This window comes from Colius striatus, unplaced genomic scaffold (genome assembly GCF_028858725.1).
Source record: "Colius striatus isolate bColStr4 unplaced genomic scaffold, bColStr4.1.hap1 scaffold_68, whole genome shotgun sequence".
NCBI classification, from domain to species: domain Eukaryota; kingdom Metazoa; phylum Chordata; class Aves; order Coliiformes; family Coliidae; genus Colius; species Colius striatus.
In genome coordinates, this window is record NW_026908537.1 from 445,534 (window position 1) to 568,591 (window position 123,058).

A 123,058-nucleotide genomic window follows, 5' to 3' on the forward strand; every position below is an offset into this window, starting at 1 on the left:
TGAAGTGAATCGCTGCCCCTGGACTGGGGCCAGCTTTAGCAAAATGAGTCTCTACCGTTGCTGTAGGGTCTTTAAAGAAATGCAAACAAATCTCAGCTTCACCAATTCTCTCCATAGAATGCAGGGAGGTCTCTGTTCCAGCACACCTCCTCCTCTCTTTCATCACTGACCTTGGAGTCCGCGCGGTTGTTTCTCTCACTGTTCCTACTCCTTGCACCACTGTGGAGAGTGTTGCTCAAGTATGGCTGAAAGAAAGAGGTCATAGCAATGTTAACCTAATAGAAATGTCTTAAATAGAAAAAAGGTTAGCCCAAGGGCGCATTGTCCTTGAGATAAGGGACTGCTTGCAGCTCCATGTAGACAGGATATAAAAAGAGGATGTATTAACCATAAAAATGTAGAGCAAGATGTTTCTTAAGAGGAGTTGACATTTAGACAAATAGCCAATGATGAGCTTAGCTTTGGCAATATGTATGAGGCTGATTATTGATGCTATAAAAGAGTGGTGTCTTTGCAAATAAAGTGAGATTTGCTGATCATCCTTGTTGGTCGTGTTGCATTTCTCCCGCCGTCTCCGACAAATGGTGACCTCGACGTGATACACGGGCGACGTGATATACCGACGTGATACACGAACGACGTGATACAAGATTGGCAACCACGGCGGAGCGGCGAAGGAGCTCGGGTCCTAGCAGCGAGGACGGCAACTAAGCACCAGAAAACAGAAGGAAGGGGTGGTGCCGTGCCCTGGGTGATCGTACAGACGAGCCCAGCCGATACGTGCTGCCGAGACCTTGTGGGGCTGCAACAGCGCTGACGACTTCTGAAAATGGAAAGGCAAGCAGCATATGATTTATTTACTTGCTTTTTAAAGAAGCGACAGGTTAAGGGAATAGATTTGGAAAAGGATCTCCCTGGGCTTTTAGCTTATGGGTATGCTAAGGGTTGTTTTCAGAACCCACATACTGTTCATGAGTTAAGTGAATGGCGAAAGTTTGGGGATAAACTATGGGAAGCTACCCTGGAGGACGATGAGATAGCTGAAAAGTTAGGGAAGCTTTGGAGGATAGTGCGCAATGAGTTGTTGCAACATCAGGCAGAAAAGAAGGCTGCTGAGCACACATCAGCAGCACAGAGTAAGAACAAAAACTATGAGCATGACTGGTTCCAATCCACCTCGCTGGCTCCTACCATCTCAAAAGTAATGCTCAACCCCCCGCGTGTAGAAAATGGGGTGCGGGAGCCATGTGAGTCATCGGCCCCTCCCGGGGCACGAGAGTGCCGGCCTAAAGAGCCCCCGCCTCTGCCCCCCCCACTTAGTGAGCCTGTCCCTGGGGCAGAGAGTGAACTGGCAGAGGCACCGACAGTAGTGCCGGGAGAGGTGCCGAGAGCAGCGCCGGGAGCAGCACCGAGAGTAGTGTCGGGAGCGGCGCTGAGGCGGATGATACCGAGAGAAAAGAAAAAGGTTCTTCTCTACACAAGAGTATTTACAAAGTCAGAGAAGCGAAGGGGCTTCAGAGCAGAGCCCCAGCCGGAGAGCTGCTTCCCATTCGAGCCCAACCCGCCGAGTTACCCCTGGGACGACTTGCAGGGCAATGCCGAGCGGGCGGAGTCTGGCCGGGGTGCGGCGCAGGATGATCAGAGGAGAGTGGGGGAGCGCGACCCCGTGTTAGACTGGGCACCATCGGGCATGTGAGGGGAGACCAAGAAAACACGGGAGAGAGTAACAGCGGCTGCGCCGCCGGTGCCGGGGACGGCACGGAGTGAGCCAGACCCCCCCCGCCCCTTCCATCCGCAGCCGCCGCCGCGCAGCCGCTTCCCGCGCCCGGTCGGTGTCTCCGGAGCCCCCCCACACACATCGCACCGACACCGCCGGCCCCGGCCCTCACGGACCGCTGGGCTCGTCCTTTCCATCCTCAGTCCCTTGCCTCAACGAGTGTAAAAACTGTTGGTCGTGATGTTATGCATTTTGCTGTAAATGTGATGATGAATACTGGTTTTCTTACAGTGGAAACTCTCTAAGTCGTTTTAGGTGTCAGGAATGGAACTTGGAAGAACAGAACATTTTGGCATTGAGAAGCTAAAAGGTGGTTTATGTTCATGTTTCAAATGATTGTAGTAAATAGTTTTAGGCAATTTCAACAACCCAAACAAAACACGTGGGTTACACTGGCCAAAGCAATCAATCAATCTACAATATGTTTATCAATGGCCACTCCAGATAATCCTTTTTCTACCTGTTTGGTGGGAGTTCCATCAGATGTGGCACAATGGCCTGTACCAAATGCATTAAAACCAAATCCCTTAGTTAAGGGTAATGGCAAAGTTGACAGCTGGGATTTGATCATTTCACGGTTGCCAATAATGACAACAGAGCCACAGGAGTTAGAATTATTGGGATCTATAAAGATGGATTTTTGTGTTATGTTTAATTTTACCGGCAATACCAAAACATTTGGGACAGAATGTGGATCCCATCCTGGGCGTGTATAAGAACACAACCTCTTGGTGCAATTATACTTCACCAAAAAGACCCAGGTCCAGTCTTGTGCCTGTACAGTTACCAAAGGGAATTTTTCTGATCTATGGGGACCAGGCATGGCCTGGAATACCCTCGAGATTACAAAGGGGACCACGCAGTTTGGGACAACTGACGATCTTGATGCCTAATCACACAATGATTTAGAAACATCATTGTCCAAAACAATTTGTGCATGCATTTACTGGCAAATGTGATGACCATGTTACCTTTGGTCTCCCTCAACAATAATAGCAACTAGTATATTTGCTCCAGGTGTAGGAGTATCTGCTTTATTGACTCAGCTATGCAAATTAGGATAGTGGCCTAGCAAACAAAGTAACCAAACCTCAATGACATTAGAAGACTTGATTAGTAATGTAAGTAGTATCAGCCATACAACTTTGCAACATAGACCTGCTAGAGATTTTACCTTTAGCACAAGTATAATAACTTTGTTTGTCAGCTGTGTTTTTTTTTCAGTGTATAAGAAGAAGCTTACCAGGCATGAGTTGCTAAAACTAATGTGCAGATTGTCCTTGAGCTGCTCTCTACTGTGAGAAACGAAGAAGCAAAAATACCTACACAAGGAGCAAGGAGGAAGCTGAGGCAGCGTGTGAAACTGCAAGGCTTCTTGCAGAAAACTACAGCTGGCTTTTAGAGAAAGGACCAATTAGAAGTACTATAAACACGCTGGCTTTGCTGCTGATTGTAAGGGTCTGATGCTTGTTAGTAAAATTTGAGTTATAGGCTGCCCGCAGGGGTCATGGACATACCAGCTATCCCCATGCACTGAGCCACGGTATCCCTCACACTAGTCTTAGGGAGGGGGAGAGCATGGGGTGTAGAAGATATAACGGTCTACTGAGTCTCTCTTGCAGATTGACGTGTTTCTCGGAGTGCTCACCGTGATGCAGATCAAGATGGAGTCACTCAACTATTGGCAAGATTGAATAGTGAAGTGGAACACTACCACCTGATCATATCTTCCTGCAATTGGCTCAGCTAGCATGTGTGCTGGGCAGACACGTTATGTATCAGCCCGTGTCACAGGACACTGGAGTAATCAAGCATAGGGAACGGGAGATGTGGTAGGCATCCGGAAGATCTCGGGTTGTAACGTGAGAGGTGAAACGTACAGAAGAGGTGGGCACGGGGTGGAGTGAGAGGAGGTGCTGGTGGTAGCAGATATAAGCACATGGTGTAAACAAAGGGCCAGACTATGTGTAGTGGGTCTGGGACGGTAGTGATTTTCCACAGCAGGTCCTGCAGTGCTGTGCTTACTGTTGATATCAATATTATGACTACCGCTTGCACAACATCGGGGCTGTCCCTCCAGCATTCCTTCCCCCACCTTCACCAATAGCTGTGAGTGGGCATGATCTTGGGAGGGACTATGGCCAGGACAGCTGACCCAGGCTGACCAAGGAGATATTCCATACCATATGACGTCAGCTCAGGAATATAAACTGGGGGAGAGGAGCAGGAAGGGGAGGCGAGATTCATTTCTGGCCTTCCCAAAGCAACCGCTACGCGTACCGCAGCCCTGCTTCTCGGGAGGCGGCCGGACATCGCTGCTGATGGGAAGTAGAGAGTAACAGCTTATCTGCTTCTGCTTTGCTTCCCGCGCGCGGCTTTGCTGCTTCTTTATTAAACTGCTTTTATCTCAACCCACGAGATTCCCATCTTATTTTCTCCCCTTCCCTGGCTTGCTGAGGAGGTGGGGGATAAAGCGGTGTGGTGGGCACCTGGCATCCAGCCAGGCTCAAACTACCACAGCCCTTTTGGCGCCCAACGTGGGGCGAGATAATAGCAGATTTACATTAACTGCATTGCAATTACAGTAAACCAATGAGAGCAAAGTTCCCGTGCTGGTCACGGAGCCTTGCTGTTATGCAGCTTATCTTACACTTTCTAATGTTTGGGAACATGATGCTCCTAACATTGACTCTCGGCTGTGCTTTAACCTTAATAGCTTTGCTAAGCTGGCTATATAATTTTTTGAAGAGGATGAAAGGGCCTGGGAACATGATGGCCCAAATAATAATAGCAAGTCTCATTCTGTTACTGATGGATTTAGTGTGCTGTGGGAGCTATCTTGTGGAGGCCATGGGGCAAAGCACCTCTTTCTCCTCAGCTCGGACTGATCTAGACAATTCTGTTACACAGACTTCCCAGGTCCTTAGTCACCCTTATACGAGAGTTTTAATATTACTAATTAACATGGTTGGTATATTATATATCTTGTGGAATCTGGAGTCATCTGGGTATCAGAGAGTACAAATTTGCGATGGAAACATGTTAAAATGCCCCCTGAAGCGGCCAGTCCCTGGGTGGCAGGGTATGTGGATGAATTTAGGCAAATTCCTAGGACGGTTATCACCTCCTGTAACCTGGGATTTTACATCTGAACAGATAAAAAACCCTGCTTTACTGACACGCTACCTGATAGAAGGGTGTCTTACCTACCCTAATGAGGCCCATCAGGTTCAGGCACTATACTGGGGCCTAGCCTCTGCCTACCGAGCTGCATTCCAGTCCTCTCAGAGAACTGTGATTGAAATGGAAACTCAAACGGTACCTGAGACCAACATAGTTGAGTCAGTCGCAGTCCAGCCCTCTCAGAGAACTATGGCCGAGGTGGAAATTCAAACTATACCTGAGACCAACATAGTTGAGTCAGTCGCAGTCCAGCCCTCTCAGAGAACTATGGCCGAGGTGGAAATTCAAACTATACCTGAGACTACCATGGTTGAGTCAGGGAACCAAACAACAACCACAGTGGTTGCCCCAGTAGTGAAAAAGAAGCAGTGGATAAGGAGGTCAAGTCCATATCATCGATTAGTAAGGGCAGACGAGGAGGAAGAGGAAAGGCTAGAAGAAGAAACTGGTCCTTCGGTAAGGAGATCAGGAGAAGTGAAAGAAATCGAAAAGGAAATGGAAACTCCTCGGTCCCTCACCTCAACAGAACTTAGAGATATGCGAAAAGATTCCAGTCGCCAGCCAGGTGAGCGGATTGGTGCCTGGCTGCTCCGATGCTGGGATAACGGGGCTGACAGTCAGCAATTGGAAGGCAGAGAAGCCCAACAGCTGGGATCTCTTGCTAGGGACCGGGGAATTGATAAAGGCATTGGAAAGAAAACCTCAGTTTGTAGTCTCTGGAAACGACTCCTCTCAAGTGTACGGGCAAGATACCCATTCAAGGAAGACCTTGTAAATGCTCGAGGAAAGTGGACTAGAGCTGATGAAGGGATCCAATATCTAAGGGAATTAGCTGTGTTGGAAGTCATCTGTGGTGATCTGGATAATGCCGAGGCCTCCACAGATCCAGACGATGTCCAGTGTACACGGGCCATGTTGAGAAAAGTGATTCAGAGTGCCCCAGCTACATATTCTAATATCCTGGCAATGGTGTATCATCCAGACATGGACATACCAACAGTGGAGAGGGTATCTTCTTGGTTACAGAACTATGAAGAGAGCCTCTGCACCTCCTCATCAGTGTGGGATGATGGCCTGATTGTTAGATCTGCCTCAAGAACTCAGTCATCCACTGTCCCGACCAGGGGAAAGGGAAGTCCCAGACGCAGGAGTACACCGCGAAATGAACTCTGGCTCTTTTTGCGTGGCCAAGGAGAGGATATGAGGAAGTGGGATGGTGAACCCACTTTTAAGCTGGAAGCGCGTGTACGTGAACTAAGGGGGAAGACAGCTGTTAGAAAAGGACCTCCCAAGAGGGCTGTCAGCAGAGTGGCTGCCAAAACAAAAGAGGACCATCAACAATCTCCAAGACATAGAAGAACTGCAACTACTTCCTTCGAAGCCAATGAGGAGACTTCAGGTCTGCAATTGCAAGGATCAGATAGCGAATACTCTGATGAAGAACAGAAATAGAGGGTCCCTGCCTCCAGCCAGGAGGAGGAAAGGGATGACCGAATCTACTGGACTGTGTGGGTTCGATGGCCTGGCACATCAAACCCACAAAGGTATAAAGCCTTAGTAGACACAGGGGCACAGTGTACATTGATGCCATCAAGGTATAGAGGCACAGATTCTGTCTGGATCTCTGGAGTGACAGGGGGATGTGAAGAATTATCTGTATTAGAGGCTGAAGTGAGCTTAACAGGGGACAAATGGAAAAAACACCCCATTGTGACTGGTCCAGAGGCCCCTTGTATTCTTGGCATAGATTACCTCAGGAGAGGGTACTTCAAAGACCCCAAGGGGTATCGATGGGCTTTTGGTATAGCCACTGTAGATACAGAGAAAATCAAACAACTCTCTAATTTACCTGGCCTCTCAGAAGACCCTTTTGTTGTGGGATTGCTGCAAGTTCAAGAGCAACAGGTACCAATTGCTACCAGGACAGTGCACTGGAGGCACGAACCGAGATTCCCTGACTCCCATCCATGAGTTGATTCACCAACACCTTAAAGGGTCACAGCTGCATGGAAGAATTCTTCCAGCTCTATTGACTGTTCCCTCACAGCCTGTATGAGTTTGAACTCCTCTGCTTCCAAAGCAGACTGTCTTTCCTGCTGCTGCAGTCTCTGACTGCTCTGCTTCAGCCTCTGCTGCCTCCCCTCGGCTTCCAGAGACTGCTGCAGGCGGCTGCTCTGCTTCAGTGTCTGCTGCCTCTCCTGGGCTTCCAGAGGCTGCTTCAGGTGACTACTCTGCCTCACCCTATGCTGCCTCTCCTGGGCTTCCAGAGGCTGCTTCAGGTGACTACTCTGCCTCACCCTATGCTGCCTCTCCTGGGCTTCCAGAGGATGCTGCACGCAGCTCTTTTGCCTCACCCTGTGCTGCCTCTCCTGGGCTTCCAGAGGATGCTGCAGGCAGCTCTTTTGCCTCACCCTATGCTGCCTCTCCTGGGCTTCCAGAGGATGCTGCAGGCAGCTCTTTTGCCTCAACCTCTGCTGCCTCTCCTGGGCTTCCAGAGGATGCTGCAGGCAGCTCTTTTGCCTCACCCTGTGCTGCCTCTCCTGGGCTTCCAGAGGATGCTGCAGGCAGCTCTTTTGCCTCACCCTGTGCTGTCTCTCCTGGGCTTCCAGAGGCATCACCATCTCCTTGGGCAGCAGACGCTGCAGGTCCCTCAGCTGGCGAATGGCCGTGACCTGCTCCTGCAGCTCCAGAACCAGTCTCTGCTCCAGCTGGGGCCTTCTGTGGCGTGTCCTGGGCCCCAAAGACACCATGGAAACGTGGAACCCTGTGGCCTTCTGTGGCATGTCCTGGGCCCCAAAGGCACCATGGAAACGTGGGGCCCTGTGGCCTTCTGTGGCATGTCCTGGGCCCCAAAGGCACCATGGAAACGTGGGGCCCTGTGGCCTTCTGTGGCATGTCCTGGGCCCCAAAGGCACCATGGAAACGTGGGGCCCTGTGGCCTTCTGTGGCATGTCCTGAGCCCCAAAGGCACCATGGAAACGTGGAACTCTGTGGCCTTCTGTGGCATGTCCTGGGCCCCAAAGGCACCATGGAAACGTGGGGCCCTGTGGCCTTCTGTGGCATGTCCTGGTCCCCAAAGGCACCATGGAAACGTGGAACCCTGTGGCCTTCTGTGGCATGTCCTGGGCCCCAAAGGCACCATGGAAACGTGGGGCCCTGTGGCCTTCTGTGGCGTGTCCTGGGCCCCAAAGGCACCATGGAAATGTGTGGCCCTGTGGCCTTCTGTGGCGTGTCCTGGGCCCCAAAGACACCATGGAAACGTGGAACTCTGTGGCCTTTTGTGGCATGTCCTGGGCCCCAAAGGCACCATGGAAACGTGGAACTCTGTGGCCTTCTGTGGCATGTCCTGGGCCCCAAAGGCACCATGGAAACGTGGGGCCCTGTGGCCTTCTGTGGCACTGCTCAGCAGTGTCTATCAAGTGTTTATCTGGTTTACACTCATTTACACCCACTCATTTAGCCACGCCCCCTCCCATGGCCACGCCCACTCCCATGGCCACGCCCACTCCCATGGCCTGTCCCCTCCTATAGCCCCATCACCATAGTCCCGTCCCTCCCTTAGCCCCGCCCCCATAGCCACGCCCCTGCCATGGCCACGCCCCTTTAAACCCCACAGCCCAGCCCCACACCCCGTCTCTTCTCTAGCCCCGCCCCCTCTCTTAGCCCCTCCTCCTTCAAGCCCCGCCCCCTTTGCGTGGCCCCGCCCCCGCCCCTCCCCCACCACACCAGAGCCGGTTTTTTTGGACACATTTGGTTCTTTTTTTATCTAAAAAGGAGCAGAAACGGCGTCACAAAAAGCAACAAAACCCCAAAAACACGGGAGGGGGGAGGGGAAGGGCCCCGGGGGGGGTCACCAGAGGTCACCGGGGGGGTCGCCAAAGGTCACAGGGAGCCCCAAAGGTCACCAGAGGTCATGGGGGACCCCAAAGGTCGCCAGAGGTCACTGGGGGTCATGGGGGACCCCAGAGGTCACCAGAGGTCATGGGGGACCCCAGAGGTCACCAGGGGACACAAGGGGCCATAGGGGACCCCAAAGGTCATGGGGGACCCTAAAAGTCACCAGAGGTCACTGGGGGTCGCCAAAGGTCACTGGGGGTCACAGGGAGCCCCAAAGGTCACCAGGGGACACGAGGGGCCATAGGGGACCCCAAAAGTCACCAGAGGTCATGGGGGGTCATCAAAGGTCATGTGGGGTCCCCAAAGCTCATGGGGGGCCCCAAAGGTCATCGGGGGCTATGGGGGGGTTGTCAAAGGTCAGCAGGGGTCATGGGGGACCCCAAAAGACACCAGAGGTCACTGGGGGGTCACAGGGAGACCCCAAAGGTCATCAGAGGTCATGGGAGGACACCAAAGGTCATGGGAGGACACCAAAGGTCATGGGGGGGTCCCCAAAGGTCATCAGAGGTCATGAGGAGTCTCCAAAGGTCATGAGGGACCCTAAAGGTCATTGGGGGTCCTCAAAGGTCACCAAAGGTCATGTGGGGTTACAGGGGGGCCCCAAAAGTCCCCAGGGGTCATGGGGGGTCACCAAAGGTCATGGGAGGTCACCAAAGGTCATGGGGTGGCCACTGGGAGGGGGTTGGTGGCTTCTGGTGGCCACAGAGGGGACAAGGAATGGGGCAACTCCCAACCCCACCCAGATGCCACCAGCCGTGGCCACCTCACAGAGGGTCCAGTGGCCACCTCCCATCCCCTACTGGTCCCAGTAGCCACTGGGTGACCTCAGGTGGCCACAGGAGCCCCAAGGTGGCCACAGGAGCCTCGAGTGACCTCATGGTGGCCAAGGAAGGGATGAGGAACATGGTGGCACTTCCAACCCTCCCCAGGTGCCACCAGCTGTGGCCACCTCACAGAGGGTCCAGTAGCCACCTCCCATCCCCTACTGGTCCCAGTGGCCACTGGGTGACCTCAGGTGGCCACAGGAGCCTCGAGTGACCTCACGGTGGCCAAGGAAGGGATGAGGAACATGGTGTCACCACCAACTCTCCCCAGGTGCCACCAGCTGTGGCCACCTCACAAAGGGTCCAGTAGCCACCTCCCATCCCCTACTGGTCCCAGTAGCCCCGTGGTGGCCGCAGGTGGCCCCGGGCAGGGGGTCACAGGAAGTAGTCGGCCACGGGCTTCTTGGAGGGGATCCCACGTGTCTCCTGCGGCGCCGCCTCAAAGATGATGAACTCCTTCTGCAGGTGCTCGTCCAGCTCCAGGATGGCAGCCACGTTCCCACACCTGAGGGGACATTTGCATCTCATTTGCATATCATTTGCATGTCTTTAGCAGCTTGTTAGCCCACTAAGAGGCGTCTGCTGTCAATCCCCAGGATACAAACAGCTCCAGTCACCCCCTATGCCATTGTCTCACCCCAGTTACCACACCCAACCCTCTCTGCAGCTCATTTGCATGTCATTAGCATCTCATTTGCATGTCTCTAGCAGCTCATTTGCATTCCCTTAGCAGCTTGTTAGGTCACTAAGAGGCATCTGTTGTCCTCTCCCAGGTCAGAAACAGCTCCAGTCATCACCAGTGGCATCACCTAAGCCCACAGCTCTTGACTCCCCACCGTCAGCCCTCTCTGCATCTCATTTGCATCTCATTTGCATGTCACTAGCAGCTTGTTAGCTCCAGTCACCCCCTATGCCACTGTCTCACCCCAGTTACCAAACCCAACCCTCTCTGCAGCTCATTTGCATGTCATTAGCATCTCATTTGCATCTCATTTGCATGCCCTTGGCAGCTTGTTAGCTCACCAAGAGGTGTCTGTTGTCCTCTCCCAGGTCAGAAACAGCTCCACCCCAGAACCCTTCATCCCTTCACCCTCAACTTGCCAGTGCCTCATTAGCATCTCATTAGCATCTCGTTAGCATCTCATTAGCATTCTAACCCCCATCTGATGCGCATTCTCATGCTCAGAACCTCCCCCCTCACCACCCAAGACCTTCTCTCACCCCACAACCCCTCACTCCTCCATCTCCCCTCCCTATCCCTTGGCCTTCCCACTTCACCAGCAGCTTATTATCACCTCGTTAGCATCTCATTAGCATCTAATTAGTGTTCCAAGACCCACCTGAGCCCCATCCTCATGCTCAAAACCTCCCCCCTCACCACCCAAGACCTTCTCTCACCCCAGAACCCCTCACTCCTCCATCTCCCCTCCCTATCCCTTGGCCTTCCCACTTCACCAGCAGCTCATTATCACCGCTCATTATCACCTCGTTAGCATCTCATTAGCATCTAATTAGTGTTCCAACACCCACCTGAGCCCCATCCACGTGCTCAGAACCTCCCCCCTCACCACCCAAGACCTTCTCTCACCCCACAACCCTTCACCCCTCCATCTCCCCTCCCCACCCCAACCTGTCAGCGCCTCATTAGTATCTCATTATCATCTCATTAGCATCTAATTAGCATTCCAAGACCTGTCTGATGCCCATCCTCATGCTCAGAACCTCCCCACTCACCACCCAAGACCTTCTCCCACCCCATAACCCTTCACTCCTCCATCTCCCCTCCCTATCCCTTTTCCTTCCCACCTCGTCAGCACCTCATTAGCATCTCATTAGCATTCCAAGACCTGCCTGATGCGCATTCTCATGCTCAGAACCTCCCCACTCACCACCCAAGACCTTCTCCCACCCCAGAACCCTTCACCCCTCCATCTCCCCTCCCCACCCCACCTGGCCGGCGCCTCGTTAGCGCCTCATTAGCATCTCATTAGCACGTCATTAGCATGGCCTCACCGGTAGCAGTAGTTGGGGGCCGACCAGATGGTGAGCACGGTCTCGTTGAAGTGCCACTTGTAGCCCTCCATCACCAGCTGATGGGCCCTGCAGATCATGTCGATGTCGTTGGAGGCGTTGAACTGAGCCACCACGTCGCTGCCGAACAGGTACCCGGCGCCCCGCGGGGACACGCCCCAGCCCGTCGTGTCTGCGGGGACAGCGCCGTCAGCGGGACGCCACCGCCCTCCACCGGCCTCCACCGGCCACCACCGGCCACCAGCAGCCTCCAGTAGCCGCCAGCAGCCTCCAGTAGCCACCAGTAGCCAAGAGCAGCCTCCAGTAGCCACCAGCAGCCTCCAGTAGGCTCCAAAGACACCATGGAAACGTGGAACTCTGTGGCCTTCTGTGGCATGTCCTGGGCCCCAAAGGCACCATGGAAACGTGGAACTCTGTGGCCTTCTGTGGCATGTCCTGGGCCCCAAAGGCACCATGGAAACGTGGAACTCTGTGGCCTTCTGTGGCATGTCCTGGGCCCCAAAGGCACCATGGAAACGTGGGGCCCTGTGGCCTTCTGTGGCATGTCCTGGGCCCCAAAGGCACCATGGAAACGTGGGGCCCTGTGGCCTTCTGTGGCATGTCCTGGGCCCCAAAGGCACCATGGAAACCTGGGGCGCTGTGGCCTTCTGTGGCACTGCTCAGCACTGTCTCTCAAGTGTTTATCTGGTTTACACTCATTTACACCCACTCATTTAGCCACGCCCCCTCCCATAGCCACGCCCACTCCCATGGCCACGCCCCCTTTCATGGCCACGCCCGCTCCCATGGCCTGTCCCCTCCTATAGCCCCATCACCATAGTCCCGTCCCTCCCTTAGCCCCGCCCCCATAGCCACGCCCCTGCCATGGCCACGCCCCTTTAAACCCCACAGCCCAGCCCCACACCCCGTCTCTTCTCTAGCCCCGCCCCCTCTCTTAGCCCCTCCTCCTTCAAGCCCCGCCCCCTTTGCGTGGCCCCGCCCCCGCCCCTCCCCCACCACACCAGAGCCGGTTTTTTTGGACACATTTGGTTCTTTTTTTATCTAAAAAGGAGCAGAAACGGCGTCACAAAAAGCAACAAAACCCCAAAAACACGGGAGGGGGGGAGGGGAGGGGCCCCGGGGGGGGTCACCAGAGGTCACCGGGGGGGTCGCCAAAGGTCACAGGGAGCCCCAAAGGTCACCAGAGGTCATGGGGGACCCCAAAGGTCGCCAGAGGTCACTGGGGGTCATGGGGGACCCCAGAGGTCACCAGAGGTCATGGGGGACCCCAGAGGTCACCAGGGGACACAAGGGGCCATAGGGGACCCCAAAGGTCATGGGGGACCCTAAAAGTCACCAGAGGTCACTGGGGGTCGCCAAAGGTCACTGGGGGTCACAGGGAGCCCCAAAGGTCACCAGGGGACACGAGGGGCCATAGGGGACCCCAAAAGTCACCAGAGGTCATGGGGGACCCCAAAGATCATGAGAGGTCATGGGGGACCCTAAAAGTCACCAGAGGTCACTGGGGGTCACCAAAGGTCACCAGAGGTCATGGGGGTCGTCAAAGGTTACCAGAGGTCACGGGGGGTCATCAAAGGTCATGTGGGGTCCCCAAAGCTCATGGGGGGCCCCAAAGGTCATCGGGGGCTATGGGGGGGTTGTCAAAGGTCAGCAGGGGTCATGGGGGACCCCAAAAGACACCAGAGGTCACTGGGGGGTCACAGGGAGACCCCAAAGGTCATCAGAGGTCATGGGAGGACACCAAAGGTCATGTGGGGTTACAGGGGGGCCCCAAAAGTCCCCAGGGGTCATGAGGGGTCACCAAAGGTCATGGGAGGTCACCAAAGGTCATGGGGTGGCCACTGGGAGGGGGTTGGTGGCTTCTGGTGGCCACAGAGGGGACAAGGAATGGGGCAACTCCCAACCCCACCCAGATGCCACCAGCCGTGGCCACCTCACAGAGGGTCCAGTGGCCACCTCCCATCCCCTACTGGTCCCAGTAGCCACTGGGTGACCTCAGGTGGCCACAGGAGCCCCAAGGTGGCCACAGGAGCCTCGAGTGACCTCATGGTGGCCAAGGAAGGGATGAGGAACATGGTGGCACTTCCAACCCTCCCCAGGTGCCACCAGCTGTGGCCACCTCACAGAGGGTCCAGTAGCCACCCCTCATCCCCTACTGGTCCCAGTGGCCACTGGGTGACCTCAGGTGGCCACAGGAGCCTCGAGTGACCTCATGGTGGCCAAGGAAGGGATGAGGAACATGGTGTCACCACCAACTCTCCCCAGGTGCCACCAGCTGTGGCCACCTCACAAAGGGTCCAGTAGCCACCTCCCATCCCCTACTGGTCCCACTAGCCCCGTGGTGGCCGCAGGTGGCCCCGGGCAGGGGGTCACAGGAAGTAGTCGGCCACGGGCTTCTTGGAGGGGATCCCACGTGTCTCCTGCGGCGCCGCCTCAAAGATGATGAACTCCTTCTGCAGGTGCTCGTCCAGCTCCAGGATGGCAGCCACGTTCCCACACCTGAGGGGACATTTGCATCTCATTTGCATCTCATTTGCATGTCTCTAGCAGCTTGTTAGCCCACTAAGAGGCGTCTGTTGTAAATCCCCAGGTTACAAACAGCTCCAGTCACCCCCTATGCCATTGTCTCACCCCAGTTACCACACCCAACCCTCTCTGCAGCTCATTTGCATGTCATTAGCATCTCATTTGCATGTCTCTAGCAGCTCATTTGCATTCCCTTAGCAGCTTGTTAGGTCACTAAGAGGCATCTGTTGTCCTCTCCCAGGTCAGAAACAGCTCCAGTCATCACCAGTGGCATCACCTAAGCCCACAGCTCTTGACTCCCCACCGTCAGCCCTCTCTGCATCTCATTTGCATCTCATTTGCATGTCACTAGCAGCTTGTTAGCTCCAGTCACCCCCTATGCCACCGTCTCACCCCAGTTACCACACTCAACCCTCCCCGCTTCTCATTTGCATGTCATTAGCATCTCATTTGCATCTCGTTTGCATGCCCTTGGCAGCTTGTTAGCTCACCAAGAGGTGTCTGTTGTCCTCTCCCAGGTCAGAAACAGCTCCACCCCAGAACCCTTCATCCCTTCACCCTCAACTTGCCAGTGGCTCATTAGCATCTCATTAGCATCTCGTTAGCATCTCATTAGCATTCTAACCCCCATCTGATGCGCATTCTCATGCTCAGAACCTCCCCCCTCACCACCCAAGACCTTCTCTCACCCCAGAACCCCTCACTCCTCCATCTCCCCTCCCTATCCCTTGGCCTTCCCACTTCACCAGCAGCTTATTATCACCTCGTTAGCATCTCATTAGCATCTAATTAGTGTTCCAAGACCCACCTGAGCCCCATCCTCATGCTCAAAACCTCCCCCCTCACCACCCAAGACCTTCTCTCACCCCAGAACCCCTCACTCCTCCATCTCCCCTCCCTATCCCTTGGCCTTCCCACTTCACCAGCAGCTCATTATCACCGCTCATTATCACCTCGTTAGCATCTCATTAGCATCTAATTAGTGTTCCAACACCCACCTGAGCCCCATCCACGTGCTCAGAACCTCCCCCCTCACCACCCAAGACCTTCTCTCACCCCACAACCCTTCACCCCTCCATCTCCCCTCCCCACCCCAACCTGTCAGCGCCTCATTAGTATCTCATTATCATCTCATTAGCATCTAATTAGCATTCCAAGACCTGTCTGATGCCCATCCTCATGCTCAGAACCTCCCCACTCACCATCCAAGACCTTCTCTCACCCCATAACCCTTCACTCCTCCATCTCCCCTCCCTATCCCTTTTCCTTCCCACCTCGTCAGCACCTCATTAGCACCTCATTAGCATCTCATTAGCATTCCAAGACCTGCCTGATGCGCATTCTCATGCTCAGAACCTCCCCACTCACCACCCAAGACCTTCTCCCACCCCAGAACCCTTCACCCCTCCATCTCCCCTCCCCACCCCACCTGGCCGGCGCCTCGTTAGCGCCTCATTAGCATCTCATTAGCACGTCATTAGCATGGCCTCACCGGTAGCAGTAGTTGGGGGCCGACCAGACGGTGAGCACGGTCTCGTTGAAGTGCCACTTGTAGCCCTCCATCACCAGCTGATGGGCCCTGCAGATCATGTCGATGTCGTTGGAGGCGTTGAACTGAGCCACCACGTCGCTGCCGAACAGGTACCCGGCGCCCCGCGGGGACACGCCCCAGCCCGTCGTGTCTGCGGGGACAGCGCCGTCAGCGGGACGCCACCGCCCTCCACCGGCCTCCACCGGCCACCACCGGCCACCAGCAGCCTCCAGTAGCCGCCAGCAGCCTCCAGTAGCCACCAGTAGCCACCAGCAGCCTCCAGTAGCCACCAGCAGCCTCCAGCAGCCACCAGTAGCCACCAGCAGCCTCCAGTAGGCTCCAGCAGCCACCAGGAGCCATTAGTAGGCTCCAGTAGCCTCCAGTAGCCACCAGAAGCCACCAGTAGCCTCCAGTAGCCACTAGGAGCCATTAGTAGGCTCCAGTAGCCTCCAGTAGCCACCAGAAGCCACCATTAGCCACCAGGAGCCACCAGTAGCCATTAGTAGCCACCAGTATCGTCCCATAGCCACCAGGAGCCATTAGTAGCCACCATTAGCCACCAGGAGCCACCAGTAGCCATTAGTAGCCACCAGTATCCTCCCATAGCCACCAGGAGCCATTAGTAGCCACCAGTAGCCACCAGGAGCCACCAGTAGCCATTAGTAGCCACCAGTATCCTCCCATAGCCACCAGCAGTCATTAGTAGGTTCCAGTAGCCACCAGCAGCCATTAGTAAGCTCCAGTAGCCACCAGTAGCCACTAGTAGGCTCCAGTAGCCACCAGTAGACACCAGTAGCCATTAGTAAGCTCCAGTAGCCACCAGTAGCCATTAGTAGCCACCAAGAGCCATTAGTAGCCTCCAGTAGCCACCAGTAGAGACCAGTAGCCATTAGTAGGCTCCAGGAGCCACCAGTAGACACCAGTAGCCATTAGTAAGCTCCAGTAGCCACCAGGAGCCATTAGTAGCCTCCAGTAGCCACCAGTAGCCATTAGTAGGCTCCAGTAGCCACCAGTAGACACCAGCAGCCTCCAGTAGCCACCAGTAGCCATTAGTAGCCACCAGGAGCCATTAGTAGGCTCCAGGAGCCTCCAGTAGCCATTAGTAGGCTCCAGTAGCCACCAGTAGAGACCAGTAGCCATTAGCAGGCTCCAGTAGCCACCAGTAGCCATTAGTAGGCTCCAGGAGCCACCAGCAGACTCCAGTAGCCACCAGTAACCCCCAGTAGCCACCAGTAACCCCAAGGTAGTCAAGGAACACTTGTGGAACCCAACACCATCTCCAACCCTCTCCAGATGCCACCAGCTGTGGCCACCTCACAGAGGGACCCAGTGGCCACCCCCTATCCCTACTGGTCCCAGTGGCCCCCAGTTGCTCCCAGCAGCCACCAGTAGCTCCCAGCATCCTCCAGTAGCCACCAGTAACCCCATGGTGGTCAACAAACAGTTGAGGAACCCAACACCATCTCCAACCATCCCCAGGTGCCACCAGCTGTTGCCACCTCACAGAGGGACCCAGTGGCCACCCCCCATCTCTACTGGTCCCAGTGGCCCCCAGTTGCTCCCAGCAGCCACCAGCAGCCCCCCAGTATCCCCCAGTAGCCACCAGTAACCCCATGATAGACAAGGAACCATTGAGGAACCCAACGGCATCTCCAACCCTCCCCAGATGCCACCAGCTGTGGCCACCTCACAGAGGGACCCAGTGGCCACCTCCCATCCCTACTGGTCCCAGTAGCCACCAGTAGCCCCCTAGTAGCCCCCCAGTGGCCACCAGTAGCCCCCCAGTAGCCACCAGTAACCCCATGGTGGTCAACAAACAGTTGAGGAACCAACGGCATCTCCAACCCTCCCCAGATGCCACGAGCTGTGGCCACCTCACAGAGGGACCCAGTGGCCACCTCCCATCCCTACTGGTCCCAGTAGCCACCAGTAGCTCCCAGCAGCCTCCAGTAGCCCCCAGTAACTCGATGGTGGACAAGGAACAGTTGAGGAACCCAACACCATCTCCAACCCTCCCCAGATGCCACCAGCTGTGGCCACCTCACAGAGGGACCCAGTGGCCACCCCCCATCCCTACTGGTCCCAGTGGCCACCAGTAGCTCCCAGTAGCCACCAGTGGCCTCCAGTAGCCACCAGTAACCCCATGGTGATCAACAAACAGTTGAGGAACCCAACGGCATCTCCAGCCCTCCCCAGATGCCACCAGCTGTGGCCACCTCACAGAGGAACCTAGTGGCCACCTCCCATCCCTACTGGTCCCAGTAGCCCCCAGTTGCTCCCAGCAGCCCCCAGTAGCCCCCCAGTATCCCCCAGTGGCCCGGGCCCGGCTCACCCTCGGGGTCGGACCAGAGCAGGTCGCACATGGGCCCGTCGTGGGGCACCTCCTGCTTGCGGTCGATGGTGCGGATCTGGTCCAGTGTCTGGATGGAGGGCGACAGGCCCCCGTGCACACAGAAGATCTGGAGGGGAAGGAGCTCATTTGCATCTCATTTGCATCTCATTTGCATGCCCAACCAGTGGCCTGATTGGCCAAGAGGTCTTCTAGTCCCTTCATGTCATTTGCATCTCATTAAATAGCAGCAGGTGACTGTGGAGTGTCCCAAACACCAGTTGCTATGTGTCACTAACAGCTCATTAGCATATCATTATCATCTCATTAGCATGGCATAAGTTCCCCGAGCCCTCACGTGCTTCCACCTTTACCAGCATCTCATTAACATCTCATAACCATCTTATAAGAATGTCCAACAGTGCTCCATGAATTCCACAGCCAGCTGGGGAGTGTCACTAACACCTCATTAGCATCTCATTAGCATCTCATTATCACTCTAACGAGCCTTTAGGGTGTTCTAAGCTGCCCCACAATGGCAAAGACACCTTGGAGAGAACCAAGCTGGTGTCATATCCTTCCCCAAAACACCTTCCTATGCCTTAGCAGCTCATTTCCTGCCCCTTGCATCTCATTATCATCTCATTTGCATCTCATTATCACCCCCTAACGACTCTATAGGGTGTTCTAAGCTGCCCCACGATGGCAACAGACCCTGAGACACCTTGGAGTGACCCAGGTTGGTGTCATAACATTCCCCAAAACACTTTCCTACGCCTTAGTAGCTCCTTTCCTGCTCCTTGCATGACATTAGCATCTCATTAGCATCTCATTACAACCTCCTAATGAGCCTTTAGTGTGTTCTAAGCTGCCCCACGATGGCAAACAGAGCCTGAGAGACCCAAGTTGATGCCATAACCTCACCCAAAACACCTTCCTATGCCTTAGCAGCTCCTTCCCGCTCCTTGCATGCCATTAGCATCTCATTAGCATCTCATTACAACCCTCTAATGAGCCTTCACTGTGTTCTAAGCTGCCCCATGACGGCAAACAGCCCCTGAGACACCTTGGAGAGACCCAGGTTGGTGTCATAACATCCCCCAAAACAACTTCCTAAGCCTTAGCAGCTCCTTTCCTGCTCCTTGCATGCCATTAGCATCTCATTAGCATCCCATTATCACCCCTTAACGAGCCTTTAGTGTGTTCTAAGCTGCCCCACAATGGCAAAGACACCCCGAAGGACCCTGCAGAGACCCAAGTTGATGCCAGAACCTCCCCCAAAACACCTTCCTATGCCTTAGCAGCTCCTTTCCTGCTCCTTGCATGCCATTAGCATCTCATTAACATCTCATTATCGCCCCCTTAGTGTGTTCTAAGCTGCCCCACGATGGGCAAACAGCCCCTGAGACACCTGCAGACATCGAAGCCTCCACCACAACCTCCCCCTAGAGATCCCCATCCCTCCTGGGGCTCATTAGCATGTGATTAGCATGTGATTAGCATGCGGTTAGCAGGACCTTGCCGTCGATGATGGCCGAGAGGCTGAGGTAGTCGAAGATCTCGGTGCAGTAGCGCCACACGGTGACGGAGCCGTACTTGCGCAGACACTCGTCGTAGAAGCCGTAAACCTGCGTGATCTGGCGGCTCTCGTGGTTGCCCCGGATCAGGGTGATGCGGTCGGGGTAGCGCACCTGGGAGGCATTTGCATCTCATTTGCATCTCATTACATATGCTGTGCACAGCCTGAGTTGCTCACTGACAGCCCCAACCCCCCGTACGACATCTGCATCTCATTAGCAGTCACTAGTAGGAGCCAATGTGCTCACAACACATATTCACATGGTCCTGGCTCATTAGCATCTCATTAGCATCTCATTACATAAGCTATTCACAGCCCCAGTTGCTCACTGACAGCCCCAAGCTCCTGCATGACATCTGCATCTCATTAGCAATCAGTAAGAGAACCCAACATGTTCACAACACACACGTGTGCTTCTGCTTCTGGCTCATTAGCATCTCATTAACATCTCATTACATAAGCTATGCACAGTCTCAGTTGCTTTCAGGGAGCTCCAACCTCCTGAGTGTCATCTGCATCTCATTAGAAGCTCCTGACAGAACCCACAGTGTTCACAACACACATACTCTTCTGCTTTTGGCTCATTAGCATCTCATTTGCATCTCATTACATATCCTTTGCACAGTCTCAGTTGCTCCCAGAGTGCTCCAACCTCCCCCATGTCATCTGCATCTCATTAGCAGTCACTAGTAGGACTCACTGTGCTCACAACACACATACTCTTGTGGTCCTGGCTCATTAGCATCTCACTAGCATCTCATCAGCATCTCATCACATATCCTTTGCACAGCCTGAGTTGCTCTCAGAGTGCTCCAACCTCCCCCATGTCATCTGCATCTCATTAGCAGTCACTTAGAGAAGCCAAAGTGTTCACAACTCACATGATTCCTGTCCTGACTCATCTGCATCTCATTAGCATCTCATTACATATGCTTTGCACGGCCTCAGTTGCTCACTGACAGCTTCAATCCCTGCATGTTATCTGCATCTCATTAGCAACACACGTGTGCTTCTGCTTCTGGCTCATTTGCATGTCATTAGCATCTCATTACATTAGTAGTCACTAAGTGAATCCCTCCTGGGCTGCACTGCACACTCCCCACACCCTTCCATGTCATTAGCATCTAATTAACATCTCATTAGCATCTCATTAGCAGTGACCTTTTCGCTCCCAGCTGCAGAAGCCTCACCCCAGGGTTCTGTGACACTGTGCTACCCCCTCCTTAGCATCTCATTAGCATCCCATGGGCTGCCCTGTGGGTTCCCCCTGCCCTTGCATGCCATTAGCATCTCATTAGCATCTCATTAGGAGTGACACCTTCACTCCCAGCTGCAGAACCCTGACCCCAGGGTTCTGTGACAGTGCTACCCCCTCCTTACCCCCCATTAGCATCTCATTAGCACCCCATGGGCTGCCCTGTGCACTCCCCCCACCCTTGCATGTCATTAGCATGCATCTCATTAGCATCTCATTAGCATGCCATTAGCAGGGCGCCACCTTGAGGGCCAGCAGCAGCAGGAAGGTCTCCACGCTGTAGAAGCCACGATCCACGAAGTCGCCCATGAACAGGTAATTGGTCTCGGGGACATCGCCCCCCACCTGAGGCCGGGGCAGAAACGGGGGTCAGGGGGCACTTGGGGGGCAGTTATGGGCTGGGGGGGCACTTGGGGGTCAGGGGGGCACTTGGGGGTCAGTTGGGGGTCTGGGGGCACTTGGGGGGCTGAGGGGGAAGTTGGGGGGCACTGGGGCAGGTTGGGGTCAGGGGGGGCACTTGGGGGTCAGTTATGGGTTGGGGGGGCAGTTGGGGGTCTGGGGGCACTTGGGGGTAACTTGGGGGGCTGAGGGGGGTACCTGGGGGTCGGGGGGAGAGTTGGGGGTTTGGAAGGTGGTTGGGGGTCAGTTGTGGGCTGGGGGGGCACTTGGGGGTCTGGGGGGGCATTTGGGGGGCACTTGGGGGGCTGAGGGGGGGCAGTATGGGGTCTTGGGGGCAGTTGGGGACAAGGGGGTGCACTTGGGGGTCTGGGGGGGGCACTTGGGGGTCTGGGGGGGCACTTGGGGGTCTGGGGGGGCACTTGGTCTGGGGGGCAGTTATGGGCTGGAGGGCACTTGGGGGGCACTGGGACAGGTTGGGGTCTGGGGAGGGCAGTTGTGGACAAGGGGGGCAGTTGGGGGTCAGGGGGCACTTGGGGGGCACTTGGGGGTCTGGGGGGCAGTTGGGGGTCAGTTATGAGCTGGGGGGTGGCTGGAGGTCAGGGGGGCAGTTGGGGGACTGAGGGGGAAGTTGGGCACTGGGGCAGGTTGGGGGTTGGGGGGGCAGTTGAGGGTCTGGGGGGGCACTTGGGGGGCTGAGGGGGAAGTTGGGGGGCACTGGGGCAGGTTGGGGTCTGGGGGGCAGTTGGGGACAAGGGGGTGCACTTGGGGGTCTGGGGGGGCACTTGGGGGTCTGGGGGGCAGTTATGGGCTGCAGGGGGCACTTGGGGGGCACTGGGACAGGTTGGAGTCTGGGGAGGGCAGTTGGGGGTCAGGGGGCACTTGGGGGTCAGGGGGCACTTGGGGGGCACTTGGGGGGAAGTTGGGGGTCAGTTACGGGCTGGGAGGGCACTTGGGGGTCAGGGGGCACTTGGGGGTCTGGGGGCACTTGGGGGGAAGTTGGGGGGCACTGGGACAGGTTGGAGTCTGGGGAGGGCAGTTGGGGGGCACTTGGGGGCACTTGGGGGGTGGTTGGGGGTCAGTTATGGGCTGGGGGGCAGTTGGGGGTCTGGGGGGCAGTTGGGGGTCAGTTATGGGCTGGGGGGCACTTGGGGGTCAGTTATGGGCTGGGGGGGCACTTGGGGGTCAGGGGGCACTTGGAAGGAAGTTGGGGGGCACTGGGGCAGATTGGAGTCTGGGGAGGGCAGTTGGGGACAAGGGGGGCAGTTGGGGGTCAGGGGGCACTTGGGGGGCACTTGGGGGTCTGGGGGGAGTTGGGGGTCAGTTATGAGCTGGGGGGTGGTTGGAGGTCAGGGGGGGCAGTTGGGGGGCACTGGGGCAGGTTGGGGGTTGGGGGGCAGTTGGGGGTCAGTTGTGAGTCAGTTATGGGTCAGTTGTGGGTCAGTTATGGGTCAGCTGTGGGTCACTGTGGGTCAGTTATGGGTCAGTTATGGGTCACTTGTGGGTCAGTTATGGGTCAGCTGTGGGTCAGTTATGGGTCAGTTATGGGTCACTTGTGGGTCAGTTGTGGGTCAGCTGTGGGTCAGTTATGGGTCAGCTGTGGGTCACTTGTGGGTCAGTTATGGGTCAGTTATGGGTCAGCTGTGGGTCAGCTGTGGGTCACTTGTGGGTCAGCTGTGGGTCACTGTGGGTCAGTTATGGGTCAGTTATGGGTCAGTTATGGGTCAGTTATGGGTCAGTTATGGGTCAGCTGTGGGTCACTTGTGGGTCAGTTGTGGGTCAGCTGTGCGTCAGTTATGGGTCAGTTGTGGGTCAGTTATGGGTCAGCTGTGGGTCAGTTATGGGTCAGTTATGGGTCAGTTATGGGTCAGCTGTGGGTCAGTTGTGGGTCAGCTGTGGGTCAGTTATGGGTCAGCTGTGGGTCACTTGTGGGTCAGTTATGGGTCAGTTATGGGTCAGCTGTGGGTCAGCTGTGGGTCACTTGTGGGTCAGCTGTGGGTCAGCTGTGGGTCAGTTATGGGTCAGCTGTGGGTCACTTGTGGGTCAGTTGTGGGTCAGCTGTGCGTCAGTTATGGGTCAGTTGTGGGTCAGTTATGGGTCAGCTGTGGGTCAGTTATGGGTCAGTTGTGGGTCAGTTATGGGTCAGCTGTGGGTCAGTTGTGGGTCACTTGTGGGTCACTTGTGGGTCACTTGTGGGTCTCACCCTGAACAGCTCCTTGAGGTCGTAGAACTGCCCGTGAATGTCACCACACACCTGCCCCACGGACACAGCGCTCACAGCTGCCCCACAGCTGCCCCACACATCCCAGCCCCACACCCTGCCCCACATATCCCACCCTGCCCCACAGCTGCCCCACACATCCCAGCCCCACACCCTGCCCCACACATCCCAGCCCCACACATCCCACCCTGCCCCACACCCTGCCCCACACATCCCCCCTGCCCCACAGCTGCCCCACACATCCCAGCCCCACACCCTGCCCCACACCCTGCCCCACACATTCCACCCTGCCCCACAGCTGCCCCACACATCCCAGCCCCACACCCTGCCCCACATATCCCCCCTGCCCCACACATCCCACCCTGCCCCACAGCTGCCCCACACATCCCAGCCCCACACCCTGCCCCACACATCCCCCCTGCCCCACACATCCCACCCTGCCCCACAGCTGCCCCACACATCCCAGCCCCACACCCTGCCCCACACCCTGCCCCACACATCCCACCCTGCCCCACAGCTGCCCCACACATCCCAGCCCCACACCCTGCCCCACACATCCCCCCTGCCCCACACATCCCACCCTGCCCCACAGCTGCCCCACACATCCCAGCCCCACACCCTGCCCCACACATCCCCCCTGCCCCACACATTCCACCCTGCCCCACAGCTGCCCCACACATCCCAGCCCCACACCCTGCCCCACACATCCCCCCTGCCCCACACATTCCACCCTGCCCCACAGCTGCCCCACACATCCCAGCCCCACACCCTGCCCCACACATCCCCCCTGCCCCACACATTCCACCCTGCCCCACAGCTGCCCCACACATCCCAGCCCCACACATCCCACCCTGCCCCACACATCCCAGCCCCACACCCTGCCCCACACATCCCCCCTGCCCCACACATCCCACCCTGCCCCACAGCTGCCCCACACATCCCAGCCCCACACCCTGCCCCACACATCCCACCCTGCCCCACACATCCCACAGCTGCCCCACAGCTGCCCCATAGACTGCCCCACACCTGCCCCACGGACATGGCTCTAACCTCTGCCCCACATGCGGCCCCACACATCTCACCCTGCCCCACATCTCACCCTGCCCCACATCCCACCCCAGCCCCACATCCCACCCTGCCCCACACATCCCACCCCTGCCCCACATCCCAGTCTCACATCCCACCCCGCTCCCTGCCCCACACATCCCCCCCAGCCCCACATTCCTGCCCCACACATCCCAGCCCCACACATCCCAGCCCCACACATCCCAGCCCCACACATGCCTGCCCCACATCCCAGCCCCACTCCCTGCCCCACACATCCCAGCCCCACACCCCAGCCCCACACATCCAGCCCCACTCCCTGCCCCACACATCCCAGCCCCACACATGCCTGCCCCACATCCCAGCCCCATACATCCCAGCCCCACACCCTGCCCCATACATCCCAGCCCCACACCCTGCCCCACATCCCAGCCCCATACATCCCAGCCCCACACCCTGCCCCATACATCCCAGCCCCACACCCTGCCCCACACATCCAGCCCCACATCCCAGCCCCACATCCAGCCCCACCCCCGGCCCCACATCCCTGCCCCACACTTCTCCCCCAGTCCCACCCACAGCCCCAAATCCCAGCCCCACATCCAGCCCCACACCACAGGCCAGCCCCACATCCCCCCCTGCCCCACATCCCTGCCCCACACATCCCAGCCCCACACATTCCCCCCAGCCCCACACCCCAGCCCCACACCCCAGCCCCACACATCCCAGCCCCACATCCCCCCTGCCCCACACATCCCAGCCCCACACACCCCACTCCCAGCCCCACACCCAGCCCCACATCCCTGCCCCACACATCCCAGCCCCACACATCCAGCCCCACATATCCCAGCCCCACATCCCTGCCCCACCCATCCCTGCCCCACACATCCAGCCCCACACATCCAGCCCCACATCCCTGCCCCACCCATCCCTGCCCCACACATCCAGCCCCACACATCCAGCCCCACATCCCTGCCCCACCCATCCCTGCCCCACACATCCCAGCCCCACACATCCCCCCCTGCCCCACACATCCCCCCCGCCCCACACATCCCCCCCTGCCCCACATCCACCTTATTCCCCCCTGCCCCACATCCCACCCCACTCCCTGCCCCACACATCCCAGCCCCACATATCCCAGCCCCACATCCCACCCCACACCCCAGCCCCAGACATCCCACTCCCTGCCCCACACATCCCCCCCTGCCCCACACATCCAGCCCCACACATCCCAGCCCCACACATCCCCCCCAGCCCCACACATCCCAGCCCCACACATCCCACTCCCTGCCCATCTCACCCCACATCCCTGCCCCACACATCCCAGCCCCACATCCCCCCCTGCCCCACACATCCAGCCCCACATATCCCAGTCCCACACCCCAGCCCCACATCCCTGCCCCACACATCCCTGCCCCACACATCCAGCCCCACATTCCCCCCTGCCCCACACATCCAGCCCCACACCCAGCCCCACTCACGGTGACGGGCGAATCCACCCTCTGCACGTTGCTCTCCTCCACCAGGATCTCCCTGAGCGACCCACAGCAGCCCCATCAGTGCCCCAGCCCCACTAATTACCCCCAGGGGCTCTTAATTACCCCCAGGAGACCTTAATTACCCCCTGAGGATGTTAATTACCCCCTGAGGATGTTAATTAGCCCCTAGAGCTGCTAATTAGCCCCTGAGTTGTTAATTGATCCCCTGGTCTGAGCACTCAGAGCCTTCACCTCAGTCCAAGTGCTGAGCTCCCAGGGACCAAACCCCACTCAACCCCCCCCAGCCTCACTAATTACCTCCAGGACAGTGTTAATTACCCCCTGAGGATGTTAATTACCCTCTAAAGGTGCTAATTAGCCCCTGGGTTGTTAATGAATCACCTCCCTGGGCTCTCAGGGCTTTGCTTCCCCTCCCTCTGCTCAGCTCCCAGGGACCAAACCCCACCCAACCCCACCCCCACTAATTACCCCCAGGAGAGTGTTAATTACCCCCTGAGGATATTAATTACCCCCTGAGGATGCTAACTAGCCTCTAAAGATGCTAATTAGCCCCTGGGTTGTTAATGAATCCCCTGGTCTGAGCACTCAGAGCCTTCACCTCAGTCCAAGTGCTGAGCTCCCAGGGACCAAACCCCACTCAACCCCCCCCAGCCCCACTAATTACCTCCATGACAGTGTTAATTACCCCCTGAGGATGTTAATTACCCCCTAAGGATGTTAATTAGCCCCTAGGGATGCTAATTAGCCCCTGGGTTGTTAATGAATCACCTCCCTGGGCTCTCAGGGCTTTGCTTCCCCTCCCTCTGCTCAGCTCCCAGGGACCAAACCCCCCCCAACCCCCCCCCCCATCCCCACTAATTACCCCCAGGAGAGTGTTAATTACCCCCTGAGGATGTTAATTAGCCCCTAGGGATGCTAATTAGCCCCTGAGTTGTTAATTGATCTCCTGGTCTGAGCACTCAGAGCCTTCACCTCAGTCCAAGTGCTGAGCTCCCAGGGACCAAACCCCACTCAACCCCCCCCAGCCTCACTAATTACCTCCAGGACAGTGTTAATTACCCCCTGAGGATGTTAATTACCCTCTAAAGGTGCTAATTAGCCCCTGGGTTGTTAATGAATCACCTCCCTGGGCTCTCAGGGCTTTGCTTCCCCTCCCTCTGCTCAGCTCCCAGGGACCAAACCCCCCCCAACCCCCCCCCCATCCCCACTAATTACCCCCAGGAGAGTGTTAATTACCCCCTGAGGATATTAATTACCCCCTGAGGATGCTAACTAGCCTCTAAAGATGCTAATTAGCCCCTGGGTTGTTAATGAATCCCCTGGTCTGTCTGAGCACTCAGAGCCTTCACCTCAGTCCAAGTGCTGAGCTCCCAGGGACCAAACCCCACTCAATCCCCCCCCCACTCCCCCCAATTACCCCCAGGACAGTGTTAATTACCCCCTGAGGATGTTAATTACCCCCTGAGGATGTTAATTAGCCTCTAAAGGTGCCAATTAGCCCCTGGGTTGTTAATTGATCACCTCCCTGGGCTCTCAGGGCTTTGCTTCCCCTCCCTCTGCTCAGCTCCCAGGCCCCAAACCCCCCCCACCCCCCCCCCACCCCCCCAATTACCCCCAGGGGCCGTTAATTAGCCGCGGGGGCGCTAATGAGGCGTGAGGGCCGTTAATGACCCACCTGGCCTTGGCACACAGGGCCTTGACCTCGCTCTCCTTGATGAGCTCGCAGCGCCGCAGCTGCTCGATCTGCCGGTCCAGCTCGCTCAGCTCCCCCATGGCCCCCGGCCACGCCCCCGGCCACGCCCCCTGCGGCAGCATGAGCGCTGATTGGCTGGGGGACACGGCCTCATGGCCATTGGCCACGCCCCCATTGCTATGGCCACGCCCCCTGCGCCTGGCCACGCCCCCTGCGGCAGCACGCGCGCTGATTGGCTGGGGACACGGCCTCATTGCCATTGGCCACGCCCCCATTGCTATGGCCACGCCCCCTGCGCCTGGCCACGCCCCCTGCGGCAGCATGAGCGCTGATTGGCTGGGGGACACGGCCTCATTGCCATTGGCCACGCCCCCTGCGCCTGGCCACGCCCCCTGCGGCAGCACGCGCGCTGATTGGCCGAGGGACACGGCCCCATGGCCATTGGCCACTCCCCCATGGTCATTGGCCACGCCCCCTGTCCATTGACCACGCCCCCATGTCCATTGGCCACGTCCCCATTGTCATTGGCCACGCCCCTATGGTCATTGGCCACTCCCCCATGGCCATTGGCCACGTCCCCATTGTCATTGGCCACGCCCCTATGGTCATTGGCCACTCCCCCACGGTCATTGGCCACGTCCCCATTGTCATTGGCCACGCCCCTATGGTCATTGGCCACTCCCCCACGGTCATTGGCCACGTCCCCATTGTCATTGGCCACGCCCCCATGTCCATTGGCCACGTCCTCAATGTCATTGGTCATGCCCCCATGTCCATTGGCCACGCCCCCATTGTCGTTGGCCACGCCCCCATGTCCATTGGCCACGCCCCCATGGTCATTGGCCACGCCCCGTGGTCATTGGCCACGCCCCCATGGTCATTGGCCACGCCCCCAGGCCGGGAGCCACCGGGAATGGTCGGGGGGGGGGGGGGGAGGGTGGTTTAAGGGGTTGGTGGTTGGTGGCCACTTCAGAGGGGTCAGTGGCCACCTCTAGAGGGTCAGTGGCCACTTCAAAGGGGTCAGTGGCCACCTCTGAGGGGTCAGTAGCCACCTCTAGGGGCTCAGTAGCCACAATAGAAGGGTCAGTAGCCACCTCTAAGGGCTCAGTAGCCACCTCTAGAGGTCAGTCACCACCTCAGTGGCCACCCCCAGGGGCTCAGTGGCCACCTCTAAGGGCTCAGTAGCCACCTCAGGGGGGTCAGTGGCCACATTGGGAGGCTCAGCAGCCACCTCTAATGGGTAAGTGGCCACTTCAAGGGGGGGTTAGACCCTTCCAGAGATCAGTGGCCACCTCAGGGGGGTCGGTAGCCACTTCTAACAGGTCAGTGGCCACCTCTAGAGACTCAGTAGCCACCTCTAGAGGTCAGTAGCCACCTCTAACAGGTCAGTGGCCACCTCAGGGTGGTAAGTGGCCACCTCTAAGGGCTCAGTAGCCACCTTAGAAGGGTCAGTAGCCACTTTAAAGAGGTCAGTGGCCACCTCTAGAGGGCAGTAGCCACCTTAGAAGGTTCAGTAGCCACCCCCAGGGGCTCAGTGGCCACCTCTAAGGGCTCAGTAGCCACCTCAGGGGGGTCAGTGGCCACCTCTAACAGGTCAGTAGCCACCTCTAAGGGCTCAGTAGCCAGCTTAAGAGGGTCAGTGGCCACCTCAGGGGTGGGGTTGGACCCTCCTAGAGGTCAGTGGCCACCTCAGAGGAGTCAGTAGCCACCTCTAGGGACTCAGTAGCCACCTCTAGAGGTCAATAGCCCACTTAGAAGGGTCAGTGGCCACCTCTAACAGGTCAGTGGCCACCTCAGAGGAGTCAGTAGCCACACTGGGAGGCTCAGTAGCCACCTCTAATGGGTAAGTGGCCACTTCAAGGGGGGGTTAGACCCTCCCAGAGATCAGTGGCCACCTCAGGGGGGTCGGTAGCCACTTCTAACAGGTCAGTGGCCACCTCTAGAGACTCAGTAGCCACCTCTAAGGGCTCAGTAGCCACCTCTAATAGGTCAGTAGCCACATCTAAGGGCTCAGTAACCACCTCAGGGGGGTCAGCAGCCACCACTAAGGCCTCAGTGGCCACCTCTAAGGGTCAGTAGCCACCTCTAACAGGTCACTGGCCACCTCTAGAGGTCAGTAGCCACCTCTAGGGATTCAGTAGCCACCTCTAACAGGTCAGTAGCCACCTCAGGGGGGGGTTGAGCCCAGCTGGGGCTCAGTGGCCACCTCAGGGGGGTCAGTAGCCACCTTAGAAGGGTCAGTGGCCACCTCTAGAGGGTCAGTGGCCACCTCAGTGCAGTCAACAGGCACCTCTAAGGGCTCAGTGGCCACCTCAGGGGGGTCAGTGGCCACCTCTAAGGGCTCAGTAGCCACCTCTAGGGGCTCAGTAGCCACCTTGGAGGAGTCAGTGGCCACCTCAGGGGAGGTTTGAGCCCAGCTGGGACTCAGTGGCCACCTCTAAGGGCTCAGTAGCCACCTCTAACAGGTCAGTGGCCACCCCCAGGGGCTCAGTGGTCACCTCTAAGGGCTCAGCAGCCACTTCAGGGTGCTCAGTAGCCACCTCTAACGGGTCAGTAGCCACAATAGAAGGGTCAGTAGCCACCTCTAGGGATTCAGTAGCCACCTCTAACAGGTCAGTAGCCACCTCAGGGGGGGGTTGAGCCCAGCTGGGGCTCAGTGGCCACCTCAGGGGGTCAGTAGCCACCTTAGAAGGGTCAGTGGCCACCTCTAGCGGTCAGTGGCCACCTCTAGGGACTCAGTAGCCACCTCTAACAGGTCAGTGGCCACCTCTAGAGGTCAGTAGCCACCTCAGGGGTGTCAGTAGCCACCTCTAACAGGTCAGTAGCCACCTCTAGCGGTCAGTAGCCACAATAGAAGGGTCAGTGGCCACCTCTAGAGACTCAGTAGCCACCTCTAGCAGTCAGTAGCCACCTTAGAACGGTCAGTAGCCACTCAGGGGTGTCAGTGGCCACCTCTAAGGGCTCAGTGGCCACCTCTAGCGGTCAGTGGCCACCTCAGGGGGGTCAGTAGCCACCCCTAGAGACTCAGTAGCCACCTCTAGGGCCTCAGTAGCCACCTCTAGCGGTCAGTAGCCACTCAGGGCTGTCAGTAGCCACCTCTAACAGGTCAGTGGCCACCTCAGGGGGGTCAGTAGCCACCTCTAACAGGTCAGTGGCCACCTCAGGGGGGTCAGTGGCCACCTCTAGCAGTCAGTGGCCACCTCAGGAGGGTCAGTAGCCACCTGTAGAGACTCAGTAGCCACCTCAGGGGGGTCAGTGGCCACCTCAGAGGAGTCTGTAGCCACCTGTAGAGACTCAATAGCCACCTCTAACAGGTCAGTGGCCACCTCAGGGGGGGTTTGAGCCCAGCTGGGGCTCAGTAGCGACCTCTAAGGCCTCAGTAGCCACCTCTAGACGTCAGTAGCCACCTCTAAGGGTCAGTAGCCACTCGGGGCGGTCAGTAGCCACCTTAGAAGGGTCGGTAGCCACCTCTAGGGCCTCAGTAGCCACTCAGGGGTTTCAGTGGCCACCCCTAGAGACTCAGTAGCCACCTCTAGCGGTCAGTAGCCACCCCTAGGGCCTCAGTAGCCACTCCGGGCTGTCAGTAGCCCCTTTACAGGGGTCGGTGGCCCCGTTCGGGCCCGGCCGGGCCTCGCTCGCCACGCGCCAGGCCTCAGTGGCCCGTCTAGGCCGCAGCCGCCCCGTTCCGGCCACTTCCGCTTCCCGCCGGCCCGGACCCGCCCCAATTAACGCCACCGCGCCCCCGCCGCCGCCAATTAACGCCAATTAGCGCCGACCAACGCCAATTAGCGCTAATTAACGCTAACGAGCCGCGCGCCGCTTTCCCGCGCTCTCACCGCGGAGCCGCCGCCGCTTCCCCTCGCCAGCGACTTCCGCTTCCGGCCTCTCCTCGCCGGAAGTGACGTCACGCCGCCGCCCCGCGCAGGGTCCTAGTGCCCGACCCCTGGGGGGGGGGGGGGGGGTTGGGCCCCTCCCGCCGCTTTTGGGGCCCCCCCCCTGGCACCCCCAAACCCGCCGGGACCCGCCGCGGCCTCGCAGCGGCCCCGAAACCCGTCTGGGGGCACAAACGCGCGTCTGGGGGGGTTCGGGCACCCCCAAAACCCCCCTTAAAGCCCCCCAGACACCCCCAAACCCCCCTTAAAGCCCCCCAGACACCCCCAAACCCGCCTTAAAGCCCCCCAGACACCCCCAAAACCCCCCTTAAAGCCCCCAGACACCCCTAAAACCCCCCAGACACCCCCAAACCGCCTTAAAGCCCCCCAGACACCCCCAAAACCCCCCTTAAAGCCCCCAGACACCCCTAAAACCCCCCAGACACCCCCAAACCCCCCCAGACACCCCCAAAACCTCCCTTAAACCCCCCCAGACACCCCCAAACCCCCCCAGACACCCCCAAACCCCACTTTTGGGGTCCCACCCCCTTTTTGGGGGTCTCAGACCCCCCCTAAATACCCCTTAAGCCCCCCCAGACACCCCCAAACCCCACTTTTGGGGCACCTCCCCCCTATTTGGGGATTCAGACCCCCCCAAACCCCCCTTAAATACCCCTTAAACCCCCCCCAGACACCCCCAAACCCCCCTTAAACCCCCCCAGACACCCCCAAACCCCCATTTTGGGGTCCTTCCCCATCTTTTGGGGGGCTCAGACCCCCCTAAACCCCCCCAGACCCCCCCTAAATACCCCTTAAACCCCCCCCAGACACCCCTAAACGCCCCTTCTGGGGTCCCTCCCCCCTCATCTGGGGGTGTCAGACCCCCCAGACCCCCCCCAAACCCCCCTTTTGGGGTCCCTCCCCCCCATTTAGGGGTCTCAGACACCCCCCAGACCCCCCAAAACCCCCCTTCTGGGCTCTCACCCCCCTTTTGGGGGACTCAGACATCCCCAAACCCCCCCAGACCCCCCCCAAACCCCACTTTTGGGGTCCCTCCCCCCTATTTGGGGGTTAAGACACCCCCAATTTGACGCCCCCCCATCATTTTGGGGTCCAATCCCCCCATTTGGGGGTCTCAGACACCCCCAAAACCCCCCTAAATACCCCTTAAACCCCCCCCAGACACCCCCAAACCCCCCTTTTGGGGTCCCAACCCCTCGTTTGGGGGGCTCAGACACCCCCAAACCCCCCCAGACCCCCCCTAAACCCCCTTAACCCCCCCCCAGACACCCTCAAACGCCACTTTTGGGGTCTCTCCCCCCATTTAGGGGTCTCAGACACCCCCAAAACCCCATTTTGGGGTCCCTTCCACTCTTTTGGGGGGCTCAGCCACCCCCAGCCACCCCCAGACCCCCCTAAATACCCCTTAAACCCCCCCCAGATACCCCCAGACCCCTCTTCTGGGGTCCCACCACCCCCTTTAGGGGTCTCCTCCCTCGTTTGGGGGGCTCAGACACCCCCAGACCCCCCCAGACCCCCCTAAATACCCCTTAAAACCCCCCAGACCCCCCTTTTGGGGTCCCTCTCCCTCATTTGGGGGTCTCAGACACTCCCAAACCCCCCTTTTGGGGTCCCAGCCCCTCGTTTGGGGGCCCCAGACACCCCCAGACCCCCCCAAATTCCCCTTTTGGGGTCTCAGCCCCCTCATTTAGGGGTCTCAGACGCCCCCAGACCCCCCCAAACCCCCACTAAATACCCCTTAAACCCCCCCAGACACCCCCAAAAGTCCCTTCTGGGGTCCCAACCCCTCGTTTGGGGGGCTCAGACACCCCCAGACACCTCCCAGACCCCCCAAACTCCGCTTTTGGGGTCCCACCCCCCCCCTTTAGGGGTCTCCCCCCCTCATTTGGGGCTCAGACCCCCCCAAACCTCCCCAGACCACCCTTAATACCCCTTAAACCCTTCCAGACACCCCTAAATCCCACTTCTGGGGTCCCACTCCTCCCATTTAGGGGTCTCAGACCACCCCAAACCCCCTTTCTGGGGTCCCTCCCCCTCATTTTGGGGTCCCACCCCCCCCTTTAGGGTTCCTCTCCCCAAATTAGGGGTCCCAGACCCCCCAAAACCCCCTTTTGGTGTCTCATCCCCCCCTTTTGAGGTGCCTCCCCCCCATTTCGGGGTCCCATCCCTAATTTAGGGTGTCTCAGACCCCCCCACACCCCTCATTTTGGGGTCCCATCCCTCCATTTAGGGGTCTCTCTCCCCATTTTGGGGCTCTCAATCCCCCCCAGACCCTCCTTTTGGGGTTCTCCCCTCACTTTAGGGTCCCTCTCCCCCGGTTTGTGGCTCTCAGACCCCCCCAAACCCCCTTTTGGGGTCCCACTCGTCATTTTGGGGTCCCATCCCCCTTTTGGGGGGCTCAGACACCCCCAGACCCACCCAGACCTCCCCCAAACCCCACTTTTGCGGTCCAACCCCCCCCTTCTGGGGTCACCCCCCGTCTTTTGGGGGGCTCGAACCCCCCCAGACCCCCCCAAACCCCCCAGAAATACCCCTTAAACCCCCCCCAGACACCCCCAAACCCCCCTTTTGGGGTCCCAATCCCTCGTTTGGGCGGCTCAGACACCCTCAGACCCCCCCAGACCCCCCCTTAACCCCCCCCAGACACCCCTTTTGGGGTCCCACCCTCCCAATTTAGGGGTCTCAGACCCCCCCAGACCACCCTTCTGGGGTCCAACCCCACCTTTTGGGGTCCCACCCCTCGTTTGGGAGGTCTCAGATCCCCCCAGACCCCCACTAAATACCCCTTAAACCCCCTCAGATCCACCCAAACCCCACTTTTGGGGTCCCAACCCCCTCATTTAGGGGGCTCAGACCCCCCCAGACCCCCTTTTAGGGGTCCCCCCCCCTCGTTTAGGGGGCTCAGACACCCCCAAACCCTCCCAAATACCTCTTAACCCCCCCCCCAGACACCCCCAAACCCTACTTTTGGGGTCCCAGCCCCCCCATTTAGGGGTCTCAGACCCCCCTTAAGTGGTCCCACCCCCTTGTTTGGGGGGCTCAGACACCCCCAGACATCCCCAAATCCCCCTAAATACCCCTTAAAACCCCCCAGACCCCCCTTTTGGGGTCCCTCCCCCTCATTTGGGGGTCTCAGACCCTCCCAAACCCCCCCTAAATACCCCTTAAATCCCCCCAGACACCCCCAAATCCCAGTTTTGGGGTCCCACCCACCCAATTTAGGGGACTCAGACACCCCCAGATCCCCCCAAACCCCCCTTCTGGGGTCCAACTCTCCCTTTAGGGGTCCTCCTAAATCGTTTGGGGGGGCTCAGACATCCCCAAACCCCCCTAAATACCCCTTAAACCCCCCCAGACTCCCCCAAATTCCCCTTTTGGGGTCCCAACCCCTCGTTTGGGGGGCTCAGACCCCCCCAAAACCTCCCCAAACGCCACTTTTGGGGTCCCACTCCCCCCATTTAGGGGTCTCAGACCCCCCCCAAAGCCCCTTTTTGGGGTCCCTCCCCCTCATTTTGGGGTCTCTCCCCCTCATTTGGTGCTCTCAGACCCCCCCAACCCCCAATTTTGGGGTCCAGCCTCTTATTTAGGGGTCCCGACCCCCTCTTTTGGGGTCTCAGACCCCCCCAAAAAGCCCCTTTTGGGGTCCCATCCCCTCATTTTGGGGTCCTATGCCCCTCTTTTAGGGGTTCCCCCCCAATTAGGGGTCTCAGTCCCTCCCTCAGACCCCCCTTTGGGGTCCCTCCCCCTCCTTTTGGGGTCCCACCCCCCGGTTTGGGGCTCTCAGACCCCCCCCAGACCCCTTCGAACCCCCTTTTTAGGATCCCCCCCCCATTTTGGGGGTCTCAGATCCCCCCAAACCCCGCCCCGGGGACCCCCCTCAATTTGGGTCTCAGACCTCCCCTCCCCAGAGCGCCCTCCCCCCATTTTGGGGTCCCCCAGGGGGGGTTTGGGGGGGTCTGAGAGCCCCAAATTGAGGAGGGAGACCCCAAGCAGGGGGTTTGGGGATGGGGTGAGACCCCACCCCCGAGGGTGGGACCCCAAAAGTGGGGGGAGGGGGGGTCTGAGCCCCAAAAAAGGGGGTTTGGGGTAGGGGAGAGACCCTCGAATGGGTTCAGGGGAAGGGGGGGAGGGGTCTGGTGGGGGTCTGACCCCCCAAAATGAGGATCCCCCACTGTGAGACTGCCCAGAGCCTCTCACTCACTTTTGGGGTTCCTCCCCCCTCGTTTGGGGGCCCCCACCCCCCCCCCCAGCCCCCCCATTGGCTGCTGCTCCCCCCTTTGTGTTGTGGCCTCACTCTGGAGCCCCCTCCCCCCATTTCAGGCTCCTCCCCCTCCCCCCCCCTCCCCCTTTTGGGGTGTTTCATCCCCCCCCCGGCTCGTTGCTGGGCTCTCAGCGCCCCTCCCCCAGCATTTCCGGCCCCTCTCTGCCCATTTCCGGCTCCTCCCACACCATTTCCGGCTTCTTCCTACCCATTTCCGGCTCCTCCCACACCATCTCCAGCCCCTCCCTGCTCATTTCCGGGCCCTCCCTGCCCATTTCCGGCTCCTCCCATACCATTTCCGGCTTCTTCCTGCCCATTTTCGGCCCCTCCTCCACCATTTCCGCCCCCTCCCTGCCCATTTCCGACCCCTCCCCCGCCATTTCCGGTTCCTCCCTGCCCATTTCCGGCCCCTCCCCCACCACTTCCGGCCCCTCCCCGCCCATTTCTGGCCCCATCTGGGGGTCTCCCTCCCTCATTTGGGGCTCTCAGACGCCCCTGAACCCCCTTTTTGGGGTCCCCTCGTCATTTTGGGGTCTCCCCCCTTCATTTTGGGGTCCTCCTCCCCCATTTCGGGGCTCTCAGACCCCCTCAGACCCCCCTTTTGGGGTCCCTCCCCCACTTAAAGGTCTCAGACCTCCCCAGACTCCCCTTTTAGGGTCTCTCTCCCCCATTTTGGGGTCTCCCCCCTCACTTGGAGGTCTCAGACCCCCCCAGTTTGACGCCCCTTCCTCATTTTGGGGTCCCTTTTCCCTCATTTCCACCTTTTCCTCCTCCATTTCCGACCCCTCCCCCATTTCCCGCTCTTTTCCCCTCCATTTCTGCCATTTCCCGCCCATTTCCGGTCTCTTTCCTCCCATTTCCACCTCCCCCGCCCCCATTTTTGCCTCTTTCCCCCCCATTTCCCGCCCCTCTCCCCTTATTTCCGCTTCTTCCACCCCAATTTCCACCCCCTCCCCCCACTTCCGGTCTCTTCACCCCATTTCCGCCCCCTTTCCACACCTTTTCCCCCCATTTCCGGTCTCTTTGCCCTATTTGTGTCCCCTTCCCACTCTCTCTCCCCCATTTCCGGCCTCTTTGCCGCCACTTCCGGTCTCTTTCCCTTATTTCCGGCCTCTTTGCCCCATTTCCACCACCTTCCCATCCATTTCCGCTCTCTCTCCCCCCATATCCGGCCTCTTCCTCCCCACTTCCGGTCTTTTGGCCCCATTTTCGCCCCCTTCCAACCCACTTCCGGACCACTTTCCCCACTTCCACCCTCTTCCCTTAAACTTCCGGTCTCTTGGCCCAAATTCCGCCCCCTTAATGCCCATTTCCGCCCTCTCTACCCTATTCCCGCCCCCTTCCCACCCACTTCCTGCTTCTTTCCTCTCACTTCCGGTCCTTTTCCCCCCATTTCCACCCTCTTCCCTTCCACTTCCAGTCTTCTTGTCCCGTTTTTGCCCCCTTCCGGTTTCTTTCCCCTCACTTCCGGTTCACTTTCCCCATTTCCACCCTCCTCCCTTCCACTTCCGGTCTCTTTCCCCCATTTCCGCTTTCTCTCCCTCCATTTCCGGCCTTTCCACCTCATTCCCTCCCCCTTCCCCCCCACTTCCGGCTCCTCCCCTCCATTTCCAGCCTCCCCTACCCCATTTCCGGCCTTTTTGCCTCATTCCCTCCCCCTTACCCCCCACTACTGGCCTCCCCTCCCTCACTTCTGGCCTCCCCTCCCCCATTTCCGGCCTTTTCCCCTCACTTCCGGCCTCCCCTCCCCTATTTCCGGCCTCCCCTTCCCCACTTCCGGCCTCCCCTTCCCTACTTCCAGTCTCCCCTCCCCCACTTCCGGCCTCCTCCCCTCATTTCCGGCATTTTTGCCTCATTCCCTTCCCCTTTCCCCCATTTCCGGCCTCCTCTCCCTCACTTCCAGCCTCCCTTCCCCCATTTCCATCCTCCCCTCCCCCATTTCCGGCCTTTCCCCCTCACTTCCGGCCTCCCCTCCCTCACTTCCGGCCTCCCCTCCCCCATTTCCGGCCTTTCCCCCTCACTTCCAGCCTCCCCTCCCCCATTTCCGGCCTTTCTCCCTCACTTCTGGCCTCCCCTCCCCCACTTCCTGCCGCCCCTTCCTCACTTCCGGCTCCTTCCCCCACTTCCGGCCTCCCCTCCCCCACTTCCGGCCCCCTCTCCCCCATTTCTGGCCTTTTTGCCTCATTCCCTCCCCCTTACCCTCATTTCCGGCCTCCCCTTCCCCACTTCCGGCCTTTCCCCCTCACTTCCGGCCTCCCCTTCCCCACTTCCGGCCTCCCCTTCCCCACTTCCACTCTCCCCTCCCCCACTTCCGGCCTCCTCCCCTCATTTCTGGCATTTTTGCCTCATTCCCTTCCCCTTTCCCCCATTTCCGGCCTTTCCCCCTCACTTCGGCCTCTCCTCCCTCATTTCCGGCCTCCCTTCCCCCACTTCCGGCCTTTCCCCCTCATTTCCGGCCTCCCCTCCCCCACTTCCGGCCTCCTCTCCCGCATTTCCAGCCTCCCCTCCCCCATTTCCGGCCTCCCCTCCCCCACTTCCGCCCCCCCAAGGACACTCCGCGGTTCAGTGGCCGCCATCTTTATTCCCCCTCTCCCTCTCTCCGGGGGCGGGCCGTGGCGCGTGCCGATGACGTCATCAGTAGGCGTGGTTGGACACGAAGAGCGACTCGCTGGCCGCCGCCCCGGCCGCGCCGCTGGGGCTGTACTTGCCCTGACACGCCAGCGAGTTGGCCTGCCGACAGGAAGTGACGTCACGCGCCGGGACACGCCCCCCCCGGACGTCCAATCACAGCGCGCGGTCACGGGGAACCAACACAACCCTCCTGACCCCTCCAAGCTCCTCACGTGGTGATGGGGACCCACCACAACCCCCTGAGATGCCTCCAAGGAGCTTCTCCATGGTCCCACCAGCCCCAAACCATCTCACATCATGATGGGGACCCACCACAACCCCCTGAGATACCTCCAAGGGCCACCCTGACCTCCAGGACCCCTCCAACCTCCTCACATGGAGATGGGGACCCACCAGAACCCCACTGAGATGCCTCCAAGGAGCTTCTCCATGGTCCCACCAGCCCCAAACCATCTCACCATCACTATGGGAACCCACCTGAGATGCCTCCAAGGCCCACCCTGACCTCCAAGAGCCCTCCAACCTCCTCACATGGTGATGGGGACCCACCACAACCCCCCTTAGATGTTCCCCAGGGGCCCTTTGGACCTTCTCCATGGTCCCAGCAGCCCCAAACCAGCTCCCAACCTGCTCACATCATGATGGGGACCCACCAGAACCCCCCTGAGATGCCTCCAATGGCCCTTCCTGACCTCATGACCCCTCCAACCTCCTCACATGGTGATGGGGACCCACCACAACCCCCCTGAGATGCCTCCAAGGGCCACCCTGACCTCCAAGACCCCTCCAACCTTCTCACATGGTGATGGGGACCCACCACAACCCCCTTGAGATACCTCCAAGGGCCACCCTGACCTCCAGGACCCCTCCAACCTCCTCACATCATGATGGGGACCCACCACAACGCCCCTGAGATGTTCCCCAGGGGCTCTTTGGACCTTCTCCATGGTCCCAGCAGCTCCCAACCACCTCACATCATGATGGGGACCCACCAGAACCCCCCTGAGATGTTCCCCAGGGCCCTTCCTGACCTCCAGGACCCCTCCAACCTCCTCACATGGTGATGGGGACCCACCAGAACCCCCCTGAGATGTTCCCCAGGGCCTGCTGCCTGCTCCTTACCAGGGCCCTCTTGACATACTCCTCCTGGGCAGCCTTGGTGTTGTCCTTCTTGCCAGCCCAGGCCTTGAGGGCCGAGGCCTGCAGAGCGCGCCCGTAGGAGAAGGTCAAGGCCCAGGGCTTGGCCAGGGGACAGCGGTTGATGGCGTTGAGGTTGATGGAGGCCTCCTCCTCGCTCTGGCCACCAGACAGGAAGGTGATGCCTGGGGACAGAAGGTCAGGAGATGGTGGAGATGGGCTTGGGGACACCATGGGGACATCTCCATGGGGTTGGGGACACCATGGGGACACCAGGAGATGGTGGAGATGGGCATGGAGACACCATGGGGACATCAGGAGATGGTGGAGATGGGCTTGGAGACACCATGGGGACATCAGGAGAAGGTGGAGATGGGCTTGGGGACACCATGGGGACATCTCCATGGGGCTGGGGACACCATGGGACCATCAGGAGATGGTGGAGATGGGCTTGAGGACACCATGGGGACATCTCCATGGGGTCGGGGTGACCAGAAGAAGATGGAGATGGGCTTGAGGACACCATGGGGACATCTACATGGGCATGAGGACACCATGGGGACATCTCCATGGGCTTGGGGACACCATGGGGACACCAGGAGAAGGTGGAGATGGGCTTGGGGACATCATGGGGACATCTCCATGGGGTTGGGGACACCATGGGGACACCAGGAGATGGTGGAGATGGGCATGGAGATGTAGTTATGGGCATGGGGACACCATGGGGACACCAGGAGATGGTGGAGATGGGCATGGACACACCATGGGGACATCTCCATGGGCATGGGGACACCATGGGGACACCAGGAGAAGGTGGAGATGGGCTTGGGGACACCATGGGGACATCTCCATGGGCATGGGGACACCATGGGGACATCTCCATGGGGCTGGGACACCATGGGGACACCAGGAGATGGTGGAGATGGGCTTGGGGACACCATGGGGACATCTACATGGGCATGGGGACATCATGGGGACATCTCCATGGGCTTGGGGACACCATGGGGACACCAGGAGAAGGTGGAGATGCACATGGAGATGTAGTTATGGGCATGGAGACACCATGGGGACATCTTCATGGGCTTGGGGACACCATGGGACCATCAGGAGATGGTGGAGATGGGCATGGGGACACCATGGGGATATCTACATGGGCATGGGCACACCATGGGGACAACAGGAGAAGGTGGAGATGGACATGGAGACACCATGGGGACATCTACATGGGCATGAGGACACCATGGGGACATCTCCATGGGCATGGGGTGAGCAGGAGATGGTGGAGATGGGCATGGACACACCATGGGGACATCTACATGGGCTTGGGGACACCATGGGGACACCAGGAGAAGGTGGAGATGGACATGGGGACACCATGGGGACATCTACATGGGGCTGGGGACACCAGGAGAAGGTGGAGATGGGCTTGAGGACACCATGGGGACATCTCCATGGGCTTGGGGTGACCAGGACAAGGTGAAGATAGGCATGGAGACACCATGAAGACATCTCCATGGGGCTGGGGACACCATGGGACCATCAGGAGATGGTGGAGATGGGCTTGGGGACACCATGGGGACAGCTACATGGGGCTGGGACACCATGGGACCATCAGGAGATGGTGGAGATGGGCTTGGGGACACCATGGGGACATCTCCATGGGCATGGGGTGAGCAGGAGATGGTGGAGATGGGCATGGACACACCATGGGGACATCTACATGGGCTTGGGGACACCATGGGGACACCAGGACAAGGTGGAGATGGGAATGGGGACACCATGGGGACACCAGGAGAAGGTGGAGATGGACATGGGGACACCATGGGGACATCTCCATGGGGCTGGGGACACCATGGGGACATCAGGAGATGATGGAGATGGGCATGGGGACACCATGGGGACATCTACATGGGGTTGGGGACACCATGGGGACATCTCAATGGGCTTGGGGACACCATGGGACCATCAGGAGAAGGTGGAGATGGGCTTGGGGACATCATGGGGACATCTCCATGGGCTTGGGGACACCATGGGACCATCAGGAGAAGGTGGAGATGGACATGGGGACACCATGGGGACATCAGGAGAAGGTGGAGATAGGCATGGGGACACCATGGGGACATCTCCATGGGGCTGGGGACACCATGGGACCATCAGGAGATGATGGAGATGGGCTTGGGGACACCATGGGGACATCTACATGGGGTTGGGGACACCATGGGGACATCTCAATGGGCTTGGGGACACCATGGGACCATCAGGAGAAGGTGGAGATGGGCTTGGGGACATCATGGGGACATCTCCATGGGCTTGGGGACACCATGGGACCATCAGGAGAAGGTGGAGATGGACATGGGGACACCATGGGGACATCAGGAGAAGGTGGAGATAGGCATGGGGACACCATGGGGACATCTCCATGGGGCTGGGGACACCATGGGACCATCAGGAGAAGGTGGAGATGGGCTTGAGGACACCATGGGGACATCTCCATGGGCTTGGGGTGACCAGAAGAAGATGGAGATGGGCTTGAGGACACCATGGGGACATCTACATGGGCATGAGGACACCATGGGGACATCTCCATGGGCTTGGGGACACCATGGGGACACCAGGAGAAGGTGGAGATGGGCTTGGGGACATCATGGGGACATCTCCATGGGGTTGGGGACACCATGGGGACACCAGGAGATGGTGGAGATGGGCATGGAGATGTAGTTATGGGCATGGGGACACCATGGGGACACCAGGAGATGGTGGAGATGGGCATGGACACACCATGGGGACATCTCCATGGGCATGGGGACACCATGGGGACACCAGGAGAAGGTGGAGATGGGCTTGGGGACACCATGGGGACATCTCCATGGGCATGGGGACACCATGGGGACATCTCCATGGGGCTGGGACACCATGGGGACACCAGGAGATGGTGGAGATGGGCTTGGGGACACCATGGGGACATCTACATGGGCATGGGGACATCATGGGGACATCTCCATGGGCTTGGGGACACCATGGGGACACCAGGAGATGGTGGAGATGGGCATGGGGACATCTTCATGGGGTTGGGGACACCATGGGGACATCAGGAGAAGGTGGAGATGCACATGGAGATGTAGTTATGGGCATGGAGACACCATGGGGACATCTTCATGGGCTTGGGGACACCATGGGACCATCAGGAGATGGTGGAGATGGGCATGGGGACACCATGGGGATATCTACATGGGCATGGGCACACCATGGGGACAACAGGAGAAGGTGGAGATGGACATGGAGACACCATGGGGACATCTACATGGGCATGAGGACACCATGGGGACATCTCCATGGGCATGGGGTGAGCAGGAGATGGTGGAGATGGGCATGGACACACCATGGGGACATCTACATGGGCTTGGGGACACCATGGGGACACCAGGACAAGGTGGAGATGGGAATGGGGACACCATGGGGACACCAGGAGAAGGTGGAGATGGACATGGGGACACCATGGGGACATCTACATGGGGCTGGGGACATCAGGAGAAGGTGGAGATGGGCATGGAGATGTAGTTATGGGCATGGGGACACCATGGGGACATCTCCATGGGCTTGGGGACACCATGGCACCATCAGGAGATGGTGGAGATGGGCATGGGGACATCAGGAGGACATCTCCATGGGGTTTGGAGTCACCAGAAGGCAAAGATGGGCATGGAGACACCATGGGGACATCTCCATGGGCTTGGGGACACCAGGAGAACGTGGCCACCAGCCTGGGACCCCTTCAGGACATCACTATGGACATGGGACAACCTCAGGGACTTACTTATGGACCTGGAGACCCCATAAGACCTTCATAGGACCATGGATATGGGAAGGGGCCACCCCAAGGATGATCTTGGGAGCACCAGGAGAAGGTGGCCACCAAGATAAGACCGCTTAGGATGGAGCTATGACCATGGGACCACCTCAGGGCCAGAGCTATGGACCTGGAGACCCCATAAGACCTTCATAGAACCATGGGTACGGGAAGGGGCCACCCCAAGGATGACCTTGGGACCACCAGGAGAAGGTGGCCACCAAGATAAGACCCCTTAGGATGGAGCTATGACCACGGGACCACCTCAGGGACATAGTTATGGACCTGGAGACCCCATAAGACCTTCATAGGACCATGGGTATGGGAAGGGGTCACCTCAGGGATGACCTTGGGACCACCAGGAGAAGGTGGCCACCAGCCTGGGACCACCTTAGGATGGAGCTATGACCACGGGACCACCTCAGGGCTGGAGCTATGACCACAGAGACCCCATAAGACCTTCATAGAACCATGGATATGGGAAGGGGCCACCTCAGGGATGACCTTGGGACCTCCAGGAGAAGGTGGCCACCAAGATAAGACCCCTTAGGATGGAGCCATGACCATGGGACCACCTCAGGGACATAGTTATGGACCTGGAGACCCCATAAGACCTTCATAGGACCATGGGTATGGGAAGGGGCCACCCCAAGGATGACCTTGGGACCACCAGGAGAAGGTGGCCACCAAGATAAGACCCCTGAGGATGGAGCTATGGCCACAGGACCACCTCAGGGCTGGAGCTATGACCACAGAGACCCCATAAGAGCAGCTGGTTGGTGAGGGTGGGGGTCAGGGGGCTCGTGGCACCCACCTGGCACGGCCGGGGGGACGGTGCGGCGCAGCGCGGTGACGGTGGCCATGGCGATCTCCTCGGGGCTGTACTTCTTGGGACAGGAGTGGCCTTGGGTCACCATGTTGGGCTTCAGCAAAGTCCCCTCCAGGTACACGTGGTGGTCACTCAGGGCCTTGTACACGGCTGCCAGGACCTGGCCGAGGGGACAGGGGGACACTGGGGGTGACTGGGGGACACTGGGGGGACTGAGGGGGCCTGGGGGGACTGGGGGTCACTGGGGGGGACTGGGGGTGGTTTGGGGGGAGTTTGGGGACATTTGAGGGGGGTTTGGGGACATTTGAGGTCGGTTTGGGGCCATTTGGGGGCATCTGAGGGGGGTTTTGGGGACCTTTGGGGCCATTTGGGGACGTTTTGGGTCATTTGGGGCGTTTGAGGGGGGTTTTGGGGACATTTGGGGGCATTTGAGGGGGGTTTTGGGGACCTTTGGGGCCATTTGGGGACGTTTTGGGTCATTTGGGGCGTTTGAGGGGGGTTTTGGGGACATTTGGGGGCATTTGAGGGGGGTTTTGGGGACCTTTGGGGCCATTTGGGGACGTTTTGGGTCATTTGGGGTGTTTGGGGGGGTTTTGGCAACATTTGGGGGCGTTTGAGGGGGGTTTGGGGACCTTTGGGGGGGTTTTGGGGACCTTTGGGAGGGGTTTGGGGACATTTGGGGATGTTTTGGGTCATTTGGGGTGTTTGAGGGGGGTTTTGGCAACATTTGGGGGCATTTGAGGGGGGTTTTGGGGGCATTTGGGGGGTTTTGGGGCCATTTGGGGTCATTTGGGGCGTTTGAGGGGGGTTTTGGGGACCTTTGGGGCCATTTGGGGACGTTTTGGGTCATTTGGGGCGTTTGAGGGGGGTTTTGGGGCCATTTGGGGGCATTTGAGGGGGGTTTGGGGGACCTTTGGGGGGGTTTGGGGCCATTTGGGGACGTTTTGGGTCATTTGGGGCGTTTGAGGGGGGTTTTGGGGACATTTGGGGGGGTTTTGGGGCCATTTGGGGTCATTTGGGGCGTTTGAGGGGGGTTTTGGGGACATTTGGGGGCATTTGAGGGGGGTTTTGGGGACCTTTGGGGGGGTTTTGGGGACCTTTGGGGTCATTTGGGATGTTTGAGGGGGGTTTTGGCAACATTTGGGGGCATTTGAGGGGGGTTTGGGGACATTTGGAGGGCTTTTGGGGACATTCTGGGGACATTTGGGGGTGTTTTGGGGACATTTCAGGTTGGTTTGGGGGCATTTGAGGGGGGTCTGGGGACATTTGGGAAGGTTTTGGGGACATTTGGGGGTGCTTTGGGGACATTTCAGGTTGGTTTGGGGACATTTGAGGGGGGTTTGGGGATGTTTGGGGGCATTTGAGGGGGGTTTTGTGGACATTTGGGGTCATTTGAGGGGGGTTTGGGGACATTTGGGAAGGTTCTGGGGACATTTGGGGGTGCTTTGGGGACATTTCAGGTTGGTTTGGGGACATTTGAGGGGGGTTTGGGGATGTTTGGGGTCATTTGAGGGGGTTTTGGGGACCTTTGGGGGGTTTTGTGGCCATTTGGGGTCATTTGAGGGGGGTTTTGGGGCCATTTGGGGGGGGGTTTGGGGACATTTGGGGACGTTTCAGGTCATTTGGGGCGTTTGAGGGGGGTTTTGGGGACATTTCAGGTTGGTTTGGGGACATTTGGGGATGTTTGGGGTCATTTGGGGCATTTCAGGGGTGTTTTGGGGTCATTTGCGGAGGTTTGGGGACTTTGGGGGTGTTTTGGGGACATTTCAGGCTGGTTTGGGGACATTTGAGGGGGGTTTGTGGATGTTTGGGGTCATTTGAGGGGGGTTTTGGGGTCATTTGGGGTCATTTGGGGCGTTTGAGGGGGGTTTTGGGGACATTTGGGGGCATTTGAGGGGGGTTTTGGGGACCTTTGGGGCCATTTGGGGACGTTTTGGGTCATTTGGGGCGTTTGAGGGGGGTTTTGGCAACATTTGGGGGCATTTGAGGGGGGTTTTGGGGACCTTTGGGGGGGTTTTGGGGCCATTTGGGGTCATTTGGGGTGTTTGAGGGGGGTTTTGGCAACATTTGGGGGCATTTGAGGGGGGTTTGGGGACATTTGGGAGGCTTTTAGGGACATTCTGGGGACATTTAGGGGTGTTTTGGGGACATTTCAGGTTGGTTTGGGGGCATTTGAGGGGGGTTTGGGGTCATTTGGGGCATTTCAGGGGTGTTTTGAGGACATTTGGGGACATTTGAGGGGGGTTTGGGGACACTTGGGAAGGTTTTGGGGACATTTGGGGGTGCTTTGGGGACATTTCAGGTCGGTTTGGGGACATTTGAGGGGGGTTTGGGGATATTTGGGGGGGTTTTGGGGACCTTTGGTGACATTTAGGGGTGTTTTGGGGTCATTTGCGGGGGGTTTGTGGATGTTTGGAGTCATTTGAGGGGGGTTTTGGGGACCTTTGGGGGGGTTTTGGGGCCATTTGGGGACATTTTGGGTCATTTGGGGCATTTGAGGGGGGTTTTGGGGACATTTGGGGGCATTTGAGGGGGGTTTTGGGGACCTTTGGGGCCATTTGGGGACGTTTTGGGTCATTTGGGGCGTTTGAGGGGGGTTTTGGGGACATTTGGGGTCATTTGAGGGGGGTTTTTGGGACCTTTGGGGGAGTTTGGGGCCATTTGGGGATGTTTTGGGTCATTTGGGGTGTTTGAGGGGGGTTTTGGGGACCTTTGGGGCCATTTGGGGACGTTTTGGGTCATTTGGGGCATTTGAGGGGGGTTTTGGGGCCATTTGGGGGCATTTGAGGGGGGTTTTGGGGACCTTTGGGGGGGTTTTGGGCCATTTGGGGTCATTTGGGGTGTTTGAGGGGGGTTTTGGCAACATTTGGGGACATTTGGGAAGGTTTTGGGGACATTTGGGGGTGCTTTGGGGACATTTCAGGTCGGTTTGGGGACATTTGAGGGGGGTTTGGGGATATTTGGGGGGGTTTTGGGGACCTTTGGTGACATTTAGGGGTGTTTTGGGGTCATTTGCGGGGGGTTTGTGGATGTTTGGAGTCATTTGAGGGGGGTTTTGGGGACCTTTGGGGGGGTTTTGGGGCCATTTGGGGACATTTTGGGTCATTTGGGGCATTTGAGGGGGGTTTTGGGGACATTTGGGGGCATTTGAGGGGGGTTTTGGGGACCTTTGGGGCCATTTGGGGACGTTTTGGGTCATTTGGGGCGTTTGAGGGGGGTTTTGGGGACATTTGGGGTCATTTGAGGGGGGTTTTTGGGACCTTTGGGGGAGTTTGGGGCCATTTGGGGACGTTTTGGGTCATTTGGGGTGTTTGAGGGGGGTTTTGGGGACCTTTGGGGCCATTTGGGGACGTTTTGGGTCATTTGGGGCATTTGAGGGGGGTTTTGGGGCCATTTGGGGGCATTTGAGGGGGGTTTGGGGGACCTTTGGGGGGGTTTTGGGCCATTTGGGGTCATTTGGGGTGTTTGAGGGGGGTTTTGGCAACATTTGGGGACATTTGGGAAGGTTTTGGGGACATTTGGGGGTGCTTTGGGGACATTTCAGGTCGGTTTGGGGACATTTGAGGGGGGTTTGGGGTTATTTGGGGGGGTTTTGGGGACCTTTGGTGACATTTAGGGGTGTTTTGGGGTCATTTGCAGGGGGTTTGTGGATGTTTGGAGTCATTTGAGGGGGGTTTTGGGGACCTTTGGGGGGGTTTTGGGGCCATTTGGGGACATTTTGGGTCATTTGGGGCGTTTGAGGGGGGTTTTGGGGACATTTGGGGGCATTTGAGGGGGGTTTTGGGGACATTTGGGGGGGTTTTGGGGCCATTTGGGGCGTTTGAGGGGGGTTTTGGAGACCTTTGGGGCCATTTGGGGACGTTTTGGGTCATTTGGGGCGTTTGAGGGGGGTTTTGGCAACATTTGGGGGCATTTGAGGGGGGTTTTGGGGACCTTTGGGGGGGTTTTGGGGCCATTTGGGGTCATTTGGGATGTTTGAGGGGGGTTTTGGCAACATTTGGGGGCATTTGAGGGGGGTTTGGGGACATTTGGGAGGCTTTTGGGGACATTCTGGGGACATTTAGGGGTGTTTTGGGGACATTTCAGGTTGGTTTGGGGACATTTGAGGGGGTTTGGGGATATTTGGGGGGATTTGGGGACATTTGAGGGGGGTTTGGGGATATTTGGGGGATTTGGGGACATTTGAGGGGGGTTTGGGGATATTTGGGGGATTTGGGGACATTTGAGGGGTTTTGGGGACATTCTGGGGACACTTGGGGGGGTTTTGGGGATATCTGGGGGGATTTGGGGACATTTGAGGGGGGTTTGGGGGACACTTGAGGGTTTTGGGGACATTTGAGTGGGGTTGGGGCCATTTGGGGGTGTTTTGAGGACATTTGGGGGGGGGTCTGGGGTCATTTCCGGGGCTTTGGGGACATTCTGGAGACATTTGAGGGGGTTTGGGGGACGTTTGGGGACATTTGGGAGGGTTTGGAGGACGTTTGGGGGTGTTTTGGGGACGTTTGGGGGTGTTTTGGGGACATTCTGAGGGGTTTGGGGATATTTGGGGACATTTGAGGAGGATTTTGGGGGACATTTGAGGGTTTTGGGGACATTTGAGTGGGGTTGGGGAGGTTTGGGGGGGTTTGGGGGACGTTTGAGGGGTGTTTTGGGGGACATTTGGGGGGTTTTGGGGACGTTTGGGGGAGTTTTGGGGGAGTTTTGGGGACATTTGGGGACATTTGAAGGGGTTTTGGGGGATGTTTGAGGGGGTTGTGGGGACATTTGGAGGTGCTTTGGGGCCATTTGGGGGGGTTTTGGGGAGGTCTGGAGGAGTTTTGGGGACATTTGGGGGTGTTTTGGGGACAATTGGGGACATTTGGGGACATTCTGGAGACATTTGAGGGGGGTTTTGGGGACATTTCAGGTTGGTTTGGGGACATTTCAGGGGGGTTTGGGGATGTTTGGGGTCATTTGAGGAGAGTTTTGGGGACCTTTGGGGGCGTTTGAGGGGGGTTTTGGCTGCATTTGGGAGGCTTTTTGGGACATTTAGGGGTGTTTTGGGGTCATTTGCGGGGGTTTGGGGACTTTGGGGGTGTTTTGGGGTCATTTCAAGTTGGTTTGGGGACATTTGAGGGGGGTTTTGGGGCCATTTGGGGTGTTTGGGGGGGTTTTGGCAACATTTGGGGACATTTGAGGGGGGTTTGGGGACATTTGGGAAGGTTTTGGGGACATTTGGGGGTGCTTTGGGGACATCTCAGGTTGGTTTGGGGTCATTTGAGGGGGTTTTGGGGACCTTTGGTGACATTTAGGGGTGTTTTGGGGACATTTGAGGGGGGTTTGTGGATGTTTGGGGTCATTTGAGGGGGTTTTGGGGCCATTTGGGGTCATTTGAGGGGGGTTTTGGGGACCTTTGGGGGGGTTTTGGGGACTTTGGTGACATTTAGGGGTGTTTTGGGGTCATTTGCGGGGGTTTGGGGACATTGGGGGTGTTTTGGGGACATTTCAGGTTGGTTTGGGGACATTTGAGGGGGGTTTGGGGATGTTTGGGGTCATTTGAGGGGGGTTTTGGGGACCTTTGGGGGTTTTGTGGCCATTTGGGGTCATTTGAGGGGGGTTTTGGGGCCATTTGAGGGGGTTTTGGGGACCTTTGGGGGGTTTGGGGGACTTTGGGGGGGTTTGGGGCCGTTTGGGGGTGTTTTGGGGAGGTCTGGAAGAGTTTTGGGGCCATTTGGGGGGCTTTTGGGCCCATTTCGAGGTGTTTTGGGGCCATTTGGGGGTGTTTTGGGGCCATTTAGGGCTGTTTTGGGGACTTTGGGGGTGTTTTGGGGCCATTTAGGGCTGTTTTGGGGCCATTTAGGGGTGTTTTGGTGCCATTTGGGGGGCTTTTGGGCCCATTTGGAGGTGTTTTGGACCCATTTCGAGGTGTTTTGGGGCCATTTGAGGGTGTTTTGGGGCAGTTTGGAGGTGTTTTGGGGCCATTGGGGGTGTTTTGGGGCCGTTTGGGGGCGTTTTGGGGCCATTTGAGGGTGTTTTGGGGCCATTTGGGAGGGTTTTGGGGCCATTTGAGGGTGTTTTGGGGCAGTTTGGAGGTGTTTTGGGGCCATTGGGGGTGTTTTGGGGCCATTTGGGGGCGTTTTGGGGCCATTTGAGGGCGTTTTGGGCCCATTTGGGGGGGTTTTGGGCCCATTTGGGGGGGTTTTGGGGAGGTCTGGAGGAATTTTGGGGACGTTTGGAAGGGTTTTGGGGCCATTTAGGGCTGTTTTGGGGCCATTTGGGGGCGTTTTGGGGCCATGTGGGGGTGTTTTGGGGACCTTTGGGGTGTTTTGGGGACCTTTGGGGGCGTTTTGGGGCCATTTGGGGGTGTTTTGGGGACCTTTGGGGTGTTTTGGGGACCTTTGGGGGTGTTTTGGACCCATTTGGGGGTGTTTTGGGGCAGTTTGGGGGGGTTTTGGGGCCATTTGGAGGTGCTTTGGGGCCATTTGGGGGGGTTTTGGGGAGGTCTGGAGGAATTTTGGGGACGTTTGGAGGGGTTTTGGGGCCATTTAGGGCTGTTTTGGACCCATTTGGGGGTGTTTTGGGGGGTTTGGGGGTCTTTTGGGGCCATTTGGGGGGGTTTTGGGGGTGTTTTGGGGGGTTCAGAGGAGTTTTGGGGAGGTTTGGGGGTGTTTTGGGGGCAGGACAAACCTTCTCAGTGACGTACTGACAGGTCTTGAGGTCGTGGTCGCCGTCGGGCAGGATCTCGGGCTCCACGATGGGCACGATGCCGTTCTGGGGGAGGCGACAGCACGGGCTGGACGGGCACCAAAGCCACCCACGTGCCACCAAAGCCCATCCAGGTGCCACCAAAGCCCATCCAGGTGCCCCCAGACCCCATCCAGATGCCATCCCACCACATTGGTTACCACCCAACCCCATCCAGATGCTCCCAGATGCCCCCAAAACCCATCCAGATGCCCCCAGATCCCCTGAAGATGCCCCCAGAGCCCCTCAGCAGCCCCCAGAGCCCCTCAGCAGCCCCCAGAGCCCCTCCTGGTGCCCCCAAACCCCATCCAGATGCCCCCAAACCCCCTCCTGATGTCCCCAAATCCCCTCCAGATGCCCCCAAACCCTCTGCTGATGCCCCCAAACCCCATTCAGATGCCATCCCACCATGTTGGTTGCTACCCAAACCCTTCCAAATACCCCCAGATGCCCCCAAATCCCATCCAAATGCCCCCAGTCCCCATCCAGATGCCCCCAGACCCCCTGCAGATGCCCCCAGACCCCCTGCAGATGCCCCCAGAGCCCCTCCTGATGCCCCCAGAGCCCCTCCTGGTGCCCCCAGACCCCCTGAAGATGCCCCCAGAGCCCCTGAGCAGCCCCCAGAGCCCCAGACCTGCTGGCAGATGCTGGCATAGCCCCTCAGCAGCCCCCAGAGCCCCTCCAGCTGCCCCCCAACCCCATCCAGATGCCCCCAAACCCCCTCCAGTTATCCCCCAAACACCATCCAGATGCCCCCAGTCCCCATCCAGATGCCATCCCACCACGTTGGTTGCTACCCAACCCCCTCCAGATGCCCCCAGATGCCCCCAAACCCCATCCAAATGTCCCCCAGAGCCCCTGCAGATGCCCCCAGAGCCCCTGCAGATGCCCCAGACAACCCTCCAGCTGCCCCCAGAGCCCCTGCAGATGCCCCCCAAGCCCCAGACCTGCTGGCAGATGCTGGCATAGCCCTTCAGCAGCCACCAGAGCCCCTCCTGGTGCCCCCAAACCCCCTGCAGCTGCCCCCAAACCCTCTCCTGATGCCCCCAGAGCCCCTCCAACTGCCCCCAAACCCCATCCAGATGCCCCCAAACCCGCTCCTGATGCCCCCAAATCCCCTCCAGATGCCCCCAAACCCTCTGCTGATGCCCCCAAACCCCATCCAGATGCCATCCCACCACGTTGGTTGCTACCCAACCCCTTCCAGATGCCCCCAGATGCCCCCAAACCCCATCCAAATGTCCCCCAGAGCCCCTGCAGATGCCCCCAGAGCCCCTCAGCAGCCCCCAGAGCCCCTCCTGGTGCCCCCAAATCCCCTCCAGCTGCCCCCAGAGCCCCTGCAGATGCCCCCAGAGCCCCTGAAGATGCCCCCAGAGCCCCAGACCTGCTGGCAGATGCTGGCATAGCCCCTCAGCAGCCCCCAGAGCCCCTCCTGGTGCCCCCAAACCCCCTGAAGATGCCCCCAGAGCCCCTCCAGCTGCCCCCAGAGCCCCTGCAGATGCCCCCAGAGCCCCAGACCTGCTGGCAGATGCTGGCATAGCCCCTCAGCAGCCCCCAGAGCCCCTCCAGCAGCCCCCAGAGCCCCTCCTGGTGCCCCCAGACCCCCTGCAGATGCCCCCAAACCCCCTCCAGCTGCCCCCAGAGCCCCAGACCTGCTGGCAGATGCTGGCATAGCCCCTGAGCAGCCCCCAGAGCCCCAGACCTGCTGGCAGATGCTGGCATAGCCCCTCAGCAGCCCCCAGAGCCCCTCCAGCTGCCCCCAGAGCCCCAGACCTGCTGGCAGATGCTGGCATAGCGTGCCAGCACGTTGGCATTCTCCATCACCGCCAGGCGGGTGGGCGTGTGGGGCCCGATCCTGAGCACACAGCGCCACTTGGCAAAGTCAGCCCCGTCCTTCTTGTACTGGGCACAGCGCTCCTGGAGCCCATCCAGCCCTGGCACAGCACAGGGGCAGCAGGGCATCAGCACAGGGGCACAGCAGGGGCAGCACAGGGGCAGCACAGGGCACAGCACAGGGGCACAGCAGGGGCAGCACAGGGGCACAGCACAGGGGCACAGCACAGGGCATCAGCACAGGGGGTGACAAAGGGTGACACAGGGGGTGACAGGGGGGGACACAGGGGGGGACACAGGGGGGGACACAGGGGGGGACACAGGGGGGGACACAGGGGGACACAGGGGGACACAGGGGGGGACACAGGGGGACACACAGGGGGGGACACAGGGGGACACAGGGGGGGACACAGGGGGGGACACAGGGGGGGACACAGGGGGACACAGGGGGGGACACAGGGGGACACAGGGGGGGGACACAGGGGGGGACACAGGGGGGGACACAGGGGGACACAGGGGGGGACACAGGGGGGGACACAGGGGGACAGAGGGGGGGACACAGGGGGGGACACAGGGGGGGACACAGGGGGACACAGGGGGGGACACAGGGGGGGGACACAGGGGGGGACACAGGGGGACACAGGGGGGGACACAGGGGGGGACACAGGGGGGGACACAGGGGGGGACACAGGGGGACACAGGGGGGGACACAGGGGGGTGACACAGGGGGTGACACAGGGGGTGACACAGGGGGTGACACAGGGGGACACAGGGGGGGACACAGGGGGGGACACAGGGGGGGACACAGGGGGACACAGGGGGACACAGGGGGGGACACAGGGGGGGACACAGGGGGGGACACAGGGGGACACAGGGGGACACAGGGGGACACAGGGGGGGACACAGGGGGGGACACAGGGGGACACAGGGGGGGACACAGGGGGGGACACAGGGGACAGAGGGGGGGACACAGGGGGGGACACAGGGGGGGACACAGGGGGACACAGGGGGGGACACAGGGGGGGACACAGGGGGGGACACAGGGGGGGACACAGGGGGGGACACAGGGGGACACAGGGGGGGACACAGGGGGACACAGGGGGGACACAGGGGGACACAGGGGGGGACACAGGGGGGGACACAGGGGGGGACACAGGGGGACACAGGGGGGGACACAGGGGGGACACAGGGGGGGACACAGGGGGGGACACAGGGGGACACAGGGGGGGACACAGGGTGACACAGGGGGGGACACAGGGGGACACAGGGGGGGACACAGGGGGGACACAGGGGGTGACACAGGGGGACACAGGGGGGACACAGGGGGACACAGGGGGGGACACAGGGGGGGACACAGGGGGGGACACAGGGGGACACAGGGGGACACAGGGGGACACAGGGGGGGACACAGGGGGGACACAGGGGGGGACACAGGGGGGGACACAGGGGGGACACAGGGGGACACAGGGGGGGACACAGGGGGGGACACAGGGGGGGACACAGGGGGGGACACAGGGGGGGACACAGGGGGGGACACAGGGGGACACAGGGGGGACACAGGGGGGGACACAGGGGGGACACAGGGGGGGACACAGGGGGGGACACAGGGGGACACAGGGGGACACAGGGGGACACAGGGGGACACAGGGGGGGACACAGGGGGACACAGGGGGGGACACAGGGGGACACAGGGGGACACAGGGGGGGACACAGGGGGGGACACAGGGGGACACAGGGGGGGACACAGGGGGACACAGGGGGACACAGGGGGACACAGGGGGGGACACAGGGGGGGACACAGGGGGGGACACAGGGGGGGACACAGGGGGGGACACAGGGGGACACAGGGGGGGACACAGGGGGACAGAGGGGGACACAGGGGGGGACACAGGGGGGGACACAGGGGGACACAGGGGGACACAGGGGGACACAGGGGGGGACACAGGGGGACACAGGGGGGGACACAGGGGGACACAGGGGGACACAGGGGGACACAGGGGGGGACACAGGGGGACACGGGGGGACACAGGGGGGGACACAGGGGGGGACACAGGGGGGGACACAGGGGGACACAGGGGGGGACACAGGGGGGGACACAGGGGGGGACACAGGGGGGGACACAGGGGGGGACACGGGGGGGACACGGGGGGGACACAGGGGGACACAGGGGGGGACACAGGGGGGGACACAGGGGGGGACACAGGGGGACACAGGGGGGGGACACAGGGGGGGACAGGAGGGGGGACACAGGAGGGGACACAGGGGGGGACACAGGGGGGGACACAGGGGGGGACACAGGGGGGGACACAGGGGGGGACACAGGGGGGGACACAGGGGGGGACACAGGGGGGGACACAGGGGGACACAGGGGGGGACACAGGGGGGGACACAGGGGGACACAGGGGGACACAGGGGGACACAGGGGGGACACAGGGGGGACACAGGGGGGACACAGGGGGGACACAGGGGGGACACAGGGGGGGACACAGGGGGACACAGGGGGACACAGGAGGGACACAGGGGGGGACACAGGGGGGGACACAGGGGGACACAGGGGGGGACACAGGGGGGGACACAGGGGGGGACACAGGGGGACACAGGGGGACACAGGGGGACACAGGGGGGACACAGGGGGACACAGGGGGACACAGGGGGGACACAGGGGGGGACACAGGGGGACACAGGGGGACACAGGAGGGGACACAGGGGGGGACACAGGGGGGGACACAGGGGGGGACACAGGGGGGGACACAGGGGGACACAGGGGGGGACACAGGGGGGGACACAGGGGGGGACACAGGGAGGGACACAGGGAGGGACACAGGGGGACACAGGGGGGGACACAGGGGGACACAGGGGGGGACACAGGGGGGGACAGGAGGGGGGACACAGGAGGGGACACAGGGGGGGACACAGGGGGGGACACAGGGGGGGACACAGGGAGGGACACAGGGGGACACAGGGGGACACAGGGGGGACACAGGGGGGGACACAGGGGGGGACACAGGGGGTGACAGGGGGACACAGGGGGGACACAGGGGGACACAGGGTGGGGGACACAGGGGGTGACACAGGGGGGACACAGGGGGACACAGGGGGGACACAGGGGGGGACACAGGGGGGGACACGGGGGGGACACGGGGGGGACACGGGGGGGACACGGGGGGGACACAGGGGGGGACACAGGGGGGGGACACAGGGGGGGACACAGGGGGACACAGGGGGACACAGGGGGGGACACAGGGGGGGACACAGGGGGGGACACAGGGGGGGACACAGGGGGACACAGGGGGGGACACAGGGGGGGACACAGGGGGGGACACAGGGGGGGACACGGGGGGGACACGGGGGGGACACAGGGGGGGACACAGGGGGGGACACAGGGGGGGGACACAGGGGGACACAGGGGGACACAGGGGGGGACACAGGGGGGGACACAGGGGGGGACACAGGGGGGGACACAGGGGGACACAGGGGGGGACACAGGGGGGGACACAGGGGGGGACACAGGGGGGGACACAGGGGGGGACACAGGGGGACACAGGGGGACACAGGGGGGGACACAGGGGGGGGACACAGGGGGTGACACAGGGGGACACAGGGGACACAGGGGGGGACACAGGGGGGGACACAGGGGGGGACACAGGGGGACACAGGGGGGGGACACAGGGGGACACAGGGGGACACAGGGGGGACACAGGGGGACACAGGGGGGACACAGGGGGGGACACAGGGGGGGGACACAGGGGGGGACACAGGGGGGGACAGGGGGGGACTCACCTTGGGTGGTGGTCTCACCGTTGGTGCCAGCCAGGGGCACGACGCCCTTGTCCACCTGGGGACAAGGACAAGGTCATGGGGTCACCAGAGGTCACACAGGGGTCACCAGGGGTCACACAGGGGTCAGAGGGGACATCAGAGGTCATAAGGGTCACCAGGGGTCATGGGGTCACCAGAGGTCATAGGGTGACACAGGGGTCACCTGGGGTCACCAGGGGGTCACGGGTTCATCAGGAGCCACATGGGGTCACCAGGGGTCACCAGGGGTCATGGGGGTTATCAGAGGTCATGGGGTGCCACAGGGGTCATCTGGGGTCACCACAGGGGTCATAAGGGTCAGCAGAGGTCATGGTGTCACCAGGGGGGTCAGCAGGGGTCACACAGGGGTCACTGCAGGGTCAGAGGGGTCACCAGGGGTCACAGGGGTCTGCAATGGGACATTTGGGGGCTCCAGGGGGAGACTTTGGGGTGCAAAGGGGCAGGTTTGGGGCTCTGAAGGGAGATTTTGGGGTGAAAAGGGGCATTTTGGGGGTAAAAAGAGGCCAATTTGGGGCTCTGGAGGGAGATTTTGGGCTCTGGATGATGATTTTTGGGGTGAGAGGGGCAAGTTTGGGGTGAAAATGGGCTCATTTGGGCCTCTGGAGGGAGATTTTGGGGTGAAAAGGGGCAGATTTGGGTAAAATGGGGTGAAAAGGGGCAGATTTGGGGTGCAAAGGGGCAGATTTGGGGTGCAAAGGGCAGATTTGGAGCTCTGGAAGGAGATTTTGGGGTGCAAAGGGTCGATTTTGGGTTGCAAAAGGTCAGATTTGGGGTGCAAAGGGGCAGATTTGGGTTGAAAGGGGCAGGTTTGGAGCTCAGGAAGGAGATTTTGGGGTGCAAAGGGGCAGATTTGTGCTTCTTGACTGAGATTTCGGGCTGAAAAGGGGCAAATTTGAGGTGAAAGTGGCAGATTTGGGGTGCAAAGGGGCAGATTTGGGGTGCAAAGGGGGCAGATTTGGAGCTCTGGAAGGAGATTTTGGGGTGCAAAGGGTCAATTTTGGGGTGCAAAAGGGCAGATTTGGGGTGAAAGGGGCAGATTTGCATTGCAAAGTGGCAGATTTGGGGTGCAAAGGGGCAGATTTGGGGTGCAAAGGGGCAGATTTGGGTGCAAAGGGGCAGATTTGGGGGCAAAGGGGCAGATTTGGGTTACAAAGGGGCAGATTTGGGGGCAAAGGGGCAGATTTGGGGGCAAAGGGGCAGATTTGGGGTGCAAAGGGGCAGATTTGGGTTACAAAGTGGCAGATTTGGGGTGCAAAAGGTCAGATTTGGGGGGCAAAGGGGCAGATTTGGGGTGCAAAGGGGCACATTTAGAGCTTAGGAAGGAGATTTTGGTGTGAAAAGGGGTTGATTTGGGTGCAAAAGGTCAGATTTGGGGGCAAAGGGGCAGATTTAGAGCTCAGGAAGGAGATTTTGGGATGCAAAGTGGCAGATTTGGGGTGCAAAAGGTCAGATTTGGGGGCAAAGGGGCAGATTGGGGGTGCAAAGGGGCAGATTTGGGGGCAAAGGGGCAGATTTAGAGCTCAGGAAGGAGATTTTGGGGTGCAAAGGGGCAAGATTTGGGGTGAAAAGGGGCAGATTTGGGTTACAAAGTGCCAGATTCAGGGTACAAAGGGGCAGATTTGGGGTGAAAGGGGCAGATTTGGAGCTCAGGAAGGAGATTTTGAGGTGCAAAGGGGCAGATTTGGGTTGCAAAGTGCCAGCTTTGGGGTTCAAAGTGCCCGATTTGGGGTTCAAAGTGCCCGATTTGGGGTGAAAGTGGCAGATTTGGGTGCAAAGGGGCAGATTTGGAGCTCAGGAACGAGATTTTGGGATGCAAAGGGCAGATTTGGGGGCAAAGGGGCAGATTTGGGTAAAAAGGGGCAGATTTGGGGTGCAAAGGGGCAGATTTGGGGTGCAAAGGGGCAGATTTAGAGCTTAGGAAGGAGATTTTGGGGTGCAAAGGGTCAATTTTGGGGTGCAAAAGGGCAGATTTGGGGTGGAAGGGGCAGATTTGGGTTACAAAGGGGCAGATTTGGGGTGCAAAGGGGCAGATTTGGGGTGAAAGGGCAGATTTGGGTTGAAAGGGGCAGATTTGGGTTACAAAGGGGCAATTTGGGGTGCAAAGGGGCAGATTTGGGGTGCAAAGGGGCAGGTTTGGAGCTCAGGAAGGAGATTTTGGGGTGCAAAGGGGCAGATTTGGGGGCAAAGGGGCAGATTTGGGTTGCAAAGGGGCAGATTTGGGGTGCAAAGGGGCAGATTTGGGGTGCAAAGGGGCAGATTTGGGGTGCAAAGGGGCAGATTTGGGGTGAAAGGGGCAGATTTGGGTTGCAAAGGGGCAGATTTGGGGGCAAAGGGGCAGATTCGGGGTGCAAAGGGGCAGATTTGGGGGCAAAGGAGCAGATTTGGGGGCAAAGGAGCAGATTTGGGGTTCAAAGTGCCCGATTTGGGTTCAAAGTGCCCGATTTGGGGTGCAAAGTGCCCGATTTGGGGGCAAAGGGGCAGATTTGGGGCAAAGGGGCAGATTTGGGGGCAAAGGGGCAGATTCGGGGTGCAAAGGGGCAGATTTGGAGCTCAGGAAGGAGATTTTGGGGTGCAAAGGGGCAGATTTGGGTGCAAAGTGCCAGATTTGGGGTGAAAGGGGCAGATTTGCATTGCGAAGTGCCAGATTTGGGGTGCAAAGGGGCAGATTTTGGGTGCAAAGGGGCAGATTTGGGGTGAAAGTGGCAGATTTTGGGTGCAAAGGGGCAGATTTGGGTTACAAAGGGGCAGATTTGGGGTGCAAAGGGGCAGATTTGGGGTGCAAAGGGGCAGATTTGGGTGCAAAGGGGCAGATTTAGAGCTCAGGAAGGAGATTTTGGGGTGCAAAGGGTCAATTTGGGGTTACAAAGGGGCAGATTTGGGGTGCAAAAGGGCAGATTTGGGGTGAAAGGGGCAGATTTGCATTGCAAAGTGGCAGATTTGGGGTGCAAAGGGGCAGATTTGGGGTGCAAAGGGGCAGATTTGGGGGCAAAGGGGCAGATTTGGGTTACAAAGGGGCAGATTTAGAGCTCAGGAAGGAGATTTTGAGGTGCAAAGGGGCAGATTTGGGGTGAAAGTGGCAGATTTGGGGTGCAAAGGGGCAGATTTGGGGTGCAAGGGGGCAGATTTAGAGCTCAGGAAGGAGATTTTGGGGTGCAAAGGGGCAGATTTGGGGTGAAAGTGCCAGCTTTGGGGTGCAAAGTGCCAGATTCGGGTTGCAAAGTGCCAGCTTTGGGTTCAAAGTGCCAGCTTTGGGGTGCAAAGGGGCAGCTTTGGGGTGCAAAGGGGCAGATTTAGAGGTCAGGAAGGAGATTTTGGGGGGCAAACGGGCAGGTTTGGAGCTCAGGAAGGAGATTTTGGTGTGAAAAGGGGCAGATTTGGGGTACAAAGTGCCAGATTTGGGGGCAAAGTGCCAGCTTTGGGGTTCAAAGTGCCCGATTTGGGGTGCAAAGTGCCCAATTTGGGGTGCAAAGTGCCCAATTTGGGGTTCAAAGTGCCCGATTTGGGTGCAAAGTGCCCGATTTGGGGTGCAAAGTGCCAGATTTAGGGTGCAAAGGGGCAGATTCGAGGTGCAAAGGGGCAGATTTGGGGGGCAAAGGGGCAGATTTGGGGGCAAAGGGGCACATTTGAAGCTCAGCAAGGAGATTTTGAGGTGCAAAGGGGCAGGTTTGGAGCTCAGGAAGGAGATTTTGAGGTGCAAAGGGTCAATTTTGGTGTGCAAAAGGTCAGATTTGGGGTGCAAAGGGGCAGATTTGGGGTGCAAAGGGGCAGATTTGGGGTGCAAAGGGGCAGATTTGGAGCTCAGGAAGGAGATTTTGGGGTGCAAAGGGGCAGATTTGTGCTTCTTGACTGAGATTTGGGGCTGAAAAGGGGCAAATTTGGGGTGAAAGTGGCAGATTTGGGGTGCAAAGGGGCAGATTTGGGGTGCAAAGGGGCAGATTTGGGTGCAAAGGGGCAGATTTAGAGCTCAGGAAGGAGATTTTGGGGTGCAAAGGGTCAATTTGGGGTTACAAAGGGGCAGATTTGGGGTGAAAGGGGCAGATTTGGGGTGAAAGGGGCAGATTTGCATTGCAAAGTGGCAGATTTGGGGTGCAAAGGGGCAGATTTGGGTTACAAAGGGGCAGATTTGGGGACAAAGTGGCAGATTTGGGGTGCAAAGGGGCAGATTTGGGGTGCAAAGGGGCAGATTTGGAGCTCAGGAAGGAGATTTTGAGGTGCAAAAGGGCAGATTTGGGGTGAAAGTGGCAGATTTGGGGTGCAAAGGGGCAGATTTGGGGTGCAAAGGGGCAGATTTGGAGCTCAGGAAGGAGATTTTGAGGTGCAAAAGGGCAGATTTGGGGTGAAAGTGGCAGATTTGGGGTGCAAAGGGGCAGATTTGGGGTGCAAAGGGGCAGATTTAGAGCTCAGGAAGGAGATTTTGGGGTGCAAAGGGGCAGATTTGGGGTGCAAAGGGGCAGATTTAGAGCTCAGGAAGGAGATTTTGGGGTGCAAAGGGGCAGATTTGGGGTTCAAAGTGCCAGCTTTGGGTGCAAAGTGCCCGATTTGGGGTGCAAAGTGCCCAATTTGGGGCTCAAAGTGCCCAATTTGGGTTCAAAGTGCCCAATTTGGGGCTCAAAGTGCCCAATTTGGGGCTCAAAGTGCCCAATTTGGGTGCAAAGGGGCAGATTTGGGTGCAAAGGGGCAGATTTGGGTTACAAAGTGCCCGATTTGGGGTTCAAAGTGCCAGCTTTGGGTTCAAAGTGCCTGATTTGGGTTCAAAGTGCCAGCTTTGGGTTCAAAGTGCCTGATTTGGGTTCAAAGTGCCTGATTTGGGTTCAAAGTGCCTGATTTGGGTTCAAAGTGCCAGCTTTGGGTTCAAAGTGCCAGCTTTGGGTGCAAAGTGCCTGATTTGGGGTTCAAAGTGCCAGCTTTGGGTTCAAAGTGCCTGATTTGGGTTCAAAGTGCCTGATTTGGGTTCAAAGTGCCTGATTTGGGTTCAAAGTGCCCGATTTGGGGTTGCAAAGTGCCAGCTTTGGGTTCAAAGTGCCAGCTTTGGGTGCAAAGTGCCAGCTTTGGGTGCAAAGTGCCAGCTTTGGGTTCAAAGTGCCAGCTTTGGGTGCAAAGTGCCAGCTTTGGGTTCAAAGTGCCAGCTTTGGGTTCAAAGTGCCTGATTTGGGTTCAAAGTGCCAGCTTTGGGTTCAAAGTGCCTGATTTGGGTTCAAAGTGCCTGATTTGGGTTCAAAGTGCCCGATTTGGGGTTGCAAAGTGCCAGCTTTGGGTTCAAAGTGCCAGCTTTGGGTGCAAAGTGCCAGCTTTGGGTGCAAAGTGCCAGCTTTGGGTGCAAAGTGCCAGCTTTGGGTTCAAAGTGCCTGATTTGGGTTCAAAGTGCCTGATTTGGGTTCAAAGTGCCCGATTTGGGGTTGCAAAGTGCCAGCTTTGGGTTCAAAGTGCCAGCTTTGGGTTCAAAGTGCCAGCTTTGGGGTTCAAAGTGCCCGATTTGGGGTTCAAAGTGCCAGCTTTGGGGTTCAAAGTGCCAGCTTTGGGGTTCAAAGTGCCCGATTTGGGTTCAAAGTGCCCGATTTGGGTTCAAAGTGCCCGATTTGGGGTTGCAAAGTGCCAGCTTTGGGTTCAAAGTGCCCGATTTGGGGTTGCAAAGTGCCAGCTTTGGGTTCAAAGTGCCAGCTTTGGGTTCAAAGTGCCAGCTTTGGGGTTCAAAGTGCCCGATTTGGGGTTGCAAAGTGCCAGCTTTGGGTGCAAAGTGCCCAATTTGGGGTTGCAAAGTGCCAGCTTTGGGTTCAAAGTGCCAGCTTTGGGTTCAAAGTGCCAGCTTTGGGGTTCAAAGTGCCCGATTTGGGGTTCAAAGTGCCCGATTTGGGGTGAAAGTGGCAGATTTGGGTGCAAAGGGGCAGATTTGGAGCTCAGGAACGAGATTTTGGGATGCAAAGGGGCAGATTTGGGGGCAAAGGGGCAGATTTGGGGGCAAAGGGGCAGATTTGGGTTGAAAGTGCCCGATTTGGGGTTCAAAGTGCCCGATTTGGGGTTCAAAGTGCCCGATTTGGGGTGCAAAGAGGCAGATTTGGGTTGAAAGGGGCAGATTTGAGGTGCAAAGGGGCAGATTTAGAGCTCAGGAAGGAGATTTTGGGGTGCAAAGGGTCAATTTTGGGGTGCAAAGGGGCAGATTTGGGGTGAAAGGGGCAGATTTGGGTTACAAAGGGGCAGATTTGGGTTACAAAGGGGCAGATTTGGGGTGCAAAGGGGCAGGTTTGGAGCTCAGGAAGGAGATTTTGGGGTGCAAAGGGGCAGATTTGGGTTGAAAGGGGCAGATTTGAGGTGCAAAGGGGCAGATTTAGAGCTCAGGAAGGAGATTTTGGGGTGCAAAGGGTCAATTTTGGGGTGCAAAGGGGCAGATTTGGGGTGAAAGGGGCAGATTTGGGTTACAAAGGGGCAGATTTGGGTTACAAAGGGGCAGATTTGGGGTGCAAAGGGGCAGGTTTGGAGCTCAGGAAGGAGATTTTGGGGTGCAAAGGGGCAGATTTGGGTTGAAAGGGGCAGATTTGAGGTGCAAAGGGGCAGATTTAGAGCTCAGGAAGGAGATTTTGGGGTGCAAAGGGTCAATTTTGGGGTGCAAAGGGGCAGATTTGGGGTGAAAGGGGCAGATTTGGGGTGCAAAGGGGCAGATTTGGGGTGCAAAGGGGCAGATTTGGGGTGCAAAGGGGCAGGTTTGGAGCTCAGGAAGGAGATTTTGGGGTGCAAAGGGGCAGATTTGGGGGCAAAGGGGCAGATTTGGGTTGAAAGGGGCAGATTTGGGGTGCAAAGGGGCAGATTTGCGGTGAAAGGGGCAGATTTGCATTGCAAAGTGGCAGATTTGGGGGCAAAGGGGCAGATTTGGAGCTCAGGAAGGAGATTTTGGGGCGCAAAGGGGCAGATTTGGGGTGAAAGTGCCAGCTTTGGGGTGCAAAGTGCCAGATTCGGGGTGCAAAGTGCCAGCTTTGGGTTCAAAGTGCCCGATTTGGGGTGCAAAGTGCCCAATTTGGGGCTCAAAGTGCCCGATTTGGGGTTCAAAGTGCCCGATTTGGGGTTGCAAAGTGCCCAATTTGGGTTACAAAGTGCCAGCTTTGGGTTCAAAGTGCCCGATTTGGGGTTCAAAGTGCCAGCTTTGGGGTTCAAAGTGCCCGATTTGGGGTTGCAAAGTGCCAGCTTTGGGGTTCAAAGTGCCCGATTTGGGGTTCAAAGTGCCAGCTTTGGGTTCAAAGTGCCCGATTTGGGGTTCAAAGTGCCAGCTTTGGGTTCAAAGTGCCAGCTTTGGGTTCAAAGTGCCCGATTTGGGGTTCAAAGTGCCAGCTTTGGGTTCAAAGTGCCTGATTTGGGTTCAAAGTGCCCGATTTGGGGTTCAAAGTGCCAGCTTTGGGTTCAAAGTGCCAGCTTTGGGTTCAAAGTGCCTGATTTGGGGTTCAAAGTGCCAGCTTTGGGTTCAAAGTGCCTGATTTGGGTTCAAAGTGCCTGATTTGGGTTCAAAGTGCCAGCTTTGGGTTCAAAGTGCCAGCTTTGGGTTCAAAGTGCCAGCTTTGGGTTCAAAGTGCCCGATTTGGGGTTGCAAAGTGCCAGCTTTGGGTTCAAAGTGCCAGCTTTGGGTGCAAAGTGCCAGCTTTGGGTTCAAAGTGCCTGATTTGGGTTCAAAGTGCCCGATTTGGGGTTGCAAAGTGCCAGCTTTGGGTTCAAAGTGCCAGCTTTGGGTTCAAAGTGCCTGATTTGGGTTCAAAGTGCCAGCTTTGGGGTTGCAAAGTGCCAGCTTTGGGGTTGCAAAGTGCCAGCTTTGGGTTCAAAGTGCCCGATTTGGGGTTGCAAAGTGCCAGCTTTGGGTTCAAAGTGCCAGCTTTGGGTTCAAAGTGCCAGCTTTGGGTTCAAAGTGCCTGATTTGGGTTCAAAGTGCCCGATTTGGGGTTGCAAAGTGCCAGCTTTGGGTTCAAAGTGCCAGCTTTGGGTTCAAAGTGCCTGATTTGGGTTCAAAGTGCCCGATTTGGGGTTGCAAAGTGCCAGCTTTGGGTTCAAAGTGCCCGATTTGGGGTTCAAAGTGCCAGCTTTGGGTTCAAAGTGCCAGCTTTGGGTTCAAAGTGCCAGCTTTGGGTTCAAAGTGCCTGATTTGGGTTCAAAGTGCCAGCTTTGGGTGCAAAGTGCCAGCTTTGGGTTCAAAGTGCCAGCTTTGGGTGCAAAGTGCCCGATTTGGGGTTGCAAAGTGCCAGCTTTGGGTTCAAAGTGCCCGATTTGGGGTTGCAAAGTACCAGCTTTGGGTTCAAAGTGCCCGATTTGGGGTTGCAAAGTGCCAGCTTTGGGTTCAAAGTGCCAGCTTTGGGTTCAAAGTGCCAGCTTTGGGTTCAAAGTGCCAGCTTTGGGTGCAAAGTGCCAGCTTTGGGTGCAAAGTGCCCGATTTGGGGTTGCAAAGTGCCAGCTTTGGGTTCAAAGTGCCCGATTTGGGGTTGCAAAGTGCCAGCTTTGGGTTCAAAGTGCCAGCTTTGGGTTCAAAGTGCCCGATTTGGGGTTCAAAGTGCCCGATTTGGGTGCAAAGTGCCAGCTTTGGGTTCAAAGTGCCAGCTTTGGGTTCAAAGTGCCTGATTTGGGTTCAAAGTGCCCGATTTGGGGTTGCAAAGTGCCAGCTTTGGGTTCAAAGTGCCAGCTTTGGGGTTGCAAAGTGCCAGCTTTGGGTTCAAAGTGCCAGCTTTGGGTGCAAAGTGCCCGATTTGGGGTTCAAAGTGCCAGCTTTGGGTGCAAAGTGCCCGATTTGGGGTTCAAAGTGCCAGCTTTGGGTGCAAAGTGCCTGATTTGGGTTCAAAGTGCCCGATTTGGGGTTCAAAGTGCCTGATTCTGGTTACAAAGCGCCAGCCTTGCTGCCAGGGCTCACCCCAGCGTGTGCCCACCCCCCTTGGGGTGCCCCTCACCTTGATGCCCACCACGGCGCCCTTGCCCTTGATGACCTGGGGGAAGGGGCGCCCGTCGTCCGCCTTCTGGTACAGCGTCTCGTGGAACAGGATGACGCCGCCGATGCAGGGCTCCACGCGCCCGTCCGCCGTGAACAGCAGCTGCCGGTACCAGCGCCGGTTCTCCTCCGTGTTCTCCGCCCCCACCGAGCTCAGGCGCTTGGCGATGCTGCCTGTGCCCAGTATGAACCAGTTCAGACCAGTATGAACCAGTTCGGCCCAGTATAAACCAGTTCGGCCCAGTTCACACCACTGATCATCCCCCCGTGCTGCACTGGCTGCATCCAGGTGTCACCCTGAAGGTCTCAGATGCTCCCACACACTCTCTAGTGGCATCCCAGTATAAACCAGTTCGTCCCAGTATAAACCAGTTCAGCCCAGTATACACCAGTTCAGCCCAGTATAAACCAGTTCGTCCCAGTATAAACCAGTTCAGCCCAGTACACACCAGTTCAGCCCAGTATGCAACCCTGCTAATCTCCCCATGCTGCACTGGCTGCATCCAGGTGTCACCCTGGAGGTCTCAGATGCTCCCACACACTCTCTGGTGCCATCCCAGTATAAACCAGTTCGTCCCAGTATAAACCAGTTCAGCCCAGTATACACCAGTTCAGCCCAGTACACACTAGTTCAGCCCAACGACCCCAACTGGTCTCTAAATGCAGCCCCATAGCTCCCAGGTGTCACCCTGGAGGTCTCAGATGCTCCCACACACTCTCTGGTGCCATCCCAGTATAAACCAGTTCAGCCCAGTATGCACCAGTTCAGCCCAGTATGCACCAGTTCAGCCCAGTATAAACCAGTTCAACCCAGTATAAACCAGTTCAACCCAGTATAAACCGGTAACCCCGACTGGTCTCTAAATGTTGCACCGACTGCTCCCAGGTGTCACCCTGGAGGTCTCAGATGCTTCCCCACATTCTCTAGTGGCATCCCAGTATAAACCAGTTCCTCCCAGTATAAACCAGTTCAGCCCAGTATAAACCAGTTCAGTCCAGTATAAACCAGTAACCCCTACTGGTCTCTAACTGCAGCCCCATAGCTCCCAGGTGTCACCCTGGAGGTCTCAGATGCTTCCCCACACTCTCTAGTGGCATCCCAGTATAAACCAGTTCAGCCCAGTATAAACCAGTTCAGACCAGTATGAACCAGTACAGCCTGGTGTGCACCAGGAACCTCTGCTGGTGTCTAACTGCAGCCCCATAGCTCCCAGGTGTCACCCTGAAGGTCTCAGATGCTCCCACACACTCACAGGTGCCATCCCAGTATAAACCAGTTCAGCCCAGTATGCACCAGTTCAACCCAGTATAAACCAATTCAGCCCAGTATGAACCAGTTCAGCCCAGTATGCACCAGTACAGCCCAGTATGCACCAGTACAGCCCAGTATGCAACCCTGCTAATCTCCCCATACTGCACCAGCTGCTTCCAGGTGTCACTCTGGAGGTCTCAGATGCTCCCACACACTCGCAGGTGCCATCCCAGTATAAACCAGTTCAGCCCAGTATACACCAGTTCAGCCCAGTATACACCAGTTCAGCCCAGTACACACCAGTTCAGCCCAAGGACCCCGACTGGTCTCTAAATGCAGCCCCAGTAGCTCCCAGGTGTCACCCTGAAGGTCTCAGATGCTCCCACACACTCACAGGTGCCATCCCAGTATAAACCAGTTCAGACCAGTATAAACCAGTTCATCCCAGTATAAACCAGTTCAGCCCAGTACACACCAGTTCAGCCCAGTATGCAACCCTGCTAATCTCCCCATGCTGCACTGGCTGCATCCAGGTGTCACCCTGGAGGTCTCAGATGCTCCCACACACTCTCTGGTGGCATCCCAGTATAAACCAGTTCAGCCCAGTATACACCAGTTCAGCCCAGTATAAACCAGTTCGGCCCAGTATAAACCAGTTCAGCCCAGTATAAACCAGTTCGGCCCAGTATAAACCAGTTCAGCCCAGTTCGCACCACTCATCATCTCCCCGTGCTGCACCAGTAGCTCCCAGGTGTGACCCTGGAGGTCTCAGATGCTCCCACACACTCTCTAGTGCCATCCCAGTATACACCAGTTCAGACCAGTATGAACCAGTTCAACCCAGTATAAACCAGTTCGGCCCAGTTCACACCACTCATCATCTCCCTGTGCTGCACCGACTGCTTCCCTGGAGGTCTCAGATGCTCCCACACACTCTCTGGTGGCATCCCAGTATAAACCAGTTCAGCCCAGTATAAACCAGTTCGGCCCAGTATAAACCAGTTCGGCCCAGTATACACCAGTTCGGCCCAGTATACACCAGTTCAGCCCAAGGACTCCTACTGGTGTCTAACTGCAGCCCCACAGCTCCCAGGTGTCACCCTGGAGGACTCAGATGCTCCCACACACTCGCAGGTGCCATCCCAGTATAAACCAGTTCAGCCCAGTATAAACCAGTTCAGCCCAGTATGCACCAGTAACCCCTACTGGTCTCTAAATGCAGCCCCAGTAGCTCCCAGGTGTCACCCTGGAGGTCTCAGATGCTCCCACACACTCACAGGTGCCATCCCAGTATACACCAGTTCAGACCAGTATGAACCAGTTCAGCCCAGTATAAACCAGTTCAGCCCAGTACACACCAATTCAGCCCAGTATGCAACCCTGCTAATCTCCCCATGCTGCACTGGCTGCATCCAGGTGTCACCCTGGAGGTCTCAGATGCTCCCACACACTCTCTGGTGGCATCCCAGTATAAACCAGTTCAGCCCAGTATAAACCAGTTCAGCCCAGTATAAACCAGTTCGGCCCAGTATGCACCACTGATCATCTCCCCGTGCTGCACCGACTGCTTCCAGGTGTCACCCTGGAGGTCTCAGATGCTTCCCCACACTCTCTGATGGCATCCCAGTATAAACCAGTTCAGCCCAGTATAAACCAGTTCAGCCCAGTATGAACCAGTTCAGCCTGGTGTGCACCAGGAACCCCGACTGGTCTCTAAATGCAGTCCCATAGCTCCCAGGTGTCACCCTGGAGGTCTCAGATGCTCCCACAGACTCACAGGTGCCATCCCAGTATAAACCAGTTCATCCCAGTATAAACCAGTTCAGCCCAGTATAAACCAGTTCGGCCCAGTATAAACCAGTTCAGCCCAGTATAAACCAGTTCAGCCCAAGGACCCCAACTGGTCTCTAAATGCAGCCCCACAGCTCCCAGGTGTCACCCTGAAGGTCTCAGATGCTTCCCCACACTCACAGGTGCCATCCCAGTATAAACCAGTTCAGCCCAGTATAAACCAGTTCGGCCCAGTATAAACCAGTTCAGCCCAGTATAAACCAGTTCAGCCCAGTACACACCAGTTCAGCCCAGTACACACCAGTTCAGCCCAGTATAAACCAGTCCAGCCCAGTACACACCAGTTCAGCCCAGTATAAACCAGTCCAGCCCAGTATAAACCAGTCCAGCCCAGTACACACCAGTTCAGCCCAGTATAAACCAGTCCAGCCCAGTACACACCAGTTCAGCCCAGTATAAACCACTTCAGCCCAGTATAAAGCAGTTCAGCCCAGTACACACCAGTCCCTCCCAGTCCTCTCTAAACCACTCCCAGTCCCCTCCCAGTTCCCCCCAGTCCCTTCCCAGTTACTCCCAGTCCATCCCAGTCCACCCCAGTGCCCCCCAGTCCCTTCCCAGTTACTCCCAGTGCATCCCAGTGCCCCCCAACCCCTTCCCAGTTACTCCCAGTCCATCCCAGTTCCCCCCAGTCCCTTCCCAGTTACTCCCAGTCCATCCCAATACTCACTGGCTGCCATGTTGCTTTTACTGGGTGCCCCCCCATTCCCTCCCAGTCCCCCCTAAACCCATCCCAGTACATCCCAGTCCATCCCAGTCCCCTCCCAGTACATCCCAGTCCCCTCCCAGTCCCCCCCATTCCCTTCCCAGTCCATCCCAGTTGCTCCCAGTCCCCCCATTCCCTTCCCAGTCCATCCCAGTGCCCCCCATCCCCTTCCCAGTCCATCCCAGTCCCCTCCCAGTTGCTCCCAGTCCCCCCCATTCCCTTCCCAGTCCATCCCAGTCCCCTCCCAGTCCATCCCAGTGCCCCCCAATCCCTTCCCAGTGCCCCCCAGTCCATCCCAGTCCCCATAGGCCACCATGTTGCCTTCACCGGGCGCCCCCCCACCCCGCTCCCAGCGCCTCCCAGTCCCCTCCCAGTGCCTCCCAGTGCCCCCTAAACCCTTCCAGTCCCCCCCATTCCCTTCCCAGTCCATCCCAGTCCCCTCCCAGTTGCTCCCAGTACCCCCCATTCCCTTCCCAGTCCATCCCAGTCCCCTCCCAGTCCATCCCAGTGCCCCCCAATCCCTTCCCAGTGCCCCCCAGTCCATCCCAGTCCCCATAGACCGCCATGTTGCCTTCACCGGGCGCCCCCCCACCCCGCTCCCAGCGCCTCCCAGTCCCCTTCCAGTGCCTCCCAGTGCCCCCTAAACCCTTCCAGTCCCCCCCATTCCCTTCCCAGTCCATCCCAGTGCCCCCCAATCCCCTCCCAGTCCATCCCAGTCTCCATAGGCCGCCATGTTGCCTTCACCGGGCCCCCCCCCACCCCGCTCCCAGTGCCCCCCAGTGTCCCCCAGTCCCCTCCCAGTGCCTCCCAGTCCTCTCTAAACCCCCCCAGTCCCCCCCATTCCCTTCCCAGTCCATCCCAGTCTCCATAGGCCGCCATGTTGCCTTCACCGGGCGCCCCCTCACCCCGCTCCCAGTCCCTCCCAGTCCCCCCCAGTGTCCCTTAGTTCCCTCCCAGTGCCTCCCAGTGCCCCCTAATCCCTTCCAGTCCCCCTCTAATCCCTTCCCAGTGCCTCCCAGTCCATCCCAGTGCCTCCCAGTCCCCCCTAAACCCTTCCAGTCCCCCCCCATTCCCTTCCCAGTCCATCCCAGTCTCCATTGGCCGCCATGTTGCCTTTACCGGGCGCCCCCCAGTCCCTCCCAGTGCCTCCCAGTGACTCCCAGTGCCCCCTAAACCCTTCCAGTCCCCCCCCAATCCCCTCCCAGTCCATCCCAGTGCCCTCAATCCCCTCCCAATCCCTTCCCAGTCCATCCCAGTGCCCATTGGCCGCCATGTTGCCTTCACCGGGCGCCCCCCCACCCCGCTCCCAGTCCCTCCCAGTGACTCCCAGTGCCCCCTAATCCCTTCCAGTCCCCCTCTAATCCCTTCCCAGTGCCTCCCAGTGCCCCCCAGTGCCTCTCAGTCCCCTCTAGACCCTTCCAGTCCCCCCCAATCCCCTCCCAGTCCATCCCAGTCCATCCCAGCGCCCATAGGCCGCCATGTTGCCTTCACCGGGCGCCCCCCCACCCCGCTCCCAGCGCCTCCCAGTGCCTCCCAGTGCCCCCTAATCCCTTCCAGTCCCCCTCTAATCCCTTCCCAGTCCCTCCCAGTGCCTCCCAGTCCCCTCTAAACCCTTCCAGTCCCCCCCAGTCCCTTCCCAGTCGATCCCAGTCCCCATAAGCCGCCATGTTGCCTTCACCGGGCGCCCCCCCACCCCGCTCCCAGTCCCTCCCAGTCCCCTCCTAGTGCCTCCCAGTGCCCCCTAAACCCTTCCAGTCCCCCTCTAATCCCTTCCCAGTCCCCCCAGTCCCCCCCATTCCCTTCCCAGTCCATCCCAGTGCCCATAGGCCGCCATGTTGCCTTCACCGGGCGCCCCCCCACCCCGCTCCCAGCGCCCCCCAGTCCCCTCCCAGTCCCTCCCAGTGACTCCCAGTGCCCCCTAAACCCTTCCAGTCCCCCCCCAATCCCCTCCCAGTGCCCTCAATCCCCTCCCAATCCCTTCCCAGTCCATCCCAGTGCCCATTGGCCGCCATGTTGCCTTCACCGGGCGCCCCCCCACCCCGCTCCCAGCGCCCCCCAGTCCCTCCCAGTCCCTCCCAGCACGCACCGGTGGACTCGTCGGCCGCCAGGATGCCCTTCCCGGGCGCCACGATGCGCTGGGCGATGGCCGCCAGCTCCTGCTTCTGCTCGGGCGTCAGCGCGGGCACGGGCGGCGCCATGGCTGCGGGGTGACGTCACGGGCCGCGCTCAGTGACGTCACCGCGCTCAGTGACGTCACCGCGCAGCGCGACGTGACGGCGCCGCCCGCGCCAATGGCGGCTCCTCCCGCCCCCCCCCCCCCCCCCCCCCCCAAAGGCAGCCGCTGGGGACGGAGCGCGGCGCTTCTCACCCCGAACAGAACGAAAGCTGCGCGGTTTGGGCCCAAAATCGGCCCCTTTCACCCCAAAATCGGCCCCTTTCAGCCCAAAATCACCCCAAGACACAAGAATCTGCCCCTTTCACCCCAAAATCTGCCCCTTTCACCCCAAAAATCTGTCCCTTTCACCCCAAAATCACCCCAAGACACAAGAATCTGCCCCTTTCACCCCAAAATCAGGCCCAAGGCACAAAAATCTGCCCCTTTCACCCCAAAAATCTGTCCCTTTCACCCCAAAATCACCCCAAGACAGAAGAATCTGCCCCTTTCACCCCAAGATCAGGCCCAAGACACAAAAATCTGCCCTTTCACCCCAAAATCTGCCCCTTTCACCCCAAAATCTGCCCCTTTCACCCCAAAATCAGCCCAAGGCACAAAAATCTGCTCCTTTCACCCCAAAAATCTGCCTCCATGACAGAAAAATCTGCCCCTTTCAGCCCAAAATCACCCCAAGACACAAAAATCTGCCCCTTTCACCCCAAAATCAGGCCCAAGGCACAAAAATCTGCCTCTTTCACCCCAAAAATCTGCGCCAAGACACAAAAATCTGCCCCTTTCACCCCAAAAATCTGCGCCAAGACACAAAAATCTGCCCTTTTTCAGCACAAAATCAACCCCAAAACACAAAAAACTGCCTCTTTGAACCCAAAAATCTGCCCCTTTCACCCCAAAATCACCCCAAATATGCAAGAATCTGCCCCTTTCACCCCAAAAATCTGCCCCTTTCACCCCAAAATCACCCCAAGACACAAGAATCTGCCCATTTCACCGCCAAAATCAGGCCCAAGGCACAAAAATCTGCCCCTTTTCGGCCCAAAATCACCCCAAGACACAAGAATCTGCCCCTTTCACCCCAAAATCTGCCCCTTTCACCCCAAAATCAGCCCCAAAAAATAAAGATCTGCCCCTTTTCAGCCCAAAATCACCCCAAGGCACAAAAATCTGCCCCTTTCACCCCAAAAATCTGTCCCTTTCACCCCAAAATCAGCCCAAGACACAAGAATCTGCCCTTTTCGCCCCCAAAATCAGGCCCAAGGCACAAAAATGTGCCCCTTTTCGTCCCAAAATCACCCCAAGACACAAGAATCTGCCCCTTTCACCCCCAAAATCTGCCTCCATGACAGAAAAATCTGCCCGTTTCAGCCCAAAGTCACCCCAAGACACAAGAATCTGCCTCTTTCACCCCAAAATCTGCCTCATGACACAAAAATCTGCCCCTTTCACCCCAAAAATCAGGCCCAAGACAAAAAAATCTGCCCCTTTCACCCCAAAAATCAGGCCCAAAACACAAAAATCTGCCCCTTTCACCCCAAAATCACCCCAAGGCACAAAAATCTGCCTCTTTCACCCCAAAAATCTGCCTCATGACAGAAAAATCTGCCCCTTTCACCCCAAGACACAAGAATCTGCCCCTTTCACCCCAAAATCAGCCCAAGGCACAAAAATCTGCCCTTTCACCCCAAAAATCTGTCTCCATGACAGAAAAATCTGCCCCTTTCAGCCCAAAATCACCCCAAGACACAAAAATCTGCCTCTTTCACCCCAAAAATCTGCGCCAAGACACAAAAATCTGCCCTTTTTCAGCACAAAATCAACCCCAAGACACAAAAATCTGCCCCTTTCACCCCAAAATCTGCCTCCATGACCGAAAAATCTGCCCCTTTCACCCCAAAATCTGCCTCCATGACCGAAAAATCTGCCCCTTTCACCCTAAAATCACCCCAAGGCACAAGAATCTGCCCCTTTCACCCCAAAATCTGCCCCTTTCACCCCAAAATCACCCCAAGACACAAGAATCTGCCCCTTTCACTGCCAAAATCAGGCCCAAGGCACAAAAATCTGCCCCTTTTCGGCCCAAAATCACCCCAAGACACAAGAATCTGCCCCTTTCACCCCAAAAATCTGCCCCTTTCACCCCAAAATCAGGCCCAAGGCACAAAAATCTGCCCCTTTCACCCCGAAATCTGCCTTTTTCACCCCAAAATCACCCCAAGACAGAAGAATCTGCCTCTTTAACCCCAAAAATCAGGCCCAAAACACAAGAATCTGCCTCTTTCACCCCAAAAATCTGCCTCATGACATAAAAATCTGCCTCTTTCACCCCAAAATCACCCCAAGGCACAAGAATCTGCCCCTTTCACCCCAAAAATCTGCCCCTTTCACCCCAAAATCTGTCCCTTGCACCCCAAAAATTTGCCCCAAGACACAAAAATCTGCCCCTTTCACCCCAAAAATCTGCCTCATGACACAAAAATCTGCCCCTTTCAGCCCAAAATCACCCTCTGGAGACCTACATCTGTGTTTCTCACCCTAAAATCACCCCCCAGACCTCCAAATCTGCCCCTTTTCACCCCAAAATCACCCTTTAGTCCCTCAAATCTGCCCCATAATCCCCCAACTTGCCCCTTTCACCCCAAAAATTTGCCTCTTTCACCCCAAATGTGCCCCATTGTCCCCCAAATTTGCCCCTTTTACCCCAAATCTGCCCTTTTCGACCCCAATTTGCCCCTTTTCACCACAAATCTGCCCCTTTCACCCCAAACTTGCCCCTTTTCACCCCAAATTTGCCCATTTCACCCCAAATTTGCCCCCTCCACCCCAAATCTTCCCCTTTCACCCCAAATCTGGCACTTTGCACCCCAAATCTGCCCCTTTTCACCCCAAATTTGCCCATTTCACCCCAAATTTGCCCCCTCCACCCCAAATCTTCCCCTTTCACCCCAAATCTGGCACTTTGCACCCCAAATCTGCCCCTTTTCTCCCCAAATTTGCCCATTTCACCCCAAATTTGCCCCCTCCACCCCAAATCTTCCCCTTTCACCCCTAAATTTGCCCCTTCCACCCCAAACTTGCCCCTTTCAACCCAAATCTGCCCCTTTTAACCCCAAATCTGCCCCTTTCACCCCAAAATTTACCCCTTTCAACCCCAAATCTTCCCCTTTCACCCCAATTCACCCCAACTCACCCCTTACTTGTCCCTTTTTACCCCAAATATGCCCCTTTCACCCCAAACTTGCCCCTTTTCACCCCCAAACTTGTCCCTTTTCACCCCAAACTTGCCCCTTTTCACCCCAAACTTGCCCCTTTTACCCCAAATCTCCCCTTTTCACCCCAAACCTGCCCCTTTCACCCCTAAATTCGTCCCTTTTCACCCCAAATCTGCCCCCTCCACCCTAAATCTGCCCCTTTCACCCCAAATTTGCCCCTTTCAACCCCAAATCTGCCCCTTTCACCCCAATTCACCCCTTTTCACCCCAAACTTGTCCCTTTTCACTCCAAATCTGCCCCTTCCACCCCTAAATTTGCCCCTTTTCACCCCAAACTTGCCCCTGTCACCCCAAATTTGCCCCTTTCAACCCAAATCTGCCCCTTTCACCCCTAAATTTTCCCCTTTCACCCCAAACTTCTCCCTTTTCACCCCAAATCTGCCCATTTCACCCCTAAATTCGCCCCCTTTCACCCCAAATCTACCCCTTTTCACCCCAAACTTGCCCCTTACACCCCAATTTGCCCCTTTTCACCCCAAATCTGCCCCTTTACACCCCAAATCTGCCCCTTTTCACCCCAAACCTGCCCCTTTACACCCCGAATCTGCCCCTTTTCACCCCAAATTACCCCTTTCACCCCTAAATTTGCCCCTTTCCCCCCAATTTGCCCCTTTTCACCCCAAGCTTGCCCCTTTTCACCCCAAATCTGCCCCTTTCACCCCAAGCTTGCCCCTTTTCACCCCAAATCTGCCCCTTTTCACCCCAAACTTGTCCCTTTCACCCCAAACCTGCCCCTTTACACCCCAAATCTGCCCCTTTTCACCCCAAATTACCCCTTCCACCCCTAAATTTGCCCCTTTCCCCCCAATTTGCCCCTTTTCACCCCAAACTTGCCCCTTTTCAACCCAAATCTGCCCCTTTTCACCCCAAATTTGCCCCTTTCACCCCAAACTTGTCTCTTTTCACCCCAAATCTGCCCCTTTTCACCCCAAATCTGCCCCTTTCACCCCAAACTTGTCCCTTTCACCCCAAATCTGCCCTTTTGCACCCCAAATCTGCCCCTTTTCACCCCAAATTACCCCTTTCACCCCTAAATTTGCCCCTTTTCACCCCAAATTACCCCTTTCACCCCTAAATTTGCCCCTTTTCCCCCCAATTTGCCCCTTTTCACCCCAAACTTGCCCCTTTTCACCCTAAATCTGCCCCTTTCACTCCAAATCTGCCACTTTCACCCCTAAATTCGCCCCTTTTCACCCCAAATCTGCCCTTTTCACCCCAATTTGCCCCTTTTACCCCAAATCTCCCCTTTTCACCCCAAACCTGCCCCTTTCACCCCTAAATTCGCCCCTTTTCACCCCAAATCTGCCCCTTTCACCCCAAACTTGTCCCTTTCACCCCAAATCTGCCCCTTTCACCCCAAACTTGTCCCTTTTCACCCCAAATCTGCCCCTTTCAACCCAAATCTGCCCTTTTCAACCCAAACTTGCCCCTTTTCACCCCAAACTTGCGCCTTTTCACCCCAAATTTGCCCCCTCCACCCCAAATCTTCCCCTTTCACCCCTAAATTTGCCCCTTTTCACCCCAAACTTGTCCCTTTCACCCCAAATCTGCCCCTTTTCACCCCAAATCTGCCCCTTCCACCCCAATTTACCACTTTTCACCCCAATTTGCCCCTTTTCACCCCAAATCTGCCCCTTTGACCCCAAATCTGCCCCTTTTACCACAAATCTGCCCCTTTTCACCCCAAAATCCGCCCTTTCCCCTCCCAAACCCCCCTTTTCTCACCCCAAAACCCTCCCTCTCCCCCCGCGACCCCCCCAACCCTCCTCCCCTCACCCCAAATCTCTTCCCCCACCCCTCGATCTCCCCCTTTCCCCCCCAAATTTCCCGGCGCCCTCCAAAATCCTCCTTTTTCACCCCAAAACCGGCTCCGACCTGCGCGCGGCGGAGCGCGGGAACTTGGGGGGGGGGCAGGGGGCGTGGTCAGCCCCCGGTGACGTCACGGGCGGCTCTTAAAGGGGCGATGGCGCGGGGACGGGTCTTAAAGGGGCAACGGCGATGGCGCCGCGGTGGGGCCCACACGGGTTTTGGGGTGTCCCGAGTGGGTTTGGGGGGGTCTGGGGAGGATTTTAGGGTGCCAAAGGGGTTGGCGATGAGTTTGGGGGGGTGGGGTGCTTGGAAAGGGGTGTCCCGAGGGGTTTGGGGGTGCAGGGAGGGGTTGTGGGGGTGTGGGGGTGTCCCCAGGGGTTTGGGGGTGCAGGGAGGGGTTGTGGGGGGTGTGTTGGGGTGTGGGGGTGTCCCCAGGGGTTTGGGGGGTGCAGGGAGGGGTTGTGGGGGTGTGTTGGGGTGTGGGGGGTGTCCCCCAGGGGTTTGGGGGTGCAGGGAGGGGTTGTGGGGATGTGTTGGGGTGTGGGGGTGTCCCCAGGGGTTTGGGGGTGCAGGGAGGGGTTGTGGGGATGTGTTGGGGTGTGGGGGTGTCCCCAGGGGTTTGGGGGTGCAGGGAGGGGTTGTGGGGGGTGTGTTGGGGTGTGGGGGTGTCCTGCAGGGCTTCGGGGGGGTGTCCAGGGGGGTTTTGGGGTGCTGGGGACGGAGGGGGGGGGTTGATTGGGGGAGGGGTGTGAGGGTTGATCTTGGGGTGCGGGGGGGTGTGGGGGGGTTGGGGGGGGTGGTGAGTGAAAGGGGGTCCCCAAAATCTCACCTCACGAGTGTCCAAGGGCGGCGCTGGGGGTGCCGAGGGCTCCCCCTTTTATAGGGTGTCCCGGGGGGGTGGGGGCTGGGGGCCCCCCCCCTTTCCTGACCTTCTCAAGTGACCTCTGCCCTTTCAGCAGCCAAAAATAACCCCCCCCACCCCCCCTCGCCCCTCCCCCACCGCCCAGCCGGGACACGCGACCCCCCCCCACACCCCGCTGCCATTTGGGGGGGGCCCCACCCTTTGCTGGGGAGACCCCCTCCCCCCTATTCCTTACCCATTGCCCCCCCCCCTTGGGGTGTCCCCTTCACCTTGGGGGGGGGTTACCCCCCTCTTTTGGCCCCTCCTCCTTCATTTTGGGGTTCCCGCGGCTGTTTTGGGGTCCACACTCATGTGCCCCCCCCCAAATATAGGGGGACCCCCCCCCAAATTTGGAGAGACCCCCCCTAAGGGGGTCAGGGAAGGGGGGAAAGGGGGGGAGGCATCGAGGCCGTTCCTGCACCCCCATTGAGCTCATTAATATTCATGAGCCCCTCATGAATATTCAACGCAAGCCCCGCCCCTGTAAGGCGAGCTCATTAATATGCAAATGAGCACCGCCCACCGCAGCCCTGGCCACGCCCCCTCCGCCCCTATTCGCCCCGGCGACCCCGCCGCAGCCAATCAGCGCCGAGCAGCCCCGAACGCTCCGCCCACCGACTCCCAGGCCACGCCCCCTTCTCCCCCCGCCACCGCCGCAGCCAATCAGCGACGAGCAACCCCGAGCGCCGCCCCCTCAGCCAATCAGAGCCGGCCCCCGCCCGGCCCCGCCCCTTTGGGCCCCTCTCGACCAATCAGGAGCCCGGCAATGCAGGCTAATGCACGCTAATGCACGCTAATGTATGCAAATGTATGCAAATGTATGCAAATGTATGCAAATGAGCTCCAGGGGAGCACCGAGACCCCCCCAAAACGCCCCTTTAACCCCTCCCGGCCCGGCCCCTCCCCCCACAGCTCCTGCCCCTTGAACCCCCACCCAGGACCCCCCCAGAGCCCCTCCCCCACACTTAAAGCCCCTCCCCCACCCCAGAGCCCCTCCCCACCCTCGAATCCCCTCCCCCACCCTCAAAGCCCCTCCCTCATCCCAGAGCCCCTCCCCCACCTTCGAAGCCCCTCCCCCACACTTAAAGCCCCTCCCCCACCCCAGAGCCCCTCCCCCACACTTGAAGCCCCTCCCCCACCCCAGAGCCCCTCCCCCACACTTGAAGCCCCTCCCCCACCTCAGAGTCCCTCCCCACCCCAGTGCCCCTCCCCCACCTCCCGAGCCCCTCTCCCACCCTCGAAGCCCCTCCCCCACACTTGAAGCCCCTCCCCGACCTTCGAAGCCCCTCCCCCACCTCAGAGCCCCTCCCCACCCCAGAGCCCCTCCCCCACCTTCGAAGCCCCTCCCACCTCCCGAGCCCCTCCCCCACACTTGAAGCCCCTCCCCACCCAGAGCCCCTCCCTCACCTTCGAAGCCCCTCCCCCACCCCTGTGCCCCCCCACCTCCCGAGCCCCTCCCCTACCCAAGGGCCCCTCCCCCACCCTCGAAGTCCCTCCCCCAGCCCCTCGCCCTCCCCTCTCCCCTCCCCTTTCCCCTCCCCCTCCCCCTTTCTCCTCCCCTTTCCCTCTCTCCTTCCCCTCCCCCCTCCCCAAAGCCCTCCCCCTCCCTCTTTCCCCTCCCCCTCCATCCCCCCTTTCCCCTCCCCATTCCCTCCCCCTCCCCAAACCCCTCCCCCTCCCTCCTCTTCCCCCTTTCCCCTCCCCAAACCCCTCCCCCTCCTCCATTCCCCTCCCCCTCCATCCCTCATCCCCTCCCCATCCCTTCTTTCCCCTCCCCCTCCCCACCCCTCCCCAAGCCCCTCCCCCAATCCAGACCCTCCTCCTTCCCCTCCCCCAACCCAGACCCTCCTCCTTCCCCTCCCCCAACCCAGACCCTCCTCCTTCCCCTCCCCCAACCCAGACCCTCCTCCTTCCCCTCCCCCAATCCAGACCCTCCTCCTTCCCCTCCCCCAACCCAGACCCTCCTCCTCCCTCTTTCCCCTCCCCCTCCATCCCTCCATTCCCTCCCCCTCCCCTCTTTCCCCTCCCCACCCCTCCCCAAGCCCCTCCCCACCCCAAACCCCTCCCCCTTTACCCTCCCCCAACCCAGACCCTCCCCCTCCCTCTTTCCCCTCCCCCTCCATCCCCTTCCCCTCCCCCTCCCCACTCCTCCCCAAGCCCCTCCCCCACCCCAAACCCCTCCCCCTCTGTCTTTCCCCTCCCCCTCCCCCTCCCCAAGCGCCTCCCCTCCCCATTCTCCTCCCCCTCCATCCCCCTCCCTCTTTCCCCTCCCCAAAGCCCTCCCCCTCCTCCTTTCCCCTCCCCCTCCATCCCCCCTTTTCCCCCCCAGACTCTCCCCCTCCCCCTTCCCCTCCCCAAGCCCCTCCCCCAACCCAGACCCTCCCCCTCCTCCTTTCCCCTCCCCCTCCATCCCTCTATTCCCTCCCCCTCCCCATCCCCCTTTCCCCTCCCCTCCCCCCTCCCCCTTTCCCCTCCCCCTCCCCAGCCCCTCCCCCACCCCAGACCCTCCCCCTCCATCCCCTCTTCCCCTCCCCCTCCCTCTTTCCCCTCCCCATCCCCAACCTTCCCCAAGCCCCTCCCCCACCCCAGACCCTCCCCCTCCCTCTTTTCCCTCCCCCTCCATCCCCCCTTTCTCCTCCCCATTCCCTCCCCCTCCCCAAGCCCCTACCCCAACCCAGACCCTCCCCCTCCCTCTTTCCCTCCCCCTCCCCAAAGCCCTCCCCCTCCTCCTTTCCCCTCCCCCTCCATCTCCCATCCCCTCCCCATTCCCTCTTTCCCCTCCCCTCCCCACCCGTCCCCCACCCCAAACCCCTCCCCCTCTGTCTTTCCCCTCCCCCTCCCCCTCCCAAGCCCCTCCCCCACCCCAGACCCTCCCCCCCCATCCTCCTTCCCCTCCCCCTCTGTCTTTCCCCTCCCCTCCCCAAACCCCTCCACACTCCCCAAACCCCTCCCCCTCCCCTTTTCCCCTCCCCTTCCCCTCCCCCTCCATCCCCATCCCCTCCCCTTCCCCACCCCTCCTTAAGCCCCTCCCCCTCCCCAAGCCCCTCCCCCTCCCCAAGCCCCTCCCCCACCCCAAACCCCTCCCCCTTCCCCTCCCCTCCTCCATTCCCCATCCCCTCCACCCCCCTTCCCCTCCCCATTCCCTCCCCCTCCCCAAACCCCTCCCCCCACCCAAGCCCCTCCCCCTCCCCAGCCCCTCCCCCTCCCCTTTCCCCTCCCCCCGCCCTCCCCCTCCCTCTCGGTGTCCCCATGGCCCCCCCCCGGGGCGGCTCTGGCCGCCGGGTTCCTTTTCTTCCCGGGTTTATTCGCCGTCTCCAAAGCGACCTTGAGGCGTTTCGGGTGGCCCGAGCCGCACTCGGCCATCCTGGCCGCTCGGTGAGTGGGGACACACGGACACGGGGGGGGGACACACGGACACGGGGGGGGACACACGGACACGGGGGGGACACACGGATGGGGACACACGGACACGGGGGGGGGACACACGGACGGGGGCAGGGACAGACGGACACGGGGGCAGGGACACGGGGGGGGACACACGGACACGGGGGCAGGGACACACGGACGGGGGCAGGGACACACGGACACGGGGGGGGACACACGGACACGGGCAGGGGACAGACAGACACGGGGGGGACACACGGACGGGGCAGGGACACACGGACACGGGGGGGACACACGGACACGGGGGCAGGGACACACGGACGGGGGCAGGGACACACGGACACGGGGGGGGACACACGGACACGGGCAGGGACAGACAGACACGGGGGGGACACACGGACGGGGCAGGGACACACGGACACGGGGGGGACACAGGGACACGGGGGGGGACACACGGACACACGGGGAGAGAGACACACAGATATGGGGGGGAGGGGACACACGGACACGGGAGGGACAGAGGGGACATGGGGGGACACAGGGACACGGGGGGGACACAGGGACATGGGGGGGACACATGGACATGGGGGGGGGACACAGGGACATGGGGGGACACATGGACACGGAGGGACACAGGGACATGGGGGGGACACACGGACCCTGTGCCCCCATGTCCCTCCCCATGTGCCCCCCATGTCCCCTCAATGTCTCCTCCATGTCCCCTGTGACCCCCCATGTCCCCTCATGTCCCCTCATGTCCCCTGTGCCCTCCATGTCCCCTCATGTCCCCCCATATCCTCTGTGACACCTCATGTCCCCCCCATGTACCCCCCATGTCCTCCCCATGTCCTCTCAATGTCCCCCCATGTCCCCCTGTGACCCCCCATGTCCCCTCCATGTCCCCTCCATGTCCCCCTCATGTTCCATGTCCCCTGTGACCCCTCATGTCCCCCCCCATATCCTCTGTGACCCCCCATGTCCCCCATGTCCCCCCATGTCCCTGTGACCCCTCATGTCCCCCCATGTCCCCCCCCATGTTCCCCTCCATGTCCCCATCCATGTGCCCCCCCGTCCCCCCCGTGCCCCTCCATGTCCCCTCCATGTCCCTCCGTGTCCCATGTCCCACCCCCCCATGTCCCCCCCCATGTCCCCTGTGCCCCCCATGTCCCCCCATGTCCCTCCGTGTCCCATGTCCCCCCCATGTCCCCCCCCATGTCCTCTGTGACCCCCCATGTCCCACTCCATGTCCCCCATGTCCCCCATGTCCCCCCCCATGTCCCCTGTGACCCCCCCATGTCCCCCTCCATGTCCCTCCGTGTCCCATGTCCCCCCCCATGTCCCCCATGTCCCCTGTGCCCCCCCATGTCCCCCCATGTCCGTGTGTCCCCCCATGTCTGTGTGTCCCCCCCCATGTCCCTCCCCATGTCCCTGTGTCCCTCCCCATGTCCCATGTCCCCCCCATGTCCCCTGTGACCCTCCATGTCCCCTCCATGTCCCCTCCATGTCCCACTCGTGTTCCATGTCCCCTCCATGTTCCCCCCATGTCCCCCCCATGTCCCCTGTGACCCCCATGTCCCCCCCCATGTCCCCTGTGCCCCCCATGTCCCCTCCATGTCCCATGTCCCCCCCATGTCCCCCTGTGACCCCCCATGTCCCCTCCATGTCCCATGTCCCCCCCATGTCCTCTGTGCCCCCCATGTCCCCTCCATGTCCCCCCCATGTGCCCCCGTCCCCCCGTGCCCCCCCAGGCTGGTGTCCTCGGTGCAGGCAGCGATGGCCTCCACGGCCGGCTACATCATCTCCTCCTCGTGTCACCACGTCATCGACGACCAGTGAGTGTCCCACCTCCCCTCCCCTCGGCCCCCCAAACCCCCCCCAGCCCCGCGATCCACCCCTCCCAAAAGCGACCTCGCCCCCCAAACCCCCCCAAAACCCCCCCAAAACCCCCCCGGAGTCGCCCTCGCGCGGTTCAGCACTGGACAGCTCCCGCCCCCCCCAACCGGTTCAGCACTGGACAGCTCCCGGAGTCCCCAAAACAGCCCCTGAGACCCCCAAAACAGCCCCAAAACATCCCCTGAGACCCCCCAAAACAGCCCCAAACAGCCCTTGAGACCCCCCTGAGAACCCCCAAACCAGCCCTGGACCCCTGAGACCCCCCAAACCAGTCCCAGACCCCTGAGACCCCCCAAACGAGCCCCAGACCCCTGAGTCTCCCCTGCCCCCCACGCGGTTCAGCACTGGACAGCTCCCGGAGCCCCCAAAACGGCCCCTGAAACCCCAAAAAACAGCCTCAAAACAGCCCCTGAGACCCCCCCTGAGACCCCCCCAAACCAGCCCTGGACCCCTGAGACCCCCCAAACCAGTCCCAGACCCCTGAGACCCCCCAAATGAGCCCCAGACCCCTGAGCCCCCCCCCACGCGGTTCAGCACTGGACAGCTCCCGGAGCCCCCAAAACAGCCCCTGAGACCCCAAAAACAGCCCCAAAACAGCCCCTGAGACCCCTCTAGACCCCCCAAATCAGCCTCAGAGCCCCTGAGACCCCGCAAACCAGTCCCAGACCCCTGAGCCCCCCCAAACGAACTCCAAACAGCCCCTGAGACCCCTAAAACAGCCCCAAACAGCCCCTGAGACCCCCCAAAACAGCCCCAAAACAGCCCCTGAGACCCCCTGAGACCCCTCAAATCAGCCTCAGAGCCCCTGAGACCCCGCAAACCAGCCCCAGACCCCTGAGCCCCCCCAACGAACTCCAAACAGCCCCTGAGACCCCCTGAGACCCCGCAAATCAGCCTCAGAGCCCCTGAGACCCCCCAAACGAGCCCCAGACCCCTGAGCTCCCCCTGCCCCCCCCACGCGGTTCAGCACTGGACAGCTCCCGGAGCCCCCAAAACAGCCCCAAAACAGTCCCTGAGACCCCCCGAGACCCCCCAAATCAACTTCAGAGCCCCCGAGACCCCCCAAACCAGCCTCGGACCCCTGAGCCCCCCCCCGCCCCTCCCGCAGTTCAGCACTGGACAGCTCCCGGTGCCCCCCAAAACAGCCCCTGAGGACCCCAAAAACAGCCTCAAAACAGCCCCTGAGACCCCCCAAAACAGCCCCAGAGCCCATGAGACCCCCCCAAACAAGCCCCGAACCCCTGAGACCCCCAAACCAGCTCCAGAACCCCCGAGACCCCCCAAACCAGCCTCGGGACCCCTGAGCCCCCCCCCGCCCCCCACGTGGTTCAGCACTGGACAGCTCCCGGCGCCCCCAAAACAGCCCCTGAGACCCCCAAAACAGCCCCAAAACAGCCCCTGAGACCCCTCTAGACCCCCCAAATCAGCCTCAGAGCCCCTGAGACCCCGCAAACCAGTCCCAGACCCCTGAGCCCCCCCAAACGAACTCCAAACAGCCCCTGAGACCCCCCAAAACAGCCCCAAAACAGCCTCTGAGACCCCCTGAGACCCCTCAAATCAGCCTCAGAGCCCCTGAGACCCCGCAAACCAGCCCCAGACCCCTGAGCCCCCCCAAACGAACTCCAAACAGCCCCTGAGACCCCCTGAGACCCCGCAAATCAGCCTCAGAGCCCCTGAGACCCCCCAAACGAGCCCCAGGACCCCTGAGCTCCCCCTGCCCCCCCCACGCGGTTCAGCACTGGACAGCTCCCGGAGCCCCCAAAACAGCCCCAAAACAGTCCATGAGACCCCCCGAGACCCCCAAATCAACTTCAGAGCCCCCGAGACCCCCCAAACCAGCCTCGGACCCCTGAGCCCCCCCCCGCCCCCCCGCAGTTCAGCACTGGACAGCTCCCGGTGCCCCCAAAACAGCCCCTGAGACCCCAAAAACAGCCTCAAAACAGCCCCTGAGACCCCCCAAAACAGCCCCAGAGCCCATGAGACCCCCCCAAACAAGCACCGAACCCCTGAGACCCCCCAAACCAGCTCCAGAACCCCCGAGACCCCCCAAACCAGCCTCGGACCCCTGAGCCCCCCCCCGCCCCCCACGTGGTTCAGCACTGGACAGCTCCCGGCGCCCCCAAAACAGCCCCTGAGACCCCAAAACAAGCCCCGAACCCCTGAGACCCCCCAAACCAGCTCCAGAACCCCCGAGACCCCCCAAACCAGCCTCGGACCCCTGAGCCCCCCCCGCCCCCCACGTGGTTCAGCACTGGACAGCTCCCGGCGCCCCCAAAACAGCCCCAAAACAGCCCCTGAGACCCCCCAAAACAGCCCCTGAGACACCCCTGAGACCCACCCAAACCAGTCCCAGATCCCTGAGACCCCCCAAACGAGCCCCAGACCCCTGAGCTCCCCCTGCCCCCCCACGTGGTTCAGCACTGGACAGCTCCCCGGCGCCCCAAAACAGCCCCTGAGACCCCCCAAAACAGCCCCAAACAGCCCCTGAGACCCCCCAAAACAGCCCCAAAACAGCCCCTGAGACCCCCCTGAGACCCCTCAAAACCAGCCCTGGACCCCTGAGACCCCCCAAACCAGTCCCAGACCCCTGAGACCCCCCAAATGAGCCCCAGACCCCTGAGCCCCCCCCCACGCAGTTCAGCACTGGACAGCTCCTGGCGCCCCCAAAACGGCCCCTGAGACCCCCAAAACAGCCTCAAAACAGCCCCTGAGACCCCCCTGAGACCCCCCAAACCAGTCCTGGACCCCTGAGCCCCCCCCGCCCCCCACGTGGTTCAGCACTGGACAGCTCCGGAGCCCCCAAAAACGGCCCCTGAGACCCCCAAAACAGCCCCAAAACAGCCCCTGAGACCCCCCCAAAACAGCCCAAACAGCCCCTGAGACCCCCCAAAACAGCCCCAAAACAGCCCCTGAGACCCCCCTGAGACCCCTCAAAACCAGCCCTGGACCCCTGAGACCCCCCCAAACCAGTCCCAGACCCCTGAGACCCCCCAAATGAGCCCCAGACCCCTGAGCCCCCCCCCACGCAGTTCAGCACTGGACAGCTCCTGGCGCCCCCAAAACGGCCCCTGAGACCCCCAAAACAGCCTCAAAACAGCCCCTGAGACCCCCCTGAGACCCCCAAACCAGTCCTGGACCCCTGAGCCCCCCCCGCCCCCCACGTGGTTCAGCACTGGACAGCTCCCGGAGCCCCCAAAACGGCCCCTGAGATCCCCCCAAACCAATCCCAGAGCCCCTGAGACCCCCCAAACCAGCCCAAAACAGCCCCTGAGGCACCCTGAGACACCCCAAACCAGCCCCAAACCAGCCTCGGACCCCCTGAGCCCCCCCAAAGCAGCCCTGAGCCCCCTCTGACCCCCCAAATCAGCCTCTGACCCCCCCAATTCAGCCTCTGACCCCCCCCAAACCAGACCTGAGCCCCCTCTGACCCCCCTAGATCAGCCTCTGACCCCCCCAATTCAGCCTCTGACACCCCCCAAACCAGACCTGAGCCCCCTCTGACCCCCCTAGATCAGCCTTAACACCCCCCAAATCAGCCCTGAGCCCCCTCTGACCCCCCCAAACCAGCCCTGAGCCCCCCCCTGGGGTGGGATTAAGGGGCAGCAGCTGCTCAGGGGCTCAGCCAGGATTAACCTGGGGGGGAGGGGAGGGGGGGGAGGGGGGATGGGGGGGGAGGGGGCAGGTGGCACCCACAGATCCCTCAGACCCCAAATTGGGGCTCCTGAGGGGTCCCCAAAGGTCCTGGGGTCCTCTGCCTGGGGTATTTGGGGGGTCTCTTGGTCCATGGGGACCCCAAACTGAGGGTCCTGAGGGGTCCCCAAAGTCCTGGGGTCTTCAGCTTGGGGTCTTTGGGGGGTCTCTAGGTCTATGGGGACCCCAAATTGGGGGTCTTGAGGGGGTCCCCAAGCTCCTGGGTCCCCCCTACTTGGGGTCCTGAGGGGTCCCCAAAGTCCTGGGGTCTTCAGCTTGGGGTCTTTTGGGGGTCTCTGGGTCTCTGGAGACCCCAAATTGGGGTCCTGAGGGGTCCCCAAAGTCCTGGGTGTCCCCAGTTGGGGGTCTTGGGAGTCCTGGGAGCCCCAAATTGGGGGTCTGGGGTCTTCAGCTTGGGGTCTTTGGGGGTCTCTGAGTCCATGTTGACCCCAAATTAGGGGTCTTGAGGGGTCCCCAAGCTCCTGGGTCCCCCTACTTGGGGTCCTGAGGGGTCCCCAAAGTCCTGGGGTCTTCAGCTTGGGGTCTTTGGGGGTCTCAGAGTCCATGTGGACCCCCAAATTGGGGGTCTCAAGGGTCCCCAGGGTCATAGGCCCCCACATTTGGGGTCCTGAGGTGTCCCCAAAGTCCTGGGGGTCCATGGATCAGGGTCTTTTAGGGGTCTCTGGGTCCATGGGGACCCCAAATTGAGGCTCATGAGTCCCCCCAGTTGGGGTCTTGGACCTCCTGGATCCCCAGTTTGGGGTCCCCCCAAGTCCTTGGGCTCTTGACTGTCCCCAGTTGGGGTCTTGGACCTCTTGATGCCCCAAGTTGGGTTCTCCAGAGCTTCTCCAACTCCTGGATCCCCCAAATTTGGGGCCCCCCAAAGTCCCCTGAGCTCCTGAGTCCCCCCAGTTGGAGTCTTGGACCTCCTGGATCCCCAGTTTGGGGGTTCCCCCAAGACCTTGAGCTCTTGACTGTCCCCAGTTGGGTTCTTGGGGCTCCTGGATGCCCCAAGTTGGGGTTCTCCAGAGCTTCTCCCACTCCTGGGATCCCCCCAAACTGGTGTGTCCCCCCAAGATCCCCAAACTCCTGGAACCCCCAAATTGAACCCCCCCGAAGTCCTTGAGCTCTTGAGTCCCCCCAGTTGGGTTCTTGGACCTCCTGGATTCCCTAGTTTGGGGTCCCCCCAAGTCCTTGAGCTGTTGAGTCCCCCCAGTTGGGGTCTTGGGGCTCCTGGATCCTCCAAGTTGGGTTCTCCAGAGCTTCTCCAACTCCTGGATCCCCCAAATTGGGGCCCCCCAAGATCCCAAAACACCTTGAACCCCCAAATTGAACCCCCCCAAAGTCCTTGAGCTCTTGAGTGTCCCCAGTTGGGTTCTTGGACCTCCCTGAATCTTCCAAGTTGGGTTGTCCAGAGCAACTCCTGGATCCCCCAAATTGGGGTCCCCCAAGATCCCCAAACTCCTGGATCCCCCAGTTGTGGTCTCCCCAAGTCCTTGGACTCTTGACTGTCACCAGTTGGGGGTCTTGGACCTCTTGGATGCCCCAAGTTGGGTTCTCCAGAGCTTCTCCAACTCCTGGATCCCCCCAAACTGGTGTCCCCCAAGATCCCAAAACACCTTGAACCCCCAAATTGAACCCCCCCAAAGTCCTTGAGCTCTTGAGTGTCCCCAGTTGGATTCTTGGACCTCTTGGATGCCCCAAGTTGGGTTCTCCAGAGCTTCTCCAACTCCTGGATCCCCCAAACTGGTGTCCCCCAAGATCCCAAAAGACCTTGAACCCCCAAATTGAACCCCCCCGAAGTCCTTGAGCTCCTGAGTCCCCCCAGTTGGGGTCTTGGACCTCCTGGATCCTCCAAGTTGGATTCTCCAGAGCTTCTCCCACTCCTGGATCCCCCCAAACTGGTGTCCCCCAAGATCCCCAAACTCCTGGAACCCCCAAATTGAAGCCTCCCCAAGTCCTTGAGCTCTTGACTGTCCCAAGTTGGGGTCTTGGACCTCCTGAATCTTCCAAGTTGGGTTCTCCAGAGCTTCTCCAACTCCTGGATCCCCCAAATTGGGGTCCCCCAAAGTCCCTTGAGCTCCTGAGTCCCCCCAGTTGGGGTCTTGGACCTCTTGGATGCCCCAAGTTGGGTTCTCCAGAGCTTCTCCAACTCCTGGATCCCCCCAAACTGGTGTCCCCCAAGATCCCAAAACACCTTGAACCCCCAAATTGAACCCCCCCAAAGTCCTTGAGCTCTTTAGTCCCCCCAGTTGGGGTCTTGGACCTCCTGGATCCCCAGTTTGGGGTCCCCCTAAGACCTTGAGCTGTTGAGTGTCCCTAGTTGGGTTCTTGGATGCCCCAAGTTGGGTTCTCCAGAGCTTCTCCAGCTCTTGGCACCCCCAGTTTGGGGTCCCCAGCACCTTTCACGCCCTTGCCCTGCCTCCCCCTCCCCTCCCCAGGCACTGGCTGGCCGGGGTGTACCCCGAGTTTGCCATCCCCTACTTCATGCTGGGTACCCCAAGTTGGGGGTCCCCAAAGTCCTTGAGCTCCTGAGTCCCCCCAGTTGGGGTCTTGGACCTCCTGGATCCCCCAGTTTGGGGTCCCCCCCAAGTCCTTGAGCTCTTGAGTGTCCCCAGTTGGGTTCTTGGACCTCTTGGATCTTGCAAGTTGGGTTCTCCAGAGCTTCTCCAACTCCTGGATCCCCCAAATTGGGGCCCCCCAAAGTCCCTTGAGCTCTTGAGTGTCCCCAGTTGGGTTCTTGGACCTCCTGGGTCCCCAGTTTGGGGTCTCCCCAAGACCTTGGTCTCTTGAGTGTCCCCAGTTGGGTCTTGGGGCTCCTGAATGGCCCAAGTTGGGTTCTCCAGAGCTTCTCCCACTCCTGGATCCCCCCAAACTGGTGTCCCCCAAGATCCCCAAACTCCTGGAACCCCCAAATTGAAGCCTCCCCAAGTCCTTGAGCTCTTGACTGTCCCAAGCTGGGGTCTTGGACCTCCTGAATCTTCCAAGTTGGGTTCTCCAGAGCTTCTCCAACTCCTGGATCCCCCAAATTGGGGTCCCCCAAAGTCCCTTGAGCTCCTGAGTCCCCCCAGTTGGGGTCTTGGACCTCCTGGATCCCCATGTTTGGGGTCTCCAGAGCTTCTCCAGCTCTTGGCACCCCCAGTTTGGGGTCCCCAGCACCTTTCACGCCCTTGCCCTGCCTCCCCCTCCCCTCCCCAGGCACTGGCTGGCCGGGGTGTACCCCGAGTTCGCCGTCCCCTACTTCATCTACGACGTCTACGCCATGTTCCTGTGCCACCGGCACCGGGGGCGGCTCAAGGGCCACGAGGCGGCTCCGGCCCCGGCTCTGGCGGCCTCTGCTGGCGCCTTCCTGCGGCGGGACCTGCTCATGGTGCTGCACCACGCCGCCATGGTGCTGGTCTGCTTCCCCGTGGCCACCGTGAGAGGGGGGACTGGGCAGAATGGGAGGGGGGGGAGGGGGTTTAGGGACACTTTGGGGACACCTGGATGGGGTTTGGGGACACCTGGATGGGGTTTGGGGGACACTTTGAGGACACCTGGATGGGTTTGGGGACACTTTGGGGACACCAGGATGGGTTTGGGGACACTTTGGGGACACCTGGATGGGTTTGGGGACACCTTGGGGACACCTTGGAGACACCTGGGTGGGTTTGGAGACACCTTGGGGCCACCAGGCTGGGTTTGGGGACACCTTGGAGACACCTGGATGGGTTTGGGGACATCTGGATGGGTTTGGGGACACCTTGGGGACACCTGGATGGGGTTTGGGGACACCTTGGGGACACTTGGATATGTTTGGGGACCCTTTGGGACCACCAGGATGGGTTTGGGGACACCTTGGGGACATCTGGATGAGTTTGGGGACACCAGGATGGGTTTGGGGACACCAGGATGGGTTTGGGGGACACCTTGGGGACACCTGGATGGGTTTGGGGACACCTTGGAGACACCTGGATGGGTTTGGGGACACTTTGGGGACACCAGGATGGGTTTGGGGACACCTGGATTGGTTTGGGGACACCTTGGAGACACCTGGATGGGTTTGGGGACACTTTGGGGACACCAGGATGGGTTTGGGGACACTTTGGGGACACCAGGATGGGGTTTGGGGACACCAGGATGGGTTTGGGGACACTTTGGGGACACCTGGATGGGGTTTGGGGACACCTGGATTGGTTTGGGGACACCTTGGAGACACCTGGATTGGTTTGGGGACACCTTGGAGACACCTGGATGGGGTTTGGGGACACCAGGATGGGTTTGGGGACACTTTGGGGACACCAGGATGGGTTTGGGGACACCTGGATTGGTTTGGGGACACTTTGGGGACACCAGGATGGGGTTTGGGGACACCAGGATGGGTTTGGGGACACTTTGGGGACACCTGGATGGGGTTTGGGGACACCTGGATTGGTTTGGGGACACTTTGGGGACACCTGGATGGGGTTTGGGGACACCAGGATGGGTTTGGGGACACTTTGGGGACACCAGGATGGGTTTGGGGACACCTGGATTGGTTTGGGGACACTTTGGGGACACCTGGATGGGGTTTGGGGACACCAGGATGGGTTTGGGGACACTTTGGGGACACCAGGATGGGGTTTGGGGACACCAGGATGGGTTTGGGGACACTTTGGGGACACCTGGATGGGGTTTGGGGACACCAGGATGGGTTTGGGGACACCAGGATGGGTTTGGGGACACTTTGGGGACACCTGGATGGGGTTTGGGGACACCAGGATGGGTTTGGGGACACTTTGGGGACACCTGGATGGGGTTTGGGGACACCAGGATGGGTTTGGGGACACTTTGGGGACACCTGGATGGGGTTTGGGGACACCTGGATTGGTTTGGGGACACTTTAGGGACACCTGGATGGGGTTTGGGGACACCAGGATGGGTTTGGGGACACTTTGGGGACACCAGGATGGGGTTTGGGGACACCAGGATGGGTTTGGGGACACTTTGGGGACACCTGGATGGGGTTTGGGGACACCAGGATGGGTTTGGGGACACCAGGATGGGTTTGGGGACACTTTGGGGACACCAGGATGGGGTTTGGGGACACCAGGATGGGTTTGGGGACACTTTGGGGACACCAGGATGGGGTTTGGGGACACCAGGATGGGTTTGGGGACACTTTGGGGACACCTGGATGGGGTTTGGGGACACCAGGATGGGTTTGGGGACACTTTGGGGACACCAGGATGGGGTTTGGGGACACCAGGATGGGTTTGGGGACACTTTGGGGACACCAGGATGGGTTTGGGGACACCAGGATGGGTTTGGGGACACTTTGGGGACACCTGGATGGGGTTTGGGGACACCAGGATGGGTTTGGGGACACTTTGGGGACACCTGGATGGGGTTTGGGGACACCAGGATGGGTTTGGGGACACCAGGATGGGTTTGGGGACACTTTGGGGACACCTGGATGGGGTTTGGGGACACCAGGATGGGTTTGGGGACACTTTGGGGACACCTGGATGGGGTTTGGGGACACCAGGATGGGTTTGGGGACACTTTGGGGACACCAGGATGGGGTTTGGGGACACCAGGATGGGTTTGGGGACACTTTGGGGACACCTGGATGGGGTTTGGGGACACCAGGATGGGTTTGGGGACACTTTGGGGACACCTGGATGGGGTTTGGGGACACCAGGATGGGTTTGGGGACACTTTGGGGACACCTGGATGGGGTTTGGGGACACCAGGATGGGTTTGGGGACACTTTGGGGACACCTGGATGGGTTTGGGGACACCTGGATGGGTTTGGGGACACTTTGGGGACACCTGGATGGGGTTTGGGGACACCAGGATGGGTTTGGGGACACTTTGGGGACACCTGGATGGGGTTTGGGGACACCAGGATGGGTTTGGGGACACTTTGGGGACACCAGGATGGGGTTTGGGGACACCAGGATGACTTTTGGGACACCTGGATGAGTTTGGGGACACTTGGATGGGTTTGGGGACATTTTGGGGACACCTGGATGGGTTTGGGGGCACCTGGATGGGTTTGGGGGCACCTGGATGGGTTTGGGGACCCTTTGGGGACACCAGGATGGGCTTGGGGACACTCTGAGGACAGCTGGATGGGTTTGGAGACACCTTGGGGACATCTGGATGAGTTTGGGGACACCTGGATGGGGCTGGGGACACTTTGGGGACATCTGGGTGGGTTTGGGGACACTTTGGGGACACCAGGTTGGGTTTGAGGACACTTTGGGGACATGAGGCCACCTTGGGGACACCTTGGGGACACCTGGATGGGTTTGGGGACACTCTGGGGACATGGGGAGGCAGTGGGGACACCTTGGGGACAGCTGGATGGGGTTTGGGGACAGCTGGATGGGTTTGGGGACACTCTGGGGACATGGGGAGGCAGTGGGGACACCTTGGGGACAGCTGGATGGGGTTTGGGGACACCTGGATGGGTTTGGGGACACCTTGGGGACATTTAGATGGGTTTGGGGACACCTTGGGGACACCAGGTTGGGTTTGGGGACACCTTGGGGACATCTGGATGGGGATGGGGACATATTGGGGACATGGGGAGGGGGTTGAGGACATCTTGGGGACACCAGGATGGGTTTGAGGACACTTTGGGGACACCAGGATGAGTTTGGGGACACGTTGGAGACATCTTGGGGACACTTTGGGGGCATGAGGATGGGGCTGGGGATACCTTGGGGACATCTGGATGAGTTTGGGGACAATTTGAGGACAGCTGGATGGGTTTGGGGACACCTTGGGGACACCACGTTGGGTTTGGGGACATTTTGGGGACACTTTGGGGATATCTGGATGGGTTTGGGGACACCTTGGGGATATTGGATGGATTTGGGGACATGAGGCCACCTTGGGGACACCTTGGAGACATCTGGATGTGTTTGAGGACCCTTTGGGGACACCTGGATGGGTTTGGGGACATCTGGATGGATTTGAGGACCCTTTGGGGACACCTGGATGGGTTTGGGGACACCTTGGGGGTGTGGGGAGGGGACTGGGGACACTTTGGGGACACCTTGGGGACAGCAGGATGGGTTTGGGGACCCTTTGGGGCCACCAGGATGGGTTTGGGGACACCTTGGAGACACCTTGGGGACACTTGGATGGGTTTGGGGACCCTTTGGGGACACCTGGATGGGTTTGGGGACACTTTGGGGACACCTTGGAGACACTTTGTGGACATGAGGATGGGACTGGGGACACCTTGGGGACACCTGGATGGGTTTGGGGACACTTTGGGGACATCTGGATGGGTTTGGGGACCCTTTGGGGACACTTGGATGGGTTTGGGGACCCTTTGGGACCACCAGGATGGGTTTGGGGACACCTTGGGGACATCTGGATGAGTTTGGGGACACCAGGATGGGTTTGGGGACACCAGGATGGGTTTGGGGACACCTTGGGGACACCTGGATGGGGTTTGGGGACACCTTGGGGACATCTGGATGGGTTTGGGGACACCTTGGGGACACCTGGATGGGTTTGGGGACACTTTGGGGACACTTGGATGGTTTTGGGGACCCTTTGGCGATACTTGGATGGTTTTGGGGACCCTTTGGGGACACCTGGATGGGTTTGGGAACACTTTGGGGCCACCAGGATGGGTTTGGGGACATCTGGATGGGTTTGGGGACACCTGGATGGGTTTGGGGACACCTTGGGGACACTTGGATGTGTTTGGGGACCCTTTGGGACCACCAGGATGGGTTTGGGGACACCTTGGGGACACTTGGATGGGTGTGGGGCCACCAGGATGGGTTTGGGGACACCTGGATGGGTTTGGGGACACCTTGGGGACATTTGGATGGGTGTGGGGCCACCAGGATGGGTTTGGGGACACCTTGGGGACACCTGGATGGCTTTGGGGACCCTTTGGGGACCCTCTGAGCTCCCCAGGCTGAGTCTGGCGGGCCCCAGCGTCTCGCTGCCACCCCCAGGCTGGGGACGTGCCCATGGGGTCCCACCACAGCTCCAGGAGCTCCAGGAGCTTCTCCAGGCCTCTTGGTGACCTCAGTGTCCCCCCCGTGTCCCCCCCGTGTCCCCCCCGTGTCCCCCCCCGTGTCCCCTCAGCTGTGGCGCCAGGGCAAGGGCGATTTCTTCTTGGGGTGTCTCCTGATGGCCGAGCTCAGCACCCCCTTCGTCTGCCTGGGCAAGGTTCTCATCCTGGTGAGCCCCAGCCTGGGGGGGCCTGGGAGGGTCCAGGGGGGGCCCCAACCCTTGGGCCAACAACCCCTGGGAGATGTGGCTCCTGCACACCCCTTGGGAGATGTTGGGGGACCCTCAACCCCTTGGTCCCTCAACCCCTGGTAGATGTGGCTCCTCCAAACCCCTGGGAGATGTTGGGGGTCCCTCAAGCCTTTGGTCCCTCAACCCCTGGTAGATGTGGCTCCTCCAAAGCCTTGGGAGATGTTGGGGGTCCCTCAAGCCTTTGGTCCCTCAACCCCTGGTAGATGTGGCTCCTCCAAAGCCTTGGGAGATGTTGGGGGTCCCTCAAGCCTTTGGTCCCTCAATCACTGGGAGATGTTGGGTGTCCATAGGTCCCTCAACCCTTTGGTTCCTCAACCTCTTGGGTAGATGTGGGGTGTCCATAGGTCCCTCATCCCCCTTGGTCTCTCACCCCATGGCAGATGTGGCTCCTCCAAACCCCTGGCAGATGTTGGGTGTCCCTCAACCCCTTGTCCCTCAACCCCAGTGTAGATGTGGCTCCTCCATAGGTCCCTCAACCCATTGGTCCCTCAACCTTTGAGTAGATGTGGCTCCTCTGAACCCCTGGCAGATGTTGGGTGTCCCTCAGCCCTTGGTCCCTCAACCCCTGGGAGATGTGGGGTGTCCATAGGTCCCTCAACCCCTTGTCCCTCAACCCCTGGTAGATGTGGCTCCTCCATAGGTCCCTCATCCCCCTTGGTCTCTCACCCCATGTCAGATGTGGCTCCTCCCCACCCCTGGCAGATGTTGGGTGTCCCTCAACCCCTTGTCCCTCAACCCCTGGTAGATGTGGCTCCTCCATAGGTCCCTCAACCCATTGGTCCCTCAACCTTTGAGTAGATGTGGCTCCTCTGAACCCCTGGCAGATGTTGGGTGTCCCTCAGCCCTTGGTCCCTCAACCCCTGGGAGATGTTGGGTGTCCATAGGTCCCTCAACCCCTTGATTCCTCACCCCCTGGTAGATGTGGCTCCTCCATAGGTCCCTCAACCCCTTGGTTCCTCAACCCCTGGGTAGATGTGGCTCCTCCCAACCCCTGGGAGATGTTGGGTGTCCCTCAACCCCTTGTCCCTCAACCCCTGGGAGATGTGGGGTGTCCATGGGTCCCTGAACCCCTGGCAGATGTTGGGTGTCCCTCAGCCCTTTGTCCCTCAATCCCTGGGAGATGTTGGGTGTCCATAGGTCCCTCAACCCCTTGATTCCTCAACCCCTGGGTAGATGTGGCTCCTCCATAGGTCCCTCAACCCCCTTGTCCCTCTCCCCATGGCAGATGTGGCTCCTCCCAACCCCTGGCAGATGTTGGGTGTCCCTCAACCCCTTGTCCCTCAACCCCTGGTAGATGTGGCTCCTCCATAGGTCCCTCAACCCATTGGTCCCTCAACCTTTGAGTAGATGTGGCTCCTCTGAACCCCTGGCAGATGTTGGGTGTCCCTCAGCCCTTGGTCCCTCAACCCCTGGGAGATGTTGGGTGTCCATAGGTCCCTCAACCCCTTGATTCCTCACCCCCTGGTAGATGTGGCTCCTCCATAGGTCCCTCAACCCCTTGGTTCCTCAACCCCTGGGTAGATGTGGCTCCTCCCAACCCCTGGGAGATGTTGGGTGTCCCTCAACCCTTTGGTCCCTCAATCCCTGGGAGATGTGGGGTGTCCATAGGTCCCTCAACCCCTTGATTCCTCAACCCCTGGGTAGATGTGGCTCCTCCATAGGTCCCTCAACCCCCTTGTCCCTCTCCCCATGGCAGATGTGGCTCCTCCCAACCCCTGGCAGATGTTGGGTGTCCCTCAACCCCTTTGTCCCTCAACCCCTGGGAGATGTTGGGTGTCCATAGGTCCCTCATCCCCTTGTTCCTTCAATCCCATGTCAGATGTGGCTCCTCCCCACCCTTGGGAGATGTTGGGTGTCCCTCAACCCCTTGATTCCTCAACCTCTTGGGTAGATGTGGGGTGTCCATAGGTCCCTCAACCCCTTGGTTCCTCAACCCCTGGGTAGATGTGGCTCCTCCATAGGTCCCTCAACCCCCTTGTCCCTCTCCCCATGGCAGATGTGGCTCCTCCAAACCCCTGGCAGATGTTGGGTGTCCCTCAACCCCTTGGTTCCTCAACCCCTGAGAGAGGTGGCTCCTCCAAAGCCTTGGGAGATGTTGGGTTGTCCCTCAACCCCTTGTCCCTCAACCCCTGGGAGATGTGGGGTGTCCATGGGTCCCTGAACCCCTGGCAGATGTTGGGTGTCCCTCAGCCCTTTGTCCCTCAATCCCTGGGAGATGTGGGGTGTCCATAGGTCCCTCAACCCCTTGATTCCTCAACCCCTGGGTAGATGTGGCTCCTCCATAGGTCCCTCATCCCCCTTGTCCCTCTCCCCATGGCAGATGTGGCTCCTCCCAACCCCTGGCAGATGTTGGGTGTCCCTCAACCCCTTTGTCCCTCAACCCCTGGGAGATGTTGGGTGTCCATAGGTCCCTCATCCCCTTGTTCCTTCAATCCCATGTCAGATGTGGCTCCTCCCCACCCTTGGGAGATGTTGGGTGTCCCTCAACCCCTTGATTCCTCAACCTCTTGGGTAGATGTGGGGTGTCCATAGGTCCCTCAACCCCTTGTCCCTCAACCCCTGGTAGATGTGGCTCCTCCATAGGTCCCTCATCCCCCTTGGTCTCTCACCCCATGTCAGATGTGGCTCCTCCCCACCCCTGGCAGATGTTGGGTGTCCCTCAACCCCTTTGTCCCTCAACCCCTGGGAGATGTTGGGTGTCCATAGGTCCCTCATCCCCTTGTTCCTTCAATCCCATGTCAGATGTGGCTCCTCCCCACCCTTGGGAGATGTTGGGTGTCCCTCAACCCCTTGATTCCTCAACCTCTTGGGTAGATGTGGGGTGTCCATAGGTCCCTCAACCCCTTGGTTCCTCAACCCCTGGGTAGATGTGGCTCCTCCATAGGTCCCTCAACCCCCTTGTCCCTCTCCCCATGGCAGATGTGGCTCCTCCAAACCCCTGGCAGATGTTGGGTGTCCCTCAACCCCTTGGTTCCTCAACCCCTGAGAGAGGTGGCTCCTCCAAAGCCTTGGGAGATGTTGGGTGTCCCTCAACCCCTTGGACCCTCAACCCCTGGGAGATGTGGGGTGTCCATGGGTCCCCGAACCCCTGGCAGATGTTGGGTGTCCCTCAACCCCTTGTCCCTCAACCCCTGGGAGATGTGGGGTGTCCATGGGTCCCCGAACCCCTGGCAGATGTTGGGTGTCCCTCAACCCCTTGGACCCTCAACCCCTGGGAGATGTGGGGTGCCCCCCATCCCCTCATCCCCTCTCCCACCTCACCCGTGCCTCCCCCCACCGTGTCCCCGGGCCCCTCCCGCAGCTGCAGCTGCAGCACACGGCTCTGCACAAGCTCAACGGGGCCGCGCTGCTGGTGACGTTCCTGCTGTGCCGGGTGCTGCTCTTCCCGTACCTGTACTGGGCGTACGGGCGGGCGCGGGGGCTGCCGCTGCTGCGGGTGCCCTGGGCGCTGCCCCCGAGCTACAACGCGGCCGCCGCCGCGCTCCTGGCGCCGCAGCTCTACTGGTTCCTCCTCATCTGCCGCGGCGCCTGGAGGCTGTGCCGGGGGCGGCCCCGGGACCACCCCCCCTGAGCATCCCCTGGCCCCGGGACCACCCCCCTGAGCATCCCCGGGCCCCGGGACCACCCCCCCTGAGCATCCCCGGGCCCCGGGACCACCCCCCTGAGCATCCCCGGGACCACCCCCCTGAGCATCCCCGGGCCCCGGGACCACCCCCCCTGAGCATCCCCTGGCCCCGGGACCACCCCCCCTGAGCATCCCCGGGACCCGGGACCACCCCCCTGAGCATCCCCGGGACCCGGGACCACCCCCCTGAGCATCCCCGGGCCCCGGGACCACCCCCCCTGAGCATCCCCTGGCCCCGGGACCACCCCCCCTGAGCATCCCCGGGCCCCGGGACCACCCCCCTGAGCATCCCCTGGCCCCGGGACCACCCCCCTGAGCATCCCCGGGCCCCGGGACCACCCCCCTGAGCATCCCCTGGCCCCGGGACCACCCCCCCTGAGCATCCCCTGGCCCCGGGACCACCCCCCTGAGCATCCCCGGGACCACCCCCCCTGAGCAGCCCCGGGACCACCCCCCCTGAGCATCCCCCGGCCCCGGGACCACCCCCCTGAGCATCCCCTGGCCCCGGGACCACCCCCCTGAGCATCCCCTGGCCCCGGGACCACCCCCCCTGAGCATCCCCGGGACCCCCCCCGAGCATCCCCCGGGACCAACCCCCTGAGCATCCCCGGGACCACCCCCCTGAGCATCCCCTGACCCCGGGACCACCCCCCTGAGCATCCCCTCCCCCACCCCCCCTGAGCAGCCCCTGACCCCGGGACCACCCCCCTGAGCATCCCCCGGCCCCGGGACCACCCCCCTGAGCATCCCCCGGCGCCGGGACCACCCCCCTGAGCAGCCCCGGGACCCGGGACCACCCCCCTGAGCATCCCCTGGCCCCGGGACCACCCCCCCTGAGCAGCCCCGGGACCCGGGACCACCCCCCTGAGCATCCCCCGGCCCCGGGACCACCCCCCCTGAGCAGCCCCGGGACCACCCCCCCTGAGCATCCCCTGGCCCCGGGACCACCCCCCTGAGCATCCCCTGGCCCCGGGACCACCCCCCTGAGCATCCCCGGGCCCCGGGACCACCCCCCTGAGCATCCCCTGGCCCCGGGACCACCCCCCCTGAGCATCCCCCGGCCCCGGGACCACCCCCCTGAGCATCCCCGGGACCACCCCCCGAGCATCCCCCGGCCCCGGGACCACCCCCCTGAGCATCCCCTGGCCCTGGGACCACCCCCCTGAGCATCCCCGGGACCCGGGACCACCCCCCTGAGCATCCCCTGGCCCCGGGACCACCCCCCTGAGCAGCCCCGGGACCACCCCCCTGAGCATCCCCTGGCCCCGGGACCACCCCCCTGAGCATCCCCGGGCCCCGGGACCATCCCCCTGAGCATCCCCTGGCCCCGGGACCACCCCCCCTGAGCATCCCCGGGCCCCGGGACCACCCCCCTGAGCATCCCCTGGCCCCGGGACCACCCCCCCTGAGCAGCCCCGGGACCCGGGACCACCCCCCTGAGCATCCCCCGGCCCCGGGACCACCCCCCCTGAGCATCCCCGGGACCCGGGACCACCCCCCTGAGCATCCCCGGGACCCGGGACCACCCCCCTGAGCATCCCCGGGACCCGGGACCACCCCCCTGAGCATCCCCTGGCCCTGGGACCACCCCCCTGAGCATCCCCTGGCCCCGGGACCACCCCCCTGAGCAGCCCCGGGACCACCCCCCTGAGCATCCCCCGGCCCCAGAGCCCTCCCCACACGGGCTGGGTGATGGGGGAGGGGGATGGGGGGATGGGGGAGGGGATGGGAGGTGGGAGGTGGGGGGAGTGTTGGGGTGACCTGAGGTCGTTATAGGGGGTCTTGGGGTCTCTGTGGGGTATCGTGGGGGGTACTGAGGGCTCTGTGGGGCACCCTTGGGGGTCTTGAGGTCTCTGTGGGGCATCCTGAGGGGTCCTGAGGGCTCTATGGGGCAACTGGAGTCTCTGTGGGGCACCCTGGGGTCTCTATGGGGCATCCTGGGGGGTCCTGAGGGCTCTGTGGGGCACCCTGAGGGGTCCTGAGGGCTCTGTGGGGCACCCTGGGGTCTCTGTGGGGCATCCTGGGGGGTCCTGAGGGCTCTGTGGGGCAACTGGAGGTCTCTGTGGGGCACCCTGGGGTCTCTGTGGGGCACCCTGGGGTCTCTATGGGGCATCCTAGGGGGTCCTGAGGGCCCTGTGGGGCACCCTTGGGGGTCTTGAGGTCTCTATGGGGCACCCTGAGGGGTCCTGGGGTCTCTGAGGCACCTTGAGGTCTCTGTGGGGCACCCTGAGGGGTCCTGAGGGCTCTGTGGGGCACCCTCTAGTCTCCATGGGGCACCGTGGAGTCCCTATGGGGCACTTATGGGGGTCCTGAGGGCTCTATGGGGCACTCTGAGGTCTCTGTGGGGCACCCTGGGGTCTCTGTGGGGCATCTTGGGGTCTCTATGGGGCATCCTGAGGGGTCCTGAGGTCTCTATGGGGCATCCTAGGGGGTCCTGAGGGCTCTGTGGGGCATCCTGGGGGGTCCTGAGGGCTCTGTGGGGCACCCTGAGGTCTCTATGGGGCACCCTGAGGGGTCCTGAGGGCTCTGTGGGGCACCCTGGGGTCTCTGTGGGGCACCCTGGGGGGTCCTGAGGGCTCTGTGGGGCACCCTGGGGGGTCCTGAGGGCTCTGTGGGGCACCCTGGGGTCTCTGTGGGGCACCCTGAGGGGTCCTGAGGGCTCTGTGGGGCACCCTGGGGTCTCTGTGGGGCATCCTGGGGGGTCCTGAGGGCTCTATGGGGCACCCTTGGGGTTCTTGAGGTCTCTATGGGGCATCCTGGGGGGTCCTGAGGGCTCTATGGGGCAACTGGAGGTCTTTGAGGGGCACCCTGGGGTCTCTGTGGGGCATCCTGAGGGGTCTTGAGGTCTCTATGGGGCAACTGGATGTCTCTGTGAGGCACCCTGAGGGGTCCTGAGATCTCTATGGGGCACCCTTGTGGGGTCTTGAGGTCTCTATGGGGCATCCTGGGGGGTTCTGAGGGCTCTGTGGGGCAACTGGAGGTCTCTGTGGGGCACCCTGAGGGGTCCTGAGGTCTCTATGGGGCACCCTGAGGGGTCCTGAGGGCTCTATGGGGCACCCTGAGGTCTGTATGGGGCACCCTCAGTGGTCTTGATGTCTCTGTGGGGCACCCTGGGGGGTCCTGAGGGCTCTGTGGGGCACCCTGAGGGGTCCTGAGGGCTCTGTGGGGCACCCTGGGGTCTCTGTGGGGCACCCTGAGGGGTCCTGAGGGCTCTGTGGGGCACTCTGAGGTCTCTGTGGGGCACCCTGAGGGGTCCTGAGGGCTCTGTGGGGCAACTGGAGGTCTCTGTGGGGCACCCTGGGGGGTCCTGAGGGCTCTGTGGGGCACCCTGAGGGGTCCTGAGGGCTCTATGGGGCAACTGGAGGTCTCTGTGGGGCACCCTGGGGGGTCCTGAGGGCTCTGTGGGGCACCCTGAGGGGTCCTGAGGGCTCTATGGGGCAACTGGAGGTCTCTGTGGGGCACCCTGGGGGGTCCTGAGGGCTCTGTGGGGCACCCTGAGGTGCTCTTTGGGTCTCTCTGGGGCACCCTGGGGGGTCCTGGGGGTCTCTTTGGTGCTCTTGGGGGTCTCCATGGGGTCTGGGGGTGTCCATGGGGGTCTTTGGGTCTCCAGGAAGGTGTTGGGGGTCTCCATGATGCTCTTGGGGGTCTCTATGGGGATGTCCATGGGGGTCTCGGGGGTCTCTGTGAGGCACTTGGGGGTCCCCTTGGGGGTCTCTATGGGAATCTTGGGCCTCTTGGGGGTCTTGTGGGTCTCCACGAGGCACTTGGGGGTCTCCATGGGGGCTCTTTGGGGCTCTTGGGCCTCTTGGGGGTCTCCACGAGGCACTTGGGGGTCTCCATGGGGGTCTCTGTGGAGTACTTGGGGGTCTCCATGGGGTCTCTTTGGGGCTCTTGGGGGTCTTTATGAGGGTCTTGGGGGACTTCATGGGGGTCTCCATGGGGGTCTCTATGGGGCTCTTGGGGGTCTCCATGGGGGTCTCCATGGGGGTCTCTATGGAGTACTTGGAGGTCCCCTTGGGGGTCTCTATGGGGCTCTTGGGCTTCTTGGGGGTCTTGGGGGTCTCCACGAGGCACTTGGGGGTCTCCATGGGGGTGTCCATGGGAGGGGTCTCCATGGGGGTCTCAGGAGTCTCTGTGAGGCACTTGGGGGTCTCCATGGGGCTCTTGGGGGTCTCCCTGGGGATATCCATGGGGGTCTCTGTGGGGCTCTTGGGGGTCTTTATGAGGGTCTTGGGGGTCTCCATGGGGGTCTCCATTGGGGTGTCTGTGGAGTACTTGGAGGTCCCCTTGGGGGTCTCTATGGGGCTCTTGGGGGTCTCCATGGGGGTCTCTGTGTGGTACTTGGGGGTCTCCATGGGGCACTTGGGGGTCTCTATGGGGCACTTGGGGGTCTCCATGGGGGTCTCTGTGTGGTACTTGGGGGTCTCCATGGGGCACTTGGGGGTCTCTATGGGGCACTTGGGGGTCTCCATGGGGGTCTCTATGATGCTCTTTGGGGTCCTCTTGGGGGTCTCTATGGGGCTCTTGGGCCTCTTGGGGGTCTCCACGAGGCACTTTGGGGTCTCCATGGGGGTCTCTGGGGGGCTCTTGGGGGTCTCCACGAGGCACTTTGGGGTCTCTGTGGGGCTCTTGATCCTCTTGGGGGTCTCTTGGGGGTCTCCACGAGGCACTTGGGGGTCTCCATGGGGGTCTCTATGAGGCACTTGGGGGTCTCCACGAGGAACTTGGGGGTGTCCATGGGGGTCTCTATGATGCTCTTGGGGGTCTCTATGGGCCTCTTGGGGGTCTCCACGAGCCACTTGGGGGTCTCTATGGGGCTCTTGGTCCTCTTGGGGGTCTCTTGGGGGTCTCCACGAGGTACTTGGGGGTCTGTATGGGGGTCTCTATGATGCTCTTGAGGGTCTCCATGGGGGTCTCTGTGGAGTACTTGGGGGTCTCCATGGGGGTCTCCACGAGGCACTTCGGGGTCCCCTTGGGGGTCTCCATGGGGTTCTCTATGATGCTCTTGGGGGTCTCTTGGGGGTCTCCACGAGGCACTTGGGGGTCTCTGTGGGGCACTTGGGGGTCTCCACGAGGCACTTGGGGGTCTCCGTGGGGGTCTCTATGATGCTCTTGGGGGTCTCCACGAGGCACTTTGGGGTCCCCTTGGGGATCTCCATGGGGCTCTTGGGGGGTCTCCATGGGGGTCTCCACGAGGCACTTGGGGGTCTCCATGGGGGTCCCTATGGATCACTTGGGGGTCTCCACGAGGCACTTGGGGGTCTCTATGGGGCACTTGGGGGTCTCCACGAGGCACTTGGGGGTCTCTATGGGGGTCTCTATGATGCTCTTGGGGGTCTCTATGGGGCACTTGGGGGTCTCTTGGGGGTCTCCACGAGGCACTTGGGGGTCTCTGTGGGGCACTTGGGGGTCTCCACGAGGCACTTGGGGGTCTCCGTGGGGGTCTCTATGAGGCACTTGGGGGTCTCTATGGATCACTTGGGGGTCTCCGTGGGGCACTTGGGGGTCTCTATGGGGCACTTGGGGGTCTCCATGGGGGTGTCCATGGGGGGGGTCTCCATGGGGGTCTCAGGAGTCTCTGTGAGGCTCTTGGGGGTCTCCATGGGGCTCTTGGGGGTCTCCCTGGGGATATCCATGGGGGTCTCTGTGGGGGTCTCTGTGGGGCTCTTGGGGGTCTTTATGAGGGTCTTGGGGGTCTCCATGGGGGTCTCCATTGGGGTGTCTGTGGAGTACTTGGAGGTCCCCTTGGGGGTCTCTATGGGGCTCTTGGGGGTCTCCATGGGGGTCTCTGTGTGGTACTTGGGGGTCTCCATGGGGCACTTGGGGGTCTCTATGGGGCACTTGGGGGTCTCCATGGGGGTCTCTATGATGCTCTTTGGGGTCCTCTTGGGGGTCTCTATGGGGCTCTTGGGCCTCTTGGGGGTCTCCACGAGGCACTTGGGGGTCTCCATGGGGGTCTCTGGGGGGCTCTTGGGGGTCTCCACGAGGCACTTTGGGGTCTCTGTGGGGCTCTTGATCCTCTTGGGGGTCTCTTGGGGGTCTCCACGAGGCACTTGGGGGTCTCCATGGGGGTCTCTATGAGGCACTTGGGGGTCTCCACGAGGAACTTGGGGGTGTCCATGGGGGTCTCTATGATGCTCTTGGGGGTCTCTATGGGCCTCTTGGGGGTCTCCACGAGCCACTTGGGGGTCTCTATGGGGCTCTTGGTCCTCTTGGGGGTCTCTTGGGGGTCTCCACGAGGTACTTGGGGGTCTGTATGGGGGTCCCTATGATGCTCTTGAGGGTCTCCATGGGGGTCTCTGTGGAGTACTTGGGGGTCTCCATGGGGGTCTCCACGAGGCACTTTGGGGTCCCCTTGGGGGTCTCCATGGGGTTCTCTATGATGCTCTTGGGGGTCTCTTGGGGGTCTCCACAAGGCACTTGGGGGTCTCTGTGGGGCACTTGGGGGTCTCCACGAGGCACTTGGGGGTCTCCATTGGGGTCTCTATGATGCTCTTGGGGGTCTCCACGAGGAACTTGGGGGTCTCTATGGGGCACTTGGGGGTCTCCACGAGGCACTTGGGGGTCTCTATGGGGCACTTGGGGGTCTCCACGAGGCACTTGGGGGTCTCCACGAGGCACTTGGGGGTCTCTATGGGGCACTTGGGGGTCTCCACGAGGCACTTGGGGGTCTCTGTGGGGCACTTGGGGGTCTCTGTGGATCACATGGGGGTCTCTATGGGGCACTTGGGGGTCTCCGTGGGGCTCTTGGGGGTCTCCCGGGGGTCTCTATGATGCTCTTGGGGGTCTCCACGAGGCACTTGGGGGTCTCCGTGGGGCACTTGGGGGTCTCCACGAGGCACTTGGGGGGCTCCATGGGGGTCTCTGGGGGGCTCTTGGGGGTCTCTATGGGGCACTTGAGGGTCTCCATGGGGGTCTCTATGATGCTCTTTGGGGTCCTCTTGGGGGTCTCTATGGGGCTCTTGGGCCTCTTGGGGGTCTCTTGGGGGTCTCCACGAGGTACTTGAGGGTCTCCATGGGGGTCTCAATGGGGCTCTTGGGGGTCTCTATGGGGCTCTTGGGGGTCTCCATGGGGGTCTCCACGAGGCACTTTGGGGTCCCCTTGGGGGTCTCCATGGGGTTCTCTATGATGCTCTTGGGGGTCTCTTGGGGGTCTCCACAAGGCACTTGGGGGTCTCTGTGGGGCACTTGGGGGTCTCCACGAGGCACTTGGGGGTCTCCGTGGGGGTCTCTATGATGCTCTTGGGGGTCTCCACGAGGCACTTGAGGGTCTCTTTGGGGCACTTGGGGGTCTCCACGAGGCACTTGGGGGTCTCCATGGGGGGTCCCCTTGGGGGTCTCTATGGGGCTTTTGCAGGTCTCCATGGGGGTCTCCATGGGGGTCTCTATGATGCTCTTGGGGGTCTCTATGGGCCTCTTGGGGGTCTCCACGAGCCACTTGGGGGTCTCTATGGGGCTCTTGGTCCTCTTGGGGGTCTCTTGGGGGTCTCCACGAGGTACTTGGGGGTCTCTTGGGGGTCTCTATGATGCTCTTGGGGGTCTCTATGGGGCACTTGGGGGTCTCCATGGGGCTCTTGGTCCTCTTGGGGGTCTCTTGGGGGTCTCCGTGGGGCACTTGGGGGTCTCCACGAGGCACTTGGGGGTCTCTATGGGGCACTTGGGGGTCTCCGTGGGGCACTTGGGGGTCTCCATGGGGCTCTTGGGGGTCTCCACGAGGCACTTGGGGGTCTCTATGGGGCACTTGGGGGTCTCCACGAGGCACTTGGGGGTCTCTATGGGGCACTTGGGGGTCTCCACGAGGCACTTGGGGGTCTCTATGGGGGTCTCTATGATGCTCTTGGGGGTCTCTATGGGGCACTTGGGGGTCTCCATTGGGGTCTCCACGAGGCACTTGGGGGTCTCCGTGGGGCTCTTGGGGGTCTCTATGGGGGTCTCTATGGATCACTTGGGGGTCTCCATGGGGGTCTCTATGGATCACTTGGGGGTCTCCACGAGGCACTTGGGGGTCTCTATGGATCACTTGGGGGTCTCCACGAGGCACTTGGGGGTCTCTATGGGGCACTTGGGGGTCTCCACGAGGCACTTGGGGGTCTCCATGGGGGTCTCTATGATGCTCTTGGGGGTCTCTATGGGGCTCTTGGGGGTCTCCGTGGGGCTCTTGGGGGTCTCCGTGGGGCACTTGGGGGTCTCTATGGGGCTCTTGGGGGTCTCCGTGGGGCACTTGGGGGTCTCCGTGGGGCTCTTGGGGGTCTCCGTGGGGCACTTGGGGGTCTCTATGGGGCTCTTGGGGGTCTCCGTGGGGCACTTGGGGGTCTCTATGGGGCTCTTGGGGGTCTCCGTGGGGCACTTGGGGGTCTCTATGGGGCTCTTGGGGGTCTCCGTGGGGCACTTGGGGGTCTCTATGGGGCTCTTGGGGGTCTCCGTGGGGCACTTGGGGGTCTCCGTGGGGCTCTTGGGGGTCTCCGTGGGGCACTTGGGGGTCTCTATGATGCTCTTGCGGGTCTCTATGGGGCACTTGGGGGTCTCCGTGGGGCTCTTGGGGGTCTCTCGGGGGTCTCAGGGTGTCCCCGGGGGGCGTTTTGGGGTGTCCCCTCCCCCCTCCCGACCCACATTAAAGGACCTTTCGGGACGTTTTGGGTTTGTTTCTCCTTCTTTTGGTGCTTCCGCCCCACCACGCCCCTCTGGTGACGTCATCGTGACGTCACCACAGCGGCCCCGCCCCCAGAGGCCACGTGACACCGAGTTCTGGGTCAAATCCTGCCGGTTTGGGTCTAAACCCCCAGTTTTAGGGTCTAAATCCCCTATTTTGGGTCTAAACCCCCAGTTTTGGGTCTAAACCCTCGGTTTTTGGGTGTAAAGCCTCATTTTTGGGGTCTAAAGCCCCAGTTTTAAGGTCTAAATCCTCGTTTTTGAGTCTAAACCCACAGTTTTAGGGTCTAAATCCTCAATTTTTGGGTCTAAAGTCTAGTTTTAGGGTCTAAATCCTCGTTTTAGGTCTGTATCACCTGGTTTTGGGTCTAAATCCTTGGTTTTGGGGTCTGAATCCCCATTTTTAGGGTCTAAATCCCCTATTTTGGGTCTAAACACCTAGTTTTAGGGTCTAAATCCTCATTTTAGGTCTGTATCACCTGGTTTTGGGTCCAAATCCTTGTTTTTGGGGTCTAAACCCCCAGTTTTAGGGACTAAATACTCAGTTTTGGGTCTAAATCCCTAGTATTAGGGTCTAAATCCTCAATCTTTGGGTCTAAAGTCTAGTTTTAGGGTCTAAATCCTCGTTTTAGGTCTGTATCACCTGGTTTTGGGTCTAAATCCTTGGTTTTGGGGTCTGAATCCCCATTTTTAGGGTCTAAATCCCCTATTTTGGGTCTAAACACCTAGTTTTAGGGTCTAAATCCTCGTTTTAGGTCTGTATCACCTGGTTTTGGGTCCAAATCCTTGTTTTTGGGGTCTAAACCCCCAGTTTTAGGGACTAAATACTCAGTTTTGGGCTCTAAACCATGGTTTTAAGGTCTAAATTCCCTATTTTGGGTCTAAACGCCCAGTTTTAGGGTCTAAATCCTCAATTTTTGGGTCTAAATCCTTGGTTTAGGTCTGTACCACCTGGTTTTGGGTCTAAATCCTCGTTTTTGGGGTCTAAACCCCCTGTTTTAGGGTCTAAATCCCCAGTTTTGGGGCTATAGTTTTTAGGGTCTAAATCCTTGTTTTAGGTCTATACCACCTGGTTTTGGGTCTAAATCCTCATTTTCGGGCTCAAAACTCCCTGTTTTAGGGTCTAAATCCTCAGTTTTGGTGTCTAAACCATGGTTTTAGGGTCTAAATCCTCATTTTTGGGGATAGAGTCTAGATTTTAGGGTCTAAATCCTTGTTTTGAGGTCTATACCACCTGGTTTTGGGTCTAAACCCTCATTTTTGGGGTCTAAACTCCCTGTTTTAGGGTCTAAATTCCCAGTTTTGGGTCTAAATCCTTTGTTTTAGGGTCTAAATTCTTGTTTTTGGTGTCTAAACCATGGTTTTAAGCTCTAAATCCCCATTTTTGGGGGCCTAAAGTCTAGTGTTTAGGGTCTAAATCCTCAGTTTAGGTCTGTCCCACCTGGTTTTGGGCCTAAATCCTCGTTTTTGGGGTCTAAACCCACAGTTTTAGGCTCTAAATCCTCAATTTTTGGGTCTAAACTCTAGTTTTTAGGGTCTAAATCCTTGTTTTGAGGTCTATACCACCTGGTTATGAGTCTAAACCCTCGTTTTCGGGGTCTAAACTCCCAGTTTTAGGGTCTAAATCCTCGTTTCTGGGGGCTAAAGTCTAGATTTTAGGGTCTAAAGCCTCATTTTTGGGGTCTAAACATCCAGTTTTAGGGTCTAAGTCCCCTGTTTTGGGGTCTAAACCATGGTTTTAGGGTCTAAATCCTCATTTTTAGGACTACACCCCCTGTTTTAGGCTCTAAATCCTCATTTTTTTGGCCTATAGTCTATTTTTTAGGGTCTAAATCCCTGTTTTTGGGGTCTAAAGTCTAGATTTTAGGGTCTAAAGCCTCATTTTTGGGGTCTAAACCCCCAGTTTTAGGGACTAAATCCCCCGTTTTGGGGTCTAAACCTCCAGTTTTAGGGACTAAATCCCCAGTTTTGGGACTAAACCCCCAGTTTTAGGGTCTGAATTCTCAGTTTTGGGGTCTAAACCATGGTTTTAAGGTCTAAATTCTCATTTTTAGGTCTAAACCCCCAGTTTTAGGCTCTAAATCCTCAATTTTTGGGTCTAAAGTCTAGATTTTAGGGTCTATATCCTTGTTTTGAGGTCTGTACCACCTGGTTTTGGGTCTAAATGCTTGGTTTTGGGGTCTAAACCCCCTGTTTTAGGGACTAAATCCCCAGTTTTGGGTCTAAACCCCCAGTTTTAGGGTCTGAATCCTCAGTTTTGGGGCATAAGTTCTAGTTTTTAGGGTCTAAATCCTCGGTTTAGGTCTGTACCACCTGGTTTTGGGTCTAAATACTCGGTTTTGGGGTCTAAACCTCCAGTTTTAGGGACTAAATCCCCAGTTTTGGGTCTAAACCCCCAGTTTTAGGGTCTGAATCCTCAGTTTTGGGGTCTAAACCATGGGTTTAAGATCTAAATCCTCACTTTTGGGTCTAAATCCCCCGTTTTAGGCTGTAAATCCTCATCTTTGGGGCGTAAGGTCTAGTTTTTAGGGTCTAAATCTTCGGTTTAGGTCTGTACCACCTGATTATGGGTCTTAATCCTTGGTTTTGGGGTCTAAACCCCCAGTTTTAGGCTCTAAATCCTCATTTTTGGGGTCTAAATCCCCTCTTTTAGGGTCTAAAACCCCTGTTTTAGGTCTAAATCCCTAGTTTTAGGCTCTAAATCCTCATTTTTTTGGCCTAAAGTCTATTTTTCAGGGTCTAAATCCTCATTTTAGGTCTATACCACCTGGTGTTGGGTCTAAATCCTCGTTTTTGGGGTCTAAACCCCCAGTTTTAGGGACTAAATCCCCAGTTTTGGGTCTAAACCATGGTTTTAAGGTCTAAATCCTCATTTTTAGGTCTAAACTCCCAGTTTTAGGCTCTAAATCCTCAATTTTTGGGTCTAAAGTCTAGTTTTTAGGGTCTAAATCCTTGTTTTAAGTCTACACCACCTGGTTTTGGGTCTAAATCATAATTTTTGGGGTCTAAACCCCAGTTTTAGGCTCTAAACCCTCATGTTTGGGATACAAACCCCCAATTTTAGGGTCTAAATCTCCTATTTTGGGTCTAAACCCTAGTTTTAGGGTCTAAATCCTTAGTTTTGGGATCTAAACCATGGTTTTAGGGTCTAAATCCTCATTTTCAGGACTAAATCCCCTGTGGGGGGTCTGTGGGGGTCTCATGGGGGTCTGTGGGGGGCACATGGGGGGTCTGTGGGGGGAACATGGGGGGCTGTGGGGGGTCTGTGGGGGGCACATGGGGGTCTGTGGGGGCTGTGGGGGGTCTGTGGGGGGTACATGGGGGTCTGTGGGGGCTGTGGGCTCTCTGGGGGGCACATGGGGGTCTGTGGGGGGTCTGTGGGGGCACATGGGGGTCTGTGGGGGCTGTGGGGGGTCTGTGGGGGGCACATGGGGGTCTGTGGGGGCTGTGGGGGGTCTGTGGGGGGCACATGGGGGTCTGTGGGGGGCACATGGGGTCTGTGGGGGGGCTGTGGGGGGTCTGTGGGGGCACATGGGGGTCTGTGGGGGGTCTGTGGGGGCACATGGGGGTCTGTGGGGGGCACATGGGGGTCTGTGGGGGGTCTGTGGGGGGCACATGGGGGTCTGTGGGGGCACATGGGGGTCTGTGGGGGCTGTGGGGGGTCTGTGGGGGGCACATGGGGGTCTGTGGGGGGCACATGGGGGTCTGTGGGGGGCACATGGGGTCTGTGGGGGGGCTGTGGGGGGTCTGTGGGGGGCACATGGGGGTCTGTGGGGGCACATGGAGGTGTGTGGGGGGTCTGTGGGGGGCACATGGGGGTCGGTGGGTGCACATGGGGGTCTGTGGGGGGTCTGTGGGGCTGTGGGGGGTCTGTGGGGGGCACATGGGGGTCTGTGGGGGCTGTGGGGGGCACATGGGGGTCTGTGGGGGGTCTGTGGGGGGTCTGTGGGGCTGTGGGGGGTCTGTGGGGGGCACAGGGGGGTCTGTGGGGGGCACATGGGGGTCTGTGGGGGGTCTGTGGGGGGCACATGGGGGTCTGTGGGGGGCACATGGGGGTCTGTGGGGCTGTGGGGGGTCTGTGGGGGGCACATGGGGGTCTGTGGGGGGTCTGTGGGGCTGTGGGGGGTCTGTGGGGGGCACAGGGGGGTCTGTGGGGGGCACATGGGGGTCTGTGGGGGGTCTGTGGGGGGCACATGGGGGTCTGTGGGGGGCACATGGGGGTCTGTGGGGCTGTGGGGGGTCTGTGGGGGGCACAGGGGGGTCTGTGGGGGGCACATGGGGGTCTGTGGGGGGTCTGTGGGGGGCACATGGGGGGCTGTGGGGGTCTGTGGGGGGCACATGGGGGGTCTGTGGGGGCACATGGGGGTCTGTGGGGGGTCTGTGGGGGGCACATGGGGGGTCTGTGGGGGGTCTGTGGGGGGCACATGGGGGTCTGTGGGGGCACATGGGGGTCTGTGGGGGGTCTGTGGGGGCACATGGGGGGTCTGTGGGGGCACATGGGGGTCTGTGGGGGGTCTGTGGGGGGCACATGGGGGGTCTGTGGGGGGTCTGTGGGGGGCACATGGGGGTCTGTGGGTCTGTGGGGGGTCTGTGGGGGCACATGGGGGTCTGTGGGGGGCACATGGGGGTCTGTGGGGGGTCTGTGGGGGCACATGGGGGGTCTGTGGGGGCACATGGGGGTCTGTGGGGGGTCTGTGGGGGGCACATGGGGGGTCTGTGGGGGGTCTGTGGGGGGCACATGGGGGTCTGTGGGGGCACATGGGGGTCTGTGGGGGGTCTGTGGGGGCACATGGGGGGTCTGTGGGGGCACATGGGGGTCTGTGGGGGGTCTGTGGGGGGCACATGGGGGGTCTGTGGGGGGTCTGTGGGGGCACATGGGGGTCTGTGGGGGGTCTGTGGGGGCACATGGGGGTCTGTGGGGGCTGTGGGGGGTCTGTGGGGGGCACATGGGGGTCTGTGGGGGGCACATGGGGGTCTGTGGGGGCACATGGGGGGCTGTGGGGGGTCTGTGGGGGTCTGTGGGTCTGTGGGGGCACATGGGGGTCTGTGGGGGGCACATGGGGGTCTGTGGGGGGTCTGTGGGGGCACATGGGGGTCTGTGGGTCTGTGGGGGGTCTGTGGGGGCACATGGGGGTCTGTGGGGGTCTGTGGGGGGCACACGGGGGTCTGTGGGGGGTCTGTGGGGGGCACATGGGGGTCTGTGGGGGCTGTGGGGGGCACATGGGGGGCTGTGGGGGCACATGGGGGTCTGTGGGGGGCACATTGGGGTCTGTGGGGGGTCTGTGGGGGCACATGGGGGTCTGTGGGGGGTCTGTGGGGGGCACATGGGGGTCTGTGGGGGGTCTGTGGGGGGCACATGGGGGGTCTGTGGGGGGTCTGTGGGGGGCACATGGGGGTCTGTGGGGGGTCTGTGGGGGGCACATGGGGGTCTGTGGGGGTACATGGGGGTCTGTGGGGGGTCTGTGGGGGCACATGGGGGGCTGTGGGGGGCACATGAGGGTCTGTGGGGGGTGTGTGGGGGCACATGGGGGTCTGTGGGGGCACATGGGGGTCTGTGGGGGGCACATGGGGGGCTGTGGGGGCACATGGGGGTCTGTGGGGGCACATGGGGGTCTGTGGGGGGCACATGGGGGTCTGTGGGGTCTGTGGGGGGTGTGTGGGGGGCACATGGGGGTCTGTGGGGGCACATGGGGGTCTGTGGGGGCTGTGGGGGGTCTGTGGGGGCACATGGGGGTCTGTGGGGGGGCTGTGGGGGGCACATGGGGGGTCTGTGGGGGGCACATGGGGGTCTGTGGGGGGCACATGGGGGTCTGTGGGGGCTGTGGGGGGTCTGTGGGGGGCACATGGGGGTCTGTGGGGGCACATGGGGGTCTGTGGGGGCTGTGGGGGGTCTGTGGGGGGCACATGGGGGTCTGTGGGGGGCACATGGGGGGCTGTGGTGGGCACATGGGGGGTCTGTGGGGGGCACATGGGGGTCTGTGGGGGGGGCTGTGGGGGGCACATGGGGGGTCTGTGGGGGGCACATGGGGGTCTGTGGGGGCTGTGGGGGGTCTGTGGGGGGCACATGGGGGTCTGTGGGGGCACATGGGGGTCTGTGGGGGCTGTGGGGGGTCTGTGGGGGGCACATGGGGGTCTGTGGGGGGCACATGGGGGGCTGTGGTGGGCACATGGGGGGTCTGTGGGGGGCACATGGGGGTCTGTGGGGGGGGCTGTGGGGGGCACATGGGGGGTCTGTGGGGGGCACATGGGGGTCTGTGGGGGCTGTGGGGGGTCTGTGGGGGGCACATGGGGGTCTGTGGGGGGCACATGGGGGTCTGTGGGGGTCTGTGGGGGGCACACGGGGGTCTGTGGGGGGTCTGTGGGGGGCACATGGGGGGTCTGTGGGGTCTGTGGGGGGTCTGTGGGGGCACATGGGGGGTCTGTGGGGTCTGTGGGGGGTCTGTGGGGGGCACACGGGGGTCTGTGGGGGGCACATGGGGGTCTGTGGGGGCTGTGGGGGCACATGGGGGTCTGTGGGGGGCACATGGGGGTCTGTGGGGGCTGTGGGGGCACATGGGGGTCTGTGGGGGTCTGTGGGGGGTCTGTGGGGGGCACATGGGGGTCTGTGGGGGTCTGTGGGGGGTCTGTGGGGGCACATGGGGGGTCTGTGGGGTCTGTGGGGGGTCTGTGGGGGCACATGGGGGGTCTGTGGGGTCTGTGGGGGGTCTGTGGGGGGCACATGGGGGTCTGTGGGGGCACATGGGGGTCTGTGGGGGGCACATGGGGGTCTGTGGGGGCACATGGGGGTCTGTGGGGGCTGTGGGGGGTCTGTGGGGGGCACATGGGGGTCTGTGGGGGCACATGGGGGTCTGTGGGGGCTGTGGGGGGTCTGTGGGGGGCACATGGGGGTCTGTGGGGGGCACATGGGGGGCTGTGGTGGGCACATGGGGGGTCTGTGGGGGGCACATGGGGGTCTGTGGGGGGGGCTGTGGGGGGCACATGGGGGGTCTGTGGGGGGTCTGTGGGGGGCACATGGGGGTCTGTGGGGGCTGTGGGGGGTCTGTGGGGGCACATGGGGGGTCTGTGGGGTCTGTGGGGGGTCTGTGGGGGCACATGGGGTCTGTGGGGGGCACATGGGGGTCTGTGGGGGCTGTGGGGGCACATGGGGGTCTGTGGGGGTCTGTGGGGGGTCTGTGGGGGGCACATGGGGGTCTGTGGGGGTCTGTGGGGGGTCTGTGGGGGCACATGGGGGGTCTGTGGGGTCTGTGGGGGGTCTGTGGGGGCACATGGGGTCTGTGGGGGGCACATGGGGGTCTGTGGGGGCACATGGGGTCTGTGGGGGGCACATGGGGGTCTGTGGGGGCACATGGGGTCTGTGGGGGGCACATGGGGGTCTGTGGGGGGCACATGGGGGTCTGTGGGGGCTGTGGGGGGTCTGTGGGGGCACATGGGGTCTGTGGGGGCACATGGGGGGCTGTGGGGGGTGTGTGGGGGGCACATGGGGGGTCTGTGGGGGGTCTGTGGGGGGCACATGGGGGTCTGTGGGTCTGTGGGGGGTCTGTGGGGGGCACATGGGGGTCTGTGGGGGGTCTGGGGGGGCACATGGGGGGTCTGTGGGGGGTCTGTGGGGGCACATGGGGGTCTGTGGGGGGTGTGTGGGGGGCACATGGGGGTCTGTGGGGGGTCTGTGGGGGGCACATGGGGGTCTGTGGGGGTCTGTGGGGGGCACATGGGGGTCTGTGGGGGTCTGTGGGGGCACATGGGGGTCTGTGGGGGGCACATGGGGGTCTGTGGGGGCTGTGGGGGGTCTGTGGGGGCACATGGGGTCTGTGGGGGGCACATGGGGGTCTGTGGGGGCACATGGGGTCTGTGGGGGGCACATGGGGGTCTGTGGGGGGCACATGGGGTCTGTGTGGGGCACATGGGGGTCTGTGGGGGCTGTGGGGGGCACATGGGGGGCTGTGGGGGCACATGGGGTCTGTGGGGGGGCTGTGGGGGGCACATGGGGGTCTGTGGGGGGCACATGGGGTCTGTGGGGGCACATGGGGTCTGTGGGGGGGCTGTGGGGGGCACATGGGGGTCTGTGGGGGGCACATGGGGTCTGTGGGGGCACATGGGGTCTGTGGGGGGGCTGTGGGGGGCACATGGGGGGCTGTGGGGGGTGTGTGGGGGGCACATGGGGGGTCTGTGGGGGGTCTGTGGGGGGCACATGGGGGTCTGTGGGTCTGTGGGGGGTCTGTGGGGGGCACATGGGGGTCTGTGGGGGGTCTGGGGGGGCACATGGGGGGTCTGTGGGGGGTCTGTGGGGGCACATGGGGGTCTGTGGGGGGTGTGTGGGGGGCACATGGGGGTCTGTGGGGGGTCTGTGGGGGGCACATGGGGGTCTGTGGGGGTCTGTGGGGGGCACATGGGGGTCTGTGGGGGTCTGTGGGGGCACATGGGGGTCTGTGGGGGGCACATGGGGGTCTGTGGGGGCTGTGGGGGGTCTGTGGGGGGCACATGGGGGGTCTGTGGGGGGTCTGTGGGGGGCACATGGGGGTCTGTGGGGGGTCTGTGGGGGGCACATGGGGGGCTGTGGGGGGCACATGGGGGTCTGTGGGGGCACATGGGGGTCTGTGGGGGGCACATGGGGTCTGTGGGGGGCACATGGGGGGTCTGTGGGGGGTCTGTGGGGGGCACATGGGGGGTCTGTGGGGGGTCTGTGGGGGCACATGGGGGTCTGTGGGGGGCACATGGGGGTCTGTGGGGGGCACATGGGGGTCTGTGGGGGCTGTGGGGGGTCTGTGGGGGGCACATGGGGGTCTGTGGGGGGCACATGGGGGTCTGTGGGGGCTGTGGGGGGTCTGTGGGGGGCACATGGGGGTCTGTGGGGGGCACATGGGGGTCTGTGGGGGGTCTGTGGGGGCACATGGGGGTCTGTGGGGGGCACATGGGGGGTCTGTGGGGGGTCTGTGGGGGCACATGGGGGTCTGTGGGGGGTCTGTGGGGGCACATGGGGGTCTGTGGGGGGCACATGGGGGTCTGTGGGGGTCTGTGGGGGCACATGGGGGTCTGTGGGGGGTCTGTGGGGGCACATGGGGGTCTGTGGGGGTCTGTGGGGGGCACATGGGGGGTCTGTGGGGGCACATGGGGGTCTGTGGGGGGCACATGGGGGTCTGTGGGGGGTCTGTGGGGGGCACATGGGGGGTCTGTGGGGGGTCTGTGGGGGCACATGGGGGTCTGTGGGGGCACATGGGGGTCTGTGGGGGGTCTGTGGGGGCACATGGGGGGTCTGTGGGGGCACATGGGGGTCTGTGGGGGCACATGGGGGTCTGTGGGGGGTCTGTGGGGGCACATGGGGGGTCTGTGGGGGCACATGGGGGTCTGTGGGGGCTGTGGGGGGTCTGTGGGGGCACATGGGGGTCTGTGGGGGGCACATGGGGGTCTGTGGGGGGTCTGTGGGGGCACATGGGGGTCTGTGGGGGCACATGGGGGTCTGTGGGGGGGCACATGGGGGTCTGTGGGGGGTCTGTGGGGGGCACATGGGGGTCTGTGGGTCTGTGGGGGGTCTGTGGGGGGCACATGGGGGTCTGTGGGGGGTCTGTGGGGGTCTGTGGGGGCTGTGGGGGGTCTGTGGGGGCACATGGGGGTCTGTGGGGGGCACATGGGGTCTGTGGGGGGCACATGGGGGTCTGTGAGGGCTGTGGGGGGGCTGTGGGGGGCACATGGGGGTCTGTGGGGGCACATGGGGGGCTGTGGGGGGCACATGGGGGTCTGTGGGGGGTGTGTGGGGGGCACATGGGGGTCTGTGGGGGGCACATGGGGGTCTGTGGGGGGCACATGGGGTCTGTGGGGTCTGTGGGGGGTCTGTGGGGGCACATGGGGGTCTGTGGGGGGGCACATGGGGGGCTGTGGGGGTCTGTGGGGGGCACATGGGGGGTCTGTGGGGGCACATGGGGGGCTGTGGGGGTCTGTGGGGGGCACATGGGGGGTCTGTGGGGGCACATGGGGGTCTGTGGGGGGCACATGGGGGGCTGTGGGGGGTCTGTGGGGGCACATGGGGGTCTGTGGGGGGCACATGGGGGTCTGTGGGGGGTCTGTGGGGGCACATGGGGGGCTGTGGGGGCACATGGGGAGCTGTGGGGGTCTGTGGGGGGCACATGGGGGGCTGTGGGGGGTCTGTGGGGGCACATGGGGGTCTGTGGGGGCACATGGGGAGCTGTGGGGGTCTGTGGGGGGCACATGGGGGGTCTGTGGGGGCACATGGGGGTCTGTGGGGGGCACATGGGGGGTCTGTGGGGGGTCTGTGGGGGGCACATGGGGGGCTGTGGGGGCACATGGGGGTCTGTGGGGGCACATGGGGGGTCTGTGGGGGCTGTGGGGGGTCTGTGAGGGGCACATGGGGGTCTGTGGGGGCTGTGGGGGGTCTGTGGGGGGCACATGGGGGTCTGTGGGTCTGTGGGGGGTCTGTGGGGGCACATGGGGGTCTGTGGGGGCACATGGGGGGTCTGTGGGGGGTCTGTGGGGGTCTGTGGGGGCTGTGGGGGGTCTGTGGGGGCACATGGGGGTCTGTGGGGGCACATGGGGGGCTGTGGGGGTCTGTGGGGGGCACATGGGGGGTCTGTGGGGGCACATGGGGGTCTGTGGGGGGTCTGTGGGGGCACATGGGGGGCTGTGGGGGGTCTGTGGGGGCACATGGGGGTCTGTGGGTCTGTGGGGGTCTGTGGGGGCTGTGGGGGGTCTGTGGGGGCACATGGGGGTCTGTGGGGGCACATGGGGGGCTGTGGGGGTCTGTGGGGGGCACATGGGGGTCTGTGGGGGCACATGGGGGGCTGTGGGGGGTCTGTGGGGGCACATGGGGGGTCTGTGGGGGCACATGGGGGTCTGTGGGGGGTCTGTGGGGGCACATGGGGGGCTGTGGGGGGTCTGTGGGGGCACATGGGGGTCTGTGGGTCTGTGGGGGGTCTGTGGGGGCACATGGGGGTCTGTGGGGGGCACATGGGGGTCTGTGGGGGGTCTGTGGGGGCACATGGGGGTCTGTGGGGGGTCTGTGGGGGTCTCTGGGGGGGATTTGGGGGGTCTTTATGGGTCTGTGGGGGTCTTTGGGGGTCTCTGGGGGGTCTGTGGGGTCTCTGTGGGTCTATAGGGGGTCTCTGGGGGGTCTCTGGGGGGGTCTCTGGGGGTCTCTAGGGATTTCTGGGGGTCTCTGGGGGGTCTTTGGGGGTCTCTGGGGGGTCTCTGGGGGGTCTCTGGGGGTCTCTGTGGGCCTTTGGGGGTCTTTGGGGGGGATTTGGGGGTCTCTGGGGGTCTCTGGGGGGTCTCTGTGGGTCTCGGGGGTCTCTGGGGGGGATTTGGGGGGGATTTGGGGGTCTCTGGGGGTCTTTGAGGGGTCTTTGGGGGGTCTCTGGGGGTCTCTGGGGGGTCTTTGGGGGTCTCCGGGGGTCTCACGGGGGTCTCCGTGCCCGCTCCATCATGGCGGCTCCTCCTCCCTCCTCAGCGCCGCCACGTGCCCCCCCAAATCTCGCGAGACCACGCTTTGCCCCTCCTTTTACTTCATGGTAAATCTCGCGAGATTTCCCCCCCACACGCCTCTTTCCCGCCCTTCCGTTCCCGCCGCCGCTTTTCCCGCTCCCGTCTCTTTCCCCTCAGCGCGGCGCCGCCATCTTGGTGCCCCCCCCACCCTTCATATTCCTCCTCCTCTTCCTCTTCCTCTTCCTCCCCACACCCCCCTCCCTCCCCCTCCTGCTTCGCGGCGGCCTCAGGACTCCATTTCCCGTGAGTCCTTTAATGGGGGTGGGAAACAGCGGCGGGACGGTGAGGGGAGAAAGGTTGAAAGGGGGGGGGGGGGGCGGCCATTTTGCGGCGGCGGCGGATGGCGGCGGCTCCGCGGAGGGGTTGAGGCGGAGCGGGAGGCGCCTCCTCCTCCTCCTCTTCCTCCTCCTCCTCTTCCTCCTCACCTCACACCCCCAGCCCCACCGGTGAGGAGCGGAGGGAGCGATCGGTAACGGAGAATGGGAGGGTGGGGGGGGGTGGGATTCGTCCCCACCTTTAAGGGGTTTAATCGTGTGTGGCTGAGGGGAAAAGGGGGTGAAGGGGTTGTGGGGAGAAGGGGGGATCCCCCCAAGGTGAGGGGAGGTGGGGGGAAGGATCCAACCCCCCCGTTGTGGGGGGATTCGGAGGGGTGAAGGGGGGGGGCACACATCGATGTGGGGGTGAGGGGCTCGATATGGGGGGCAGGGACCCCAGTGTGGGTCAGGGGACCCCAATATAGGGTGAGAGACCCCCCAGGAGGGCTCAGGGGACCCCAATATGGGGTGAGGGACACCCAGTGTGGGTCAGGGGACCCCAATATAGGGTGAGAGACCACCCAGGAGGGCTCAGGGGACCCCAATATGGGGTGAGGGACCCCCAGTGTGGGGCAGAGGAGCCCTGTAGGGGGTGAGGGACCCCAATATGTGGGGAGGGGTCCAGTGTGGTTCAGGGGACCCCAATATGGGCTGAGAGACCCCCAGGAGTGGTCAGGAGACCCCTGAATGGGGTGAGGGGCTCGACATGGGGCTGAGGGACCCCCAGTGTGGGGCAGGAGACCCCGAATGGGCTGAGGGACCCCAATATGGGGTGAGGGGCTCGATATGGGGCTGAGGGACCCCAATGTGGGTCAGGAGACCCCTGAACGAGCTGAGGGACCCCAGTATGTGGGGAGGGGTCTAGTGTGGGTCAGGGGACCCCAATATGGGGTGAGGGACCCCAAGATGGGGTGAGGGGCTCGATATGGGGCTGAGGGACCCCAGTGTGGGGTGAGGGACCCCCAGGGTGGGTTGGGGGAGCCCTGAGAGGGGTGAGGGGCTTGATATGGGGCTGAGGGACCCCAATATGGGTCAGGGGACCCCAAGATGGGGTGAGGGGCTCGATATGGGGCTGAGGGACCCCAATGTGGGGTGAGAGACCCCCCAGGGTGGGTCAGGAGACCCCTGAATGGGCTGAGGGACCCCAATATGTGGGGAGGGGTCCTCTGTGGGTCAGGGGACCCCAATATGAAGTGAGGGACCCCCAGAGTGGGTCAGGAGACCCCTGAATGGGCTGAGGGACCCCAATGTGGGCTGAGGGACCCCAATATGTGGGGAGGGGTCCAGTGTGGGTCAGGGGACCCCAATATGGGCTGAGGGACCCCAATATGTGGGGAGGGGTGTACTGTGGGTCAGGGGGCTCCAATATGGGGTGAGGGGCTCAATATGGGGCTGAGGGACCCCAAGATGGGGGAAGGGACCCCCAGGGTGGGTTGGGGGAGCCCTGAGAGGGGTGAGGGGCTCGACATGGGGGTGAGGGACCCCAATGTGGGGCAGGAGACCCCTGAATGGGCTGAGGGACCCCAGTATGTGGGGAGGGATCTAGTGTGGGTCAGGGGACCCCAATATGGGGTGAGGGACCCCCAGAGTGGGTCAGGAGACCCCTGAATGAGCTGAGAGACCCCAAGATGGGGTGAGAGACCCCCAGGGTGGGTTGGGGGAACCCAGAGAGGGGTGAGGGGCTTGATGTGGGGGTGAGGGACCCCAATGTGGGGCAGGGGAGCTCTGAATGGGCTGAGGGACCCCAATGTGTGGGGAGGGGTCCCCAATGTGGGTCAGGGGACCCCAATATGGGGTGAGAGACCCCCAGAGTGGGTCAGGAGACCCCTGAATGAGCTGAGAGACCCCAAGATGGGGTGAGGGGTCCAGTGAGGGTTGGGGGGCTTCAATATGGGGTGAGGGACCCTCAGGGTGGGTTGGGGGAGCCCTGAGAGGGGTGAGGGGCTCGATATGGGGCTGAGGGACCCCAATGTGGGGTGAGGGGCTCGTTATGGGGGTGAGGGACCCGAATGTGGGGCAGGGGAGCTCTGAATGGGCTGAGGGACCCCAATATGTGGGGAGGGGTCCTCTGTGGGTCAGGAGACCCCAATGTGGGGTGAGAGACCCCCAGTCTGGGTCAGGAGACCCCTGAATGAGCTGAGGGACCCCAATGTGGGGTGAGGGGCTCGATATGGGGCTGAGGGACCCCAGTGTGGGTCAGGAGACCCCTGAATGGGCTCAGGGACCCCAGTATGTGGGGAGGGGTCCACTGTGGGTCAGGGGACCCCAATATGGGGTGAGGGACCCCCAGGGTGGGTTGGGGGAGCCCTGAGAGGGGTGGGGGGCTCAATATGGGGCTGAGGGACCCCAATATGGGTCAGGAGACCCCTGAATGGGCTGAGGGACCCCAATGTGGGGTGAGAGACCCCCCAGGGTGGGTCAGGAGACCCCTGAATGAGCTGAGGGACCCCAATATGGGGTGAGGGGTTCACTGTGGGTCAGGGGACCCCAATATGGGGTGAGGGACCCCCAGGAGGGGTCAGGGGAGCCCTGAGAGGGGTGAGGGGCTCGACATGGGGGTGAGGGACCCCAATGTGGGGCAGGAGACCCCTGAATGGGCTGAGGGACCCCAGTGTGGGGTGAGAGACCCCCAGGGTGGGTTGGGGGAGCCCTGAGAGGGGTGAGGGGCTCGATATGGGGGTGAGAGACCCCAATATGGGTCAGGGGACCCCCATGTGGGTCAGGGGCCCCCAATATGGGTCAGGGGACCCCAAATAGGGGCTGAGGGACCCCCAATATGGGTCAGGGGACCCCAGTGTGGGTCAGGGCACCCCAAATAGGGGGTGAGGGACCCCAGTGCAGGCCAGGGGACCCCCAATATGGGCTCAGGGACCCCCATGTGAGTCAGGGGACCCCCAGTATGGGCTGAGGGACCCCCAATATGGACTCAGGGACCCCCATGTGGGTCAGGGGACCCCAATATGGGTCAGGGGACCCCCATGTGGGTCAGGGGCCCCCATGTGTGTGTCCCCTCCCCCTTGCCCCAGTTCAAAGGTCACCTGAGGTCACTGACCCCCCTTTTCCCACCCCTCCCCCCCCCCAGGCCTGACCCCCCCAGAGCCACCGCACCGTGGAAGTGGAGTGTGAGGAGGAGGAGGAGGGGCCCCCGCACACAGGTGGGGAGGGGGCGCCTGGGGGGCTCTGGAGGGGGGTTTGGGGGGCACCCAGGGGGGGCTCTGGGGGGGTTTGGGGGCTGGGGGGCACCCAGGGGGGCTCTGGGGGAGTTTGGGGGGCACCCAGGGGGGCTCTGGGGGGCTCCAGGGGTTGGTTTGGGGGCTGGGGGACACCCAGGGGGGCTCTGGGGGGCTCCAGGGGGGATTTGGGGGGCTCCAGGGGGGCTCTGGGGGCAGGGGGATGCTCTGGGGGGCTCCAGGGGTTGGTTTGGGGGCTGGGGGGCACCCAGGGGGCCTCTGGGGGGGTTTGAGGGCTGGGGGGCACCCAGGGGGGCTCTGGGGGGGTTTGGGGGGCACCCAGGGGGCCTCTGGGGGGGGTTTGAGGGCTGGGGGGCACCCAGGGGGGCTCCAGGGGGGGGTTTGGGTGCTGGGGGGCTCCAGGGGGCTTTGGGGGGCACCCAGGGGGGCTCTGGGTGCTGGGGGACACCCAGGGGGGCTCCAGGGGGCTGGGGGGCACCAGGGGGGCTCTGGGTGCTGGGGGAGCACCCTGGGGGGGCTCCAGGGGGGGGGGTTGGGGGCTGGGGACACCCAGGGGGGCTCTGGGGGGATTTGGGGGGCACCAGGGGGGCTCTGGGTGCTGGGGGACACCCTGGGGGGCTCCAGGGGGGGGTTGGGGGCTGGGGGACACCCAGGGAGGCTCTGGGGGGATTTGGGGGGCACCCAGGGGGGCTTTGGGGGCTGGGGGGCACCCAGGGGGGCTTTGGGGGGCACCCAGGGGGGCTCTGGGTTCTGGGGGGACACCCTGGGGGGCTCTGGGGGGATTTGGGGGGCACCAGGGGGGCTCTGGGTGCTGGGGGACACCCTGGGGGGCTCCAGGGGGGGGTTGGGGGCTGGGGGACACCCAGGGGGGGCTCTGGGGGGATTTGGGGGGCACCAGGA

General features: G+C 60.5%; 4 protein-coding genes across 6 annotated transcripts; 1 reads left to right on the top strand and 3 right to left on the bottom strand.

The window, feature by feature from the left end:
* Window positions 1-9,438: 9,438 nt before the first annotated feature.
* On the bottom strand, window positions 9,439-12,200 carry LOC133629563 (serine/threonine-protein phosphatase 4 catalytic subunit B-like). Its single transcript, XM_062020200.1, has 2 exons — window positions 11,695-12,200; window positions 9,439-10,186 (listed from the first exon to the last, which is right to left on the bottom strand). Exons 1-2 carry the CDS (start codon window positions 12,198-12,200, stop codon window positions 10,057-10,059), a joined length of 636 nt encoding a protein of 211 aa, XP_061876184.1. The 3' UTR covers window positions 9,439-10,056.
* A 611-nt stretch (window positions 12,201-12,811) lies between these two features.
* Window positions 12,812-27,893, bottom strand: PPP4C (protein phosphatase 4 catalytic subunit). 2 transcript variants are annotated; one of them, XM_062020192.1, is made up of 8 exons: window positions 27,768-27,893; window positions 26,075-26,126; window positions 23,532-23,582; window positions 21,176-21,277; window positions 19,616-19,789; window positions 18,102-18,228; window positions 15,731-15,920; window positions 12,812-14,211 (listed from the first exon to the last, which is right to left on the bottom strand). In XM_062020192.1, exons 1-8 carry the CDS (start codon window positions 27,863-27,865, stop codon window positions 14,082-14,084), a joined length of 924 nt encoding a protein of 307 aa, XP_061876176.1. In that variant the 5' UTR covers window positions 27,866-27,893; the 3' UTR covers window positions 12,812-14,081. The 2 variants fall into 2 exon arrangements, with proteins under 2 accessions (XP_061876176.1, XP_061876175.1); XM_062020191.1 differs by lacking the exon at window positions 23,532-23,582 and having other exon boundaries at window positions 27,768-27,888.
* A 10,607-nt stretch (window positions 27,894-38,500) lies between these two features.
* ALDOA (aldolase, fructose-bisphosphate A) lies at window positions 38,501-76,858 on the bottom strand. Of its 2 annotated transcripts, XM_062020203.1 has the most exons (9): window positions 76,829-76,858; window positions 71,598-71,711; window positions 65,668-65,879; window positions 56,720-56,774; window positions 52,880-53,040; window positions 51,050-51,133; window positions 44,369-44,543; window positions 39,693-39,892; window positions 38,501-38,669 (listed from the first exon to the last, which is right to left on the bottom strand). In XM_062020203.1, the coding sequence occupies exons 2-9, from the start codon at window positions 71,707-71,709 to the stop codon at window positions 38,574-38,576; spliced, it is 1,095 nt and encodes a 364-aa protein (XP_061876187.1). In that variant the 5' UTR covers window positions 71,710-71,711; window positions 76,829-76,858; the 3' UTR covers window positions 38,501-38,573. The 2 variants fall into 2 exon arrangements, with proteins under 2 accessions (XP_061876187.1, XP_061876186.1); XM_062020202.1 differs by lacking the exon at window positions 76,829-76,858 and having other exon boundaries at window positions 71,598-71,749.
* A 4,113-nt stretch (window positions 76,859-80,971) lies between these two features.
* On the top strand, window positions 80,972-98,460 carry LOC133629564 (ceramide synthase-like). The gene is made up of 5 exons (XM_062020201.1): window positions 80,972-81,038; window positions 82,796-82,879; window positions 89,829-90,048; window positions 94,713-94,808; window positions 98,191-98,460. The coding sequence occupies exons 2-5, from the start codon at window positions 82,821-82,823 to the stop codon at window positions 98,458-98,460; spliced, it is 645 nt and encodes a 214-aa protein (XP_061876185.1). The 5' UTR covers window positions 80,972-81,038; window positions 82,796-82,820.
* Window positions 98,461-123,058: the final 24,598 nt, after the last annotated feature.

Bases quoted from the DNA above. Each gene is read 5' to 3' on its own strand.
- PPP4C (XM_062020192.1), bottom strand. From the start codon at position 27,865: ATGGGGGAGCTGAGCGAGCTGGACCGGCAGATCGAGCAGCTGCGGCGC. The intron at 18,229-19,615 runs GTCCTGCTAACC...CTTCCCCTCCAG, and splicing joins CGGCCATCATCGACGGCAAG to ATCTTCTGTGTGCACGGGGG. The intron at 14,212-15,730 runs GTGAGGCCATGC...ATGTCCCCTCAG, and splicing joins GCCCCCAACTACTGCTACCG to GTGTGGGAACGTGGCTGCCA.
- LOC133629564 (XM_062020201.1), top strand. From the start codon at position 82,821: ATGGCCTCCACGGCCGGCTACATCATCTCCTCCTCGTGTCACCACGTC. The intron at 90,049-94,712 runs GTGAGAGGGGGG...GTGTCCCCTCAG, and splicing joins TCTGCTTCCCCGTGGCCACC to CTGTGGCGCCAGGGCAAGGG. The intron at 94,809-98,190 runs GTGAGCCCCAGC...CCCCTCCCGCAG, and splicing joins TGGGCAAGGTTCTCATCCTG to CTGCAGCTGCAGCACACGGC.
- LOC133629563 (XM_062020200.1), bottom strand. From the start codon at position 12,200: ATGCCACAGAAGGCCACAGAGTTCCACGTTTCCATGGTGCCTTTGGGG. The intron at 10,187-11,694 runs GTGAGGCCATGC...ATGTCCCCTCAG, and splicing joins GCCCCCAACTACTGCTACCG to GTGTGGGAACGTGGCTGCCA.
- ALDOA (XM_062020203.1), bottom strand. From the start codon at position 71,709: ATGGCGCCGCCCGTGCCCGCGCTGACGCCCGAGCAGAAGCAGGAGCTG. The intron at 56,775-65,667 runs GTGAGGGGCACC...CCTTGTCCCCAG, and splicing joins GCGCCGTGGTGGGCATCAAG to GTGGACAAGGGCGTCGTGCC. The intron at 51,134-52,879 runs GTCTGGGGCTCT...CGCCTCCCCCAG, and splicing joins ATGCCAGCATCTGCCAGCAG to AACGGCATCGTGCCCATCGT.